The sequence below is a fragment of the Perca flavescens genome, chromosome 11, assembly GCF_004354835.1.
Source record: "Perca flavescens isolate YP-PL-M2 chromosome 11, PFLA_1.0, whole genome shotgun sequence".
Lineage (NCBI taxonomy): Eukaryota > Metazoa > Chordata > Actinopteri > Perciformes > Percidae > Perca > Perca flavescens.
The window spans coordinates 16,669,521-16,791,738 of NC_041341.1; the positions used below are offsets into that span (position 1 = coordinate 16,669,521).

A 122,218-nucleotide genomic window follows, 5' to 3' on the forward strand; every position below is an offset into this window, starting at 1 on the left:
GCATCTTTCTGGCTGATCTGGTCCTGACAGACACTGAACCAGCCAGGGTCTTATCCCAGGAGAATGTTCACAGCAAGATCAAAGCTCTGCAGGTATAGTCTTTTATGCTAGGCATTTTGTTGGACCTTTACAAATGTACTTTTTTTTTTTTTTTTAAACTGTGCCTCTGGTATCACAGATTAAACTTCAGCAACAGAAGATGCATTTGGGGCCGCCACCTCTCGTTCTGCCAATCAGACGTCCAGAGGATCCGGGAAGCCGCTCCGCAGATGACAGCCTTGCCCACAGCCCCCCTGAAATCTCAGGAGCCCTAAGCAAGGTGATTTATTATCCCACTTAAGTGACACATGGTCAGTTATCTGCTTATTTGATCAATTCACATTCAGTTTAGGAGTATTTGAGGGTGCGTTATGATTTTGAGAGTTCCTTCTGAGTGGATTTATCAATCAGACTCTATTACTCTTTATAATAGAATTTACTTTTCACCAACCATTTCGGCTCTACTCCATCCAACTGCCACACTGTCACCAGGAGATATAGCCCTTTTAGTTTAGCAGTCAGTGAGTGGTAGGAAGTAAAGAGTAGAAGCGAGTAGCATGCTCCCAGTCTGTAGCAACATTTATGCAAACATCTTGCATATGCCTGCTTAGCAGTGCAGTAAGTATAATACTCGTGTGAATATGTCCATGTGTGTTTCTGTTTCTTCTATGTCATAATGCAAACCCAACACCCTGCAAGGAGAGCATCACTCTAAATTATGGACATTTTGACAATCCTAAATTCTTGAGATTCAAGTCTGAGATTAGGATTTGTTTAGTTTAATGCAATGGCTAAAGGATAAGGCTTGGGATATTCTCTATTTTTCTTATTGTCAACAAACTCCATGAAAAGGTTGCTGCTTCAGTCCGTCTCTCAATACATTTGACTTCCCCGTCTGAAACAATCAGCCCCAAAAAAGCTTATTTATTCCTACTTAAGGTGCAAATCTTAATACCTAAACAGCTGGGCACTGCAATTTCTTTTGCAAACCTTGCTAAATAGTAAATAGTGCATGTGTCAGGGACTATTTTTAGACACAGATTAATCCAGTGAGTATTTACGGCAGCAGTATGGTGTATGTGGGATTGACTCAAAATAAACAAGAGTTCCCACGTTCACCGTAATGAAGGAACCTGTACCTGGAACGGTGTACTGTGTTTATAGTTTTTGGTCTTTTCAGGGGATCGGTTTACAATTAAAAAAGAAAGTAGAATATAGCCAGCCTTAATAGATATAGTCAGATGCGGTCAGCTTGGTGTTAGGTTTTGGGAATAAATACAATCAATAAAAGGTATGTGTCTTCATGTTCACTTTGCATTTGCAGTGTTATACTGTATTATGACTTTCCTTCCTTTTCAGACCCCATCCCAGCCATCCTCTCGTCCGCTCTCACCCATCCCCAAACCTGCACCAACCAAATCTGTGCCCCTGACTCCATCTCTCCCTTTGCCTCTTTCTGTCTCCTCCCATTCCTCTTCTTCTGCTGTGGAGCCCCCGATAGACTTCAGCTCTCCAGCCCAGTTCACCCCCTGCCTAGATACCTCTGCTGCACGCCACCGGATGTCTGTCAAGCCCAGAAACCAGAGGGCTGGCACCAAGAAGACACTTGCTGCAGTGAGTGAACATGTTTTCACCTTATATATTGTTAATGAAGACAAACACACCCTTCATGCACCTCCCCTTACTTTTTTTTTTTTTTTACAGAATGACTCCAAGTCTCACTTACACACCCTTAACAACACCAACCACCCTGAGTCTGTAAGAGAAGAAGAGCGGCGGCGGCGGCTTAGTACTCAAGAGGAGGTGACAATGGAAACAGAACAAGGAGGGGCCGTCACTCCTATTATGTCTCAGCGTCTTCCTTCAAAATCCCCAGAGGTAGACTCACCAATCACATCAGAGGCAGCACCCAAATCATCCGGCCTAACATTTTCCCAACAGGACCAAGCTCTTCTTGGGAGATTGCCCTCCATACCCTCCCAGGTACTTAGAGTTAAGCCTCACAGACCAGCGGATGTAATTCCCAGAGAACGGCCACACTCATCTTTTATACAGTCAGAACTGAAGGACAACAGAGAGGATTTTGAAATACAATTAATGTCCCATGACAACAGAAATACTCTCAACAAGGCTGAAGTCTCCTCCGACCAGCACTCCACTCCCTTCGGCTCAGTTTACCAGCAGGTTCAAGGCGAGACAGAAAGAACAAGAGGAATAAAGAGACCCACCCCAGGATCTGGTTCTTTCCATTTCACCCTCACCACTGCCAAAAACCGGGATGGAGAAAGACCCCGATCGGGCAGTTTTGTGGGAATGCTGGGACACACTGAAGCCAGGCACAAGACGGTCTGGGAAACAAAGGATAAACCCTTTTCAAGCACGAGGGAAAAGGAAGAACTAAGAGGGGGCCCTTTTACTGTGGGAAGACTTAGACAAGAGGAAGCACCACACAAAAGTTCAGTTCCTCCATGGGACCGGAGGGACAGCCTCAAAAAAATGGAATCAGTGATGACACCATCTAAAAATGTGAGCACAGATCCAGGCGCTGCAGAGGTGGAGGAGAGCAGCCAGGTGGCGGTGGAGGAGGCGGTGGAAGAACAGGAGGTCGAGGAGGATGAAGGAAAGAAAGCGTTTGGTGTTAAACTGCGCTCCACATCTCTGTCGATGAGATTTCGGTCTGATAGCTCTTCTAATCGTACCACAAAGCCACCAGTGTATGAGGAGCAATGTGACAAAGAAAAAAGACTGGAAATAAGAGACCTCCGACTGACAGGTAAGTCTCTGAGAAATATAAGTAATTTCACCATGTAGAAGATGTTTAATCTCAGGTTCACTTAAAAAATATTATTTCTTATTTTATGTGCAAACCTATTTCCAGTTCCCTATAGGGTTAAACATTGCACACATGCACACTATGATTTGCACATAGTAAATAATCACTCTAGAGTAATACAATTTGTACTGACCACAGGGGACCTTTGTACTTAAAATACCACTCAGGCTAACTTTAACAGAGCTGCCAAGTGTGTCTAACTGAACTGTGTCACTCCTTAGATCCAACCCCATCGGGCTTCTCCCTTCCAGTTAAGCATAACCCGCCATCTACCAGCAATCCTCACATCATGGCAACAGAAGTCCAAACAACATCCTCAAACCTCAAAGAAGTTGAAACTGCCATCACAGCGCCCCAGGAGCCCCAGGCTGCCCCCCAAACATCCTCATCTGAGGTGTCCTGGATGAGCTTGGCAATGGAAAAGACCAGAAGCCTTCAGCACCTTTTTACTAGTAGACTTCCCAGAGATTTTACAGGGGTGCAGACAGCGGCTCGACCACAAGTCCACATGGAGACACCGACCGGCGCACAAGTACAGACACAGACTGTACAAATACAACAAAGTACAACATCAACAGAGGCTGCAAGTCAACCATCAACGAATGCACTCAAAGCAGAAACAGTGCAAAGTAGAAGTCAAGCACAGACTGTCAAACCATCACTAATAGCAGTGCAACAGAAGACGCCTCCTGTTCAGTCAAACACCTCCAGAGAACCACAAACATTAAAACAAACCAGTGAACCTCAGTCTGCCTCACATTCTGCATCTCATCCAGCTGTACAGACCAACCCATGGACAACCCAGTCTCCCTTGCACTCCTCAACACAAACAGAAACCTCATCTCAGTTTGCACAAGGGAGTGTCACACAGTCTCTTGCACAATCTTACCTTTCATCGGGCCAGCAGCAACTCCCCTGGAGCAATCAAGGTTTTCATCCCTCCAACCAGCTCAAATCAACAACCTCAGTTTCTACCACCTCATCAGCCACAGCTCCTCCTCCGGTTGCTGCCTTTGGAAGAGGAGAAAGAGAAGCCACTGTGGAGGAAAAAGAGGGAGCATCACAGTCAGGAAGACAGGCCGGTTGGGCTGGTTCAGTAAGCGAGAAGGCTGCTTTTTTGGAGAAACAGGCAGAGTGGACCACTCCGTTTGGAACCAAGGGGGTTTGTGGTACTTCTTTGTAACTGTCTTTCACACCGCGCTTGACTGTAAATCAATTCAAGGATAAGGCTGGTGATATTCTATATTTTTGTTCTTATCAACAAAATAACCAAGAAAGCTATAGTCTGTCTCTCAATACTTTGACTTTCATATCCTGTCTAAGGCCATTAACATAATTTCATGTTTGAAAAAGACTCAGCAATCTCTTAAAACAGCTTGGCACTGTAGTTTTTAGCAAACAATAACCAAATAGAAGTACATTTCTGAAGACTATTTTTTTGTGAGTATTTACAATATACAACATTGCGTGGGGTTGACTTAAAATAAACTACAGTGCCCTTGTTCATCCTAGAAGGAATATGTCAATGTTGTGACTCATTTATGTTTTTTTAATAGCTGTTGGACAATAAGGTCTTTGTTAGTCAGATGAATTCCTTGTTGGTTTTGGGTTTTTCATGAGGTTTGGTAACAATTATTGAAATATAGAATATCATTAGATTTATTCTTTAACAACTATTGTTTTAAACTGAAATCTTATCCAGAGCAGATAATCTAAGTTGGTTTTTCTCAGGTGGAATTAAGGAAAGCTCAAACAGAGGTGCAGACATCAGGTGAATCCCCTGCTTCAGTCAAAACCATGCCTCTAAACAAAGACATAAAACCAGAGGGAAGACAAGGGGTAAAACCTGCAGGTGTGTTGACACACAATAATTGCAACTGTCAAAATACTTAATAGTAATTAGTGTCTCCATGTGCACCAACGTGACAGTTTTTTCTTTCAGAATCAAGTCCCACCAAGGTTCCAGACAGACCTCGTGAGGACAAATGGCTGCGTAAAAATGTGGCGTCATCGCCCTCATCATCACCTACAATGCCATCAGCGTTGCAGTCCATGTCTGACAGCAGCCAGCCGTCCTGGATGGAGCTGGCAAAAAGAAAGTCAATGGCCTGGAGTGATAAGTCCATGGACTGAGAGGGAAAACAGACAGACAGACAGACCTGCAGACAAATTATGTTTTTTTTGTTGAGTCTGTAAGATGTTGATTAAGCTCTGTTGAGGCTGTTGTGTTTGTGTATTGAATTGTATTCAATGCTATCAAGTGTTAATGTTATATTGAGAGACAGAGAGTATATATTGAAAATTCACAGGTTTATTATAATTGCTCCACCACAAACACATAAAGATAAATGACAAAGATGAATAGTGTTGTATGTGATTCAGCATGTCACTGCTGTTGATAGTTTGTTAAATAATAAAATGTTCAATGCTATGTTTTTGTCGAGTGTCTAAATGTATGACGCTAAGGAGAAGATATCAAATGAATAAATGAAAATATACAGATATTAACTCCCTCAACATCAGAAAAGATCTGTCAAAAAAGTTTACTAAAATAATGTCAACTACTTGTGATGAGTCAATAAAGAGTGAATGTGGACAGAACCATAATCCTAATATAATTGTAGCATTTTTCCAAGATATATGTGGAGTGTGGACCACAAACATGATTGAAGTAAGTGCAAGAACTTCTGACCCTGTGATTGTTGTCCTAGATTTTCCCTGGGGAAATTTAGCAGGGATGTACCAGTATGTCATGGGACATCCAGTTACTTTACCTACAGCCCCTCCTGCAGGCCTAATCTAGACCCTGCCCTGAACTGTACATCATCACTATGTAAAAGGGATCATTGCTGGTCTTCTTGCCTGGAACTAAGGTCTAAATGCTAGATTACACTGCATATCATTAATATAGTTTTGTTGTTTGTTTTTTTAAACCAGAGCATGCATTGATCACATACCAATACTTAATTGTCTGGGTGCATATTCACACACACACAAAACAAAACTATTCTGCAACCACATGCATATAGCTTTGCTGAATCTTTCTTATACATTTAGATTAGGATGGCTAATATTAAAATACACACGAATAAGTAAAATAGAAGGATTTCCAGATATCTAAAGAAGTAAGTCAGAGTAAATGTTTGCTTTTGCTTTGTCCCTTTAATCATCTTGTAACTCCTCACATTTATCTTTGGACCCCCTGGAGGGTCCTGACCCTCAGATTTGGAATCACTGGTTAACCTATTAATAGGCTACATAAAATCATCATAAATTCTGTATGTAAAAACTTAATCTGCAGAATAAAAATGTCACTCTAAGATCTAATATAATATGTAAGTGCATAATACTTCTATAGCCTACTTTAAGTACCAGTAGCTAACTTTGTAGTTGAGTAGATGTAGCTACGTTTACTTTCCACCACTATTAAAAACATTACGGCTGTTTGGCCGGTTAGCACAGTTGGTAGAGCGGGCACACGAATGCATAAATTTAATCCTCGACGCAGAAGGTCCAGGGTCCGACCTGTGACGGTTTTCTTGCATGCCTTCCCCCCCCCCCCTTTCATATTTCCGCTTTCCAGCTGACGAAAGATGAGATGCCCAAAGGCAGAAATGCCCCAAAAAACGTTATGGCTTTTCAGTGTAAAAATCAGCAAGTTTTTCTATCACTCTGATAAATTATAAAACCAATTCCCCTGGTTTGTCAGTAGGGGTCGCTGTAAAACTGCTTTCTGTTGAAAAACCTCCTGCTGGTGTTACGAAAGCAAAACACACGTGAGGTTGTAAACAAACGAGTGGACGAGGGCGGCCATTGTCGGAGCTCAATGATATGAAGGCCCGTTACTTTCCCTTGGCAGTGTTTGCCAATGTCCTGTGTTTGAGTCTAAGCTACACCCTCAGGAGCTCGGTGTCCTGGGTCGTCTCCTCCAACGATGTGGTGGAGGACGCGGACCTGTCGGATGAGGTCGCCCCGGCTTTGCTGGTGGACAGTGCGGGGCTGTGGAAGCAGGCGTATCCGTCCTCAAACGTCCTCGGAGACAGCGTGGAGAGCCCGGGAGAGCTAGTCAAGCCGGACAACGAGAATGTGGCGCAGATCTCCTCTCGCCTGTTTTCATATCGACTGGAGAAGGTGAAGAAGTCCGGCAGCAGCAGTCCTCCTCCGCACCAAGAGACCGCCAGGACTGCTAGATACATAGCTCATTACAGTGACTGGGGACATCTGTCCACCATTTCAACTCAAGACAAGGTAGGCTAACACTCACTGGGAGGCATGGTCCTCACTTAGTTTAATGTACGTTTTCTCTGGACGGGGGCTTAATAATTACTGTGTGAATACAATCAATGCATTTCCTTATTTAAACTAGCCAAGCAACAAACATATTTTTTTATATAATAAACTAAAGTTAGATTAGAGGCAGGGCCATAGCAAAGGTTTTTAAAATACTGAGGTCCAGTGGTAGAAAGCAACTAAGTACATGTATTCAAGTAGGTACAATTTTGAGGTAGGCCTACTTGCAGTTTACTTGCGTATTTCCACTTTATGCAACTACACTCCACTACATTTACTCTCTGCACTCTATTGTTCCTTTGATTTTACTTACAAAACTGATGAATGTATAAAATATGAGGCATTATTATAGATTTGAAACCTTGCACCCCCCACGTGTTTTCAGATATGAGGCTGATTTATGCAAAGTTATGCTGGGATTTATGCAAGGTCACTATTTACTAATAAGAATAATAAAGTTTTAATTTAACAACTAAACTAAAAAGAATTGTACATGTAGCAGAGTATTTTTAAATTGTATTCTTCCACTACTCCTCAGGTCATATGAGTCCATGTCACCCTATAGTGCACCCCATTGTGTATCTAAAATGTTATTGATTACTGACTGTGTGTTAATATCAACAGATCAAAGGTCTCCCCTTTGGGAACATCTTCTCAGTCAGTGATGGACCGTTGGACAACAGCACTGGAGTCATCTATTTTTATGTGACTCCAATGGACAACACTGTATCAGACCTGAAAAGTAACCCCTACACTTCTCTCACATTCTCAGAGGCTGAGGGAGAATTCTGCAGGTAAGCCCTAATTTTTTATATATACCTCTAAACTCATGGCCAGATTCATTTGCTAAAAGGTCCGGAGGCAAAAAATCAACTACTGGGCCCCCAAAACTGCAATAATCAAGGTATTGAAACTAACTAACTTAAAAAAAAGGGACCCTCTTCAGCTTGGGCAATAAAGCAGGACCCACCTGAAGGACTTTATCAGGTCAGTTGATTTTGTGCTGATTTTCAGACAGATTTTCAGACTTATCAATAAAATTAGTACAAATCAGTTGACACAGCTTTTTTGGCACTTTGTTGCCAGCTTTGCCTGGTTGATGATCCAACCTCGACTACATTAAATTACTTCAAGTTACTTAGGCTCAGAAAAGCCAGAACCCATATAGTATGTGTGTGTTACAATAGTAACATGGTATTCTGTGTCAAGGCAAATGGTGTATGATCCAGAAGATCCAAGATGTGCTCGACTCACACTCACAGGCAAGATGGTGGAGGTAGCCCCAGAGGAGCTCATTTTTGCAAAGGAGGCAATGTTTTCAAGGTAACTCAGATAATGGCAGATGTACTGTATGAATACATGTTGGCTTCCTTCAACCCTGAAAAGGAGCGGAAACAACAGAATTTGCCACATGTATCATCATGTGTTGCTCTTTTTTGTAGACATCCTGTGATGGCAAAGTGGCCAGTGGGACACAAGTGGTTCTTCATGAAGTTGGAGTTGATCCAGGTCTGGCTGCAGGACTGGATCGGAGGCATATCACTCATTCCACTGGAGGACTACTTTAAAGCTACGCCTTTCTGAGAACATCCCTTTTTCTGCATCATGTCAGCCTGTACAGATCAGTTCAGCTGTCTACACTACAGATGTCACTTTGACAAGGGGCAAGAATGTCCAAAGCAGCAATGTGCAAAGAATATTTTTACATTTTCAAAGTTCTGTTGCTATTTTAATTTGTGAAAGGGATTATTCTTCACTTTCTCTTTTGCCCTGAAACTTGGCTTGTTGCACAAAATCAGTTCATCCGTTTTCTGTGTTTGGTGTGTGAATGTATTTAAAGCCAATAGGCTAAATTGAATGGTCACAGTCATCACATCTGGCATAGAAAATTGTCATTTAATATATTCTTTATAAACATTTACTATTTTAAGAGTTTGCATTAAAATGTGTGCTGTTTGAAAAATGAATGTTAGCACACACAATTATCGTGCATACTTTTTAAAGAAAATATGAATTTGTTGTGTTCAATTAGCATTTAAACCTTCAAAGGAAAATGTTATATCAACACTTCTGAGCTCTGGTTTTTCATCTTGAGACAAAAATGGCGATTAGGAGTCCAAGTTAATTATGATTATTTGTTTAATCTAGTACCTGAAAATAATATTATATAAATATAATAACTATAATATAATCATAATATACCTAAAGTGAGATTGTTTTGTGAACTGCTGTTTCCAAGGTTAAAAATGAACTCTAATCCTAAATTAGCAATGTGTTGATACTGTGTACATGCAAATGAAGCATCATAGCCTATCAATATTGTTGTCTGACTCATAACTTGTATACTTGAAAATGTATTACAGCTTCGTTCTGCTTTCATGCAAAGTAGAAGCCAGACTCTACATACAAAAGGACCATTGATGATACATACTGAGTTTGTTAAAGTTTTAGTTCTACCAACTAAGTTCAGTTCAGTTCAGTCCCTTTATTATCCCAAATGGGAAACTGTATCTGCAGTCAGGAGTGCAAAATAAAAAAAGAAAAGTAAAAATAAACGAAAAGAAAACAATACAAAAACATGTGCAAATTTTGCCACTGGTATTGAACATGCCTGATGAAACAGATACTGCAAATTACATGAACGCGCTTAGAGGCCTGGACACTAATGGCGCGCTTTTTACTTGTACAATGAAGTTTCTCTCTCTTACATTAACTTTCATTTGATCATACCTGCCGCCATGGAGATAAACCCCAATTTTTCTTTTGAATGTCCACTCAGGCACAGGAGATGGCGCTGCGGCTGCCATACATTTTAATGGATAAATGCACAGTTTCTTCAAGAAAATAGCCACCGTTCCGATTTGTTCGATTCCAGCTATGATTGCACCACAGGTTATTTTATTTTGAAAGATTGTCACCGGAAGACCCGCTTGTAGCCTACATACCAGACTGTATGTTTTTATACAGTCTGCTATGGCAAGCAGTTTTAATTTTAACATTTAATAAAACCACATTCTCATCTGTAATTACATTTTAGATCCATAATAGCATTTCTATTGGATAAAATTGTATTCTCACTAGTTAGAATGGTAATTAAAGAACTTCACAATAACATTTTTACTAGTAAAAATTGTATTTCAAGCTATCTACAACTTTGACTGGTCAAAACTAATTAAAAGATATCAAAAATCGTGGATATCTGAATTGTTCTTTTTGCCTAGGAAGAGTTGAATTGTTGATATCTGCAATAAATATCCACTCTAGCTATTAAATGTTAAAATAGCTTGCCAGCTGTGGTACATATTTGCTGACATAACCGACTTGTAGCTGGGTAGTTATGAAAAGCTCAGTTAAAGTAGAGTGTTTTACAGCACTTGTAGTCATTAATTATTTTAGGGCTTGTTAGCTAAAGTGAACATGCAGCCTCAAAGCGGAATAATGTGACAAAACACCAAAAAGAGTCAATGCCTTCCTTTTTGTTTTGGTAAATTGCAGTCTGCAGCGAATCTTCGCTCTCTAATGATTAACTTATGTGAAATCAGTAGAGCGCTAAAGCAGGATAGTCCTTAAATGTCCAACGACTAGATAAGTTTGAATAGCCATCATCTTTCCATCAGTCTGTCAGAAGACATAAATCACTCTTTCATCCCTGTCATAACTTTTAAAACTCACCGTTGCTCTCTCGCACCAGTTGCCAAATATCGCGTGAATTCGCCGCTCATCCCGTGAATGTGCTGCTTTTCTTTCTGAATGAAGCCGGATTATCATAACGACAAAATGCCATCACTAACAGACAAGCCAGCAATGTTACGTATTCCATGTCGGTAGTTGCTAGTTGACGTGAGAATCGCTTTAGCTAATATATCCTATTCAAGAAGGACGTTTCAGATGAATGGCAAAAATGACGTCATATGTATAGATATGAATGTTCTTTTTGACCAGGAAGAATTAAATTACAGATATCTGCAATACATAAATAGCTTTGTATGTTAAAAACGGCGGACACTTAAACATTTTAAAGATTTAGTTTTGACTATCAAAGTTGTGGATATTTTGAAATGGGCCTACAATTTCTAATGTTATTGTGGATATAATTACCATTTTATCTGAAATGTCAAGGATATCTAAAATGTAATTACAGATAAGTGTGGTTCGGTTAGCAACACGCTGCTTTTTATTTATTTGTATCCATGCGCAATAGTGAAGCGGAATATCAACGTGATTTGAGGCGTTGCCTTGTGAACACCGTCAGAGAGCGACCAGCCTATCCCAGGAGGATCAACCGTCACACACTCGAAATGCCTTCTACTTGCAACTTGTAGCTAACGACTGGCTGTAAAATTGTACAATGGATTGTATCGGTAGCTAGCTTGTTTTATCTTAACCATGTAAACCGTCTTGTCACGAAAGGCAGTTGACTCGTGACTGACCGCCGTAGTACGGTAACTGTACAGGAGTAGCCAGTTACAGCCTTCCGAACAACGATAAGAATAGACGCACCGAGCACTCACCTCCTAGCGCAGAAGTCCGTGCTCACAGTCCGGTTAACTAGAGCGTTTTTACCGTTTGACGCCCCCATATGTCGGCGCCAACGCCCGTCTCAACACCCTGAAGGCAGAGAGAGAAGGCGGGAGGGAGGCAACGGTAGCTCCGGGGTCCCCAACACTCAGCCGAGAAGAGGCATCGCTGAAATGAGATGAGGCTCAGAAATGGAACTGTGGCCACTGCGATTATTTTCTTCACGTCTTTCCTCAGCCTGTCCTGGTACACAGCGTGGCAGAATGGCAAAGGTAGGTTAAAAATGTCTCTCAACGCGGTTACCACTCACATTTGATATAAACTCACGGTGTAACGTTAATTGGCGTTTAGAAGAAGCGACAGTTGCAAGGCCTCGTTAACAAACTGGTAGATGTTAAGCTGGCGTGGGTTCAGCAGCATGTCGTAGGACAGCAGGTGTTGCCCGTTCACCTCGGACCTCATCGGGTTCATTCCAGTAGATTTGCTTCTTTACAATGTCGTGGTTCAGTGTAGCTACATTACACACGGGGTACCTATGGATAACTGTCCTCTCTAAACTCGTTCGTGAGCAAGTCTTTCTATTCCCACTGTTTTATGCGCTCTCACACTTTGACAGCATGGCAGATGATAAAGTAGTCAGTCCCCATTTCTTACAGCTCATTGCTCATCTCCAGACTGTTCTGTTTCCATCCAACCTCAATCAGTTAGGGATAATTTAGTATATCAGTGCCAGTTTATAGCACCAGGCAACACAGTTTGCAACGCTTCTGGATGATTACACCATTCAATGCTATTTCACTTCCTGGAGAAACATGAAGGCCTTTTTATCTGAATATTTACAATCAAACATATAGGCTAAGGCTCATTACACAAGTGTGTCTGTGTTTCAGTAGTATACCAGGGTTAACCCAATCCATGTGGGAGGGTTATTGGCCTTGGTGTATGACTTGTTATCAGCAGAGGGTAAATAATTGCAGCCTTTAGATAAATTCCAAGTCAAGGCTTCATGTTGCGATTACTGTGGAGCTTATCAGCTTGATGAAATATTTTCTTTTAAATGGAGTCCAGTGAGTCCCACTACTAGAGAATGCTGGGACTGGTCCATGGCTTGATGTGAAAGTGTGTGTGCTAAGCAAAGATCAAGTGACAATGCCCTCTGTTCTGTGTGTTCCACTTGTTGATACAGTCCAGTATCTTTAGTCAGAACATGAATATTTAAAACATGCAGAATGCAGAGAAATACTTTGGATACATTTGGATCTACTGATTGTTAAAAGAAAAATGTGAGAGAATGTGTGCGCTTGACCTTAAATGATATCAGGATTAAGAAGATGTTCTCCTAATATCCTTAACCACCTAAATTTTCAAGGAAGGTCAATAGGCAATTTTTACAGAAGCCATTTGGACTTGTACATTTACAGGTGTCACTATAACATTAAATAAGGTCTGATGTATTTAAGTGTCCCAGTAAGCTGCACACACGGCAGTGTGACAGTGAACCAGCATTCACAATACTAGGACCCAGAAACTAAAGCAAAAAATTGATTTCATCCACCATCAATTGTATTATTTGCTTCAGTGCTTTTCCTATTGTGACAAGTCAAAATGTCTTTGGTGAAAAAGGCCTATCAGCAAAGTAACACTAGAGCTGCTATTTAAAAGCAAATGTGCTGGCCTGTATGGTGGCAGAGAGAGCTCAACACACATAAGCAAATAGACAAAACACAAACACAAACTGGGGTTGTCCCAGACACAGACAGTATTGGATCAAACTCAGTATCAACAGATACCCAATATTAAAAGGACTTGGGCCAAACAAAAGTTAATCGGGACATAAAAAACCCTCTTCCTTTGCTTGCATGCTGCCTATGTTTTACTTGTCAATTAAACAACACGTTTTCCTATTTGAACACATATGTGCAGCATAAAATATCAAAAACTAGCTTGTAAAGGTTATACTATAGTAGGCATATTTACAATATCTCCAAACTAAAAGTTTTACTTTTTGAAATATTATCAATGCATGGTCGACACATTCGTCATTTTTAGTGTTGTGTAGTGTTGCAGCGTTTCTATATTTTCTTGTATTGTCTGTATATGCATCAAGTTTCTTACACGTGTTGACGAACTGGAGAACATGCTTCTTAATTTGATTGTGTTTTTCTCATTTGCAATTGCAGCATCTTTTTCCTAAATGCTGCCAATGTGTTGTCAGACATTTTCTTCATTTGTTTAAGCTGTGTTTTCTTAAGCTGCAGTGCACTGAGCAACATATTGAAAACAGCATACCTATTTGTTTATTCAGATGTTCATTACAGTTTGGACTACAACATGTGTCAAATGTTCATGTTCTGGGGAAATAAACATGGTGTGTGAGCAGTAATGAAGGTGTCTTTTTGGCTTTTTAGTGAAAGCTAGAGTAGTGATTTATACCATAAACTCTGGGAAGCATTAGTTTTTGTGAAGGCCACTGACACAAATAGCTCTCATTGTTTGCTGAAAAGTTGCATTATTTGTGCACCACACTGGGCTGTTTTCTTTCTTTTATGTGACAAAGATCAAATTTAACGCTAACGAAGTATCCTAGCTTCTTTCAAAGGTCCGAAATAAAATGCAACATTTTCAACTTCGAGATTGCCTGGGCCAAAATATTTATTAGTCTATCTTTATCTTATATTTCAGTATTAACCCCAGGGTACGAACAACATTCATTGACTCTACCTTGTATAGCACTGCCTCCTCGAATATGTACTTTTTTTTTTTAACATATAAGGCTCTTTTATGTGCCATATCTTTTCTTCCTGTGGTTATAGGGCTTATTCTCTTGCTGCTGCCCAGTGTGGGTGTTCAGAGTATTCTTGGCTACAGGAATTGAGTCATTCTGAAAATGAAAAATTTCAAAACCTGTTCCAGTAGTTGGAAAACAAGTTTGCATGTAGGCTCTTGACTGTGTTGTATGATTCAGTTATTCTAGTTTTTATAAGACAGTTGTTTGGGGGGCTATATTGGTCGAGAGGTAATCTTGGGCAACATTTTTATTTACATTTTTTTTGCCTAACTCTCTGCTTCAGACAGCCTGTCTTGGTCACTTGACTGCTGTGAACCAGAGCTGTGCCAGTCAGCTGTCCAAACACTCCATGTTGAATGACTCTCCAGTATGTGTACTTCTATGTCAGAGTCCGCCTCGACTCCCAGTGAGAGACTAACTCCCTGGTTATAGCTCAAATAGACCTTAACTATATTGTTGTTGATACAGGATAGATATGAATAATAATGTAGTGTATTGGGTTTGAGATGAGGGTGGGACAAAGAGTTGATGTAGCAATATAGTGTGATAATTCTTTTGCGATATGTTAGGACAAACAAACTTGATAAAGAGTACACAGTGTACAATAACTGCTGATAATAAAGTACACTGCTGGTGACACAGACATGCATTGGCTATAGTTTATCAACCTAATGTGAAGAAAATGGGGCTATTGTATACTACCATCACCACCACATTCTGCCACTACAAGTTGCTTTAAACATTATTTTCCTTTTTTAAATGTACTTTCTTTCTCCATCAGACATATTTAGAGTCACTCAGTTTAACAGAAGGGCAGACATTTGGTTGGATATTGAACTGGTGGCACTAATCTTGAAACTGTGGTGATTGTATCTTGTGTGCTTCCGGGTTCAATATGTGTGTGGGTAGCATTCACGTTTCACCAAGGAATGCACTTAATAACTTTTTTAATTTTTTAAAAGATTTTTTTGTTGTGTGTGGCATTTTTAGGCCTTTATTGTTGATAGGACAGCTTAGACTTGAAAGAGGAGAGAGAAGGGTAATGACATGCAGCCAACTGCTGCATGTCTGAACCGAACCGTCAGGGACCAAAGCGTCGAGGACTGGGTCTCTGCATATGGGCGCGTGCTCTAACAGGTGAGCTACCCAGGCGCCACCTTTTATGAATTTCATATATTATGTAAGTCTGGACCGACATGGATGTTTGCAACAAGGCGGTAATTCTAGTTTTATTTATTTATTTGACAGGGACAGTGCACAGTAGCCTTGTGAGACCGTCATGATCTCGCGAGCTCCAGTTTTCCACTCGCAGATCAGTCTGGCATCTTGAGGCAGAGAAAATTTGGAGCCGTTAGCCAAACGACCGGGCCAATCAGCGTTGGTTTTGAGGTGGGTTAGGTGGTGATAGACAGATGGTTTATCCAATCAGCTAACCAGTATTATCAGCCAGTGGTAGCCCTAATTCTGTTAGCCGCTCGCTAATGCTTTTTTTCTCTTGGATCCTTCTTTTGGAATATGGTCCGGGAACCTGAAATGGTGCCTTTTATTCCTAAATTCTCGTTACACAAACGGCAAATCTCCTTTACCGACATGTTGCTTGCATGCTGAGCTAACGAGCTATGCTTTGCCTGCAGCAGCAGGGGCGGGCTTGTGGTTGTATTTTCGTACGCTTCGTGGATCTGATTGGTTGATTTGGCCCGTCTATCACCAGCATAGGTGATAAACGGATGGTTCAGCCAATCAGCTAACCAGTATTTCCGCGCCTTCCCAAAAGTTCTCCAACGGAAAGTTCCCAGATGGATATGCCGAGCAAATGCGAAGCAATCCATCTGGCGGAGTCAGGTTAAGTGCACAGTGCACTGCTTCTTAACTTTATCAGAGTTAGCTATAAGATACATCTGTAGTCCCTGGGCAGGAAACAGGATAACATCTGCGTTAAGCAAGTTAACGCTGTAGTATGAAAACACAATTAACACAAATTATATGCTTGTTTGTATTTTCATATCACTATAGTTGTGAGTGTATTAAAGCTTTTTCTGTGATTTCCAGCCCTGGTTTGAGATGGCTCTAAGGTGTTTATTTTTCAGCAAATTTGCTGAGAGTTACAGTAACAATTACGAAACACAAAACACTTTTTTTTTTTTTTTTTTTTTTTGTGTAAATGTGACTTCCTCGAAACCATGCATGCATTGCCCTTCCTCTGTGTTTAAAGGCATGGCTTTCTTCAATCATCACATCATTCCTAACACAATGGGCCAAATATAGCACAAGTAATTGCAGTGGTGGGGACAAATGAGCCAGCAGATAGTGTGTGTGTGTGTGTGTGTGTGTGTGTGTGTGTGTGTGTGTGTGTGTGTGTGTGTGTGTGTGTGTGTGTGTGTGTGTGTGTGTGTGTGTGTGTGTGTGTGTGTGTGTGTGTGTGTGTGTGTGTGTGTGTGTGTGTGTGTGTGTGTGTGTGTGTGTGTGTGTGTGTGTGTGTGTGTGTGTGTGTGTGTGTGTGTGTGTGGTGAAGTAGGGCAGTCTGCCAGACAACTCCTAAGTGGCATGGAAGAGAGTAGAAAGGCCAAATCCTAAAAGAGAGCGGATGAGAAGCCTGAGGTGGGCTGTATGATGGAGAGAATGGATGAGAGTGGTAACAAGGCAGTGAGACTGTGGGATAAGTTATTTTTCTGTAGTTTTACCCTGCATCATTTTGTTTGTAATACATTCATATAACGATGTCCGTGTTTGGCGGTAGCACCAGTGATACTCAGCAGTTTTATTTCAGAGAGCTCCATGCCTGGGCTTCAGAATGCTCGATGAAATGTACGTTACCTTGTGTGGACGTTACCGCACGACTTGATCAATAAAAGCCACCTTAAGCCACTGAAAAGCTTTTTGATTCAGAAACAGCAACGCTTTTTAGAAGTAGTTTAACTAATAACGCTACTGCTCAACACTGCTTGCAATACAAGTTGGATTTCGTGCCGTGACACTGTTGGCACAGGTTGCTAATGTCAGCTACTTTTTTAATTTGCCAGAAGGTGACCTAAGTGGCAATTGCCGGTTCAACCGGCTAGCATGAATTCAAACCAGTTTAGCCTCGTAAAGGCTCTGACGCATCCAAGGATGCCCCAAGGATCAAGGAGGAGTCATCGAGGAGCTATAGGCGAGGATACACGAGCAGCCTTCCCAGAAGCCGTGCAGCTGAAGGAGTTGGTAACTCCGCCCATACAGCTGACTTTTTAAGGTGACGCTTCAGAGGAAAGGACGTCTCATGACTCTAAATACACATTCACCGTTGACTCTCTCCTCCGATGATTTCTTTCGCATCTCTCCTGTGCCTCCTTGTGGGAAGGACTAAGACCCGAGGAAGGGAGGCAAGCAGAGGAGTCGAGGAGGCAATTGAAGCGACATTAGAAGGACCTATTGAAATCGACTCTAGTCCTACCCTGATCAAACCCACCTGGCAACCTGGGTCGCGAAGCCGAGTAAATCAAGGAGGGTTAACCCATTCAAACACACAGTCGACCATGAGTAACCCTGATTGAGCCATCGTTGTGAAAGGGATATTAGACACACACACACACACTCACTTCCCTTTAACCCAGACAGCCTGTCCAAACAGGAACAGGCGTCTTCAGCCGTTGGCGAGTTAACAATCATTGTGTTTCCCTCCTCGTGCTTCTGTTCACTTCCTGTATCCCACACTGCTATTCATTCATTCATTCATTCATTCATTTATTTATGCATGTTCCAACTCTTTTTCTGGACAGAATTCCCAGAGGGCACACAATTTCTCCTCAGTGTCGGGGAGTAGAGATGGTGATTGTTTGGGCTCTAACTGCTCTCTGTTGATTTAATCTGTGGCATAAGCTTGCTGTTTATACAAGGACTGGCTTGTACACATTAGTTTGTCTGTGTGGATGTGTTCTTGCATACCTACAAGCATCAGGACAGCTGTGCTCAAGGTGATGAGCTTTTAATTGACCAAAAACTCCGAACACAGAACCTCACTGATTCTGGGAAATGACAACATTTTCATCATGTGAATCCTAGTGGCCATGCAGATGTGGCTTTAGATTCTAATTTAAGCGCAGATTTCAAATAAAATAAATATGTTGAATTTAGATATATTAGTTTTTGGTCCATTATGACAGAAAATAGTAAGAGCTTCAAATACTATTTTTTTTTATCTATGCGTCAGCTATTGTCTTGATTAACTTAATAATGGTTTTGCTTATAAATGACAGAATGTAGTTTAAAATGCTTACTATAATTTCCTAGAGCCGAAGGTTACATTTTCAGATTGCTAATTTTTTTCACAACTCAAAGATATATAATATATAATTGATCAAATCCTCACATATGACAAGCTGGAAATGGTAAATGTTTGATATTTGTGCTTAAAAAATTACTGAACATATTAGAGGATTATCAAAATAGATTATTTTTTGTCAATCTAATCCGTAAATGGACTCTCGGCATCAAAATTTGTTTTTGTAGTGGACGATATGGACTTCTACTGGATATCATTATACAATTGATTGGTGACATCCCTGAAAGTGAGTTTCCAAAAAAGAGTGATATTCTGGCTTATAGTACCCCTATAGGAGCCAAGTAAAGCCAGAAAGTGGAAAAAAGCAGAGCGGGGCCACGCTCTCAGCTCAGTGCTGTCACAGCATGCTCTGACACAAAGCTGCATTTCCAGCTGGTATTGAAAATCCGAGTGATCTTATCCCAAGTGGACAGCTTTAAGTACAGGTGTTTACATTTGATAGCAGTATGCGTCTCTAAATGTGTCTTGAGTGACCACTTGTGATTGGATCTCATTCCGCTCAATATGCTAATAAACTGTGTGTGTGTGTGTGTGTGTGTGTGTGTGTGTGTGTGTGTGTGTGTGTGTGTGTGTGTGTGTGTGTGTGTGTGTGTGTGTGTGTGTGTGTGTGTGTGTGTGTGTGTGTGTGTGTGTGTGTGTGTGTGTGTGTGTGTGTGTGTGTGTGTGTGTGTGTGTGTGTGTGTGTGTGACCGACCGTTGCATAAATCATACATTAGGAACGTAGACTGACAGAAGCTTGCCGAAATAAGGATATGACGAGTGCTCAAAGGACTTGTGTTAACTTACTGCTGCTTCATAATAAAAGCTTTCAAATAACATGGAACCTTTTTATTGTGAAGAATTTATAGGAAATGAAACTTCCACCGTTTTACAGCTGCTGCTCTGACAACTCAGACTTGCCAGCTTACTCCAGCACTAACACAGCGCTGTGAAGATAGGTCTGGCCATGCAAGACTACTAATTTGCAACAGCAAAGGAATTAAGAGCAGGAATATCTTTAGTAAGATCCTACATATTTGTGAATTCAGGGATTTCGTATTATGAAACAAAAAATAAGGATATTGTATACTGCCTGCTGCCTTTTCCACGCAAACCCCCGGGCACAGAGCTCTATTCAGCTGGGGATATAAAAGCAGGAAGCACAGGAACAAAAAACAGTGACCCACAACCGACAGTATGATAATAACATCCAAAACACACGATTCACTCTGTGGTTTCTGTGACATGAGAAATACTGAGTACGTAGTTCCGCTCACAGTTTAGTAGGTGTCCTCAATGTGGCCCAGGACACATACGCGTACACACTGCTAAAAGAATGTGGTCACATGTGGCCTAGTCTACACTACCGGTCGGTGGAACACACTGTGGTACCATACCCTTGTGAGCATTATTTGAACAGTATTGTACTGCAGAAAGAAGTGTGCTGCCATGCCAGAAACACTGCCAGTGGACTACTGAAGACTGGAAGAAGGTGTTATGGACTGATGAATCAAAATTTGATATCTTCGCTTCATCACGCACGATTTTTGTATGCCGTCGAGTAGGCGAAAGGTTGGTTCCTCAGTGTGTGACATCAACTAGGGCTGGGCGATATGGACCAAAAGTCATATCCCGATATATTTTGGCTGAATATCGATATACGATATATATCCCGATATTTTTTTCCGCAAAGTGAGAGCAAATGTTCAGTCAAAGCCAAAATCAAATATGACATGTCACAAGTAGTTTCATAGAGACAGTTGCAAAATCAAATAAATAATAAACCGGTTTCTTCACCTGGTTCATGATTAAATGCTCAGCTGTTCAAATAACAATAAAATGTAAACCTAAATACTGTATAACAGGAGTACCTTTTTTGAAATCAAAGCTCCATATTTGTGATTCGTTCCAAAGGTCAATTAAGCTTTTGATATTAATATAATCTACTTTGTTCAAAATGTAATGCCTCATGCCTGTAAGCCTAGGTTTATAGTCCCATTCTTCCACTTGATACTGCTTCCACTTAAGTAAACTAAAAGATGAACTATCGACTACAAAACAAAGAAACTAATTAATGTGTTAATACAAAGAATATTTATTATGATCGGTTCACAGATCTGAGTCCAAACGGAAACTTCACCCTTCTGAACTAAGAGTTTCTGCTTCAAGGTGAAGTTTAAAACAGACTGAAATGTCCAGGCTCATTCCTCCACTATTTATTTCTGTATGTATTTATCGTTACATGTCATTTTAACGGGCACTGAGCTCCAGATCCTGCAGCCGCAGACGGTCTCTGCTGCCCGCTGTAGCTTCTCTCCGCCCGCCTGCCCGCGGCAAACTTAGTGGAACTTTCCGCCGATATCGACATACAGGTCGTCCTGGACTACGTGTAAGATCCTACCGATCACCACTCTGTCTTTGGCTGGTCCGATTTGGATCAGCGGGGACCCAGCGCAGCAGCGAGGCAAAGCTGTGTTTTTCCCGGGGAAGAGACGCTGCGGCCGCCACGGAGCTCTCCGCCTCCCCGCTGCCGCCCGGAGCTCAGGTTGCTGGTCGGCGGCGGCATACATAATCATAAAACACATTGTCACCTGTTAAATGTTATTCATTGCTGTTTGTTCTTTTCATTTCCTCTATCGAACATAATTAAGCAGTACAAAAGTCCGGCATCTTTAGCGTTGATCTGAATGCTTCGCACCCCTGTTCCAAGATGGCGGCGGTTTTGACGTATGTTTAGAACCTCAAGGCGACATCTGTGTATATATCTATGGGAGCAAGGATCACATTTGAACTATATTGATATATGCGATATGGTCTAATTCCATATCTCATTTAAAAATATATCGATATATTTTTAATATCGATATATCGCCCAGCCCTAACATCAACTGTCAAACATGGAGGAGGAAGCGTGATGGTCTGGGGCTGTTTTGCTGGATCCAGGGTCGGTGATTTGTACAGAGTGAAAGGCACCCTGAACCAAAACGGCTACCACAGCATTTTGCAGTGCCATGCAGTACCGTCTGGTATGCACCTAGTTGGTCAGGGGTTCATCCTACAGCAAGATAATGACCCAAAACACAAGTCCAAGCTATGCCAGAACTACCTTAGGAAAAAGATCAAGATGGTAAGCTTAAAAACATGGAGTGGCCAGCACAGTCACCAGACTTAAACCCCATTGAGCTGGTTTGGGATGAACTGGACAGAAAAGTGAAAGCAAAGCAACCTACAAATGCCACACATTTATGGGAACTTCTGCAACAGAGTTGGGAAGAACTTTGTGAAGGATATTTGATTTCCATTGTAGAAAGAATGCCACAAGTGTGTTCAGCTGTTATATCTGCCAAAGGGCGCTACTTTGATGAGTCAAATATTTAGAATACATTTTGGTTTATAAATTGATTCCATGATTATGGACTATGGTTAACTGCTCCACAGATCTCTGCAGTGTAAATCCAGACAGCAAGATAGATTATCTGTCGAGTCAGTTTTCTTTTACACAAATTTTTTTTTGAACAAGAGCATGTTCCACCAAAACAAGTTCTTCCCGAGGCTATTTTGCAGAAGCACCGTTATTGAGTCCGGTGCTTAGAGCCGCCCAAGACGATTTTGTGGTTTTAAAGAAATGCCAATAAACCAGAACATGTTTTTCTCCTATCCAGAAATGCTGTGTGGACTATAACCAGACCTTCCTTTGCAGCACTGTGGAGAGAGGTCCGGCAATGCGAGAGTACATGTGGCCTAAACTACCTCAGAATGTGGTCTAAGTGATTGGATCTCAATTCCTCCTCAATGCATCCTGGGTACATTTCCATCTATACTTAGAGCTGTCCACTTGTGATCGGATCACTCGGATCAGATTTTAATACCAGGTGGAAATGGGGTGTGTTTTATTTTTCCTAAAAAACCTAAAGTAGGCTCGAGTCAAAAATGAAATGGGGTTGAAGAGACACAGCAGGCTGCATGAACTTATGACTTACAGCACAGTAAAGGAAGAAGAGTGGGTGTAGGTCAGAAGAAACAATGAGCCCATTGTTAGGATTAAAAATTAAGAATCTGGGTTGGAAAGGTGCAAAGTGCGCACATAATGGTCCGGCTTATTCTGATACTACTTCACTTTTTGACACCACAACCCTTTCACTTTATTTTTAAGGTGAGGTGAAAGGATTATGGTGTATTGCGAAAAAAGGACAATGAGATAAAGGTGTGCATTTTCTCTTTCTGCAAACTACACGGAACCGTTCAGGGAGTATCACTCGCCTACTCGTGGATCGACTTGCACTTCTCCCCTGGAAAATACCACCAAAAATCAATACTACCACTCTGTGTGCACAGTATCATTTATGTGTGTTGGTGTGCTTGTTTTCTTCTCTGTGTGACGATAAGTGTTGCACGCTATATACGCAGTGAGTGAGACTGTTTATTTATTATTCAGTCCTTCCAGAAAAATGCAGTTTTTTTTTTTTTGATTGTTGCGGGCAAAAATGATTGATTATGCGTCACGTTTTCTTAAAAAATGTGATGGAATATGCGGGATATTTATGCAATTTTATGCAATGAAATTGCAGGAACTTACAAAAATTGCGGGAACCTGCAAAAACTGCGGTTTGATGAAAAAGAGAAAAAAAGTGATTCCCCCCAAAACCCTGCTTTTTTTTTTTTTTTTTTTTTTAAATAGTTTACAGATATTCAGTCATCGCAATACGTAAACGAATAAGATACAAAAATATATACAAATAATATAATATGAAAGTAAAAAAAAATAATAGTCTAAACAGAGGGAAATAAAAGATACAAAAGAGACTTTCAAAAATCGTTAATAATATAGACAGCAGGAGCACTTAAACGAAGAAATTTGAGTAGACATCAGATATTAAGATAGCTTTCTGATACCAACTTAAGAGACTCAAAGTACAGTACATGTCAAATTAAACCTCCAACACCCTGCTTTTCGATGATGTTCACGTTGCGTAATTACGTCACTTCATATCATTCCCATGGCAAAAGGGGAAAATGGCTGCTCTTGTGTGAAGTAAACGCAAAAAATGTTCAACTTTCTGCTAAGATCAGGCCAGCTGACAGTCTTGCCTGGGCCCGGGACGAGATCTTAGATGGCCCCCCCCCTCGCGGCCAGATCTCTCCTTTTCCCTTGCTCTTCCTCTCTCACATCTCTCACTGAAATTAAGTGTCTGATCCATCCTGCTCGGACTCTCCGACAGGGCAGCGAGCCCCTCCCGCATCACTCTCTCTGTCACCTGACTGCGTCTGGATCTCTCTCTGTCTCATCCTTACTGACGGAGCTACCAAACTCAACTGTTTCTGTCAAAGTTAACCTGTTGTGTCAGGCTTTTATACAAGCTAATGGACGTTAACATTAGAGCTGGCCTGTTAAGTTACGTTACAAGGCTCGTAAACATTGGCTGCGCTGTTTCTTACCTTGCTCTACGTTGACAGTTCCAGCTTCACTGTCACCACCTTTTTTTTAAATATTTGTTTAGAAAATCTCTAAGGCCTCTATTTTCTTTTTCTCTTTTCTTTCCTTTTCCGAGCTCCGGACGTGTGCTGACCGAACATTTTGAGCGTACTGAGCTTCAAATTTGATCAGTGGCCAAACCATTTTTATGTTTGGGGTGGGGGTGGGGTTCTTGACCACCATTTCCAGGACAATTAGGAAGAAAACAAATAAAAAGCTTTTATGTAATTCAAATATTATGCTACATATTTTTTTCCACAAATAGGCCTATTTAAAAAAAGATTTTTAATTATTCCATAATTTAATGAGGGCCCAGTTCTGCCCCCCCCTACTGTGGGCCCGGGACAACAGTCCTGATCTCACTGTGGAGTAAGGTCTGGCTACACCACACATGCATTCTAGGATAGGAGAAAAAAAAACGCTCTGGGTTGTTTGCATTTCTTTAAAACCAAGCACTACCGTCTTGGGAGACACTAAACTCTGGACGCAGTGACGCTGACTCTGCAAAATGGTCGTGCGAAGGAACTTGTTTTGGTGAACCATTTGCACCCCGCAAAAGAAAACGCTGCATAATATATTAAATAAAGTTAACTGTTCACACAATACAGTAATGTGAGCTTTTTAATATAGCTGTATTCATGGTTAAAAATAATTTTCTCTTACCAGTGTATTGCTGTGTGTACTTCTTCCATAGCAGTGGTTCCCAAACTTTGTCTGCATGGCCCCCCTTTTGTAGTTACAAATATTTTCAATATGTTGATACTTTGCTTGCAGTGCAGCTGAACAATGCATTATTTATTTATATTTAGCTCGAGGTTTGTTGTTTTCAAAGTGAACAGGTTTTGAGAACGGCAACACACGGAAGTAGAGGGAAGCGCCGGATATCGGGCTTTATCCTGGAAATGTACTTCTGTTGATCTAGACTATTGGTGGGGCATCTGTGAACTATTAGATCCAACATGTTAGAACTATTCCGGTTTTCATGTTAGGCACCATCTGCCCCACTTGGGAGATAACAGCCTTGTTTTGACTGTTTTGTGTTGCACATAGCAGCTGCAGTAGAGAAGCACGTGGCTAGCAGGTGCATCACTTGAGGGTCTTCATACAGTGCTAAGCATAAGTGAATACACCCATACTAAAGTTGACTAAAAGAGGAATACAAAAATGTTTTTTGGGAAATTGATCTTAATGCCTTAATAAAAAAAAAAGAGGAAACATCCAACCTTTTAAGCACGCCAATTTTCTTTGTGAATAAATAATGTTCTTCCTTAAAATACAGTAAGTAAAATTTATTTTTATAGCACATTTAAAAACAGCTTGCACTGACCAAAGTACGGTCCATAGCGCATTACCAGAGAATAATACAAATAAAATAAATACACTTACACATCAGTGATTTAAGCTAAGACGACATCAATAGACAAACACTTAATTACAGACATAGCAGGGTCAGACACTTAAAACACAGGGGAGTATGTAAGTAGGTGAGTTTTGAGCCTGGTTTTGAATATTGTAATTGAAGGGGCATTTCTTAATGACATGGCATCTTTTCAGTAACCCTAACATGTTTAAGGATTGTTAAATTTGTTGAGGTTGCTGATTTAACAGTCTAATGTGAGTTAAAGCTAAAGTGCTTTTGAGGTAAATTGGCTTACTGTCAGTACACGAAGACCGTCTGCTGAGATCGAAGTTAGTGGGGGAAAGTATATTGATAAATGTGACTTCTGGCAAAGTGCCTGATTCAAAGTTTAATAGGGTGCATTAAAAGAAGGAAGGACTAAGAGTTAAACAGTTTAAAAACAGTTAACATTAACTCAGGATGATAATATTGGCTGAACATCTAATAATTGCCTGTTTAGAAATAGAAAATAAAAGTGTGTGTTGAGATAGATAGATAGATAGACATACATACATACATACATACATACATACATATATACACACACATACAGTACATACATAGTAGTAACATAAACATTGCAAAGAAAACTGAATTCTCTATAGATGTTGGATTCCTCAGATAGCCACTTTCACTGATTTGGGAAAAACTCAACAATGTCTTTTCAGAAACACTGTCAGCTACTGAGGCTCCTGCTCAGATCAGTTCATAATAATCCCAACGAGCCAAGGGGCTGTTGCTTCTTTAGAAAGTAGTTCCAATGAAAAGTGTTAACGGTAAGGTCGGGGGCTCATCCTGAGAAACTGGGACATTGTTGACAAATTTCGCTGAGCTTCTTTTTTCAAGGAGAATGAATTACCACTTTGTGTCAAAAGAGGAATTTAACTGAGTGAATGAAAAATGGTGCTTATACTATCTGAAACATTTTAAAGTAATTAAGAACAAACACCATCTAAACGTATAGATGAGATTTGATTTCTTTTTTCATCTAAAAACTAAATGCTTTGAATACAGTAGACCAGGTCAGCAAATTAAGTTGACAAACTGTACAAGAACAGTTTTTTTTGTTAGCCAGCTTACACTGTGTGTATGTACTTTGTGGATATTTGTTCAGACATTATTTGTGATGCATTGTTAAAGGGGCAGTTGTGTATTTCAAAGTGAAAATGGGCTGGAAAAAGTGAAATTTACCTTTTAATAAGGTCACCTGGATATTATTTGCCGCACCTGTCTTCACTCATGCAAACATAAACTGCACAAGTCCCTTATCAGCACTCATGAACCTGTAGTCAGCAGCATGCATCAGCAAGGGAGAGTGGGGTCAAGGACAAGATCACTGTGAGGACTTTTGATGAGCTAATGGATTGACTAATAAAACTCAACACCCTGGTGAGTTCAGGGTTGGATTTCTGTAAAGTATTTCTCAGCACTAAGCTCATCCTTGTTCTCTCTTGTGAAGTTCAGAAGATGGTAGTTTGAAGATCTATGTAGCTAAGCTTAGATATCCATCCATTGTCTTTAGATTTGTTATCACTATTACTGAGGTCAATGTGAGTAAGCACCGTGCCTTAACAAGTACAACAACAAGGATGTGAATCAATAAGTGTATTTAAACGTTATTTACATTTGTTGTTCTTAACACCTATGTTCCTCTTTCCCGAGCAAAAACGTTCAAAAACCATGTGGACAAAGAAGAGATGGTAAGCGCTTACATTAAGATGTTACCAAATACAAGCTTCTTGCAATGTTTTGAGTCTTCAGACACATCTGTTCAAAGGCTACATCCGTACAATGTTTTTAAAACAAATATCTTTTGCTACGTTTATGCGTCTACACTGAGGTGTTTCCTCAGACATTTGGAAACACTGCTGACCCCGTTTAAGTTTAAAACCTCTGTTGCATTGTAGTCTGGACGGGCAGAAACAGTCAGTCTTATCGGTTAGGTAGACTTACCTTTCAGTAACCGTCCCACCTCATAGTCGGTCCAAGCAAATAAATAAATTCTCCAAAATATTTTCCGTAGTTTCAACCCCAACAACATTAGACAATGTGTTTCCTGTTTACACCAGCACGCGCATGCCCAGTGTATGCGAATGGTCATGATATGCGTTGTCAGACGTGTTAATATGGACAGAGATAATTTCTGATATGGAGCCTAAACTCTTGTGTGGATGGAGATTTATTTTGTTTGTCATCTATGTTCAACTTCTTTTTGTTACTGAACTCAGCACATTTGGTTGCACAAATTTGCCACAGTGTCCATGTTGCTGTCAAGTTGCAGTACCAGAACAAAGAGTATTTGTCAAATATTCCCATGTCGATTGTTTTTGCAGTAGATGCCGTGACTTTTCATTTCTTTAAAAACTTACTGTTTCTGGATTTTTTGATGTTGGATGCTGGTTGTTTGGGTGTTGACAGGTGTCTTTTATACAGGTAACGAGGTGAGGCAGGTGTATTTGATGTAGATAATTGGTTCGGATTGGGGCTGTGTCTTAAAGAAAGACTAACTGGCTTGTAGGAGCCAGAATACTTGCTGTTTGTCCAGGGGGTCAAATACTTGTTTTCCTCATCAGATGGTTATCAATTTTAATAAATTCATATGATGTGATTTTCTGGAATTTTCTTTGGGATTCTGTCTTTCACTGTTAGAATGTACATATGATTAAAATTGTAGATTTTTGCATTCTTTGTAAGTGGGCAAAATCAGCAAGGGGTCAAATACTTATTTCCCCCACTGTGTGTGTGTGTGTGTGTGTGTGTGTGTGTGTGTGTGTATATATATATATATATATATATATATATATATATATATATATATATATATATATATATATATATATATATATATATATATATATATATATATATATATATAAAATCACACACATGGGCGGCCGATCAGCTCATTTTAGTTTTATATTTGAGTGCGTGTGTGTAGCCTTGAGTCTGTTCATTCTAAAGGCTGTTTGAACCTCCATTATATATCCAACTCTCCATTTCTCCCACGTGTCTCATTCATAAATCATATAACCAGAGCAGAGGAATCAAGGATGGCACGTCAAGACAAAATATCACCGAAGCCGAGGGTACAGAGAAAAAACAAAAGCATACGCCAGGATGGATGTGCAGATCGTGTAGAAAGTTAGATTCATATAGGACACTAAAAACCTTGGGTCTAAAATTAGGAGGAAGGGATGAGAAAGAAGTTGGATGCAAACAGAAGGAAGGAGAGGAGAGGTTGTTAAGCTCTGAGGTAGAGCATAGCCACTTAGCCCTGCCCCCTCAACTCATGGTTCTAGAGAGCAGAGAAGAATAATGAGATTGTATAGACATCCAGACCTCAGTTAATTGTTTAATGCATGCATTATGAATATTCAGTCATCCAGTGGCTGTATACCAGTAGAGTAGGTTTCCCGTTCACCCATTTGTTTTGTAAAAAAAATGTAAAGGTGAAGTCAAGTCAACTTTTGTGTTGCGGTAATGAAAACCTATCAAGAGTGACATTAACTAAAATGTTAAGAGTCTTATGTAAATACTGCCCAACAAACTTTGCATTAACACGCTGCTCAGGTAATGGGAGAGGCACTTCCCACAAGAGAATGTGATATTGCTCAATACATGTAAATTGCTTACAGTTTCAATACCTAATACATCTGTACAATGGATACCTACTAGAAACCTTATCTACTTTTTGTTTCTGTTCCTGTGGTGCTCTGTGTGTCTTTGTTTCTTTGAACAGTGGGATAACAGGTGTGGTTTCATCTCAACAGGCCCGGAGTCCTACAATCAAAGGGCTGATGTGAAGATGAAAGTCTGTTTTTAGTTTGATGCTGCCCTTTTCATGAAGTTTTGGGCCAAATGACAGCATCTGTCTGTGTCTTAGAGATCAACATTTAGGGGGGGGGGACATGGTTCTGTGCAAAAGAGGAGCCAGGGCAGAGTGGATGGACAATAGCACAGTCAGAGAGAGTGATGGAGAGGGGGAGATTAAGGGAGTCTGGGTTTTGTAGTAGTAAAGGGCTCTCTGAAAGGGAACAATAACTCTACCTGCAGAGGAAGATCAGAGACTGGCCAAAAACACACTCATACACACACACACACACACACACACACACACACACACACACACACACACACACACACACACACACACACACAAGATGTTCTTTGTACTCTCCCTCATGGATTGTGGAACAAAATCAAGTCTTCTCTGCTAAAATTGACACTAAGACTTGCTTTGTAGGTGTGTCAATGACTACCACAAATGTGCTTTCTTGGCTTAAAACCATCTCCATTTCTAATCATCTCTAAACATAATAAATACTTTAATTAATAAATGTATTACTTACACAGTAATTACACAACACCAAAGCAATACAAATACTAAATTAGAAAAGCAACCAACACAAAAACTTCAACAAGTAAGATATGCAGCTAACCATAAGACTGACTCACTGTGCTGTATCTATCTTAAATGAAACGTCCATAAACTAAACTTTTGTTTCTTGATAACATTTCCTCACATACTTGCAGTAAACCGCATCTAAACCTCAAGTAATTTCCAGTTAAAAAAACCTTGATTTGCCAATAAATAGCTGCTCCTGAGTGCTATATCATTGTCAATGATATCATGATATGGTACTGCAGTAGTTTAGTGTGGATCTGCCTAGTCTGTCTAAGTGTTTGTATTTTGTGGCTGAACCCAGCCCCTATGAGCTAAAAGTGGTCCTTTTATCAGACCATTGTTTTATTTTCAAAATGTGGAACTTTATGTAGCGCCCGCTAATGCACACCTTTGCAAATTTCTGTCTTATAGAGAAGCTGATAGCATACCAGCGGGAGTTCCATGCCTTGAAAGAGCGCCTTCGTGTGGCCGAGCACAGGACGCTGCAGCGCTCGTCCGAGCTCAACACCATTCTCGAGCAGTTCAGGCGCGCCATCGCCGAGACTAACAGCAGCAAAGATGCTCTCACAAACTTCTCAGGTAACTGACACATTCACGTACGAAGACTCATTACCTCCAACTGAGCTTTTACACTGTTAAGGAAACATTAATGTTTTGCAGTAATTTTCGCACAACAGATGTCATAGCATAGATCGAGCATTCCCTCTTGTACTGGCTCTGCATCACCTGTTGCATAGGTTAAAATCAAAAACACGCAGGGCTCCTAGATGTTACAAAGGGCTCTTTAGTCTTTGCCTGCTTTTAGATTTCTAGACATTTTAACACAGTGTTATGAAGAAGACTAGATCTACACACACACACACCTAAGGTCTACGAATTAGTTCAAAGAAAATGCTTGGAAGTACCCTTTCAAACACTAGCTAATTTCTTAATGAAAATTAAATGAAATTTTTCTGCGGTCATTTTCCGACCGGCAGGATTCTTCTAGACTAAATCTAAATCTGTCTCCGTCAACCCTCAAAACCGCAGGGTGGATGCAGCAATCACAATACCATTTCACTGCTTGGCATAGAACACAATTCAAATAAAAATGTAAAAGTCTAGTTTGAAATTTTGTTTCCAAGCTTACTTTGCACATTGTCTGCCAATTTTTAAATGAAAACTCCATTTCATATTCAGTTTTATTATCCTAATAGCAGTTACTCTTCTGAAAATTATATTTCAATTTAGTTTTATTTGAATTTCTCTTCTAGCAGTTAAGCTTTTCAAACATTTTTTGATCTTAATTTACTCATACATCATGCAAATGGAAAATGAAAACTCATAATTAGATTATATGATTTTGTCTTATTATTGGCAGCAGTGGACTAGTACAAAACATCAAGAGCCCTGCATAAGGGAAATACAGTATTAATCTGTAAACCATGCAGTATGGTATAAGTCACAAGCGTAGACATGGTGCTGCAGCCATTAAGTATTCATATTCTCGTAAAGAAGTCTGATTTTTCTGCTGTGTATAGTTGAATGTTTTATTCATCCTATAGTGATAGCACCACATTTACTGGTGCTTTTAAAAGTCAGCATAATTATACTCCTGTTGTCATTTAATGAAAGTGAGTGAGTGAGTTGTCTTTGTGTGCCTGCTTTCAGATGAGACACAAAAACTCCTGAAGGAGCTTGCAAATAGGAAACCTCTCCAGGTGCCAAATATCTACCACCACCTGCCTCACCTTCTCGACAATGAGGGCAGCCTGCACCCTGCCGTGCAGGTTGGTCTTGGCCGCACAGGAGGTGAGAAGTGTATAAACAAACAGCATATTCAGTACAACAGTAACTTCCCTGATTAATGAGGGTTTTTCTCCAGAATGTGCATGCTACACAAACACAGTAAAACCTCCAGAGATCTGCATTACAATCAGGGAGAGAATAAGTCTCAACAAGTTTTCAGTTGGTGACTGAGCTTTGCAATAGGATCATTCTGAAGAAGATAAGATAATTATAGTCTATGTACAGTGTAATTCCCTATTTACTTTACAAGGTATGCTTCCTACCTCCTTAGCTTGATCGAACAGGGATTTCCATTTTGCTTTCACATCTCTAGCCGACTTTATATTTATGACATGCACTGGCACTTTGTGTTCAATTGCTTGTCTGTTGTGCTCTCTTTTTTTTAACCTGAGAGGTGCACTGTAACGTTTTGAAAAGTGCTTTACAAAGAAAGTTTACACTAGGTAGTTTTCTTTAGTGAAGACACTCCAAAACCTACCTTTTACAAAGCTCACAAAGCTGCAACATGTCCTGTCAACACTGCTGTCTGCCATTGGCTCCTCTTTCATATGGATTATTTCTCTCCTTTTCCTATTTTCAGCAACCCCATTTTTATTTTTGAATGTTTCTTCCTTTCACCCCTCCAACAAAAGCATTCAGCATGTGACCTCTCCTATATCAAGTTCTCTCTAAGAGGATTACTAATTTGAGTGTGATTGTTGGAGTGAATTTGGGGTGCGAGTTTTGGGGCTGAACAGCTCAAGTGGTGTTTCCGCATTCCTAATGACAATGACCTAGGGGAAGAACAGAGGCCCAAGACAAATTAAAGGAAAGGAAGAAGGGACAAGTCGAGAATAAATGGGACTTTCTTGTGCCTGGCCTGTAGCCTGTTTGATCAAAGAGTGCATGTATTCCCCCAGGAAACAAGGAAAAATACAAGGCCTATCATTGCCATCTCTAAGGCCATTGCCCATCTGTCTGGTTTTATGACAGGTGGGCAGGTATTTGTTACCTTTTAAGACTTTTTGCTTTTCTCTAGAGAATGTCTAGCCACAGATAGATTGTTGCTGCCTGCTGCTTTGTTCTCACCAGCTTCCCACCCTAAAACACTATCAGTTGTGTTCACTGGAATGCACAACCAAGCAGGAGGTACTGCTACTGGGAAGTGATTGTGTTTCTCTGCGGCGGCGGGTGAAGTTTTGCCCCTACATCCACTAATACATGCCCCATGACATACTTGATTAGCCACTGGCAATAGTGCATTTAGACTCCCTTTTTTTCTGTTGCTCATTGTTCTTCTTTGTCCACCTCTGTGTCTTTCATTTACTTTCCCCTTGTTTTTTATGCTGGTCTAAGCATATCTGACATTGGGATATTTATAGCTGTGCAAATTAGGATATCATCTCACTTTGAATTGAACAAGGGTTACGTTAAGAAGTGGTTCAGAGAATCCCTGAGTCTGAAATGGTTGGCGTAGGGCCTGACTGGAGCCCCTTTTTAGACTGGAACTAACAAAAGAGCATTATTGTAAATGCAGCCTTGCTTGTTCCAAACACACATATGGCTTTAAGCAAGCCACCAGCGTGCCAATTTGTGCCCTTTTACAAACAGTCAGTACTTATTTTGCTGCCAAGCAACAGCAACATGTGTTTACAAGGACCAGCTATTAAACATGTAACCAGCTACAGTTGAAGCTCTGTCTTTTTCCTCCCCAATTTGTAATTCCTTGTGCTACAGTCGCTGTTGGCCTGAGGAGAGTGTACACAGTCATGTGTCTGAACCTCACTACAAGGGCCTCCTAACGCATGTGAAAGTTCTCCCAGTCTTTCCCATATCCCACGCTCTCCGTACAGGTGTGCCAACTAACCAGTAGAAGTTGTTAGTGCAGTGACACCTCACCAGCATCCCACTCACTGCTGCTAATTGCGCTGCCACTTGTATGTGGTATAATGCAACTGTGATTTTTGCTTCTGTGTGAAAGAGGCGTAAATTGACAGTAACACGATTTCAACATTTGCATATTGTGTTGCTTCTTTCTTTGCTTAATCCGTATTATATTTCGTGCCCCAGACATCATTGCTTGTACACTTTCAGAAGTAACTTCAATATGGCATGGAAACCTTTGATTCTGCTGATTACTCAGTCAGTCTGAATGGCAGAAGTTGTGATCTCCGTTCATTAATCAACATAATCTAATCAACAATATCTGAAACTTATTAAATTCTGTAGGTTTTCAACACACTCATACCCACTTATAAACCAAGAAATCCTGTTTCGTAACACAGGACTATGCTAGAATCTTGTACCTTGGATATCAAGCCTCACCCTTCGTGCAAACATTTTTGGCTAAAATGCATCGGCAAACACGAGCCAGAGCTTTCAACCATCACTGATTTCCCCGGCTGTGAAGTTTTCGCCGTTGATCATGTTTTATTAAAGAAATATTGGGAATTTCTTCTTTTCATTAGTGAAGCTGTTTTGTGCAGCATTAAATGGCACACAAGCAGAACCAATACAACACAGAGCATAATTACTGCTTCTGCAAAGCTCCCCTCCATACATTGCTGGTTGGATGATTCAACCCATAGGGTAAAGAGACGGCTTTATGATGGCTCTCACTGGTTATTGATGGCTTGCTTTTTTTTTTTTTTTTTTTTTTTTTTTTTTTTGACCAGGCCCCTTGTGTTGGAGATTCAATTTATTGAACGAACCACTTGAGTACCATGATACTAAAAATTTAGAGTGTGAGAAACGTGACCATTTTTTACAAAAATGAAAGGATTATAAATAGGTGATTTACTAGGTTATGGATTACACACACACACACACACACACACACACACACACACACACACACACACACACACAGTGTCCATCATGCTTTGTAAGACCTTGAAAGCTTAATTTAAGTTTGAAAAAAGTGCATCCACACTCCTTATGAGAAAAAGGCTTCTTTTTTTAATTATTACAAGGTCATCAAATATGCATGGAAACTGTAGAAATATTTCTATTATCTAGATATGTTATTCTCAGTATTAAGGTTGTATTCCCTGTATAATGTATAGCCTCAGGGACACACAGATAGTTGCTCAAGCTTTGATTACCTTATAAATTCAGGAATGTGAGTGTGGGTTAGACTCCGTCAAACAAAAAGAAAACAAACTCCAAATATAATCCATATACATAGGCCACTAAGACCACACTTTGTGTTTAATTTCATTTATTTAACATGTTACATAGTTATTTTTCATGCTACGTTTTAAGCAAACTATCAAGCGCCAATTTGCTGAACATAACAAACACAGCCAAATACCAGCTCTGTTACGTGTAAGGCATGTCAAATCAGTTCTTTTCACTGATGTGACAGAGAAGTGGACATAAATGTAGATTGTTTAGCTGTTTTTGACACAAAAGGATGGTGGAGTGAAGCGTCCAGGCTGATCAAGGGACACAGGGAGGGACAGTCATGGAGTTGGTCCTGCTCACGCTGCCCTTGCATGCATTATCACTCATTCACTGTCTGCCACCTTCCCTTATTCTGTCACTCGCTGTCTCTTTTCCTTCCTCCCACATTCTCCTTTCATCCTCGACCTACTTTCTTGGTGGTGGTGGGTGTCGCTATATGACATGGAGCTTGGTGTGAGAAACACAAAGCAAAACTGGGACAGATTCTCTACGCTGCACAGATCACTCTGCACCCTTTCTCCAGGCCACTGTGCTGCTCACTCATTCTGCACCATAAGTTTGTTGTTGAGGCCCCTTGTGCCCCCACATCAGCTCAGTCAGCATGCTCTCCCTTTTAAACTGGACACACACTAATACAACACTTAACCTTGTTTTTCCTTTTCTCTGGAAATGCATTGTACATTTTATGTAAGACGGCCGTCTGTAGAATATGAACCTAGGTTTTGAATTAAGTAAAAGGCAAGTACACCATGCATAGAGCAAGAGAAAGAAACACTAACTAACACTAACACAGAGGCTAATAGCCTCTGTGTGTTTCATGTTTAGCTTAGCATGAAGAAAACACTGATTCTGTGTCAGATAACCAGTCCAGCCTGATAACTTCATCTTGGCATTTGCTGTCAGACCAGTGTGGAATTGCTGTACGCTCTTTGCTCTCTTCTTCCGTCACTCTCTCTTCCCTAGTGAGAGTGATCCTTGTGTCTCAAAGAGTCAAATGAACTGGTTTTATGTCTGCAACAGTCTGTTGTGGGGACCTCTCCACACTAAAGAAGAGGCCGTCTGTTAAGCCACAACCACCACCAAGCGACAGGGAGATGACAATAGCCACTCTCTTTTCCTCTCTTTCCATGTCTTACTGTTGTCTCCCTTCATCAGCCTATCCTCAGCTGAATGTAACATCTGCTCCTACTTGTGACCTTTCTTAGCTCAGAGATGATTGTCAGCTTCATATTTGCGATCAGTGGGTTTTGCTGACGCTTAGTTGACTGACAAAATGAATAATATTGATTGATTAATTGTTTGGTATCAAGTAAAACACATCAGCAGTTTCCGTCTTCTTACAATGTGGGATTTGCCGACAAAATAGCCATAACCTTTTGATGTTTTTATTTTGAATCGAGTCATTGAAAAACATGACACGTTAATCAGTGATAAGATCTCTAGTTTCTTTTTCTCATTGCTGTCGTTGTTGGCCCGTTTGGCTTCCTTGACATAGCTGGTAGGGAAATCTCATGAACGAATTTAGCTACGCTTGGCATACCTCTAGATAAAGAATGATGTTGAGTAAATTCCAGCTATGATAAATATTTGTTACCTCTGTCTAAAGTCCAAACATTGTTGCCTCTACGTGGTGATTCAGTGACTCTTTACTCAAGTTACACATTGTGTAAGATTGTAGTTTAAATACACTTTAATGACATGCAGCATGGTAGTGCAGATGCATCACACTGCCATCTGTCAGTCTGGCCATGAATTTCTGTTCTCGTGGATTTAGGCCAGAGTAATTAGTCATTGTCTAACCAGCAAAGATTATTCGGTTTTGGATCCCCTAGATTAAACCCCCACCCCTGCAGCCTTTGGCACTTCTTGTTCTCACCTCACACTTCTTCTTCTCAGTCACCATGGTGATGGGGATCCCCACAGTGAAGCGGAAGGTGAAGTCTTATCTGTCAGAGACACTGCGTTCGCTAATAGACAAGCTGTCACCAGAGGAGAAACTTGACTGTGTCATTATTGTCTTCGTTGGGGAGGTGAGATGTCCTCTTCATACAGTAGCAGTCAAAGCATGGTGCTTCTGCACAATTAATTTAAAAGTGATACATTTGAAATTGGTCTGTGGGTCTAATGTGTCTTCCTTGTTTTGTCTCTGCAGACTGATGTGGACTATGTTCACAGCGTGGTTGCTGGCCTGGAGAAAGAGTGAGTACACTTCTCTGCTTCTTGACAGATGCACAAAAAGGTGGAAATATTGTATACTGTAAGTGAAAAAATTGCACGTGTCACACTGTCAACATCGCCTTCTTTCTTCAGGTTTTCTACAGAACTGAGTTCTGGCTTGCTGGAAGTGATCTCCCCACCAGCCGCCTATTACCCCGAGCTCACCAACCTTAAAGAGACTTTTGGAGACTCCAAAGAGAGAGTCAAGTAAGCAACTCACATAGCCAAGACATCTGTGTTACCTGTGCGTTCACTGCTCTGACATTCAATTAGGAGAAATGTGATAGAAATCATTATGGTAATCATGAAGAAACCAGCCCTGAGAGAAATGAAATGCAGGAGAGCTGTGATGAGGATTGCAGGAAAAGTAAAGCATGAGTCAGGGGGAAAGTGGGAGGCAGGGAGCAAGCGAGAGCTTTTAGGTTGGCTGCCGAGGTACTTAGTATTCCACAGGCATTTCTCAAAGTCTGATCAAGGTCATCAGCAGCAGCACCCTCTATCTCTTTTTCTCTGTAGTGCTCCCTCTTATTATCCTCTGTACTTATCTTCTCTTTATAGTCGGCTAACAACTGGCTTCATTAGAAATGTGTTTATGGTGCAGTTTTTGCCAACTACTTACAGTTTGTACTCTGATCATAGCCTTCAGCCCCGAGTATGTGTTATGTTGTGGGTGTTTGTGAGCACAGATGCTTCTGATGGCAATCTGAACAGTTAGCATCTTGTTCAACATGGACCAGGGTATAAAACTGTTATATTTTAGACTGTGTGGGTGTGTGCAACTAAGTGAATGGGTTAGAAAAAGGCATATTACATTCCCCGCTGAAGCAGCAGCAACACTCAACCGTGTGTGTGTGTGTGTGTGTGTGTGTGTGTGTGTGTGTGTGTGTGTGTGTGTGTGTGTGTGTGTGTGTGTGTGTGTGTGTGTGTGTGTGTGTGTGTGTGTGTGTGTGTGTGTGTGTGTGTGTGTGTGTGTGTGTGTGTGTGTGTGTGTGTGTGTGTGTGTGTGTGTGTGTGTGTGTGTGTGTGTGTGTGTGTGTGTGTCCTTCCACACCTGCCCCTCTGGAAGCATCACAAACACCTGCAGCCTGTGGTAAACAGCCACAAGTCAGACTGCAATAATGTCAGATCAAACCGTTAGTGGGACAGCACTGGTCTATACATTTTTCAGTAGTCTGTTGTTCACAGTGTACCTGGGAATACCTGATTTTCACAATTGATCTTTTTGTATGTGAAGCAGTGTGTCTATCCCAGAGGGTAACTTAAAATACAGTAAGATGATTTCGCTTTTCATGTGTGAATTATTGTGTACGGTTTATTATGTGCTGATGATTTCTTCTTCGTTTAGATGGCGAACCAAGCAAAATCTGGACTATTCCTTCCTCATGATGTATGCTGTGAGCAAAGGAGTTTATTATGTCCAGGTATGTTCTTAAATAGATACATGAATAAAATAAATTTTCCCATAGCAACTTGTTGGAGTGCATTTTCAGAAGGGCTCTGTAGACAGTTACTTATAGTGTGTCAGCGTGAAAGCCTGTTATTAAGCAAACACTGGTTTGCTTTTTGGTTGGAGCATGTCATACCAAATTTAAAACATGGTGAGTACTTGAAGCAAATGCATGTTGTTGCAGTCATTCATCAGAGCCAGTGTTGTTTTCATCAGACCGGAGCCAGTTTCACTTATTCTTAGCCTAATCCTCTTAGACTTCTAAAGCTCTTATCTGTCCTCTTGGCTAAACTAGGCGTCCAATTTGGGAACGTTTGCATGAATGTTAACGCTAACGCTAGCCATTGACTGTTTAGTTTCACTGTGTTGTTAATCATCCATCTTTCTGTGGGGTATGTCATTTCCATTCTATGCTCTCACCTGAAGGGAAGAGGTATTGCCTGTCTGATATCTACTGCTACTCTAGTTGAGCGTAGCAAGTGTTTCATAGCTCAGTTTAGAGCGTTGTCTTTGAGTGGACGTAGAGTAGTCTCCCTCGTGTCTCTCACCCTCTCCATCAACATTAAACCCCAACTCTTAAATTGGTTGCTCCTGTCTTACATTTTGTTCTTTCTGTGTCTGTGTTCCTTCAGCTGGAGGATGACATTGTGGCGAAGCCTAACTACTTTGCCACTATGAAGAACTTTGCTCTGCAGCTCTCGTCAGAGGACTGGATGATCCTGGAGTTCTCTCAGCTGGGCTTCATTGGTACGATCCGTTAAGCACATGATCAATACTCCGGCATCCACCACGGGTCTGTCAAATGAAGCAAGATCTGCAATGCCAAACAATGGCATTCCTGGCTAAATGGTCTCTCAAAAGTGATTATTATCTCATTCTCTTAACTTGGCAAAGCATTCACATGCTGTGAGACTTGTCGGATTTATGATAAACAGTCAAATGCACCGTGGATGGATCTGCAGCAGCCAGTTAAGAAAAGATTGAAATTATATTGATCACCGTAGAAATTGGGTCATTGTAAAGTACTTTTGATTTGGCAGGGAAAAGCAAATCCAAATTAAGCACATCACTACAATATGTAAATGAGGAACGAGTATATTTTAGTCCAAAGTGAAACTGTTGCAATAATTTCTTCTTGTTTTGTTTTTGTTCCGATTAATGCTTTAATCAGCTCATTGTTAATGATGCTGAATGCTTCCGTGCAGGATCAACAAATGTCTATAAACCTCCCTTATTCTCTCTTTCCTCCAGGAAAAATGTTCCAGGCTCCAGACCTGAACCTCATTGTTGAGTTCATCTTTATGTTCTATAAGGAAAAGCCCATCGACTGGCTGCTGGACCATATTCTCTGGGTCAAAGTCTGCAATCCTGAGAAAGATGCGGTATGCACTGTGATTACTGTATAGATATGAGTGTCATTGTAGGAGGAATGGGTCTCATCATTTCTCCCTTGTCCTTTTTCAAAGAAACACTGCGAGCGGCAGAAGTCCAGCCTACGTGTGCGGTTCAGACCCTCCCTGTTTCAACACGTGGGACTCCATTCTTCTCTTGCTGGAAAGATCCAAAAACTCACAGTGAGTCTCACACTCTCACCGCCATTTATTTGCAACAACAGTTGAGGCTAGTCCCTGTGTTGAAAGGTTGGTTTTCTCTCTGTGTCTGTAGGACAAAGACTTCCTGAAGCCACTGCTTCACAAGATGCATGTCAACCCCCCAGCTGAGGTTTCCACTTCAGTGAAGGTATCATGCCAGTGTTCCCATAAACTATTATCTCTTGATCTTTACTTTGCACTTATCTAGTTCATAAAAATAACTATCAAAGAACAATTAGTTTAATGCAATATACGCCAACTTCAAAATCAGTGATCAGTGTGGAACAAAACGTGTACTGTGTCACACAGGTGTATCAGGGTCACACGCTAGAGAAGACGTACCTAGGAGAGGACTTCTTCTGGGCCATCACTCCTACTGCAGGAGACTACATCCTCTTCAAATTTGACCGACCTGTTAGCATAGAGAGGTACGTATAAAGGGCTTTATCTGATTGAGATAAGTTTGTGTGAACAGCTTTGATTGCATTCAAATAATATGGTGAGCATGCATATATATCATTATCATGACCATACCATTTTCACATACAGGCACATGCAGAAATCTGTCTTTTTACTTATTTCTGCCTGCTGCCCTTGAGTGATTGTGTGTGCTGTGTGTGTGCTGTGTGTGTGCTGTGTGTGTGCTGTGTGTGTGCTGTGTGTGTGCTGTGCGTCTCTTCAGGGATCACGCCAAGCTAATGAGAGTGCTCTAAAATAAGCATTCTCGGGCCAGCCTCCTACTCTCTGTGGATCCGAAGGTAGAGAGGGAGCAAGACAGTGAATATAAAGAGAGCTGATAGCGAAGCTGACAGCTTGGATCAGAGCAGACCTGAAAGGGATGTTAATATTTGGTCATGAGGAGATTCATTTTATAGCGATGAATGTATCCATTGCTTTTGTAAAGATAACGTTAGGACAGCAAGACAAGTGTGTGAGACTGTCACTGTCACTCAGCAAGTAAGTGGCAGTGAGTGGGAAAAGGGCCATCTAGTGTTTCACTGTCTGACTCTGGAGTGCTTTGTCTGCTTTTGAATGACACTGGCTCAGACTCTTTTAGATAACATCTCAGCAGTTGGTCTATCTGGCATTTTTCCTCTGGGTAATACAAGTAAGTACGGTGCAGCTGCAAACTTTAAGTAAAAACACTGCCACCTTAGCCATTGCACAAGCCCATTCCTGGATTGACGGCACCCCTTCATTCTTCCATCCTCTTAAAAGAATCTGTCTGGCTATTATCAAACTAGTCTGGACCCAGCTTCTTATGGGCTTATCCATCCCGTTTAGGATTGAACCATCTCCAAGATCAAATAATCTTGGGCTGAATGGAACCTAGTTTCCTGCAATCCATCTGCGGTCCAAATCTTTTGGACCTTATCACAGGACCATAGGACATAAAGTAATTGGCTGTCCACTGTCTTACATTTCCAACAATTTGGTGCATCTTTCAGTCCAATTCTAATCAATCTGGAGGGAGTCCAATAGAAACGATGCATAATCTTGAACTGAATGAGGCTCACCATCAGTCCGCGTGATATAGTTTTAACATTCCTACAGATTCTGTCCCACTCCTCATCATCTAGTGTAATACTCAGATCCCTTTCCCATGTCTTTTTGAGGGTTGTCCAGGCTCCCAGAGCCTCATGACCTTTTCCATATTTCAACAACACCGTATCTAAACATTCTGGTGCCTTCGGGGCTGAATAACTGGATCCCCCCGAGATACATATCCCCCAGTGTAACAATACCCTTTTCCAACCAATCCCTCCAAAAAGGGGAGATCTACCCATACAGAACTTTGGCTTTCATCAAATACTTGAAGTATTTAGATATGGATCCAGTTCAAACAGCCAGTCCGCTTTGGTCCAAACAACATTTAAGTGATAGATTGTTGGATGTGTTTTCTCCTCACCATACAGTTTAACAGACAGGCTTTGTAAGGGCGATAATGGTGCAAGAACAGATTGCTCAATATGCTCTCTCAGGAGGAAGTGACCAGTGGGCCAGATGCCAGTTAAAAGCATAATAATATTACAGCATCTTTGGTAGACCCAAACCCTCTGCTGGGGGTTTTTAATGTCTTTGTTATTCTGTCAAACCATTTAAAATATGACAGGGGAACCTCCAGAGGAAGAGATTGGGTAAGGTAGTTCAGCTTGGGAACACAAACTAATTGTACAACTTTGACCTTCCCTGCTGATGAGAGATTGAGAGTCACCCATCTATTAAAATCACAAGAGATTTTTATTCAATAATGGATCCAAATTAACTTAAACTAGGTCTTCTTATGGGAGGGTATAAGATACCCAGATAAACAATACATTGCTTTGGTCACTGAAATGCATCCGATTGGAATGCCGTTACGGTGCACTGAGCTGTTAAAGGTAATGCTTCTGACTTGGACCAGTTTACTCTTTAACCTAATAATTCCGAGAAAGAGTCAATGATCCTAAGTAGACAGGTTATTGATCTGCTAGGTTTGGACATAAAATACTAGATTTTTTTTAATGTTCAAAACCTATTAGCTATAGCCTGAATATGAGATCTAAGAAGCATAAGCTTTGAAACTAGATCCTACTGACAGTTAACCCCGGATAAGGGGTGTACATACTTTGGCATACTACATTTTTCATTTAATAAACATAACTTGCATAACTAACCTACTGTCCATGAGTGATTTGATGGCATATCTGTGTGGCAGCTACCATGAGGGGAAAAGTGCAAGAATGCTTTTCCATGAATGTACATATTAAAATGAATAAATGAATGCTTAATTTGATTGGCAGGTTCCTGTTTCGCAGTGGTAACCAAGAGCACCCAGGGGACAAGATCGAGAACACCACAGTGGAAATACTGCCTGTTTCTGTACGAACACACACACACACACACACACACACACACACACACACACACACACACACACACACACACACACACACTGAACGGTTGCTCTTGTATGTAGCGTATTGATTATTGACAGGAATGTGAGCGTGACCAAATCGTTTGCTCCGCCAAAGGCGATACATTTTTACATTGGGATTCACACTCCCAGTGTAGGCACAGATGTCTGTTTAAGGGGCTATTAGAAAGATAAATAATGAATATAACATTTTCATTTGTGTCTTGTCTTTTACTCTACTGTCCATCTTTCAATGTGTTCAAATGTTAGGAACCTGGACCGAAGACCAAAGAGAAGTTCAAGCGAACTGAAGACCGCTTTTACAGGATTGGTAAGTGGATTTGACAGTCTCCTAGTGCCATATGTGTGTGAGTGCATACAAACCCACCCATCTGGTCAGATTACACACTCGCACTGTCTACAGTGATACAGACAAAAAAGTGTGTGAAATTTTCTCAGTCATAGCCCTTTTCTCTTTTTATGCCTTCTGATTTTCATTGGAAGTTTTCTGCTCTCCCTGCAGCCATTTTCTCCTCTTAATTCCTTTGCTGACATTTACTACATAAAGCTTATAAAATACCTTTTTTTTTCTTAGCTTTTTATGAAATGTGATGGTTGAATAAAGTTCCTATTCTCTAAGCTGCCATGTTTTGTTTCACATTTGTTTGTTTTCTCACTGTTGAGCACATAGGTGACTGCTTAATTATTGGCAATATGATTTAGAGTACTGTGTGTGCGTGTGCTTAAACCTACAGGTCAGTTTGAAAAGGGTGTGGCAGAGGGATTTGTAGATCCTTCTTTCAATCCCATCATAGCACTTCGGCTTTCAGTTGTCAAAGACTCCGCTGTGTGGGCCATCCTTAGTGAAGTAAGCCAATTGCATACCACACCTGTTCATCTTCTGTCCAATGAAATTATAAATATCACTCTCTCCAGATGCATACTGCCTCCTTGTTTTATCCAGTAACACATGTGATGCTCTGCTCTCCTCCTGCAGATACATATAAAGAGGATAGCTGGCTGACTTTTCTGGAGCGGGCACTTGAATCATGGCCCCTGGGGGACCAAAATCTCCTAGATTGCTTACGCAGGGCTTCTGGCACCTGGCAACCAGCAGTGAAGTCATTAGAGCCCACTAGAGTTGCTTGTCTGAGGAACGCCACCTCTCTATCCCCGCTCTTCCTAATGTACCTTATTTTGCTTCTCATCGATCGATTTCTTTCTGCATCTCTCCCTCACTCTTGTGTTCTTAATTCATTTGTGAGACTGTGATTACTACTGTCCTAAAGAACAACAGCGGAGTGTGTGGAAGACATCTGCTCCCAGCTCTGGCTCTTAAAGTGACTGTGTTGTTCAGCAGCTTTGAACACAATCAGAAAATGCTTGGACGAATAAGGACAATTATCACATCTTGGGAGAACCAGTCACCTGGCCACTGGTGTAGATGCTGCCAAATCCTCCTCTGTTTCTCAATGCTGCCACCTTCGGGCAAGCTGGGGCATTGCACTGTCCACTAGCGCCTCAGCAAAAGCCCATGATGATCAAGAATGTTATCATCACTAATGGCCAGTTGCTGTCGGTTCTCGACAGAGATGACGGAGCTCTAGATCAACACCAGCCCAAACAACAATGTTTCCCTCACACCCAGAGTACTGTCAGCCACACTCAATACTCCACTTGTCCTGAAACACAAACTCAGGATGAGCTTACTGTTCCAAAATCCTGCCTGTAGCCAGTCAGTAACAACTTTGACCATACTGTAGGCCAAATTCCATGGTAACTATCCCAATTCATGAAGAAAATAAGTTCCATGACACCATATCTATCTCACCTCCTGTCTGACAGGCCGTGTATGACCTCAGTGTCCATTAATAGTAAACCAATCAGACATTGCCTTGGCGTCATTTTCCCGAAGGAATATATTGTTACATTGATATTACAGCTATGATGATCTATGAAGGTGACTTTATTTATTTGAAATAAATCTTTAATTTGTACAAGAGGTAAGATATATTTTTATTCTATTAAGAGACGTGTATGGTAGTTCAGAGGATGTTTTATTTGTGTACTGTTTTTTGTTGTCTAAATTGCTGTGTACATTTTGTTTTCATTATTACAGCTACTTGCAAAGTTGCTTTTGTCTGCCGTTGCAAGTAGCTTGGTTCAGTCTGTGACAGTTTCTTTTCACTTGAAGTGAAACGTTACACTTAAAATGGTTCATTTTCACTTCTTAAAGTCTGAATGGCTGGGGAGTTGTGAATAGATTCTGTTGAAGAAGTTGTGGTTCAAAATTTAAAAAAAATTGTGCCTTATATCCAGGTCCCTTGAAATTGTCTCAGCAACATTATTCCAATCTCTCACTCTTGCCTACACTTTGATTGGTGGAAACACTAATATTTTTTAAAATAACACACAATCCAATTAGTGATTGGATGTAAAGAACAATATCTCTGTGTTATGCTAAGAGACAGTGGTAAAAAGGAGAGGGGGGTTTTATACCAGATTACCATCTGAAACGGTGTAAATTACACTGCTTTTTCACTTTTTTTTGTTACCATCACACCCTTCACCATTGTACTTAAATTCCCACAGTAGATACTTATTTCACTGACTCCTCCAAATCTACGTAAAAATCTATTTTGCCCAATCAGGTATCTGTTTTTTCGATTGGACAAAATATTATGACTACTGATTATGTGCACATTTTCTTGTATGATTTGGCTGAGGTTGTGTAGTACTTTCACTGATTGTAAATATATAAAAAAGCAATGCACATTATTCTCTCTCTCTCTCTCTCTCTCTCTCTCCTGCCTTTTTAATAGTTTATTGAAATTCACTTGACATGTGTTCGTGTGTGTGGCCAATGTTTTGAGTTGAAGAAATTTTTAAGTGAAACTTCACTCATTTTACATCTTTGTGGTTTATTCAAGGGGGTAGTGAAGTGCCTTTTGGTGAAATTGATATGGGTCAATCTTTGCTTATCATGTTGTTCACGTGCATGATTATTATTTGTAGTTTATAAACAATGCCGTTTTGGTCAGTGCAGGCTCCTCCACCCCCTGATCAAACCATCCATGCTAGAGCTGTACTCAAGAAAACTGAAGTAGCTTGATCGCCGCTTCTTCACCAGATTCTTTTTTTTTTTTAAATTGGGAGAAGATGAGAGCAAGTCGCTTAAATGGTGGAACATGTTTTGAAAGGGGAATGATATTCAGTACTAGTAAAAGGATTTGCTTCTCCCTCTTTTCCTGGATCCCCATACAAACAGAAACTGAATGCATGAATACAGCATGAACGGTCATAAATCTCCTGATTCCCCTACTGTATTGTTGGACTGGAGACAAAAAAAAAGAAAAGGAAGTCTTCCCTTGATCGACATAAACTCATCAGTTCATGTGCCTTCATCATGTACATGTATGCCTGCCTCCGATGTTTTTGACATAATTTTTCATGGACATCTTTGAAATAAATGATAAAAGTTGTTAGAAGTCATGGCCATTTTTCTGTGTTGTGATTTTGTTCTACTCGCATTACTCATGCCATCTGCATCACCAGGTTTGATTTCAGAACCGCTGTAAAGTAACAAGGTAAAAGCATAGTAAATATACTGCAAACATGATCAGAAAATTTGACACGGTATTTAAACTTTTCACAAATAGATGATCTGTCTACATTACTTTCAAACTTTTAAAGAAAATCGACATAGAAAAACTACAAACCTTCCCAGCGTTCAATTTGCGCCAATGTACTTCCGTTTTCCCATCATGCAGTTTCAGAAACATGGTGGCTGAAAGCTTTCATAAAATTGAGGTCTGATGTCACGTCTGTTATCTAGCCCATTTTTGCACCTGTGAATTTATGAATAAGGGAATATTGGTTTTAAATTGGATTGTGCACAATGCCGAAATATTACGAGGATAAAGAGGAAGATACCCGAGCATGCGCCGGTGTCAGAGAGGACTTCAAGGCGTGTCTCCTTCAGCACGACTGCGTGGTCAAGGTAAGAAAAGGTTCTCCGGTCATGACATCCGAAGTAACTTCCAGGTGTGAAACAAGGCGCTACGGTTCCATAGTTGGATAATAGTAACGTTAGTCTACAAACGCTTGGAGTTAAGTTACCTTTAACGTGACCAAGTTAAGTCGTAGTTTCGCGTTGCCAGACCTAGCTATCTCCACAGTGCTCTGGAGTAAGAACCGTAACGTCGCGACAAACTCCATTGTAAAAACTGACACTTTAATCAATTAATAAATATGATAATCAAATCACCGACGTGAAGTTAGTGTAATGTTCAACATTCGTCGATTATCGCTGATATTACCTGCAATAGCTGCTTGCCAAAGCCTCGATTTAACCCTCTTAATAAATCCATGGATTTAACCCTATAACCTAATCGATGTGAGACGCTGTTTGTTGAATTCGGTGTCAATAGTATTTCTTATATTACAGTTAACGTTGACTACCGAATGGGGTCAGTGTATATTTTGGTCATTCGAACATGACCAATTTTTTGGATTTTCGTTTTAAAATACAAAATTTGAAATTGAAATAAAAGCTGTTTTTTTTTCATTTTCATGGTCAAAAGGGATGGGAGAAATTTAAAATTACGTTACTGTTACATTAACGTTACCATTACAGCGCCAAAGTCTGGTCCCAGCAAACGTTCTGTTGCTGCCGTTCAGCTTGCTGATCTGGCAGAAAGTCACCGGCGGTTCGGGATCATCAGATAATGGGGATCAGACCTCCGGTGCTGGGTCTAATGTTCTAGTGGTCGCTGCATGCCGCTGCAGCTAGCTAGATCTGGGTCCCCGGTGCTGACTGACTCTGGTCCGTCTGCAGAGCTAGTGTTACCCGCTCTAGCTAAGCTGGGAATCAAACGAATCTGCCGCGCTCGTGTTTTATTCATATTTTCTTTTATTTGCAGGTATCTAGCTAACAGTTAGTTTTATACAGTCTCTGCTCTAGCTAACTTATTGCACCAAAAATACAATGCTGAGGTTGGTGTTTGTTAACATGTTAACGTTAAAAATGTCAAACTACTGTACTCCTTCGTGGTGGATCAGATGATGTACATGCAAAATGTGTTTTTAAGTGTGTTTTCTAACTGGTTTCTAAATTTGTGAGGAGGGGAAGATGCCCAGTGAGTGTTTGAAGGAAGGCCACTGCAAAGCCCTGCAGACATCCTTCTTTGAGTGCAAGAGGTCAATGGTAAGTCAGCAGTATTACATTGTCATTTTGAAAGCATTTGTGCACCTACAGCAGTAACTGGTGAGAAGTGGAAGAGTAAAGAGAGCAGGGAATGTTTTAGCTTCCTCTTTCTTGGTGTGTCTGTAAGCTGTTTTCCCAAAGTGACCAGAAGCATAGGGAATATTGAAAACAAACGGCTGATAATGTTTAATTTAAATTCTGTCTTGTACAAAGATAAATTGACTCATGCCTTCAGCGTGTGTGTGCTGCACACTACCCAATGTCTGTCCTGTCTTACAGCTGGACACAAGGTCGAGATTCAGAGGAAGGAAAGGATATTGAGGAACCATCTAAACAAGTGGTCGAGTGAATCCTGGTGCAACTGTAAATACTTGTAATGATTTAAACTAAAGAGCGCTGCTCATAGGCCAGAGTATGTGCAGCCTTACAACCTCATCTGAAGTACGTGTCAAGAAAGGACTACCAAATATTAAAGAACAATGCAAACTGAAGGACAAAATGTACTGCTGAAAAACACTGGAGCTGTCACTGGCTGGATATTTTTGTGTGTGTGCGTGTGTGCTATGAGAACCTTGATGTGATGAAATAAATAATGAATACAATGTAAAGAAAGAGATTCTATTAACATTTTAATGAGGTGCTGTCATCAGAAAAACGTCTGACTGAAACATACGATTTCAAGTATAACATTTAAAATCAGTTTGTATGATGGGGGTCATCATACAATTGAGGTATACACATACGGTAGTAAGTATGGGGTGGTCCGTAGGGACTTGGGTTGGGAACCGGAGGGTCGCTGGTTCAAGTTCCAGTACGGACCAAAGTACAGAGTGTGGATTGGTAGCTGGAGAGATGCCAGTTCACCTCTTGAGCAAGGCACCGTACCCCCGCCAACCGCTCAGGGCGCTGGTCCAGCACTGGCAGCCCACTCACTCAGACGTCTCTCCATTTGTGCATGAATAGGTCCTGAGCATGTCTGTGTGTATTTCAGGCCTGTGTGTGTAGTGATTTCTAACAAACAGAGTGTAAAATGTAATTTAAAATTATTAAATTATATTACATCATACAGAGTTAGTCTTTAGTCCTGGTCTTTCTTGCTATAGACACAGTGCAAAGTTACAGTTTGCAGTCAGTTGCACAGTTTTTATATATATATATATATATATATATATATATATATATATATATATATATATATATACACACACACACACACATATATATATGTGTGTGTGTTGGCTTATTATAAAAACAAATGGAGAAATTACTCATTGTGAGTAGTAAGACCAAAGCTGCTTCTATAACTCGACCGAAAACTGGGCCAAAATTTGTGGATGGAAACCGTGACATGCTTATTTTGTGTGTTCAGAGCTGTTATTTCAAAGCAGCCATCATCATCTGCTTGAACTTCTCCATATCCACCTTCTTCATAATAAAAGCCTTTTGGGCGTTTTCCAGGAAGCCCACGGTATCTACTATCATCATGCCTCTGGTGTGCGTGCCCGTCAGCTCTACGCTAACTGGATAATGGTCGCTTTCTGTGATGAATGAATCGTCTACGGCGGCTGCCATGGCATACGAGTCGCAGGAAATAAAACCTGTGCCGCCGACACACTCTTTCTGTAAGCGTTCGCTTTGTGACACCTCGATGCTGTGTTGGAAGATCTTTGCCATGAAGCGAGCTTTATCGGTGTCCTGCGCCAACCAGGTGTCGCAAAACTCCTGTCAACACCAGGAGAAATGTAAACACAGAGCAGCAATTGTTCTCTGATGAGTTCCCCGATACATACACTTATTGGAAAAGCTATGTGCTGTATATATGTTACAATGTGTAAAAAGAAGCCTTACCCAGGGCAGCTTGCTGTAGCAGGTAAACTCCCAGCAGGCCAAGTAGATGGGACACTGGTAGTCGTTCAGTACAATGTACGCAGCTTCTGGATCAGCAGCAAAATTGAACTCGCCACACACTGTAGTGTTTCCTCGAGCTGAAGGAGCAAACCACAGAAAACTCCACCATTAAAGGATGTAGACAGAATAATGAGAACACTTGATAGACAAGGATTTGAACTGGGAAGTCATTTGATTACAATTACAAACACACAGGGGGTCAAGGTTAGGGCTGCAGCTAACAATTATTTTCCTTTTAGATTATTCTTGTCTTGATTGATTGATTGAATGATTCATGTTGTTGTCCGGATAATACTAATAATTAAAGAAATATGTCATATTGACATATTTGACCCGGCTTCTTTTGACCAACCAACAGTCCAAAACCCAAAGATGATCAGGGAAAAGCCGAAAATCCTCACGTTGGGGAAGTTGCAACCAGGTAATGTTTGGCAGTTTTGCTGGAGAATTGGCTTAAATGAATAATCAATAATCAGAATAGTTAGATACATTTCCTGTCCAATAAATAATCGTTTCAGCTCTCGCCACAGTAGGTTGAGTGGCAGTGGCATCTGGCACGCTGTAAAAGATGTCTGGCACTCAGTTTTCAAAACAACACACATGAGATAAGAGACAACAACATTGTCATTTCTTTGCCAATTGGAGATGAATGGCGAAATAAATTAATAATTCAAATGGGTCCTTTTTGTCAGAGTACATTACTTTGTCTAGCCCATTAACACGGTGTCACCTTCACCAGCTTTTGCTAAAATGCAATATGAAAAAACTGGTTTATGATTTTACTGACATTCAGTGTTGCCCCCCATAATGTAGAGCCCTCGGAGTTTGCTCGGTAGAGATGGATCCATTCTTACAGCCAGAGCCAGGTTGGTGAGGGGTGCCGTGGCAACCAGAGACACCTGGGGAATAAACCCAAATCTTAAAGACCTGAAAAAGCACACATGCACAAACGCACACACACACACACACACACACACACACAGACAGCTGTCTCACACCTCTCACCTCTCCTGGATTCTCAGTGACAATCCTGATCATGGCTGACACAGCACCCTCCTTCTGAACCAGGTCCAGGCTAGGTGCGTCGGGGTCAGGAGCGTCTCCCAACCCGTCCTGCCCGTGGAAATGTCCCGCACTGAGGCTTTTCCCAAGGATCGACTTAGCTGCACCTTTAAACACTGGAATCTGGCACCACATGAAAAAAACGTACCACAAGGAAACATTTATACCAGTGTTGTTACACAGCTTCCAAACTGATTTCTGTCCATATATGCAACATATCTTGTAGTTTGAAACATAATGAGACAACATGTATACCAATGTAGCTAATATTGCAAATTATACAGCTGGACTATTTTATTTTATTTAACACTGGATTTACAACATTGTTAAATCCATGTGATGTTACTTTACCTTGATTGAATTATGTTATTTATTTGATCTATTAACAGTTAATAAATTGAATTCTCAGAAAATGAACTGTATCACAATATATATTGCCATATGACAATGATATAATTACAAAAAATACATATACCTATGGCTGGGTATCAGTAATCAATGTATAGTATATGTGTGCTATGCTGGTTTCCATAAATGCAGTGAATTTGGACTATATGACGTTCTGCCTTAAAGAGGCGCTATGCAGTTTTGGCCATGCAGCTCCTATGTTTACTTGTGTCCAGGGGCGTCGGACTGGGGGGAAAAAGGGGACTGAGTACCCAGGGCCCTCATGTGAGGAGGGCCTAAAAAGACGCTAGAATGAATAGCTGTGGATGCGGGGAGGGGCCCATAGAAAATGCCATTCTACAGGGCCCAGAATTTTGTGCTACGCCCCTGCTTGTGTCTGACTACTCGCTCGGTCAGTCTGCCGTTTCCTCTTTCTCTGTTTCTCCGACAATGCTTTCCTAGCTTTCTGCTTCTTTTTAGCCGGCTCAGCCATGACGATAGTGTGAAAAACTCCATCGCTACCTCGTTAGCCGGTTCCTGAATGGGCGTATGTGTGCAGTGCCGTGAAGCAATTCGTTACATCGCGAGACCTGATATCACGCGATCCTTCCTGATGCTGAGGCCGCCGGCTCGCCAGCCGAAAGTTGCAAGGGTGATTCTTCCGCTCACAGGCGCTAGGGGGAAGCGAGACGACCACCATTCAACTCGAAAAAAGTCATATAACCATTCCAATGACTCCAAAGTTGTTAAGTTAAGGTAAATTAAGGTAAAAAAAAAACCTGCATAGTTCCCCTTTAAATTTGTATGCACTGGTATGATGGGATTGATGTACATCTTGTTGATTAATGGCAAATTTAATTCAAAGATGTTTCCATTGAGGGAGACAGGGTGCTTTATGTGTAATACTCTATGTTATAAGCAGAGATTTTGTTTAATAATATCATGTCAAGTGTTTGGTTTCATTTTCCTTTTCCAGAGCACCTAGCCAAAACCAAAGAACATTTCCCATTTCGTTTGGTATTAAAATGCAGTAGTCTAATCTTCATATGAACTTGTGCAACTTTGCTACTCAAGCTAATTATACTGGTTGAGTATTTTTTCCAGTTCCCGCCTCATGTCATGTGGTTTGAGGAACAACAACTCATTGTTGGGCAGTTTTAGAAACTGCAAACATGACGCCAGTAAATTCCTCCCACACACTTGAGAAAACACATGATTTACCAGTAAATTATGTCCGGATCACAAAATAACTACACTTTATAGAAAGCTAACCGTGCTGCACCCACCTCAAGTTTATTGCAGGCTTGCAGAACTCGAAGTGTGTTCTTACACACATTCTCCACTGTGGTGTTTCCATGCACACATGTGATGCCCAGGAGCTCCACGTTTGGGGCGGCCAGCGCTAACATGATGGCCTGAGCATCGTCCACGCCACAGTCTACATCCACCAGCAGCTTCTTACTCATCATGGACCCTGAGGAGCAAAGACTTTAGTCCAATAAGAACAAAAGGTAACACTTTACTTGAAGGTATCTACATAAGAGTGACATGACACTGTCATGAACCCTAACTCTAACCCTAACTTGTCATGACAAAAACCAAATGGCACTTACTAAAATAAGCGTTATGTCATAAACGTTTATGACTTGTTTATAATGTTTATGACACGTTCACGGTCATGTCACTCTCATATAGATACCTTCAAGTAAAGTGTAACCGAACAAAATACTGCTGTCCTGACTGTTAATCATACACTTTAATTAGTGATCTACTCCTCTAGTAAAATGAGTAAGCTGGAGATATATGTAACATATAACCTACATCACGGTTATAGATATATGTAACCTATAACCTACATCACAGGTATAAAAAGTTGTGGTGAGCTTTGTGGGTTGTTTAATTCAGTGAATTTATATGAAACAAAAGCACATATTTCACAAGACAAAACCTACCTGAAGACGAGTGTGAAAAAGATGAACTGTAGTGTTTGCCGGCTGCTACTCTTCCTCTCACAGAGTGGAACCTCTGATTGTCAGCTGCAAATAACCTTTGAGCAACAAGAAGGAAGGGAGAATAAATAAAGAGTGGACTAAATGGGAGGAGTTTTGTGAAGCTAAAGTTAACCATTATTTAGCTTCTTGATGATCAATGTCTTCCTCCAGTGAAAATTAATCTACAGTATTAAATGTTCTATTACATATTAATGTGGAAAGAACACTGAATGTGATGCTTTTGGTCGGTGAATGAAAAGCTTCAGTATCACATGCCAGCAAAATGTACCATAAAAGTCTGAAAGTGTATGACTGAAAGGAAATTAATATCTCAAAGGAAAAAAAAAAAGTCCTGTTAAGTAAAGTACAGAAATATTGGAATCAAATATACTACCGAAAGTAAAAGTACTCATCGTGCAGAATGGCCCATTTCAGAATCAAAAATATTTATAATATTTATATAAATTATAATTAGTGATGCATTCATTTTTGCATGACTTTAATGTTGCAGCTGGTAAATGTGGAGTTCATTTTAATTGCTTTACGGTAGGGTAGCTTAACCTACAACAATATATCATAATTTATTGGTTGAGTTATATTTTATATTAATAATCTAAAGCTACAATTAATAACTAGGAACTAAAGCTATCAAATAAATATATTGGAGGACAATATTTGCCTTCAAAATGAAGTGGTGTAAAAGTACAATGTAGCACACAATGGAAATACTAAGTACGTCAAGATTTTACCGTATTTGAGTAAATGTACTTAATATAATAATATATTCTTTATTTGCCAAGTAGGCTACATTTTTTACATATCCTCTTATATGGAACCATTATGTATCCTCTGTATACTTCGTTACATTCCACCACTGCTGAACACTTCTTATGATGGGAGCGTTTTTAAATAGTTATAAGTCACATTTCTGTCATTTCTGCATTCCTGAGCCTGAAAATGTCTTTCACTCGATCTTTGATCTATATGATGAACAGCAGCACAGAAACACAACAGCTATCAGAAAGAATATGAAAAGTAGCAACGCTCTGTGTCTCTGAGAATCGTCCTCAAACATTTCTTCAGTTTTTAGGTCATAGTAAAAGCCGATCGCCTCACCTCCGCACAGAGCTGCTTAAAACGTGGCGTGCTTTTACAACACATCGGATTATCCCCGCCATGCAGACAGACGGAAACGTGAGAGAGCAGAGGACAATCCGGCGAGCTCTTACTCTGTCCTCATTTCTGAGCACCAAAAAACTTGTAACCTGTTAGGAAGCCAACTGTCAATGTGTAGACCGCATCAGAGACAGTTTAGAAGATTTGACCACATGAAATATTGTGTCATTAAAAATTTCAAATAGTCATTTTCAAAACCAGATAGAAGTACAAATACATTACTGCGTTTTGAGTCTCACATTTCACGTCAGTCACAAACAAGTATGCATCATAGCCTAATACGTGAGCTGATAACAACAAAATATAAAAATAATAATGAAATTTAAATAATAATAATAATAATAATAATACAAAAATAATGGAAAAATCTTAAAGTAAAGAAAAATAAACAATTAACTTGACTTCAGGGGGCATCATCAAATATGTGTAAAGGCTTTTTATAGATCGTAAGAGCAAGAGAGTTATAGCCTCGTGAGACCGTCCTGATCTCGCGAGCTCCAGTTTTCCACTCGCAGATCAGTCAGGCATCTTGAGATCTTGCTTGAGATAGAGAAAATTTGGAGCCCCAAACGACCGGGCCAATCAGCGTTGGTTTTGAGGCGGGTTAGGTGGTGATAGACAGATGGTTTATCCAATCAGCTAACCAGTATTTTCAGACAGCGGTCCGGGAAGCGATATTACAAATCCCACTATGGCCACGCCAAGACCCGCCCTTCAATAACGTTCACACACTACTATTGGCCAGGCGTTCATGCTTACATGTACAGGTCCTATCCCCTGACCAATCCCCTAACCCTAACCTTAACCACTCGAGGTGAATTGCCTAACCGCAACCAATCGAGCTGCTTCGTAGGGCGGGTCTTGGCGTGGCCATAGTGGGATTCGTAATTTTGCGTCCGGGAACCTGAAAGGGTGCCTTTTATTCCTAAATTCTCGTTACACAAACGGCAAATATCTTTTACCGACATGTTGCCTGCTTGCTGAGCTAACGAGCTATGCTTTACCTGCAGCAGCAGGGGCGGGCTTGTGGTTGTATTTTCATACACTTCGTGGATCTGATTGGTTGATTTGGCCCGTCTATCACCAACATAGGTGATAGAGATGCTTCATCCAATCAGCTAACCAGTATTTTCACCCCTTTCCAAAAGTTCTCCAACGGAAAGTTCCCAGCTGGATATGCCGAGCAAATGCGAAGCGATCCATCTGGCGGAGTCAGGTTAAGAGAGTTAAGCTTTGAATTAAATTCGAAGTGATTCTTCTTTTAATGATAGACAATCTATGGCAATTACGTCACTTCCTGAAATACCCTTAAAGGGAAACACAAAATCCATGGGAAACTGGTTTGTTTTGGTGGGATTCCAACCCTCCAACACAAGGGTGAGAGGAAGAGAGGCGACTGGAGCAGTCCGCACTAGTCATGTAGGGCTCTGGTGCAAAACGAAGCCACAGCCCACCATCTCTTTGTGCATTGTGTATGCATACGCTGACACTTAAAGTATAAGAATTACTAGTGAACACAATATTTAAAAAAAACTGACTGGATGAGGACCTTTCCACATAGTAGGGCCTAGCCTATATTTATACTACACCAACCCACACAGGTGATTTTAATTACTTTGGCCGATAGCTCTTTTCACAGGGGACTTTTTGACATGTCACTGTAGGAAATGGAAAGACGCAAATAATCAAATTAATGATGGCTGAATTCCACATTTTTGCAGTTCGCCAAGTTTCCACAAACCGTAGGCTACACACACTGGATGTAAAGGAGCCGATGGAGAGGGACAATTGATGGTGGAAAGTTTATTCTTTATAATAACTAATGTTGGTTATAATTATGATGCTAAAAAACAGAATACTGATGGAAAATATCACACATGTGATTTCAGAGTTAAAAGTATTGTACCCTACCGATTAGCCTACATTTTAGCAGTCATTAAACCTGAAACCACATCAACTGGCTCCTTCCGATTTGAGCGTACATTCTGCGCATGCGCGAGACGTAATACGTCTCCATAACAGCAGATGACGCTAATCGGCGCTAATCATAGACAGTATATAATCTGCATAGACAGTATATAATATGATAATCTGTCGCCCAAAAAAAATGAAAACCGGAAATGACGGAATATCTCGCTAGACTAGACCATTGGACTAGACCAAAGGATTTCTAATAAGTATACGGGCTTTGACTAGACCTAGCTAGTAAACACCAGAGCAGTTGTCGTCTGTTTTCATCAGAGAGTGTCGAGGTAGTCAAGAAGGATCGTTGTTCTCATTACTCGCTGAATGGAAGAAAATACGATGGCTAGTAATAATAATAAGAAGGAGATACTGGTGTTGTCAGCTCTCGGGCTTCTTCTTGTGGAAGAAGAAATATGTCACAGGCAAAAATTAAGGAGAAACGGCACTAAATCATGGATCTCACAGCGACAGGCTCAAGGAGCTTTCCCGTGTCAAATCACGGAGAAAATAAATATATCAGGTGAGATTTTCTCTTTTATCTAATTGTATGTACAGCCCACCTTCGTACAATGTCTAGGACAAAGGGCAGAATGCACGAAAGACAGGAAAGAGACCGCAGGGTCGAAACATTGCCTTTCTTTTATTAATCGAAATAGCTAGCCTGTGATGTGTGTGGACATTAGCCTGCCTCGTAACAAAGACTTATTTTTGGTCATTGAATTCACTAGCAGAAATCGTGTATACGTGATCTCGATAAATGCAGGCATTGTGAAAGTTGGTATGCTGCCTGTCACTAAATATAACTGCTCTGTAAACTTTTCAGAGAAAGAGACCAAGAAGAAGAAGTCCCTGCAATCACAGCTTACCCGCTATCGCAAGCTGTCTCCTTCAGGAAGTTCTGGGACAGACAAGACTCCCAGACAGCAGCGGATACTGCGGATGTTAGAGTTTCTGAAGCCACATACGAAGTCTAACCTCACTCACACGGTATGAACTTTCACTCTCCCATTGCTAAATAGTACTAATTTGGCATCCGAATGAAGTCCAAGCAGTGTTCACTATGGACTTCACACATATTCTTATACAAGAAAGTTTTGTTTTGCCTAACTGACAAAAATGTGCTTCCTTTGTTATGAATGCATTAATTCCATGATATTAAATCCACTCTTGTGATTTATTATTTTTAATTTTAGGAACCACCGGCCCCTACTGACACCAGTTCAGGCGCCACTGTTGATTCCTTGGACGACAACCAGGATGAGACGGCTTTTGAACCGCTGATTGCAGAATCTACTTTTTTGGACCCAGGCTTTGAGTCAACCAGCAGCAGCTCGTCAGCTGGAAGCCCGCAAAGGCCTCCTGCAAAGCGCAGCAGGAAATCTCACGATGATTCTATGGCAGGTACTAAGATGCGCACAATAGAGGCAGCGCTTCACAGAATGTCTGCAGAGGGCAGACCGGACTTCATTACAGTGGCCTGCCAAAGCATAGAACATAAGTTCAGGATGGTGCCACCACATCTCCTGCCTCGATTGGAGAACAGAGTTCAAAACCTCATTTTTAATTTTTTCGAGGAGCACAACCTGGACACACGCACACATGACTCTTAATATTTGTATTCGTGCTTTACCCTTTTATATTTCATACATTTTACTTCTGATAATAAAAGCCTATCTTTGGAAACGCCAATGTGCCTGTATTTTTTTCCCACTTTCCTTATGATAATATTAATACAAATGATGTGGAACTTGTGGGTTTAAACACAATCCACTGTAACATCAAATTGTCAGCATCAATGTCTTGCTACTCTCGATGTAATGTGAGTAACCTTCACCCTATTTCAACATAGTCTACATGTGAATACAGCTATGCCAAGGTACTTCACACTATTATTGTCTTCTATAATAGGCCATGAACTGCTCATATTGTGTCTGAATGAAGGCCAGTCAGTGTTCCATTCCATGAAGTGAACACTTATGGTCTGGGCATGGTCGTCTGGTCCCCCATTAACATGCTACCTTTCATACAGAAACCACATTAACATTACATTATGGGGGACTTGGTGAACACATTCCATGATCTCCTTCCTCATTAACAACTTATTCAGCAATAATGTCTTGCTACTCTCAATGTAATGAGCCACCTTCACCACATTTCAACATAGTCTACACGTGAATACAGCTATTCCAAGGTACTTCACACTATTATTGTTTTCTATAATAGGCCATGAACTGCTCATATTGCATCTGAATGAAGGCCAGTCAGTGTTCCATTCCACGGATACTGACTACTGATAAATGCAGATTTATGAGAACATTATAAATAAACTTTGCACATTCCATTATCCCCTGACCAAAAACTATGCGTTATATTTGTAGACTTTGTGGTGATAATGATACAGGAGGCCATTCTGATTGATGTGATTTTTATTGATCCATCTCAACCACAATTGAAACACAACAAGTTATCCTCCTACACACAGACAATCTGTCCTATATCTTGCCCCACTGAAAAGGCACTGCACCAGTATCAGACATGAAATAACATCGTTCATCCCTAATCTGTTTGGCCCTTGCTGCTGCTGTCAGGGTGAGCAGATGAGCTTTACCAGTGGCTCACTAATTTACATTATGATCAGCTAATTTAACAAGTGTACAAAAGTAGTGTATTTATACGTTTTCATATTCATCAGTCATTATGTTTTAAGGTATTTTTGTGGCTTAATTGTAAACAACTTAAAAATAAATACATGGTTTTAAAGAAGAATATTTTGTTCAATTTAGTCAGCTTTTTCATTGAATCAAGAGAAACTAAGGATAAGGATAATGGTACAGTCTCCATGCTACACTAATGATAGCCTAGTATTAAGGCTTTCCTCTGTGTACACATGTCCTCTACAAGTATAATTGTGGATGTATTATTTGTGTCCCTTTCAAAAATTGCTCTTCAGAAATTGTATGTTTATTCCCCCCTGTTAGATCAGATTTACACCCATGGGAACACACTGAACAGACTCAAGTCACCGACCTCGCCAGACTGTCCAACGGCCGATTATCAGGTTGGTTTGTCAGAGCCTTAAGGGGGACGCCAGCCACCTCCTGAGGAAACCCATTGTGGCTGTACCCTTGTACCCTGGATCTCATTCTTTTGGTCATGACCATAATGTCTCATTTAATTTCCTGACACACTCGTTTGGCATTGACAAACCTTTATTCATTATCCAGTTTCACTTCATACCTCTGTGGGGGTGCAGGCGTCTCTCAAACTCCCCTGTCCAGTCTGTGTGCATGTACAACTTATCAGAACAAGGTCCTAACTTACTCAATAACAATGGATAGAAGATAACAGCATTTGGCAACAACAGCTATCAACATAAATACATGTAAGCAAATTAACATTTATAAATCAAATCCACTGTCTCTGTAAATTTTGTACAATAAAGTACTTTAGAGCCCGGCACTGGTAAACTAACAACAGTAGAGGTGTTTTTGGTGGTCATTAGAAAAATGCCATATGCATTATTTCACTTCAGTCTAAAAACATCTAGTGCTCATGGGTACTCTTAATCTCAACAATTGCAATAGTAGAAAGCAGTATGTGTTTTTATTTATCTTCATGCAGGTTAAATGAATGAAGTTTTTATCCAATTTTGATCACAAAGTTCTGCATAATTCAACTCAGTGCTGTAAAACTGAGTACACACACTTGAAATAAATAAAAACGCTATAGGACTAAATATAACCTTCAAAAATGTATTACATATCTGTAGATATGTTTATAGAATAAAATGATGCACCACTGAAGCCCACAATTTGTGAACCAGTTCCCCATCGATGCTTCCAGTTTAGCATCAGAGGAACCTCAGAAATCAGATTCAATGAGACATCATTGTAATTAAAATACCAGATAGTGGTGTCAGCAATGTATGTCTTTAACATCTGTGCTTGTTGTAGAGAGTGATATGGTGTTAAATATTGATGTGGTTGAAGAAGACAAGAAGAAGGAGAGACAGTGGAATGGAAACAGATAACAGGCTCAAAGCACTTAAACAAAAGAAGTGCTTTGACTTTAGGTCCAGAGAAATATGTTAACAGGCAAATACATCTGCTTTGACAAACCTGATGGTCTAATCAAAGGCTACACTAGGCAACTTCACATGTAGGCAGCTCCAAATGGCAGCAAGATACACAGTAATTTTCCTAAAAGCATATTTTCAAGAAAAAATAAATAAAAATTGTCATGTTTTGTAATCTCCAGACAATCACACACATGCTTGCTTGCTGCTGTTACCATTGTCTTAAATGTGTCACCGCTTGTCTTGACAAATAAGATGAGACCTGCTCTCAATGCAGCTTCACTTTATGTTTTAGGCTGGAAAAGAGTAAATTTTTCATAAACATTTGCCTAGCGTAGCTTTAAAGGATAAGGCTGGTATTATTCTATGTTTTTCTTACTGTCAATTATCCCATTAAAGACCAAAACCAACAATGTATTATCGTGTTTCTTAATACTTTCTACTTCCTTTCCCCGTCTGATTTGCCTTAAAAAAAGGCAAACAAATATTATTTTTTAAAGGGCTCGGTAATTTCCTAAAACAGCTGGGCACTGTAAATTAACAAATGTTATTCAAGCAGGAGTAAGTAGTGCATTTGTTAGGGACTATTAGTCTATATCCTTGGCGTTCCAGTTCCGGGATTGCTCCAGTGCCGAGGAAATTCCACCAGATGCATGTATATTCCGTTTCCTTACGCTTTCTTTTTGTTGGAATTTTTAAATTAGATTAGATTAATGAGGACTATGGTTAACTGCTCCTCAGATCTCTGCAGGGTAAATTGAGACAGCTAGCTAGACTATCTGTCCAATCTGAGTTTTCTCTTGCATTACTATTTTGCAGCGGCTCTGTAAGCAGCTCTGTAAGCACTGTTTAGCACCGCCCATGACGATTGAGATTGGTTTAAAGAAATTCCATTAAAACAGAGCACGTTTTCCTCCCATCCCCGAATGCTATGTGGAGTAGCCAGACCCTCCTTCAGCGCGCTTTGGAGGAGGGTCTGGCATAGCGAGACTAGAGACTATTTACAGGTGTGCATTTGGTGCACTAGTGAGTTTTACTGCAGCAGGACAGTGTATGTGGGATTTACTCATGTTCACCATAATAAAGGATAATGAAGCCAGTGCAACATTGTGACTCATTAATGTGCTTTTTAATAGTTATTGAACAACAATCGAGCTCTATGACACACAGGAATAAGCTGGATCAGTAGCCAGTGTCAGTAGGATCAAATTTGTTTTGGGCTTTGCATGGAATCTACAGCCTTATCCTTTACCTGATGAACTGGTAAAATCACATAAAAGCAGCAAGGACAAGGACAAACGTGTCCCACATCATCTTTCTAATCTCTGAGACATTTGCACATCCTATTTCTAGGGACAAATGACTCAGCTGAACGCTTCCTAATGCTACAAGTGGTACAGCAGCAAACAGTGTTGTCTGCACACTGGCTACAAAGTAACACAGAAAGCCATCTTTACTGTTTCTGGCTGTGAAGTGGCCGTGAAAAGTGTGTGATTTTAGTATTACTAGAGGAGAGGGGAAACCACTATAAAACAATCTACAGTAGCACTGGCACTTGGACATTAATCATCTTAACAGTGACTAAGCACAAAACAAAGGGCTGTTGTTCCAGTTTGGTGTTTTTGTTTGTGTGGTGCTATCATCATTATCCCGTTCAGTCTTTGGGTTTTCCTCCAGTTAGAAGAGTCCACTTAGGTCTCGACTTTTCCGTACGTCCCCTCTGGAGGGCGATATTGTTTGGGGAAGGCCTTGAGCTGGAGAGAGTTAAAGGCGTATTTACGACATCCCACATTCTTCATGGTGTTCTCCCTCCTGCAGCCCTCACTGTGGAGAAACAGAAGCTATGCATTGTTTATTTTTCTAATGAGCTTTTGGTACAGGGGTAATAACATCTGTAACATTTATGACTTTCATCATCATCAGCTGACCTGCGCATACAGTCCAAGGCCTGGTAGAAGACCTGTGGGGCGAGGGCGTGCTCCTGCTGCAGGATCTGACACTGCTCCAGGGTCAGGGACATGGCTGTGCGGTCCTTGGCGCTCTTACAACTGGTGAAACGTACTCCATTCAGGCGGCGACATGCCTTAAAGGTTTGGAGAAAGAGATTAAAGGAGGAAGACAGAACTTGTACATTTGCATAGAGAAGACATGAGAAGCAAGTCTACCTCGGCTGCCCGCCACAAAATCTCCACGTTCTTGTTTTTCTTGGCGTTCACATCCTGGCTCAGATGTTTCAGCAGCTCGGGAAGACTAGTGGTACTGCGGGAGCGAGGCAGGCCTGAGGAGAGAACAAAGGAGGAATGATGAGGGGAGTTAAATATGAAAACAAAGAGATTCACATTTTTCCTTCTGGTAAAAGTGTTTTGTATGTATGTAAACTCACAGTCATCTGGCAGGACTTCTTTAAACTGGTCGTAGTACGAGCTGAGGCGAGTCATGCTCTCCATGTTGATCACATCTTGTAGTGATGTGTCTCCAAACCTGGAAAACATGTAAGATATTAGAGTTAAAATATTGAAGCACTATCACACTTGACCTGTCAATGTCGTGATCCCAAATAAGTGATATATTTTTTTATTTCATCGCGTTAGTAGCTCAGTCCGTAGGGACTTGGCTTGGGGATCTCCTGGGTACTAAAAAGGTGCCCTTTAGCAAGGCATCAAATCAGATGCCTGAAGCCTGACCATGGCACCCATTACTCTGACTTCCTGTGTTTTTGCATGTGTGTATTTTAGGCCTATGTGTGTCTGAATTTCCCCAAGAGGGATTAATAAAGTATCGCTTTTTCCTTCTTCTACAACCCGTGCAGGTTGTTATGCAGAAAACCGATGCTTTTTAATGTCATAGTCACAACCAAGTTCTGAACTAGGGCTCAGTGCCTTGCTCATGGGCACCTCAACAGTGGTTTGTGGGGTTCCAACCAGCAACCTTGCTCTCATCACTCCATCTATTCAATCTTCATTTAAACCTCTTTTTCTACTTTTTAGTCTTCTGTTTCTTAATGTTCTCCATGTCTAATAGATTGAGAAGCACCAGGTGAATAAAGAGGAGAAACATCACCATTTAACCATAGTAAAATTTCATGACTGAACAGGTCTGAAGTACAATATATCACTGTATTATGACTTCTATTCATTTTCCTATTTATACTGTCAAATTGGGTGATACGGCCTTTAACATATTATGTGCATATTTGTATATTAAATATGTTTTTCTTGATAGTGAATCACAACATTGTTCCCTTTTCCTATTTCAGCCTTAGGAATGGGGTAACTAGTTATATTATTATATTCATTTAGCTGACGCTTTTATCCAAAGCGACTTACATTTGCTATATATGTCAGAGGTCGCACGCCTCTGGAGCAACTAGGGGTTAAGTGTCTTGCTCAGGGACACATTGGTTGATGTATCGCAGTGGGAATTGAACCCAGGTCTCCCACACCAAAGGAATGTATCATATCCACTGCGCCATCACCACCAGGAACAATAAATAAATAAATAAATCTCTGTACTCTGGTCATTTACAGAGTACAGAGATTTATTTATTCATTTATTTATATTTTGTGGTTTCTTAATTTGTTTTTTGGGGGGAAGACATATTTAAAACAGCATCTCTTAGCAGCATCTTTCTAAAATATATTGTTTTCATATAGAAGACTTCATAAAAAACTGAAAAACAACTCAAAAAGACAAAATCCATTTGAATAATTGCACAATGCAGAATTATTCAAAATGTATACAACCTGTCATTTGTGTGTTGTGAACATGCAAGGGTCATTTTGAGAGAATGGCCATTCCCTCTTTTTATTTGATAAAAGCACTTAGATAAAAAGGTGCATTATATGTATGTTTTTGATGACTGTTAGAATTATTTTATTTGAAACCTTACCAAAATGTCTAAAAATTGACCTGTTCACTAAATCTGCCATTTTCCTCTTGGGTGCCCTTTCTCCTCTCCATTTTCTTTCTGTCCTCAAGCCCTCAACCTTTCCTGCTCCTTTAATCTCAGTGACTCACTTCTCAGCCAGCGTCTGCTGTTCGTTGATCCCCACATTGAACAGAACGGGCTGCACGCGCAGCAGCATCCCGTTCTGGATCTCTCGTGGCAGCGTGTCAAACATCGCCCCGGGCATCGGGACCCTGACGTTGAAGCCGTTCCTGTTTCCTGTGATCACCGGCAGCATGTCTGGGGCAAAACCCGAAGTTGCCTGGGTAACTTTAAAGGTGACATTTCTCAGGTCCATCACTCCGACGCTCATATCCTCCAACATGGCCAGCTCCTCACCTTTAAGAAACAAGGAGTCATCAGAGAAAATGAAGACAAAGAACACTGACATCATTAACTCAACCAAGGATCTTATGTTCTTGGTTCTGTATGTTTGCTTGTTTGTCTTTGGATATCTCAAAAACTGCTGAACAGATTTCAATAAAATGTGGTGAAAAGTTAGGCCATGTGCTAAGGAAAGAACTTTACAAGTTGGTTCATTAATTCTAAAACTGTATAATTTCCACCTTTCTTTAAACCGTCCTTTCACCCAATCTTCAACAAATTTAGTAAATAAAATATTTGTATGCCCAAAAAGGTTTTTAATTATAATTTTTTAAAACTATACTGTTTTCCTCATCATTGGTTACCAAATCTGTGGGCAAGTATGGCCTATTTAAAAAAAAAAGGCTTAAACTTCTAAATGGATCATGCAAATCCGATTTAGCCAGCACATTTACTCTGAGCAATCCCGCTCATATTGATTCAGTTGTGATGGCATTTTATGTATGTATGGATATATATATATATATATATATATATATATATATATATCACAATGTATATTTTGATGCTGATCTACACTTTTCATAGAATAGCAATTTCTGCAAAGTTTTACAGCCTTTGGGGAGGTTTTAACTCTCTTAGTGTTTTCTATTTTCTGTGTGATGAAACATTTCTTTGTTTGCATACACACACACACACACACACACACACACACACACACACACACACACACACAGGTTACCATAGGTGCTGAGCAGGCTCTCATACTGCACCAGTAAGCCGATGGTGTGTAGCTGCCTGAGGAAGCCTGAGTCACAGAGAGAGTTCCTCAGTTTGATAATGAAGCCGCAGATCAGCGGCGTCAGCTGAAAGAAGCACAACTCATATCAATACAGCGATGAAAGCGGCATGTTTTTTATGAACACTATGCACACTTTCTAATGACAAGTAATTCTCCAAAACTTCATATGTATGAAAGACAGAAGAGCTAGAAGGGGAAGGTATAAGTTGACAGACCGTCTGACAGAAGACAACGTCGCGGCGGTACTGCAGGGTGAGGCTCATGGCGATGGTGGGGGCGCTGTCCTGCATCAGCAGAAACACCATGGCCTTCTTGGCTTTGTCGCTCATCAGAGACGCACAATCCGTCAGCGTGGTGAGGAGAGGGTACAGAGCGTCGCTCCACTCACCTGCAGACATGGCACATAGCACTTACTGTAATACACACTTATACACACACAGCAACGTGCAGACGCTGTACATAAAAAGGTTTAATAAAAACGTGCATCTGCATTTAAAGGCTTATAAGTATACTTTTCCATACCTTTGTATTCTGTTTACAAGAGAATGGAGGGATTGCCAGGTGGATCGTATGAAAATGATGCAACATTTTAAACCTTTTTAATGTTTAATATTGAATTAATATAAGAAAAATATATTAAATATATTAGTCTTAGAAATTTCCTGTGACCTTATCTGCATATCAAGCATCCGCAGGTAAATGTCCGACCCCAGGGCTGAGGAACCTTATTTCATAATTATGGTTTTTAAATTTAATTCTTCAATTCACAATCTTAAATTCTCACATTTATTGTTATGAAATTTTGCGGATATCTTGAAAATTAACAAAATATTTTGAAATATTTTCAGAAAAAAAGTTGATTAAATTCCATTACGCCATATTTAAATACAGTTGGTCCTATTCTTAAAAATGTTTCTGTATTGTAAACAATTCTATTTTACACATTACTAATACATGACATAATGCTGTATTTTAACATTTCAAACAACTGAATTGCAGATATACATGTAGCTTTTTATATTGTAGTGTCTATTTGGGTGTACTCCACTTTTTAGCACAGATATCTTCAACAGGGGGTCCTCAGAGTTAGTGCAGCTAAATTATGATTTGTTAAGGATAAAACGCTCTCACCTGGGGACTTCTTTCCTACATCTGGGCTGCAATCTGCGAGTGAGAGAAAGTAAAGGATGTTAAGATACGGACAGAATTCCACTTACGTGTAACTCAGATTTTAAACATGCAGCAACACTGAAGCACTTAACATAATTACAAAAATGAACCTACAGATGTGATCAACGCAACGTGAAAGGCATGCAGGAGTCTTGTGGGAGAATGATGATGATGAGCATGATTTTGTGTGTGTGTGTGTGTGTACGTACCTTTCTTAGTGTTACCCGGTTCCTCGTTGGCAAGCAGGAAGACATCCTCAGAGCTACTGTCGCTCTGGAGTCTGTCTTGCTGCAGCAGCCTGTCCACCCTCTGGATCACACACTCCAGGCTCTTATCAACATTTAGCCAAACCTTCCCCTGCGCACAAACACATTATGAGTGAACATTAAAAAAACACATGAAAGCGTGAAAGAGGCAGATGGACTTTCTCTTACCCACTCCTCCTCCTGTAAATCTCCCTGAAGGGAGGAGCGCTTGTTTTTACTCCCTTCGCTGCCCTCTGGAGGAGCTGTATGGCGAGAAGGCGAGGTGGCAGCACGAGACGGGGAGGTTGGGTGGCGGGAGGGGGAGCGGGATGGGGAACGCGATGGGGAACAAGAGGAGGGTGAAAGGGAGGAGGAGGACGGGGATGGGGTGCTCTGCTGAGTGGACTCTGGACGGGCGGCTGCCAGGGCGAGGATGGCTGAGGACAGCAGCTTGGAGTCGCACACGGTCACTAACTGACGAGTCTGCAAGAGGAGAGGGAGAGGACACAGAGAGGCTGGTAAAGTGGTTATAGTGTGGGAATTAAATAAACTGTGACTTGAGGCAAAAAATGCTTTTTAAAGTTTATAAACCCTGAAATTAAAAAGCAGGGACAAAAGGCAGAATACATTTTTAACTTTCTGTTAGCAGTGGGTGATTTTTTTGTTGTTGCATAAAACAACATATTATCTTGTCCATGTTATGGTATCACGTTACGTTTGAGATGCAATGCAACTGTATATTTAACTGCTCAACAAAGGTGACAGCAACAGACACAGGCTTAATTAAAATGTAATCAATGGAACCAAATAAACAATAAATTAATGTAAAGGAATTTATTTATCTTGGTGTCAGTGTTTCTGTGACTCAGAGGTTTGCTGACGATGCTGCAGTCTTAGTTGAATCGAAGACTGAGAACACATATTGTTTTATCTGTTGTACAGTATTCTATTATTCCTTTTTTTACCGCACTCGACTGCCAAAATTAAGAAGTTATTTTTTGCTTGCAAGAATTGATCATTTCTATTCAGACAAGAGTTGAGATAAAATGTCAAGAGAGAGTCAGTGGAAGCCAGAAAAGAGGGATGGTGAAAAAGTGAGATCCAACAGAGAAGAAACTGCAATGCTATATATATAATATATCAGTGCTCTCTAACTCAGTGCTATCTTACTTTCTCTGATAGGATGGACAGTGTTCTCTCCAGAGCGTTGGGTGAGCGTTCCTTGGCAGCTCGAGACAGACGTTCAGTGTAGTAACACACTTGTGTCTTCAGAGTGTTTATTTGACCAATCAGCTCCTTTGCTTTCACCACATCCTGAGGCTGGTATGCCATTCCTTTAGAGCCAGAGCCAGCAGAACTTTGGGTGATAAAGAAGATAAATTGTGGAACATAGCAATGACAAAAAAACACACAAGAAACTTACGTTCGTACAATACACTATACGTAAATACACTACACGTAATCTCACCTTTCCTCCTCAAAAGTGCTGAGTGAGTAAGGCAAAAGCAATCACAAAAAAAGATTAATTATTAAGAATGACTCACTCATAAAATCAAACACTACCATGAAACTATTTTCTGCTTGGCTCTACTCACTGTTTCCTGGCTTCTTCAAGCTTGTGCAGCAGTTTTCGGAGGCCGCAGCCTTTAAAGCCTTGATGATGTGCTGCAGGAGCACCAATAGTCACAACATCGTATGTCCGGTCTGATCAGAGGAAAGTTATAAAGAGGATGTAATAAGATACTGAACAAACAACATCATTTAAACCTTGGACAGACATTGGCATGCAGTGCAAATACCTACCATAGCCAGACACTCCCTGTACTCTCATCCTCTGGACGTGCAGGTTAGTAGGAATAAACTCCAACTTCCTCTCAGCTTTCAAAGTACTAGACTTAAATGAAGGACCTGGGAGGGCGCAGAAAGGAGGAAAGAGGTTCTTCGTATCTGTATATAATAGTGTATAGATAATGTGATATTTATTTAAATAAATATATGTTTATAAGATGTTGCACTGCTTAGTTTGAGCAATTTTGCAACACTTATTTATTTTTACTTGAAGGGGCACTCAAAAAAGTAGTATTGCACTTTCATAAAACTGTGAAGGATTCAAGTGTCAAATTTAATAAAGGATGAGAACCCAAGTTTCAGTCCCTAATAGGGGTCAAGCTCCAAAAACACTGGATTCTACACTTCCCAAAAACATGTTTTTGTTAGAGCCTTCCTGTCTGGTATAGTAGGACTCCCTGTGACTTTGATATCTAAAATTGGTGGAGTTCCCCTTAAAAATGATAGGTAATCAATAGCTTGTTGTTCTAACCTTTGTATTCGTGCAAGTCACTTATGGTCTCCTGATAGGTGAGGATGATGGTCTGATACTGTGTGATGATCTGCCTCCTGAGGTTCTCCCAACATGCAGACAGCTCGCCCAGTTCCTCCAGCTCACACACCCTGCACATCACACATGCATTTACGATCAACACATCCAGCTGATGCACTGATGATCTCACAGCTTGAAGTTAGTGCAGCTTATTCAGTTAACCTGCAGCTGAGCAGGTCCAACTTCTCCAATCACCCACATTACAAGCAGCCATTAGTAGAAATGGCAACAGTGGGAATCGTAATGATGTTTCTATTATCGTATGATGATAATAGAGTACATAAAGAAAATAAAGCTCATGATATATCACACACTCTTCAGTTTAATGTCTTCCAAGGAGACACAATTATATTAAAAACTAAATATTCTTGCAAAATGTTACAGACTAACTATGAAAGAATAATTTATAAAAATAATAATACTTTTTTTAATTTTTGAAAAAATAATTTTTCAAGACACTTCATGGAAAACTGGAAAAGGATTTGCACTTGTAAGTTAAAGTACAGAGCACTGCATGAGATTTTGAATAAAAGAAAAGGAAGATGAAAAAGAAAAGTACAAAAAAAGACCAAAGACTGTTAAAGGTGAGACTGCTGGCCGAGACTGAACCAATCAAAGTCAAAACAACCAAGACACTGAGACAAGTTGGAAATTGTTGGAAAACTAAGAGTATCTGCACTACAACACCCTGCTGTTCCTCTGCCCAGATGTTGAAGCTCCTGATTAATAATATCAAGACAATTTTCAGATGTTACCTAACAGCGTCTTCCTCCAGCAGCAGCTTGACAAACTGTCGAGGAATATGCAGGGAGAGAGCACTCTCCGCCATCTGCTCCAGGACCCGAAGGTGGTTGCCGTCCGTGGTGGGGAACCGGTACATTCGTGACATCACGCCCCCAAACACTGAAGCAGACCCAAACATACACTCACAGCCGTGAATCACTATGACCATCACCATGATGTCACCTGTTACTAAACTCTCACATAGTCATACAGGAGGTTGATATTTACTTCATATACACACACTCACCAGCCCTTAGCAGTGGGTCTTTACACAGAGATGAAGACTTGGATTTAATGCCCATGGATTCAGTCAAGCTTTCATCAACAGGGAGAACCATCTGACACACACATAGAAAAGAAACCCTTCATGTGTCTTTCTTTCCACATTTATTGATCTGTGACCTGTTGTTTAAACAATATAACCATAAATAGGCTGAGGGCAGAGTTACTTAGCTAGGCAAAACAATTTGAGGTTAAATATGTTTGCAAGAGCTAACACTATTATATTTATTATCAATTATTTAGCCCATTATTGTCTTGATTTCTTGATAATTGTTTGGCCTAAAAAAAGTCAGAAAACAGTGAAACATGCCCATCACAGTTTTTCAAAAGCCCAAGGTGATGTCATCAAATTGCTTGTTTTGTCTGACCAACAGTCAAAAACTCAAAGATATTCATATACACTTATCACATAAGATGACAAAAAGTGAAAAGTCCTCACATTTGAGAAGCTGAAACAACGGAATATTTAGTATTCGCTAGAAAAAGGACTTGAATGATGAATCGTAATAATCCATTAATTGAAAGATCATTTCAGTTTGAATACTTTCATGAGAAAAAAAAGTATTTCAGTCCTGACTCATCAGAACTTTTCAGAGGAACTCACCCTTCCATTCACAGTGTCTCCTCTCTGTAATCTTGTAACAGGAGCTCTCTGCTCGCGCTTCTCCTCTATCTGCCAGGCGATGACGGTGATGTTCCCCACGCGCTCGTTCTCCGCTGACCTGAACCACACGACATGGACATTGAGTAAACTCAACATCTCTGAACACAAATCCAGCAAGCAGTGGCTATCATTGTGTCACTGATAGAGGGGAAAAAGGCACAGTGTGTTGTGTATTACCTGAGAGTCAGGTGCAGTCTGTGGTGTTTGTCCTGCAGCAGCTCTTTCACAGAAAACATGGACGAACCAAGCATGTACATCTGTCACATAAAGGCACACACAACCCAAGGAATTAGGTGATAAGTGCAGACTATAAAGGATTTCGCAGATAGGAACTTTACTGACAGTGGATTCAAGCGTTTTTGCAATAGATTATTCTTGTATTGGGGCTTACCGTGCCCTGTGTGCGGTCCTTTACATCGTAGACAGAAAGTTTGACCTGAGTCTGCTGAGTGATCAGCGAGTCCTGAAAGAACGCCACACTACTCAGGAAGATAGGGTTACTAGTGCCCTGAAGACAGAGAGAGAGACAGAAAGAGAAAGAGGTGAAATGGTTCAGATTTCTCCAACAGCAGACAGGAAGCCAGGGAGAGTGAACAGTGGTGTACCTCTATGATTTCAGTTTGAGCGTGCTTGGTCCAGAAGGCCTGGGGCGGAGTGGTGCAGCTGATGGCAACAAAACTGGTTGGCTTACGGTCCAGAGAGGGAGTGACCAGCTCGCTGCAGGCTGCACCGACATATAAACACAGAAAGAGATTACAAACTGTGGAATTTAATGGTGGTATGGTCATTAATCCTGGGCCATGGGAGGAATGTAATAGAGTATTTGTGAGTTGTTAGTACTTGATGAGCAGCAGTTGTTTACAGTGATGCTTTCAGATTGAACAAAGGATAAAAAAGTCCACACAAAAGATAGAGTCACCTCTTGAGCCAACCAGTGACGAGATACATGATCCTTTAAAGCAGCATCGAATGATGTTCTTTAATTATAGGCAGCTGAACAAGATGTAAACATTGATATATTATCACCTAAATTGAACTTGGTGATCATGCAGGTTGCAAGATCATGTTAGCAATATTATCAATCATTTGGAGTTGTGTTTCTAGGTGAATGTAAATCCAATATTCCTTTTAAGTTTGAGGGAAAAATGTTGCTCTTTAGCTTCTAATTGCTCCACTTCACCAGATAGTAGTTAACTTTGTCTGGTGCTGGGCAGGTAGCAGTCAATGCGTCTATCAGAGCCTTTCACTGAAAAAAATCCTGCTGTGTCTGAAACAGACAAACAACAGTGAACTAAAACAGTAAAGTTGCGCTGTAAAACCAACAATAGATAAACTAAACAATATACTAAAAGATGCTAAAAATCTGAAGGTAAAGTGCAGAGCTGGGCGATAATTCTTTAAGTGTGTCACTACCAGTGGTCGCCTTCACATTAGACATAGACATTTGTTCATATAAGAATATTGATTAGTGCAGCTTTAAAGAATACAGCTTTATTTTCTAGCACTTTATTTACTAACCGTCAACAAATCCAAGGAAAAGACTACACCCAACAATGCATTAGTCTGTCTCTCAATACTTTCCACCTTAACTATCTTGTCTGTTGCTACTAAAGACTTTTTTATAAACAGGTCACAAATATAAAGTTACATCTAAATGAAAAAGAAAAAAGAAAGCTCAGTAATCTCCTAAAATAGCTGGGCAATGTAGTTTTCAGCAAACAACTCAAACAGAAGTAAAAAGTGCATTTGACGGGGACTATTTTCAACTGTTGACTAATACACATTTGGTGCAATATTGAGTTTTAACGGCAGCAGGTGTGTGTGGGATTGACTCAAAATAAACTACCATGCCCATGCCAGCCAGTGCAACAGTGTGGCTCATTAATGTGTTTTGTGTGTTCAACAATGGAGAAGAATAAGCTGTATCAGGCTTTGAATACACAGACAATATATATATAACTGTATAGTCAGTGTAGTTACAAGGGTCAATTCAATATTGTTTTTGGTCAGGTCATGAGATTTGTTAATGCTCAACTTGGTGTAAATGAAGCGGACTCTGTCATTACACGGTGTGTATTTAAATTCTAGGTAGAGGACACAGTCTGATCCACATGCAGTGTGCATCAGTGTATCCATGGCTTCTTCTTGAACTTACCAACACTAAACTCCAGAACAGGCTCGTCTGGATCCTGACTGTTGCCTGTAGGACAGAGAGAAAAGAGACAAAGCTCTTTTTTAATCCCTTGCTATTTCATCACCAATGAAGTAAACAGGTTACCATGGGAGCAGTTACTTAGTTACCCGAGAGAGCCAGCCCCATCATCTCAGCTGAGAGATCAAACGTGTTGGCCCGGTAGACCGACCACGGCCGATGGCGGGGGCTGCGCTCCTTCCCGGACATGGTGGGTTCACGTCGGGGCTGAGGATGGATTTTAGAATAAAAGGACTGAAGAGCAGAACGATGTTGAGCGGACTCAAAATCAAAACTACGTCTGTCACGTCAGTTTTTTGAGATATGAGCTTGTGGGTTCCCTTGTGTGTTGACCTGAGAGGTCACACGTTTGTCAGTGATAAATCTGAAAGAAAGACAGACAAAAACAACAAAGTGATCATCTGAGACAAACTGGACATCTTCAACTCTTTGATACTGATGTCATCCTTTCATTGAGATGGCAGCTGAGCTCAGAGACATTAGACAGAATTAAGAGAACCGCTTGTAATTAACCATGAAGGTTGCAACTGACTGCATGCATGCTCAGCATCGCATTGCAGTCTTCAAAAAAAGGTTGAGCAATGAACTTAATTTAAGGTGGCTGTCTGTTTTGGCATGATGCTTTATTCTGGGATGAGCAGCGTTTGAGAGTTGAGCAGTTTTCTGTCAGTGCTTGGCTTATCTCTTTCCCTCTGATAATGTGTTAATATAGGCAGTGGAAACAAATTCAGTGGGGGAAAAGTGTGACTTTTCACACAGCTGTAGGAAATGAAACACAGAGCTGCAGCACACTGAATATTCACCTTCTATCTCCTGATACTATTTGTGCTTTTCTGGTGTTTTTTTCTTCTTTCAGACAAACAAAGAACCATCAGTTATTTACCAGTAGCTTCTGGGACACTTTAGAAATGGTCTCAGACAGCTTTTTTTTATAGTTTAACATTGTATTGCCTTGTTCCTGTATATGAAGATTTTCAGTATTCATATTTCAATTATCAAAAGAAAATCACCTCTAGCAGCCACTAAAGGATACCAAAAAAAAATTTAAGTGATATGCTGCTTCTGTGAAAAAATACCAGGAAGTCGTTAAAATGGTTAATGTTCTGAGGAGCATGAATTTTTGACGCACCTGTTCTTTAAATCTTTGAGTATAATTGAAAACCATTGTGCCATTAAGGATCACATAACTTGACATGGACTAGTGTTCATGATCAAGACATTTTGACCTGCCAGTGGTGTGACACAAAAGGATAAGGGGCCAATCATAATCACCAACAATCATCCTCTAGGAGCCATGAATATAAATACAAAACTTAATTTAAACGGACCCACAGTTAACAAGATATACTGCTCTAAAACAAACTGAGATGATGTTAGACAATCTGGCTAAAAATGCTCCACATTGCTTTATATCGAGTCTATATCCTTCGCGTTCCACTTCCGGGATTGCTCCGGTGCCGCAGGATGCATGTATTTCTATCCATTTCCTCCTGCTTTCTTTGTGTTAGAATTTTAAATTCGGTAGATTTATGAGGACTATTGTTGACTGCTCCTCAGATCTCTGCAGAGTAAATTGAGACAGCAAGCTAGACTACCTGTCCAATCTGAGTTTTCTCTCGCACAACTATTTTGCAGCAGCTCTGTGCGGAGTTTAGCACCGCCCATGACGATTATGATTGGTTTAAAGAAATGTCATTAAACCAGAGGTTTTCCTCCCATCCCCGAATGCTATGTGGAGTAGCCAGACTCTCCTTCAGCGCGCTTTGGAGGAGGGTCTGGCAAAGCGAGACAGAGACTACTTCAAATCTAACATAGATGAGAATTCAATAAAATCACTTTTTCATGTTATAAAACAATGCCTTGTTTATTACAACCTCCTCACTTAAACCACACACACTTGGGCCTTACATAATTATTCAACCACATCCAGTAAGTGCTTGTGGTGCAACTCATCATAAAACCGAGACACACGTTGTTATGTCCGATACTAATTTTGGATGACAATGAAAAAGCCACAGCATAAAGGGCTGCACATGAAATAACACTGCACCTGCCAAATTTATTTGCAACAGTGAGAGAACAAGACACTGAGGCTGTGCCAAGTGTGGCACACGGTGCAGCTGTTAAGTGAAACACTGGTGTAAGTGTGAGAATCAGCTGTCAGTATATTGATTTAGCAAAGCACAGCTAAGCACAAATATGAACCACAGAAGAAGTGAGACACAGAGGAAGACAGAAAAATGGAAAGGTTACAAGGAAATAAAAAGAGTGCAGCAAGTGGTCTGATGACTAACCTAAGGGTCAAAGGTGCTTCAAATTGCCCTAACAGGTAAATATTTACATTTCCTGTGGCATTTCAGACTCAGTTAACATTTCCTCTTTAGTGCTTGTGTGTGTGTGTGTGTGTGTGTGTGTGTGTGTGTGTGTGTGTGTGTGTGTGTGTGTGTGTGTGTGTGTGTGTGTGTGTGTGTGTGTTTGTGTGTGTGTGTGTGGCCACACAATATACTTGACTTTGCTCAGAGTGATCAGCTAGAATAAATTTCTCTCCTTCTCAGCCCTAATACACAGACCTGGTAGATCTGGGCATATCTGGTACTGAGTGTTTGTCTGACTTGTGTGTGCTTCTGTTTATTTGATACTACAGTGAAAGTAGTACAAATGTGTATGTGCCACTGTGCATTCATGTGTAAAGACTTCAACCATCGGTGGTCTATTTTTACACGTGAATCTGTTTTGACGTCACACACCTCGCACAAATGAATCCCCCAGTGAGACACACACACACACACACACACACACACACACACACACACACACACAAAGTCATCTTCATAGTCACACACACTAAATGCAGAGTTTGAGCATGATGCTCTCTGCCAGTTTAATCTCTGTTTTGGCACCTTCATGTGAGACTAAAACAGATGACAATTGCAGCGTGGAAGCTCTGCCTCATAGGCTGTGTGGGAGTTGATATCAATGGGAGCGGTCTTTTAAAATGCTGTAATCTCCACTGCCTGGGGCACCATGGGAAGCTCTCTAGGAAACCCACAGCAGATCTAATGAAAAGCCATGGGTAGCCACGGATCATCATCATCATCACATCTGTCTGACAGTCAGCCACATGCAGTCTGCTTGAAAGGAGACAAAACGCCTGCGAGTGGTGCTGAAACATCATTTAACTGATTGATCAGTGGATGGAACAACAATTTTGGTGACAGTTTAATGCAAAAATGGCAAACCTTCTCTGGTTCCAGCCTCCCAAATGTGAAGATTCGTTGTTTTTCTTTGTTTCATATGATTATGAAGTGAATATCTTTGGATTTTGGACCGTTGGTCGGACAAAACATTTGAAGATGCCCTATGCCATGTTGTGTGTGCAATGTGCAATGACTAACCCAAAGTGACATCTTCAAAGTGCTTGCTTTATCCTACCAACAGTCCAAAACTAAAATATATTTAAATTACAGTGATATAATAAGATGAAGAGCAGCAAGTGTTAATTTTTGAGAAGCTGGAACCAGAGACTGTCACTATTCTTGTTTAAAAAATGACGATTCAGCACTTATTGACAGTGGCTAGTGGATTCAAACCCATTAACAGCAGGCATCTACACTGATGAAGTGCCACAGCTGCTGACCTCTGACCTCAAAACAGGTCAGTGCAAAACATATTTAGATTTTCCAGCTTTAAGGGAAAAAGAAGAAAATATGGTATACATGCAGCAAGAAAGCTAATGAAGTGGTAGAAGTAAAGAGGATAGAGAAGATTCAGGTGGTACTCGTGGTGGTAGACAGTCATCTGGGGCAGCACAGAGGCAAAAATGAGCCAGTTAGCGAGGCTGTCGGCACACAGCTGGCCCCCTGCAGATGCTGTCAGCACCGGCTGCACTGCAGTGTCTCTCTCTTACAGATGTCCTCTTCCTTAACTCACCTCCTCGTCATCCCCTAAATCTCTCCCAAATGTTCCACTTCTGCTCTAACATCATCCCTTCCCTCAACTTTTTGTTCTCCAGCCATCTCCCTTTCCTGTGTCCCTCTGTAACCCCGGTGTCCCTCTCAATTTCAATGTATTGATCCTGCTTCAGTCCAGAGCCGAGCTGGTGCCGAACTGCCGTCCCTTGAGTCTGATCCACAGTCGTCTACTTGATGTAGAAATGTCTGGCGTAACCATGGACACATGGAAGGCTGATAAATTGTGTTTTGGATCCAATTGATCCACACACACACACACACACACACACACACGTGAAGAGGAAGTAATGTCACGCATAAAGAAGCTCTTGTTACCCAGACAGCTGAGCATGAGAAAGAAACCATTGATGACGACGACGATGATGATGGTGATAATGATGATGGTGATGAACTCTTGTTTATGATGCTACAGGATCGCACGCACAGTTAATACTCTATGTATATCTTTAGGTTCATTCATAGGCTCATTTAGGTTCAAAAATCTCCATCAAAAACAGGCACGCCAGCAGACACAGATGCAAGAGACAGACAGAAACTGAGGAGACAGTTAGAGGTGAGCCACAGAAAGAGTAATTTAGTTCCCTTTCTGTTATGAAAATAATGAAAACAATGATTAAACAGATCAAGTCTAATCCGTTCTGCTCTGTTGGGAGCATCTGGGCCCTACTGTAATATGCGTGACACTGCTTCATGAGCAACACAAAGTATAAAAAAAAACTAGTATGTAATATTATTCTCCATAATCCTACATCAACGCTATATCCTGGCCCTCTTGCAAACCTGTGTGAAACAGGGTGTCATCCTGTCTGTTTACCAGCCTGGGTGCGTGGAAATAAACACCCAAGAGGCCAGAGCTGTGCAATTGCAATCTATTTATGGCAGCATTGGCCAATAATATTGTCATTATACGTCAAGTGTGGATACACATATCATTCACTGACAGTGGGACAATAACAGCTATTGCGTCATGATATCTGCTGATGCTCATTCAGTGACGCTGCTGCATGGTGCAGGACGTTCAGCACAATTAAAGACACGCCATGTTGAAGAATAAAAACAGATGAATCGACATATCAGATCTTGCTGTGGCTGTTAACATATCTTATTCTGATTCTGCCGGGAGGAGCTGTTCCCTCTTTACCACAGCATCTATCTGTGTGAACAAACCGTTAAATGATCAGATGTCAAATGAGAAACACAAGCAATGATTAATGTATCATACCGTTTAGAGAAAAACGAAGGTTTCCTTTCCTGTAGATGCGCATCCTGGTTGCTACTCGACGATGTCTGCAGTCAAGACTCGCCCTGACTCCCTCTGACACATCGAGACGTAATACCTCCGCTGCACGCAGCTTTTCCTCTCTCCACTGGGGGGCGCTGTCGGCCTGGGGGCGATTGTACCGTACAGTCTATGGTACCATCAGAAATAACCTCACAAGCTTAATACATCCATGGCTGTAGGTGGGCGGAGGACTGTACGTGGATGGAGAAGGCGTGGGTATTTGTACATTGCGCAAAATAACAGCACCTGAATATTGAATACTAATGGGAACACAAGTTAGGTATGATATATATAATAAATACTCACTGTAAGTCTCAATAATTTTGGCTTTAGCAGTTTTTGTATTTTCTACATGTTGTTGTTTGGCATGTAGGTAATATCATTTTGAGATTTTGTAGGAGGGTATTGCACTTTTTTATTCTAAGTCAAGGGGAGGGTCCAAAGAAAATGGGACTTGTTTTTTTATAAAATGAAATAGGAGATTCAGTCCCCCGCTCCCCTTAGCAGTACTTTCATTAAATCAAAATTATAGAGATACTAAATCACAATTTTGAGATACTAAGTTAAAATGATGACATAATTCTAAATTATTGTGGAAAGGTAGGAAATGATAATAAAAAAACACTAACTGTAAGTGAAAATGAAAAATTACCAAGTTACTATTCAGACTTTCAAAATTATTTCTAAACCAAGAGATAAATCCACTACATTTTTTAAATGAATCTTATTATTGAAAAGTTGGAATGATAAAATAAAAACTAACAATGGCCATTCAGCCTTTTTCTTATGCAACAGTTACGTTGTATGTAGATATTTGTTTTTCTGTATTTATTGTTTATTTTTTTACCAATGTTTAACATATTTGTTTGTTTGTTTATGTACGCACCTTTCACCAAGGCAAATTCCACAATTTGTAGTTATTGCGGCTTTTCTCATTCTGATTCAGAATGATATAGGCCTACTAAGTTAACTAAGTTACTATTATGGGTTAATATATTTTGTCATTACAACATTAAGTCTTTATTGATTTCATTGAATTTACCTGATGAAGGTCTAAGACCGAAACGTTGTATTTTCTAAATAAATAAATTATTGCTTGCGTAATGGTCAGTGTGCGGGACTTTTTCTAAGCTTCTGATCTCCCCGACAAAAGAGGTGTGCAAAACAGCTTTCCTACGTTTCCTATATAGTGGAAATGGGCTTTCATGCTGAGAACAGAATCAGACTAATGGTCCAGTGATGCTGCAGAATTCACTTTTTATGTTGTGATCGGTGTTGAATTTTAGAGGCAAACTGGTTAAAGATTGCCGCGTAGCCTAATATAGGCCTAAGTCAAGAAATAGGATATGTTTTCATTTTTTACATTTTGAAACGGTCACACTATAGCCTACCAATTACCTCTGCGTAACTGTGCGGTCTGTAATTCATAAACCACTTTAGATAAATCAGGGAAACTGTGTGTTAACCGAAACCCAAGAGTGGCCCCACCCTTTTTTTATCTGCATCAGGTGACACCCAATCAGAGCAGGGCTCCAGGGCTCGGGGCCGCGCCCAGCCTGTATCGGAACTCGTGGACGCCCAGCAGGTAAACGACAGGTGTCCTGCAATTGAAGTCGAACCACCCGGACCACGACTGTGAGCTCTAAAGACAAGTTTATTAAGGATTCACTGTTGCCGATGGAGTAAGAACAGGCGAGAACATTAATAATATGATACTTTTTTTTGTAAGAAGCTGAGTTTGTTCTCACATCAACTGCTTATCGGCTGTGAAGTTGGATGGAGTAATTGATATTTACATCGATCTGGTTTACTGTGTAGGGCGGCTGTGGGTTTTTGTGCACAATGGATTCAAGTATTACAAGGCGAACAGGAGTTGTACTACTTATTTTCACATTTTCAAGTTTTCTGCACGGCTCTAGAGGGAAAATCCCAACCCAACCAACCGGCGGCAGTGTCACGATTTTGCCCCCGGTTAACCTAGATAATGCCCCCCAGGCCTATCCAGAACCGGCAAAGGAAAATATGCCAGTGTTTACAATGAATTACCAAAGAATACAGTTACCATTTGAGATTACTCTTTGGGTTTTGCTGGCTTCATTCGCAAAGATTGGTGAGTAACAGTAACATATGCTGAAACTGGTGATTTTATTGATACTAAGATCAAATAGCTGATTATTTTATCAGTAGTCTAATAGGTGTGACCTTTTCATAGAACTAACTTTAGCCTACATCTCTTTTCTCAGGTTTCCATGTGTACCACAAGATCACCATCTGGGTGCCAGAGTCATGCCTTCTGATCAGCATTGGTCTGATAGTGGGTGGCATCATGTACTCTGTCCATGAGGAGCCCCCTGCTGTGCTCTCCAGAAATGTCTTCTTCCTCTACATGCTGCCCCCGATTGTCCTCGACTCGGGCTACTTCATGCCAACCAGGCCTTTCTTTGAGAACATCGGCACGGTCTGTTACAAATCGGCCACGGTTTCCTAAAACTGATTCAACATCTTGTTCTCGCATATAGACAATGTGACATTTTCTTTCTGTTTGCAGGTGTTATGGTTCGCAGTGGTGGGGACCCTGTGGAACAGCATCGGCATTGGCGTGTCTCTGTTTGCCATATGCCAGATTGAGGCGTTTGGTGTGCAGGACATCAACCTCCAGGAGAACCTGCTGTTTGCCACCATCATCTCGGCCGTGGACCCTGTGGCCGTACTGAGCGTGTTTGAGGACGTGTCTGTGAACGAGCAGCTCTACATCGTGGTGTTTGGAGAATGCCTCTTCAATGATGCTGTCACTGTGGTGAGTGGGCTGAGGCAGAGGCTATGAAAGTGACTTTTTGCAGGTTAGTGGGACAGTTGTTGTGAAACAGATGTGTCCACAGGCCTGAGCCGTGTATCTTAGGAAGCTTGCTGGCTCAGATACCGCCAAACCAATTTCTGAGGTCACTGTTGCATTTGATACTTTATTGATCCCCAAGGGGAAATTTGTCATATGGGAGGAGTACATACAGACCGCATCGCCTGGAGCTTGACTGAACCAAGCTCATGCTCAAATTCCTTCCCTCACTCTTTTCTTTTTGTGTTCAAATACACCCATCCAGCTACAATTACATGCTCTTAGCTTTGATGTTGCAACGCTTTTGTTTAGTTCACAGTAGTGGAGCTGATACAGAAAATGAGGGCAAACATTTACCCTGGAGACTGGGAAAGCCAAGGCATGGTCAGGACAGAGAGCTCTTTGTTGCAGAATTGCATCCATCAAACAAGATGTAATATTGCCAAAAGTAGAAATACTTTCGGTGAGAACTGCAGTCACTGGTTAGGTGGAAGGTGACAGTTGTAGGGGCCCAAATGGTGGAGAGGACCCATCAAACTTCAGTAGGATCCTATTATTAAAAAGTGGGATCCCAGAGTTTCTAGCTCCGCCCTTGAGTGTAAGTGCCAGGTTATGATGATTTGTATCATAACTTCAATATGCAAATTTAAAACGGGGAACTATTGTTGCCATACTCTCCATACATATCTGCTTTAATTAAATGTTAAAAAGGCTCCTGTTCGGCTTGTCTCTGATTTTTCAGTGGTTTGTTAACCGTTGTGTCTGACAGGCTCATCCCAGAACAGAAAAGTCGCTTTAAAGGATTGGTCAGTGATGTTCTATATTTTAAAAAAAATACACCAGCAAGCCACACTAGATGACATGTTTCTCCTGAAAATATAGCACCCCAAAATAAAGCTACAGTGCGCCGCTGTTATAGGAAATAATTTAGCCTTTAAAAAATTAAAGTAAAATGTATTTTGGAAAAAATTGGGGTGGGGGTAAGTGGCACAGGCAGGCTGGGGAATTTGAAAAGTATTGTGAGACGGTCTCTGGTTTTGGTCTTCTCATGGGATTTTTTTGACAAAGAAGAAAAAAATAGCATATCACCAGATGTATCCTTTAAATGAGCCATGTGCTAAGTATATTTACTTATTAATGACTTTGTCAACACTGTTTGTTGCTGGGAAACTTTATTCTGCATAGCAGCCAATTGCTACTAGTCACATGAAGACACTTCCTTGATCCAAATAAGATCCTAAAATGTTCCCTGCCAGTTAAACTGTGACTCAGATAGTCTCTGACCAACTTAAAGTAATCCTTAAAAGGGCTCTGTGGTATCCTGTCTTTGCCTCAGGTTTCACATAATTTCCAATATCTACAAATTTCTTGCTTTTTCTAAAAATGTACTTTTGATGGTCGCGGGCAGTCAGACAGCAGATTTTAAACAGTCCCATCATCATGAAAACAGCAGTGAGTTTGTGAGGTATCGGCGGAATACGAGGAAAAAGAACAAAGCCGGTTGCTCTGGCAAATTCTCTTTTTACCATGAGTCATTCAGCGCACTTGGTGAAATGGGATTATCAAATTGCAAACAGTGCAGAGTAAATATTTCAATAAATTACTGTTATCTGTAACATGTCATTAGAGGCCACAGCCCTTGACTCTACCTATGACTTCTCACAGGGATATGCGGGATGTTTGACTGTGTGGCTGCATGAGTGTTTCAGCATGTGTTCGTGCATGTTTACAGGTGTTGTACAACATGTTCAACTTTGTGGCGTTGATGCCAGAGGTGGAGCCAGTGGATGTTTTCCTCGGGGTGGGGAGGTTCTTTGTGGTGGGGCTCGGTGGGATGGGCTTCGGCATTGTGTTTGGCTTCGTGGCCGCCTTCACCACAAGATTCACCTTCAAGGTCCGAGAAATTGAGCCACTCTTCATATTCATGTACAGCTACCTGGCCTATCTGGTGGCCGAGCTCTTCAACATTTCGTCCATCATGGCGTGAGTAGATTTAAAAAAAAAAAAAAGAATCCATGGTAAAATATTGTAATGCTAGAAGAATACAGCAAAAACACATATGCAGTTTATGTTTTTCTGCAGCATTGTGACCTGTGCTCTCACCATGAAGTACTACGTGGAGGAAAATGTGTCCCAGCGTTCCTGCACAACCATCCGCCATGTTGTCAAGATGCTTGGCTCCATCTCAGAGACTCTCATCTTCTTTTTCCTGGGGGTCGTCACCATAACAACAGACCATGAGTGGAACTGGGGCTACATCCTGTTCACATTGCTGTTTGCTTTTCTATGGAGAGGTCTTGGTAAGGAGAAGACACGGGGTGTCAGCGTCATGTTGGAGGTCAGGTTTTGTTTGTCTTGGCGTCTTTCACTCTTGTTGCAGGATTAAAGTTACCCTGTGGAGCTTTTGACCTCTAGTATTGCTATGAAGCATGTTTTTACGAGTTTTTTTTAATGAACCCATTGGTTTCTAATCACAATTTGCAATAATGGACCAACAAAAGAAGGGAAGAAGAAGGCTGCTATTAAGCAAACATGGATGTAAACAGTGCTTGTCAGACTTCAAAGACACACAATGCATTTATGTAAATAACCCTGAAGCCTGCTAGAATATCAAAATAATGTATACAACTTTTAAGAGTAGCTAACCCCTCCTCTTAAAAACCATGTTTTTGTTGACATCTCCTTGCTGTAGTTATGTAACAAAGCACACTGAAACAGGCTTGATACTTTGAAACTGAGAGGGCAGAAAAACACGTTTTTTTCAGCCTGGTGTTATGTTGCTCTTTAAAGTGCTCATATTATGTTCATTTTCAGGTTCATAATTGTATTTAGAGGTTGTACCAGAATAGTTTTATGTTTAATTTTCTAAAAACACTATATTTTTGTTGTACTGCACATTGCTGCAGCTCCTCTTTTCTTTCTTTTCTGTGTGTTGAGCTCTCTGTCCAGCATAGCACTTCTGTTTCATCTTTGTTGGGAGTTGCACATGCTCAGTACCTAGGTAAGTACTGCTAGCTAATCAGAAGCAGAGTTTGAGGGCGTGCCATGCTAGCAGCTAGGCAAACCTTATAACATGTGTTACAAAGTGATGCACGTTTGTCACCAAAGTAAAGGCTGGACCACAATAGAGCTGTTTGGATCAGTTTGTGAACAGTGTTTTCTGTTGGAGATGGTAAGTCCCTTTGGGGTGGACTTTGAGCTTTTTCACTTTGTAAACCTATAACATGCACAAAAAGATATATAACGCAATAAAGGAAAGGGAAAAAGGCAAAACGCATAATATGAGCACTTTAAAGCTGCATTCATTGATCTATATGTGATTCTTTTGTTTATCACTTGGGGATGCAGAAAAGCTGTAAACACAACATATATTAGTTAGTGCAGCTTCAAATAACATCCTGACATTGTTCTTTCTTTCTTCCCAGGTGTCTTGGTGCTGACTCAGATCATTAACCCTTTCCGCACCATTCCATTTAACTTCAAAGATCAATTTGGTCTGGCCTACGGTGGTCTGCGAGGTGCAGTTTCCTTCGCCTTGGCCTTCACTCTTCCTGAAAACATTGTCCGCAAGCAGCTTTTCGTCACTGCCACTATTGCTATCATCCTATTCACTGTCTTTCTTCAGGTAAGGGGTGTCTGTGTATATTTTAAAACATTTAACAGCTTTTTTTGTGTGTGTTTGCTGAGAATCATTCATGTCTTTCTAACTTGTATAAGTGCATATGTATGTATGTATGTATGTATGTATGTGTGTTTTTTCTTAGTAGTAGAACTAGTTGAATCAAATAGAAAAATAGTCTCAGTCAGAGAGAAACAGACTGACGTCCTGTGTCATGATTTTCCTTGGAACACACCACATGATTTAAAGTCCAGATCAGAATTGATTTCATTATCTGATAAGTTGTGCAGGTTTTGGATGTAATAATCTTGCATTCCAACTCAATGTCAGACCAATGTCCGATTAAAATGTCATCTTTATCCACCAAAACAATCGGAAGCTGCTGCAATAAGGACTCTGGATTATGTACCTTCTACTTTAATTAATGCCCAATATTTTGAAAGTAATTTGAGATTTTAAAAGTCTTCAGTCTTTTTCTTTGTTCTGTTGAATCTGTGATCTTTCTTTCTCTCCTCCCCAGGGCATCAGTATTCGACCTTTGATTGAGTTAGTCAATGTCCGCAGAACCAACCGCAATCTTGACACTATCAACGTAGAGATTCACTGCAGGGTATGCTACAGATTGTAGATGTAAATGTGGTAGACGGATGTATGTTTTCTTGTGCAAAGTTTGTTAACAGGTCTCACTTTTCTCTCAGCTCATGGAGCATACAGTAGCTGGCATTGAGGACCTCTGTGGACAGTGGAGCCACTTTTACTGGAAGGACAAGTAAGAACGTCTCTCAAAAAGCCATTACCATATATAATTCAATTTCAATTCAATTTTATTTATAGTATCAAATCATAACAAGAGTTGTCTCAAGACACTTTACAGATAGAGTAGGTATAGACCACACTATAATTTACAAAGACCCAACAATTCTAGTAATTCCCCCAAGAGCAAGCATTTAGTGTGGGGAAACACTTCCTTTTAGGGAGAAACCTCGGACAGACCCAGGCTCTTGTTGGGCGGTGTATGACTATGCCGATCGGGGGTATGATGAACAGTGGCAATAATAGTCACAATAAAGATAATGGAACTATGACTAGAAATAGTAGTTGTAGTAGTTTATGGTGTAGCAGGGCACTGCAGGGCGTGCTTACACACCAACCAGACGGCCAACCGTTAACAGAAAAGCCAGTCGAAATGATCAGTCTCCCCGTGTTGGTCCAAAAAGTGCCACAGAACACGCCAAAAAGACGAGACGTAATACATCTCTATAACAGCAGGCGGCGCTAATCTGTATTGTTGCCCGGGAAATGAAAACCGGCAGGTGATTGGACGAACGCGTCACATGGGTTTGTTTTCTCTGGAAATTCAAAGCCAGACTGTCATGGCGGCCTTTCAGAATACGATCTCATATTGTACTAAAATAGTTCACTGAAACAGGTTTCTGAGAACATTTTAAGCGAGAAATAGGCCATGCAATTGCTGAATCTGTCTTCATTTCAGCTCAACTAAGGTCAGTTTAGAAGATTTTCCTCAGATTTTGAGAGACTCTAGTCACCTCATTCTGCTCCCCATTTCCGGGTGAGTCCAGACTGCCCTGCCGCTGACCGAACATGTCGGGTCGGCCAAAATGAACGCCAACAGCCCCCCAGACTGACGATGGCACGGGACACACCGAACAGACTCGCGTCACTGACCTCGATAATTGGCTAAGTGTGTCCCGGCTATTAAATGTGGTGACAGTGTCTGCCTCCCGAATACATATATAGTCAAGAGTAGCCTACAAAATGTACACATTACTCACTTAATCTTAAACTACTCACCGCTTCATATCGCTATGTTTGAAGATAAATAATCTGCAGTGAAACTGGAAGAAAGATGGCAGTTTCAGTTTCCTTCTTTGTTGTTTTGTTTGACAATCCTATTGTTCACTCCGTGACTGTGTGGGAATGTTGACTAATCACACTTGGTGTCGTGTTCAGCTTCCGCCATTCCGCCGACACGGATGTTTTTTTTTCTAAAGCTCTGATTTGTTTTACTTACCTCTTCTGAATATTTTACCCTCACAGTATTTGCATTACATGAATGCATTATATTACCACAATATTCTAGTAATTTGGTGTTTTGTTACAGAGTTACCCTGCTGCAGCTAAAAACTGCTTTTTGTGAAGACAATTTTCCATCTTTATTATGCTATTATACATTATTATATTATACTACATATGCTATTAACTTTGCACAATTCTATTGTTTATAGCTTTGAAAAAATATTCATTTTGTCATTGTTTTATTATTATTCATTAAAATGTCTTAATTCTTTTGTGAAAAATCCAAATTGGGTTGTAAATTTAGGTTTATGTCCACACTGTGGACTCAAAAAGATTGATGTCTGAGTGAGAATGTATTCATTTTGACTTTTTCTTACCAGAGGAAATTACTACTGTTACAAACGTATTTGGTTTGGAGTGTAGTTTCTGTGGGCATTTTAAACACTAACACATTTCAAATGAATTGCAGTAAGTTTTGACATTTTATATGTGACTGTACACACTTCCTCGTCCTTCTTTAATCTCCACTGTTTACACTACTCCCTTTATTCCATGCCTTTTTTTTTTCTCTCCAGTGTTTTTTCTCTTCCTTGTAGCTTTATTTACACACTCTTAATGGTTTTCCCGTGAGTTGGGTTCCTCATGAATGCAAATTTTACGTTGGATTAACTAAGCTTTAAGGGTGGGCGTTTGTTAATAATATCCATATTGGGTGAAAAGTGACAGTGTAACCCTTTTTCTACACAGCCCCTCAGCTTTAGGACAATCTAGCAGGACAATGATCCTAAACTTACAAAAACCCAACAGTCGGATGTCTTTGATCAAATCAGTCACGTGTCCTCAATCCCATTGATCATGCGTTTCATTACTGAAGATCAAACTTAATGCAAAAACAAGCAAGAAGTGCAGATGGCTGCATTACCAGGGAAGATATCAAGCATCCGCTGATGGATGTGGGTCAGAGGTTTCAGCCCATAAACCAACTGCAAAATATTATAAAATAAATAACTTACAAACATACTATATACTGTACAGTTTTACTATATACACAAAGTGAAGCATTAAAAAAAAAAAAAAAAAAATAACTATAACGTGTAAACGAGACAAGAAAGTTGGAATAAAAAAGTTTAAAAAATTACACTCAAACATATATAACATTTGATATGATCATACTAAGAAGTATTGTTTGTGTAGCCAGAGCCTAATATAGTTTATTATTTTGTGTAATAGACCTTGATTGTAATTAAAAACGCATCATTGAGCCACACCGGTAGTGCCGGGTGTCATGTTCCTTCATTAGGAACGCACTGTTGGTTTTGATCTCAGATATCTCAGTTTAACACAAGCTGCCCATCCTAACCAATGTAATCCTTTTTCTGTCCATGTCAGATTTTTGAAGTTTAACAATCAAATCCTGCGGAAAATCCTGATCCGAGACAACCGGGCCGAGTCTAGTATTGTGGCGCTGTACAAGAGGCTGGAATTGCAGAACGCCATGGAGATCCTGGACAATGTGTCTGGAGACATCAGCGCTACTCCGTCCATCGTCTCTCTCTAGTATGAAACCTTCATCATGTCTCTCTGTTTCTGGGACGATCACACTACCTCCTTACTGTCTGTTCAGATCAAAGGGATTAAAGAAAGTAATCTGTTTTCATCTGTCTTTTAGTGATGAAAAGAAAAGTTCTGCTAAGCCCAAGAAGAATTTCCTGGCTACTGACGTGAAGAACATGCATGACATCCTGTCCAAGAACATGTACAAGATCAGGCAACGGGTGAGATATGAAATCTTCTTGCAGAATAACAGCTGTGTGCATTCTGCTTTTTTTCCCTATTCCCTTCTTCTCTTATCAAACATCACAGTGGTGGAAAGTAACAAAGTATTCAAGTACCATATTTCAGTACAGGACTTTAACATGTATAAGAGCATTTTTACATTGTTTTCTTGGTACCTTTACTTAAGTAAAGGATCTGACTAGTTCTTCCACCATTGATGCAGCAGTGCCACTACAGCTAACACCGACAATATCCAAACATTACAGCTACACTGCTCCCAGAGGCACTGTTTGACTGAGTAAAGGCCAAAAGCTACCCCTACTCTTCATGCATTTGCATGTAGCTGTTGTTGTAGTAAACTTTCACCTGCTTACAGAACATACAGCAGTGTCTTGCTTGTCTCACATATGCTCCACTACAAAGCTAAAAAAAACTCTAAAAGGAAGCCACATGCATCTCTTTTTCCCAAACACAGTAGTTGTAATATCCTCTGTTTTTTACATGAAAAGGAAGTAGAAGCTTGAAAAGACAAGAGCACCGTGTAAATAATTTTTTCATTTTTTGTGATATGTACAACAGAGCTCCAAACAGACACATGGACCTTTTCAGGTCAGACAGGTGTGGCCAGTTTTGGTTGAGTAATCTGAGCTTTAAAGAATGTGTTTGTGTGTTTTAGTTGAGGTTACCTTGAAGTGAAATCATTGTGGCAGCCTGTAGGCTCACACTTGTAAATTTACTACAGATGGACACGTCCTAAATAGTGGAAGCTGTGAACTGGAAGCATCTAATTTGCTGTGTTATGTTGTATCTTGTACTTTTTTGTTCTCTTTAACTAGACGGTGTCATACACAAATAAGCATGCCCTGCCCAACGACAGCCATAGCAGAGAGATATTGATGAGACGCCACACCAGCATCCGCCGCAGCCTCCGACCTGGCAGCTTTCAGTCATCGGTAAGTAAGAAAGCTCTGTACCTGGGGCTGGTTTTGACTTTAGGTATTACATGAGTCTTGCTACAAACAGTACGTTCTCAGCGTCTTAGTTAGAAGTAAGGAAGTGAGAGCAGAGTTGAACCTTGTGAGAAACATGTTACTTATCTTTCAAAGTGTTCCAAATTAAACATGGGGTTCACTTTCTTTATCCCATCTCTCATTCATTATTCTCTTGCCATTTTTTCACTCAGCAGTTATATTCCCATATTTTATTGTCAGGTGGTGCCCAAATACTTCTCTCTTCCTGCTGGGAAAAGTCTGGACACAAAATATCCTCCCAGGAGGCAAAGCTATACAGGTACGCTTCTCAAACTACTTTTAACCACTAAACATGCATTTTCTCCCTTTTGTGTCCCTTTTAAGTAGATTTAAAGTTTGAATAATCATCGTAAACACAAGATTCACTTAATCGTTTTCTTTCCAGAGCTTTTAGACTGCACCTCAGTCTTTTTCAAAAATGGAACTTGCTCTGGTGTTTGCGTATCAGCTTGTTCTAGCTCTTCATTTAAGCTGCAGTATATGATGCTCACACTGAGTGAAATATTGTTTTTAGTCATGCTAGCAGTGTGGCTCTTGGGATGGCAACTGGCCAATGAAATTTTGTACAAACATTTATGTATCTGCACAAGATGCATTTTAATGTTTGTGATTCCCTGACTTTTCCTCCAGCATCATCATCAGGTCAACTTTTCTTTAGTTTATGTTGTAAAGCTTATATAACTGCAAAACTAATGACCTTCCCATTCACCTCAGCTGTACTCTTACCATGCTGACTTTGCATTTAGATCAAAGCTGTGCATAAGTACAGCCTTACAGATGTTAGCACCATTCCAGCTGTCCTGTGTATTATTTGATACACCTTTCCAAAAAATCATCTTTAGTATCTTTTGGAACTTTGAGAACTCCACTAGAAATTGAAATAAAAGTTATGTAGATTTGAACGTTTGGCTGCACAACATAAGTTTGTCACGACTAATCAGCAGCAGGTTAGCGAGTTTTACCAGGTAAAATTTCCTCATTCATCAAGGACCTTTTTCAGTGTTACTTACATGCCATTGTGTGATTACATAATTCCATTTACTAAAAGTTTCCGTACAATTTTACTATTTTCTTCACCTGTCCCAGATGATCGGGAAACAATGTCAGAGGTGGTCTACCACTCCAAACCCTCTCGGTTTGGCCAGCCAGCACGCTCCTCTTCCAGAGCCATGATGCCTCTACGCAGGCTGGACACCCTAACGGAGGCATCCTCTGTTAACCTGCTGGATGAAAGCACAGGGGAGGAGAGAGGCAGGTCAAGGCGTGGCACGTCCAGGACAAACTCCTCCTCCAGTGATTCTCACATTCCTGCTCATCACCGTCCATTTCACTCCTCCGTTGAAAATGACAGCAGTTCAGCTTATAACATTAGAAGTGGACGTCATGAAGTGGAAGAGGAGCAGCAACAGCAGCCTCCACCTCCAGCCTGGGTTGCTACACCCAGAGACAACACAGCAAAAAACCCTCTTCTCAGACAGCCTCAGTGGAACCCCAAGAAGATGTAAATGTTGGTTCTAATAAATGAAATGTTCTCAAGGAGCATCAGGATCTTTACATACGACTGTTTTTTTTTTTTTTTTTTTTTTACTGTTTAAAGACCAAGTAAATTAACACTGGAGATCCATTCATTACTTATTAGAGGTGACTCACCCTCCAAAATGAGCCAAAAGGACAGTCATATCTTGGTATCAGAAGCACAGTGCACTATAATGAAGGAACTGTATATCAACTCTCAACAGTTAATCATTCTGACAATTTTATCTGTGCAGTTCACACCAATGCGATTTTCATTGTTTTATCTTCCCATAGAATTTTTAAAGACAATGTAATTTAAATGATTTTATTTGAATAATTATTTCTTTGTCCTCAGATGTAAATATTTAAAATGTTTGTACTCTTGTATTGTCTATTGTGTGTGACAGGTGTATGATTGTGGATACAAGTTTTTTTTTTTTTTTATATAGGCCATATACGTTTAACATTAGAAACTATTGCTGTGCAGTACAAAGTACTTCTGGGACTACACTGATGGACCTCTCAAATCCCACTTGGCTGCCCCCTTTATTATTTTCTTTTTCTGTAACAAATTTCCGATGTTGTTGAAAGCTGTTATCAAGCATTCTTAATACAACCATGGATACAATGCATGTTTTGAAATGTGGCACTGAAGGCACCAGCAAGAGAAGATGCAACATCCAAACTGCAGCATTGATTTCAGTGTTTCATATACAACTCAAAAGTCATGACTCTCATACAAAACCTTGTTTATTCCTGCAAGTTGACTTTTGGCATGAATCTGCCATGCACTTCATGGGTCACTGACATCTTTACATAACTGTATAAAATGTTCCTTAACCAGGGGGAATATGTTTTTTTTTTTTTTTTTAAGTAGTGATCAGAAACAAACAAAAAAAACTTACTTAAAATCTCCATTTAAACATATCCTTAAATAAATGAACACATCTCTGTAACTATAAAATTCAAGAGTCAGAAACAAAACAAACATTTGCTCATATACCACCGTACGAACCATTTTGGATGCAGTGCATTTGGAGGAACAACTGGCATTGAGGTACAATGTGTTAAACTAATTATGGCTAACTAGGCTATTTGTAAACTACAACAGTGTGATCTACCTTGGGGTGGTGAGGCAGCCCGATTTCCCCAAAGCAACTACAGGTTCAGCTCATTTATGAATGTGTGAAGCATTACTGCCTGAAATGTGAAACGAGGATCATCTTTGTCTTGTATTTTGGTGAAGCAGTAGAAGTTATTTTAACTTGTAGTGTATTATCAGTAACTGCAGGGAGTTTGAACAATATAGTGGTTAGAAGATTACTTTAAAATTAAAAGTGTGCAGGGTTTCTAAGCTGTCCCAAGTAGTATGTGCCATCACAAGACCCTTATGTTTTTGTCTGATCAAACTTCAGCACAGGGGGAAGCAGATTAAACTTCTCAGCCCCAAATTCACATCAGTGACGGCGTGAGTTTTGAGACCGCTCCTCCATAGAGAATGGCTGCAGTGCTGGTGGTGACGAGCCATTTTAAACCTGTGAGGTCGTATCTACAGATACGATTAGCACAGGCATTGGGCAGGACATTTTGTTCCCACTATGAGTCTGCTGTTCATCTTCACAGCTGGCCTCCTACAAATAAAAGCACTTCTCTGTGTGGAAGTTTTGCATCGCTTTAAAATAAATTCAGTTACTCAGAGTTTGGCTTTTATTGTCATCCCCCTCCTGTCCCATTTAGGGATCCTGATGAGCAGTAAACAGACAGCTGCAAGGGCTAAGACCACTCCCAGACTGGGGGGACCACAAGGGCTGAACTCCTGGGCCAGACCAGAGAGGAGAGGGGCCAGGACTCGACCAACGGCTGTAACTGACTGCCCGGCTCCGATCAGAGTCCCACTGGCCTGGACCCCTCCTCTCTGCAGCTCCAGGTCTGTGATACATGTCCGTCCAATAGTGGTGGAAATGGCAAAGAAGGTGGAGGTAAGCAGCACCTGCGACACACTGGGAGCTGCAGCGTACAGGAAAATGAGCAAACCGGTAAGCACTGTGGAGTGAAGCAGAAGAGCAGGCATGTTGTTTCCATACAGCTGGGTGACGGGCCCCACCAGGAACCCAGCCAGGGCCCCTAAGGTGCTGCTGTAGCTGATCAAATAACCCGTCACCTTTGGTTTAAGTGAGAAACGCTCCTCCATTGCCAGGGAGAAGTTACTGTAGTAAAGCATGATAGCTATAGCCATCAGAAGACGCACCAGGAAGAGGTCCCACATGTCAGAGGAGGCCACCATGTGGATCTTGGAGCCCACTGAGGACAACTGTCTCCAGGCAGGCTGGAGCAGAGATACCTCCCTCCACCTGAGACCACCTACGTGCTTCCCTGGAGCTATGGAGCCTGGGTCAGTGTCTGCTGCCAACACTGGGGGGTGAGTACTTGCATTAGAGCCATTGCGAACCGACTTACTGCAGTTTTTGTCATTACAACCTTTACTTGTGTCATTGCTTGAGTTAGTGTCATTACGGTGAATTAGCGTCTCACTCCATGGTAGCATCCACACAAGCCCTGGAATGATAAACACATAATGTTTGATAAATATTTGAAATACTATTGAATCATCATCATTATTTCTCTCCATTTCCCACCCACCTGCATTGGTAAGGAAGATGACTGCACAGGTAAAGGAGGAGGTATAAAAGCCGCCTTCGTGCTCCGTGAGGTAGCCCCCCACCACAGGTCCCAGGATGAAGCCAACACTGGAGGCTGCATTAAAGTGTCCCATCACTAGAGGGCGCTCTGACTCAGACACCAGGTCAGACAGCAGGGCTCTGCAGATGGACAAGGAGTGCTTGAACAGCCCTGAGACAGAAAACAGTCAATGCACGGTGAGAATGAGAAGGTGACTGATCATGCCTACTCTAGATAGTCTAGATAGTCATGATTTTATTTTACCCAAGAGCAAAGAAACAGAGTACATCTGTAACGGTGGTGGGTCTTTTTTCTAAGTTAACCCCCAAGCGAAAATGAATCAGGTAGGTATGTACACCATAGTATATAACTTTATTTTACCAAAAGAAGTGAGTTGTAGTAAAGTCCTTTTTAAGTCCACAAGACCATCAAACAACGCAACAATGCATTGATCCCACTTGGGAATTAAGCCTTTTCCAAAGTATTCAATTTAACTGTAACTATCTACTTTTTACAGTTTCAAAATACTTATTGGTGCATTTAGAAACAAAGTATGGTTAGGGAAGGAAATATGCGACATAAGGGCAAATATTCTGATTTGGATCAATCATAAAATTATTTTAAAAGATGCTTAGTTTATTCTGTTAAGCAGTATTTAATGAACATTTGAAAATATTGTGAAAATACAGATCTATTGACGTCCATAGACGTTTTTCACAGCACAAATTTTGACTTGTCATAGGAGAAAAAGCACAGGTGTAACTAATAACATTACAATGAAAAGCTAAATGGAATTTAGCCATCATTTGATTTTTTGTATTTACACCTGTGATTTTCTTTCTGTGACATGTCAAAATGTCTTCAGTTAAAAAGTTTCAGTGTAGTTTGGGACTCACCCACAGGAATCCGTGCAAGAACAAACAAAGCGATGCTGGTGGACATTCCTAGCAGGCCGTAGCCGAGAGCGCTCAGGAGCAGGCAGGTCAGCAGAGAGTACCGCCGTCCCACCACATCACTCCAGCTGCCCTGCCAATCACACACAGGAAATGACACACAACCACAAACAAAAGTCAAAACTAAATTTCCCATTCACTAAAATAAAAAAGATACTTAGAAGAGAGATTATGGATCTTTATACAGTCCTGTGAAACAGGGTGGGGTTGATGCCTAAACTTCAATCCTAATGCATTGATCTGGGATTAATGACAAATCACAACAAATGGAGACGAACAGAGAAAAGTATCTCTGTACACAAGTAGTGTATGGAGATAATAAAATGAAGCAGGAATCCCAAAACTCCTTTCCTCTTAACCATGCAGCTGTTCATATAAGCCTTTATTAGATTATCACACACACACACACACACACACACACACACACACACACACACACACACAAAAATGAAATAATGAAATTAGGACCAATTGAGTTTGCTGTGTACTGGGTGTAGCCTGGTGGGATTATTATAGAGACCCAGCTGTTCACGTGTCCTTACGTTTAAAAGTATTTAGCCATTCTTCACACGGGAACAAACAGATGACTGCTTATCGGTTTAATTTGTCCCATGACCCCTGAAAATTAAACCAATTTTCAGGAGCTGTGGGCGGCAGGAGAAAGACGTGGAAAGCTAAGAATCCTGCGTTAGATGCCATGCTTATTGTAGAGTACTGTGCATTTTTTGAGTAACAGCTTGGACATGGTTTTAATCATCAAAGCTTTGATTTTTCATCCAAAAGGTATAGATAAAAAATCTCCTTAGTGACCAGTCAGGGGGTGTCAATGGGTAAAAAATGCATTTCTGTGTGAGGCCACAGGAGTTGTATACAAAAAGAGTGATATGTGCTAACTAGGAGTACTGTAGCTTGTGTGTGGATGTGCAGATACTGGGTGAATTGTGCAACCACAACCAACCTAAAACAGCCAGTGTTTATTGTTTTCATGAAATACCAGAGATGACATGGAATGCAACCGCTTTGGCCACTAACTGTGAGCATGCCTTGTCAATGAGAAAGGCTGAATGGAGCTTAGAGACAGAGACTTTTCAGAGAGAAACAAAGTCAATACTTACAACTATTGTGCTTGAGAAGAGCTGTAAGATCCCATATGTAGAGCCTGCAACAGTTTCATAATAGTTTTATTCACATTTGTAATATAAGATCTATACATAATCTATACACAGAGCATACACCATGTGTTCAGATGCAACAATCAAAATACCTACAATTACAGCACTTTTTCGATGATTTTGTATCATCAATTTAACACATTCAAATTACTTGTTTTGTCCAACCAAGGGTCCAAAACTATGGTGGCCCTTAGAGCTCAACTCACTGCAATGTAAGAAAATGCATGCAAATGACAAACTTATTGTTTCAGCACTGATTTACTGTTGGAAACATATACTACGGTATGTTGTGCACAATGCAATTGTTTTGTTAGCAGTTGTGTGTCCTTATGACAATCATTCCCTCCAAAAATAAAAATGTTGATTATTTGCCTCACTGCTGGCGTTAACTCTGGCAAGCAGACAAATATTTGATCACAAGACTTGAGAGCATGTCAGCTAGCTGCCTAATTAAGCTATGATAAATATATTTACCTACAATACCAGCCACAGTGGGACTTGCTCCAAGAGCTTTCACATGATGGCTCAGCAGCGGGATGATCATGCTCACCCCAAACAAGTCCTTAAGAAGAAAGAATTAAGGAATGAGCCCAGAGGTATCCAGCTGTTATCATTATCAGGATTTTATCAGAAACCTCTGAACAGAAGGAAACATTTACATATAAGTGTGTTTAAGGATAGTTGCAGCAGCCTCAGAATCTCATCGCCCATCCTGTTTTTCTGCAGTGCTGAGATCAGTGCAGCAGCTCTTGCCAAACTCTTGATTGAAGTCACACAGCAGTTCATACAGTGTTCTAACACTACTCGTTACACTAATTGCTTAACGTTCAGTAGCATTACTGTCCCCGGCAAGTTTTTGTCTACCAAAAATCTGAGCAGCCTGGATTCTTTTAGTCACCTTTAATCAGATGATCATTTAGCCAGATATGCAGACTGAAATGTAAAGCTAGTTCTCTGAAGAATGACTGCTTTGCCATGTCCTTAAATTCAAGGACGCATCGGTCCACACACACATACAGTATTTTACTGACAGTGATGCTTTTAAGAGGCGGCCCTCAACACACTCCGAGGTGTCAAAACAACCTGCTTTGTTCTATAACATCTCAAGTAGCTGCACACTGGATTCATTTAGGGTGACATTTTTCAAAATATACACACCATATGTATGCATATAACATTCATTTATTTTTATTTTGAGTGGTCAGAAAGTATTTTTGATGCATCTTTAAGAAGAACACATTTTCGAAAATGCCACAACAGCACCATGTGCGTATGCTCCTCTAAGCTGAGTTTATACTGGCCTTGCACTTTTTAAATAATCATTACATTACACTGTGCAATACATGATGTTCCTGATGTCTGCAGTCAAACCTGTTATATGGTAACAGTAGCTATTACAGATGAAGAAGAAATGTGTCTCTGCAGATATCAGATTTAACTTTAAACACGAAATCGTTTTAAGACTAGACATGCATTTTTACAAACCATGCTTGAAGATTTAATATCTTACTACAGGTAAGTATGACCGGTCCGTGTTTTAGGGGTTTGTGCAAGCAAGGGTATTATTTAGGTAAAGGGAATATAAGCTATAACACGCTGTTGAAGACATCAATACATCCTGACAATATGTAAAGGTAACAGACTTACACTTCTAAGACCTCCTTTTTACATCAAGACCACAAAAGTATTACAGTATAAAGGCCATGGTGACTCTTTCAACTGATGTGCTAATTTACAGTTTAAACAGGGTTTTTGTGTATTCTGTATCCAATATTTTTAATGTGGAATATTGTTGTTTTTGTTTAATTCATATAATTTATTTTTGAAAAAATACTTTTTTGAGAAATATCAGTATTATTTCTATAATGACTCATGGTTTTACATCACCTGCAAACACCTTGAGGACGCCTTGGTCAATGTTTGTACAGTTTGAACAAGAAGGAAGTGTCTGATCTCTATTGTGAAATTGTTATGAAAACATGACCTGACAGTTCACTCAGTCAAGTCTCAGTTAGTTACTCACCATGAAGCCCACCACATAGATACATTGTATAATCCTCGTCCGTCCTCTTGGTTTCTGAAATAAAGGGCTACATTTCTGGATGTTCATCGTCCCGCTGTGACAGCACGGCTACAGCCAAAGCGGAAGCGCTCATCCGCTCGACTGTAAATTATCCAAACACACAGGGAACGCCTCAGTCCCCGGCGGGTCTCTCACATGCAGAGGGTGATGAGAAACTGCTCGATTTTAACCGTCGGCACAAATGTGTCAGGTGTAAAAAGCGGCGGGTTTTAAAGAGATAGTATACGTTCTGCGATGGAGCTGACTGTTCGAGTAGTGGTTAATTTCTCAGGCGTTGAACTGCAGTGTTGTTCGGTCTGACTCCCCCCGCAGCTGCTCTGACAGTTGGTATCGTCCGTTGACATCACAGACCTGAATCGAGAAATTCTTATTCATAAACAGATGACATTTTGTATTACATTCTGGAAAAGCTTTGAAAATGATATGTTATCTAAAACAAAACATACAATCACACTTGAGGGGAAACATGTTATTATCTATTTTGAATGTAAAGATAGAAAGTTATGTAATATTGTAAATCTCTTTATTTTATTAGGTAAGTTCCATATCCATAAGAAAATGTTTTCCAGATCAACACCATGCTTCAAACTTTTCCAGGTTGAATTTGACATGTAGGCTACTTTGAGTCTCTTAAGTTGGTATCCAATAAGAAAGCTATCTTAATATCTGATGTCTACTCAGGTTTGTTTGATTAAGAGCTCTTGCTGTCTATATCATTAACGTTTAAAGTTTGAAAGTCTCTCACCTTTGTACCTTTGTATAGTTTTATTTGTTTCTGTTTATTTTATTACTTTCATACTTACTTTCATATTATATATATATATATATATATATATATATATATATATATATTATATTTATGTATAACTTTATTTGATTACGAACTGTGTTGACTGAATATTTGTAAACTATATTCTGAAATAAATAATACAAATATATATGCATAAACAGATGAGGGAAAAAAAATCATAAACACATATTATTTGTTATTTTATTTTTTCTTCATTTTCCGGTTTAAAATATGATACTCATTTATTATATATCTTACATAACAAATTAATAATCTTCCTCACAGTTGAATATTTTCCCAACCTCTTTATATTTTGTTTTCAGCTGTTAGACTTAATGATATTGCAGTTACTTTTCCACCACCTGCTGGACAAACTGAGGCATTCAACACATTACAAACGGCATTTTAAGGAGGATTTCTACAGTAATGTCGTGGCCACAGTGCTGCCACAGACTATATTTCTGGTTTACAACAAAAGTACTGTAACACATTTAGGCTTACAGTATACAAACATTATACACATGCAGCATTTAAACAGTTGTATAACAATACCACAACTACTCAAGTTTACATTATGTGAGTCCATACTGGATGATGAAATGCAATAGAGTTAAAACTACAGCAAACTGAATTTAAAATAATACTGCAATGATGAAAATCACCTAATCACAAGAATCCAATGATTCTGGAAATGCTATATTACTATTATTTCATGATTATTTTACCTGTAGAATATGAAGAGTGTGATGATTAGTCCAGTTCTGAGTCCTTTTAGATCAGAGTAATTGTGCTGTAATTGTGACAAGAATGTGTACGAAAGTGTTTCACTTTGAAGAGCTCAAGCAACCTCTTAACTCAAGACTGGGTCTGTGTGAAGAAGATAACCTTTAAAAGTCTAAATTACATTCTTATAAGATATTAATAAAAGTCCTAAACATAAAGGGAGGTACTTTGTGATACTGATAACATACTTAATCAGCAATCCTTATCACTTAAACTATTTGCCACCTTGAAATGCATGAATGAATATATAAATGAATATATTTTTATTATTGTGTCATGCATAGGCCTATATAAAATATGCCCAGCCCACACAAGCTTACAAGACACCATTACCTAGGACAAAGAACCAGATGCCAAAGTAACCACATACCCTAAACAAATAAACCTTCTAGTCTTTTTTGCCAAGCTTTAGAAACAAAACTACAAAACTAAACAATAATTCACTCTGAAATGAAGTGGAGTAGAGGTATAAAGTAGCATTAAATACTCAAGCAGTACAAGTGCCTCAAAATTGTACTTAAGTTAGTGTACGTAGTTACTTACAGTGGATATAACACACACACACACACACACACACACACACACACACACACACACACACACACACACACACTACAGAACAGTGGATGTGGGTGGAGTACTACTGAGGATAGCCTGGGTCACATCAGTGTGTAAATTTGCCAGTGTCTATATGTAGGCTCACTGCTAAATGTGCCCCTAAGATGCTAATAAACAAGTGTTTCCCCTCAGCTCACACTGACTGTTACTAACCACAACCAGATCAGATTTTAAACTTCTTTGTTTTAGGTTATACTGTAAACATTTATTGAAATACTACTTAAATAACTTCAGTTTAAGTAACAAAACTTTAATTTATGTGGCATTAGCTAAATTACCGTATGATTAAATGGAATACTGTCTTTTGTTGTCAAGACCACAAAAGTATTACAGTAAAGGCCCTGGTGACTTTTTGAACTGATGTGCTAATTTACAGTTTAAACAGGGTTTTTGTGTATTCTCTATCCAATATTTTTAATGTGGAATATTGTTGTTTTTCTTTTATTCATATAATTTATTTTTGAGAAAATACATCTTTGATAAATATCAGTATTATTTCAATAATCACTCATTTAAACCTAAAAAGCTTTATAAAGCTTCAGTTGATTATCTCTGTGTTCTTGGAGTGTGATACAACTGTAAAGGTGCATTTACAGTAATTTCCATCTCACCCATTTACAGGAAATGATACTGGTGTGTGTATGTGTGTTTACATGTGTGTTGTCCCAGTGGGGCAGTAGCTTTTTGCAGGGTGTTGTGGGATACTCCTCTTCTGTCCTTTCAGTCTCACCCTGCCCTGACATTCCCGTGTAGACGGTGGGTGTCCAGTTGCCACCGGTTATTTCTGCGTTGATCCCCTCCCTTCACACACTCCAACTGCTTCACACACTCAGTCCCACAATGGAGTGGAGCAGCCGCCTTCAGTCAGACCCCCAAAATAGCCCAGGGTGTGTGGAGGGTGGGCTGACTGCAGACCCCAGCAGGGTCCAAAGAAGTCATGTGCTCAACCTTGTCCTCCCATAACACAAACAGAGACAGGAGAGGAGTCAAGATCCAGTCACAACATAAACCTGGAACACATCTTACTCAGTGGATATACTTCAAGGAGTGACTGAAGTTGACAAGAAGTTTCTGCCTCTGCTTGTCACATGCACTTTAGAGGCAGTTAGAGGGGATAGGCAGACTGAGTGTGATCATCCAGTAGCTGAGTGGCTGGTCAATCCTGGACCATGAGGCTTAGTGTGGCGTTGTTTTTTGCGGGTCTCTTCGGGGCGTTGGCAGCTGTGTTCATCCTCCTTTCATTTGGAACCGATTACTGGCTGCTGGCCTCAGAGAGATGTCACCCGAACCCTGATGGATCTGTTGGTGTGACCATAAAGGTGGGTGTTGGACTTGAAACAGCAGCATATCAAGGAGGAAGATCAGTTATAATTTGTTATGTCTTTCTTATGTCTTGATGAATATTACTTATCATGTGTTTTTAGGTTGAAAAAAGTTCATATTTGTAACCCCAGGAATTAAAATGAGGTCAGCTGTTCTTAGGCTACGGGGAGTAATTCTTTTATTTTGTACAGTATTTAAGCTTTAAATGTTGTATTGTGAAGTTGCACTCTGTACCCTCATACTAAAACGTATTCCGTCTAATGGTGGATCTTTAAACTAGAATTAAAGTCACTTCTACTATTTTAGAAACTGTGATCAGTTGCTCCAATCATTCTTTCATTAGATGAACTGCAGGGTGGAGGCATCCCTGCAGGACTTCTTCACGTAACCAGACACTGTGTTCAGCAATGCAGTGATTGAGACATATCTTGTGCCCCTATGATAGAGATACAAATACCAGTAGTCCCAGTGGTATGGTACTGTATTAAATATCACTGACTAGAACATACCTAGCTTTTCATAGTGGACACTGAAACTAAAATCGAGACATGATAACACCACAATAAAACCAAAGTGGTAGCACATAGTATTTTTTCACATTCATAAAATGTGAGAATCTTTTTAATTTAATTTAATTCTGGTTTAAGTTATATTTTCATAGCAATAACGTCATATACAAAAGGGGGGATACAGTGTGAAAAGTGCAGGATCCATTTAGGTTTTTAGCTCACGTGCAAAAATACTGACCACTTGTGATGAGTGTTTCCTGAATGGGAACACCTTTGGCCTGCACGCTCGATAGGCACCAAACCAAACCTGCATGAGGTTAGAGGTGCTTGCTCAGCTCAACCCTTGACCCGAGTAAGCAGCTGCTTGACCACTGTGGCAGCACACTGTACACCTGCCTCACTACATCAACAGAAACCATGGGGTGTATCAATAATTATGTTTATACAAACCCTATTCTGCAGACTTTATATATGTATATTTTATATATTTATTAATAAGCCACCACTCCTTCCTTTGCACTTTCTTTCAGCGTGGAGATGTGTTGCTGCAGGAGAACCGTAGTAATATCACTGTATACCATGAGGGTTTTTTCTGGAGGTGTTCATTTGGAGGCAGCTTGGGTGATGACAACCTGATGTGGAAGCTCTGGTTCAGTAAGTGACACATATTGTTTCTCCGATAGCTAACCCTTGTGCTTTGTTGACTTTGGCTTAACTTTCTCATTGTTTCCACTGCTTCATATTTGAAAAATGATGGGAATAATTGCGAAATCAACTAATTTCATTAATTTAAATATTTTGTTTCTTTTCATCCGACCTTATTAAAACCCAATATGGAGAAATGGAATATAAGTATTGAAGTGCTAAATAGTTCCCTTTTGCTATAAACTGTGCTTGCATGTGATTAAGGCAAAAAGATCCTTATTATTAGAAAACATTTTATGTTTCATATGTTATATGGGCTATGCATGCATTCTTTTTTTGTGCCAAAAAGTCATTCACAGACAAAGAAATACACAGTGCACTGTACACAGTACAGTATCTTATCTTGTATGTTATCAGTATGTCAATGTTCAGGCTGTTCTCATGAACCATTCGCACATAGAGTTATGAAAAGTAATGCACTGTAATGACTCAAAATAAAAATCTGTTTTTTTATTTGCTGCTATTCTGTCTATAAAACGCGTATGACGCCACAATGTTAGAAACCCTCTCATGTGTTTAGAGGCTGTGCCATGTGATGTTATTCTGGTCTTTTGTCAGGTGATTGTGTGCATCGTCTATTTTCTGATGGAAACTAAGAATGGTGGTTCATTGTCAAAAACAGCCTTTGGCACTGAAAGGACCTTGTGAGGGTCTCTGGAATCCCATACTGTAGAACAGAAGAGAGCAAAGAGTAGGAAAGATGATAAAAACATGAGAGAAAAAGTGGAGAATAATCATAACTTTGTGACACTCTGTTGTCAAATTTAGTTGTATACCAGTCTGCAACGTACACACACACACACACACACACACACACACACACACACACACACACACACACACACACACACACACACACACACACACACACACACACACATATTTAAGTGATATCCTCTTACTGTGTTTGTTTACTTGAAAGATTAAGTTTCATCTTTGTGTTGCTTTATTCTTTCTCTCTCCAGCAAATCAGCCTCACTCAAAAGTGTGCATGCACGCCTATCTCTTCCCATTCCCCGTGTCTCATCAGACCCACAATGCAACAGAGTATGATTCAGCCATAAGTAAGTGTCTGTTTATCTATTGAGATTTGCCTCATTGTAAAGATTGAGTTTATTTTCTTAAATAAGACACTTGGCTAACATCTCTGTTGTCCAGTCTACAGGGGCTTCTGGAGCATCTTCATGCTCATTGGTGTGGCAGCTGTAGTGCTCGGTGGGTTCTTCATCATCTGTGCTGCTCCGTTCGCCAGCCATCGCTTGTATAAAGCAGGCGGTGGCCTGTTCCTGGCATCTGGTGAGTTTTCAAAATGGTTAAATCAGGTGGTGGAAAGTTACTAAGTACACTTTGGCCTACTTAAGTGCTGTACTTATGTACAAAGTGAGGTACTTGTAGTACACTTGATTTATTTCTCATTGTATGCTATTTTATACTTTTACTCCATTACAGTTGTTTGACAGCTCTGGTCACTGGTGATTACAAATTAGGATTTTACATTAAAAACCCATAATAAGCGGATGAAATACAATTCATTGCATTATAAAATACAAAGGGTTCCCAACCGTTATGGTTTGTGGCCTCTTTTTAAAAATCAGTATGAAGTTGGGAGTCCTTGTCCAAGTTTTAGATGTCTATGCAGTTCCACCAAAGAGACATTTCCCCTCTAAACTTCTCAGATGGTTTCATTAAATAACTGTTTGAGGTCCAAAGGATAATATTTCAGAGAATTTTTAGAGAATATAAAAAAAGGCTTCACATTTGTGTGGCAGAACCATAGACTGTAAATTAGTGGACAGAGCATGTGTGACGTCACCCATTGTTTGTGGAGATGTGCTATGACTCGTCGAGTTTGCCGGGCGCAGCCATCCAGGTTGTGGATTTGACGATTTTAGACGAGAGGGAGGAGTGAGGGAGGAGCGGCTTACACTCTATGTTACCTTACACACTTTCACTGGCAATCACATCATAGCCACGCCCTAAAACACCCCCTGCTTTACTGGCGATTTTAAAATCAACGAGACCATAATTCAAAAAATGAACATCATTCTGTGTTGCAGAAGACATAAAACTAGCGATTGAGACCATAAACACATTATTACTGAGGTAATAAATCAAGTGAGAAGTAGGTCACTTTCTCATAGACTTCTACAGAATCCGAACTCCTTTTGCAACAGCACGTTGCCCCCTGCTGGAATTCAGATAGAATGGATGTTTAAGGCACTTTCGCATTTGCAGCACTTTGCTGAACTGGATGCGTTGTCCATTAATATTAATAGTCTATGGGCAGAACATTGCTTTTTCTTCTATCCTCTCCCATTAATCATCTCATGACCCCTTAGATTTATTTTATGACACTTTGGAGGGGATGAGACCCCTAGGTTGGGAACCTAGTGGATTTAACTCTCTAAGTAGCTAAAATCAGCTCCACCTCGACCAGCAACAGTACAATTCTGCACAGCCATTGATCCAAGAGTATTAACAACCTAATAATGTCATATACAATGATGTATCATTTTACAGAACAAATACTTTTACTTTTGATACTTTCACTGTATTGATAACATTGGACTCATGATACTTTTAGGAATTTAGCTTGTAATTGTACACTTAAGTAAAGTCTGAGTACTTCTCCCACCACTGGTTAAATATGTATTTCTATTCCCTGTTTTGAATCCATTTGTTTATATAGAAAGTGTGCGGGTGAGTTCTCATCTCTGCCTCTGCTCTTTTTTGCACCAGGTCTTTTCCTGCTGTGTGTGGTGGTTATGTACGTACTGTGGGTGCAGGTGTTGGATGTGGTGGATCTCTACATAGACCACAAGCGCTCTACAGTGTGTTCAGACTTCCAGCTGTCCCTCAACTATGGTCTGTCCTTCATGTTTGCCCCTATTGGCATCTTCTTCTGCCTCCTGGCTGGCCTTCTTTTCCTCCTCATTGGCCGAACCATCCAGATTCACTGCCACTGACTTCAACCAGCAGCAGGTTAGAGGAAGAGTTGAGGCTTGAGTTGGTTGGACTCAGTGGTGTAGTCTACGTGATGCACAGATATATGCAGTATACCCACTAAGAAAGATCCAGGATTTCCATATATATACCCACTTAAAATGCCCAATGACAACATACTTTCCATTATAATTATGATATATTTTGAATTGTCATCTGTGTTTATCTTCTTTGCATAGGCTAAATAAAGGTATTTCCACCGTAAATTGGTGCATAAAAGTGTATCTGATTGCAGGAAATTAAGTCTTTGATGCTCAAAATTTCCCTCTGGGAGGTGGCCGGTTGGCTTGGTGGGTAGAGCGGGCGCACATGTGCAGGGGTTTGTTCCTTGGTGCAGAAGGTCTGGGGTTTGAGGTTTTCCTGCATGTCTTCACCCCTCTCTCTCCCCTTTCATAGCATATATTCATAGCAGAAATGCCAAAAATTTAAAAAGAAATAATTCCCTCTGGGAGAACACCCCCCAAAAAAAAAAAAAAAAAAAAAAAAAATAAAAAATAAAGGCTTATATATTGGCCAACATATATAGTTCAGTATACAATACATTAGACTACACCACTAGTTGGACTGTTGTACTTCTTCTTTTTGCCACCAGACCTTGGACATTTTCCTCATTTTGTCTGACATGTACAGTGAATACTATATGGAAGCTCTGTGATATAAATGATCTGTCTGTCTTGAACACTTTGTTCCAGGATAAAAAAACATTGCTGCCATTGTTGAGTTCAGAAATGGTGTCATAATCACTCCAGCCTGAGCTATTTTCAATTCAGCTAAGTTACGTACAAGTCTATTCACAACAAGCCTGATCACTGGCAGTATAAATGCCTTTAGTGCATAACACTTTTGTTTGAATCTTGTGTGTTGATGGTTGTCAGGGTTATGAGTGTATGTCAAATGACCAGCAATCAATGTTGATTAATGTTAATTCAGGCATTTGTGTTTGCTATTTGTAAAAAATAGTAAGTAGTTAAAATATATATTTTGCTTTGTATAGTATTTTAAAAATATCTTTAAAATAAAGTGCGTAGTGAAAAGCTATAAGGCGGCATGATATTTTTTATTTTCTCTATATACAGTAATTGAAGTCAGTGTTTTTGGAAAAAACACCTGGCAAGCAGCTTTTTCTGCAGTCAACTTAAAAGGTAAGGCTGATAATATTCTACATTTTTGTTATTGTACACAAATCCAGTGAAAAGACCAAAACCAATACTTCCCAACTCTATGGCACTCATCTCCAAGCCCATTAATTTAAACTAAAGTTTTATACTAAATATTTAAAAACAGATTGCAAATGTACACACTCCTTTTCTTTCTCTTTTTTTTTGCTGGCAGCTGTAGTTTTTAGCAAACATTACTCAAACAGAGTAAATAGTGCAGTTGTTGGGGACATTTTAAAGCTGCAGACTTATACAGTACACATTGCATGTTCTGGTGAGTATTTACAATAACATTATGTTATGTTATGTATGTGTATCAGCTCAGTATAAACTACACAGCCTGCATTCATCTAATAAATGAACATGCCACTCTTTTGATGGATATGGAGCTTTATGGTGCCAAACAAACCTTACCGGTACGAATATAAGACGACCCTGATTATAAGATGATACCCCCCTCTTTCAAGACTCATTTTTGGAAAAATACTTTTTGAAGCCCAAATATTGTTTTTATAAAGAAAATAATTTTAGTACTATGAGACATCAATAGGCCATTATTTCAGCCTCCAGGCCTCCAGGGGTCCTCTTGGCCTGTCTGTGTCTATTTCCCCATACACTGACTACAAGTCCCTCCTGCTAGGGGATTCTATTGGCTGACTAAATGCCACATTCAGCTGACAAACTGCATGTGATTGGTTCATTGACCCGTCAGTCAGCCTCATCTTGGCTACTGGACCGAGGTAGCAGAGTATTATTATCATTTTCACACAGAACAGTGACTAAATAGCCGCTCAGATGTATTTATCGCTTTGGAATTACTCGTCAGAGTCTCTGAAAACTCTCCGAAAAGTTACGGTCTTCCCAGTTGGATCGCTAAGCTTCTGGAAGGGTTACAAAGACACCAAACATATACTGGAAAGCTGGAGCTAACGGCTACACGGCTAAAAACAAGCGGTGACACTGGGTTGAAAGAACGCGGAGCAAAACAGAGATTTGTGAGTTGATTTTTGGATTCATAATTATTTATATATGTTACGAAGACTGTAATTCCACGAGGATTTAAGAAAGCTTCTTGATGGCCTACAATGGTTAGATGATCTCTTTAAAACAGCACATTTCTCTGCTTCTAAACAAAAACAAAAGTAAGTCTCTACACTGTATTGATCTGGAGATATTCAATATTACATTATATGAAATGCACTTTAGAGGGTTAACATTAAAAAGTCTAGACCCCAAATATTAGACGACCCCATTTTTTCAGATGTATTTCCAGGAGAAGTATATTACATATATATAATTATATTCCGACCAATACGGTAATTTATGTCAGACTTTGGCTACGCAGACAGCATATGTTAGTAAGGTCAATTTATTGTTGTTTTTTGTCATTTTTTTCAGACAATAAAAAAAATGTTTATTTATTATTATTATTGTACAATTTCTGTACATAGCCTGAAACTGTGCTGTTATTAGTTTTTCCCTTTTGACCAGTTTCTTGGTTCAGCACAGTTCACTCTGTTTATGAATGGAGCTTTAAGCATGATAGACTTTTTTGTTGAGTTTATATAGCTGTTTTATGTATTTGTCCTCCGGTTCTTCTATGATGTTGTTAAGTTTGTATTCATCATAACATCACATCTGTCCAATTATATGCTTTTCTTTTTTTCTGTTTGCCAATAAAATGACAAGGCCAGGGCAAGCTTTGATGTATATGCAGTTAATAATGTTGTCATTTAATTAATTTAAAGAATTGTGAAAGGATGTGCGCTTTTGAGTCCAGGCTTCAGGTGAGTGTGTAGCTAACATTAACAGTCCCATTTCATAGAGACAAAAAAGGAGAAGAGGCTCTTAAGATTTATTCCATGTAGAAAAGGTGACAATGTAAAATTAAAAGTAATTTGGACCATATAATTCTAGGAGAACACCTTTTGCACATTCCAGGCAATTTTCCTAGAAAATGGGATGATTGTAACAAAAGGTCTGGAAAATTACAAAACATTTAACTCCAAATACCACAAGAGGACGCTGCTGTCTCACATGATTTACACATCACCCTACACCCGGAGAGGCAGAAATCCTATTTTCTTATCTACAGTCTATGTGGAGTGTATGTGGCATTATGCATTTATTAAACAACTTCATAGGTAGGATCTGTAGATGAAAAATTCACACCTTGGCTGACAGATGGATGGTAATTTCACTCATGAATGGAGCATTTGATCAGGATCTGAATGGACTCCTGTGTCGATTCTCATGTGTCTGTATCAACTCTGTGCCTTTTGAGCTTTATAATATGTTTATCATATATAGGGAAATGCATCTGTGGTTTGTCTCGGAATGCAGAAGGAAGCGACACAATGTAAGGCATTGATTACTTTGTGAGATTGACTTTGCCTTTACAGCAGACACTTTTAGGATGGAGATTCACACTTTCAAATTCCGGAAATTTCAAATTGCTGTACCACTCTGAGAGAAAAGCCACACCAAACTTCAGCTCAGTTATATAACAAGCTACACTGAGCTACACCTCTGCAACAAGAAGAGGCCACAGAGGTTGGCAGATGCTAATAAATTGGAAGATAAAATCACATGATTTGTCCTGTGTCAGGTTGGAGTGGTCCTTTCATCCGAGTCTCCCCAAGGAAAGAGATTTCTTATCTGGTGGACTTCCTGGTTAAAATGAAATCCTAATAAGATATAAAAAAGGTTTAATCATTTCTCAATCCATATCCAAGTGAGTGTGTGTAAGAGAGAGAGAGAGAGAGAGAGAGAGAGAGAGAGAGAGAGAGAGAGAGAGAGAGAGAGAATGCAGGTGTGGAAGAAGAAGCAGGGCCTTGCAGTCAGTAATGCCATCAGACTCCCAGCTGAATTCAGCACTGTTCTGCATGATTGCCCATGATAATTGTGTGTTGATAGGGAGCGCCGGAGATGGAGTATAATTTCCACTGAGAGATTCCTAAACAAATACCTGCGCTCAGCAGAGGGATGGAGTGCAGCAGGAGGTGAGGAGGAGAATAGCGGATGAGGGGAGATAGAGGATGAGAGGGTAACACTACCAGAGGAGGAGGAGGAGGAAGCAGCGGTCTCACTGCATGTCCTTCTAGTCTGTCCATAATGCAACCACAGCAAGGCCATGCAAGACACTGAACTTGAAAAATAAGAACCAAAATCTCTTCATTTTTATAGACTAAAAAATCAGTGAATGCCATAATAAAAGTGACGTGTAAAGACCATCTGGGAATAGAATAATAGAATATAACAGAACAAGCAATAACATAACATAAAATAACTTGTAACCATGTAAATAGAATGAGAGTAGAATGGACATTCCCAGTCAAGTCGACATAGCAGGATGGTCAGAGCGGCGGCCACTTTATATGTGAACTGTTGCACACATACACACACACACACACACACACACACACACACACACACACACACACACACACACACACACACACACACACACACACACACAGACACACACACACACACACACACACTTGTTAAACGTGAGCACTGAGAATCTGATGAATATGAAAACAGCCTTCTAGTGTCAAACTGCACGTATATCATTCTGCACAGTGAAGTTCAAACATCCAACAACAAGCAATGCCTTAAGGAGTGACAGGGTTCATATATAAAAAAAAAACAAAAACACCTAATGCAGAAAAACTTAAAAAAAAGTAGTTTTTTCAGTATAAGAGATTTAGAGGAAGTCACTGAGATAAAATGTCAACAAAAAAGGCTGTTCCAGAGTTTGGGGGCCCTGAAAGCGAATGTACTTTTAGTTTTGAGTGTAGACGTGGGGACTGCTAGCAGAGTTTTGTTGCAGGATCTGAGTATGAGGATGGTGTACGTACTGTATCAGCACTCACGCTCACAAATGTGTGCTGGAACAAATGGCTTTTATGCCAGACGCCTCAATCTAGAGATTTATTTTGTGTGGCTATTTACAAATGAAACATTAAAAATATGACAAAAGGAGCTAAGGCATCTATGTAAATACGCAGTATGTAAACTGTATATGCTGCTTGTGTGAAGGGATCAGAAAAGAAAGTCCACAAAGACGCTTTGGGACATGTTGAAGTCCTTCACTCGTCTGGTCAGGCAAAGAGGATAAGTCTGACTCAACAGTCAACATTTGTATATTTAACCTTAAGGGAAGTTCAAGTTAATTAGAAAACACTCTTTGCCTGAGTGCTCTCACCTCATGGCAAGTAGTGTAGTTATCATAGCTTATCTTCCAAATGTATCATAATCCCACATGACATGCAAGTCAGATTTCATCCAAATCTGATTACTTTCAACTCTCAGAAAAAAGCAAAGTATTTGAATTGCATGAACAATATGGCAAGTCATATTACACGCTGCTTTCCTCTTTAGAGATAGTTTTACATAATTTCCCATTCGTTTTGAAATAATGAATAGACAATGGGCTGTATAATTGTGAGAATTTACAATTCAGAGGACTGCGTCGTATAATCACCATGCATAATTCAGAGAGTTGAGCACATAGGTCACCGGTGGCAGTGGCACAAAAAGTAACTCGGTTCATCAAACAAACAGTTAAAAATCAACACTTTTTGTGCCGCCAAACATTGACTAAAATCTCTTTGATGAGGAAACGTATCTCCTTAAGATCACAAAGGAAATATAAGAAAGTACAAGTAGAGCATCCAATTATCTATATACATCATATATTACCTTTTCAGTTCCAATGGAGTCTGTAAGTTCAGAGGAACTCACTGATGTGTAAAGAGGCACTGGCGGCATAAAAACGGGTATTACATTGTTGGCCAGTGAAAGCATCACCTGTACTGAGTGGATCCTTTCTGCCCCTCTAACATCCTCTGGCCTCACACCTCAGTTTGTGCATATCAATTACATTCCAAAGTGTGTATGGATATGGATAGCCCTTGTTCATACTCAAGGTCTCTTGTTTCAAAGGCATGCTAATGTCTTTCACAGTGAAACTGCTCTCAGCAGCCCTCTTTTAACTGCCAGAGCAACTGTGTAGGAGATGATTGGGACTCTTCAACCATCTTGAATATTTATACATTTTTAATGGCACATATAGTATATCCACAAATCCTAAACAAAGGAGATTTCATTCAAGACTGGGTTATTTCAGCTCAGAGAGTTTTGTCTTTTTTACTTAACTATTGTGGATGTTAAATAAATTAGTAAAATCTTTAGTACGTACGTCCCATGCTGTTTGAAAGATCCATACTGTGTTAGCACCCACTAGTAAGTAAATTCTCACTTTTTAAATTCTTTCTTTGCGATTGCTGTGTTTCATCACCGGCCACTTAAAGCTCCTTATTTGGGTATAGCTTCCCCTCAAGCAATTAATTAATGCTACAGTACAAACAGCCGATGGATTTGATCATGAATATTCAAATCTAGCTCTTGCATATCATTTCTTATGCAGTGTTGTAAAGCAGGGCGTTGGAGAGGCATACACCAAGGGCTTCAAAGCCACTTATTGTTTCTGTACCGAATGTATCTGTCCCCATCTGAACAGTAAGTCAGTCCCAACATTTATTTGACAAAGTGAGACGTCATGCTGAAATTGACATTACATACTCCTATATAATGTAATTTGATTATTTTTCTCTAATTTTGTTTATGTTTACACTATTTTCCATTCATTTATTTTTAAGATTCAAGATTCAAGATTACTTTATTTGTCCCTGGGGAAATTTGTTTGGGCATTTTAAACTCAGTGTCCACTTTATTAGGTACACCCGGGCAATCCAATACAACTGTTCTGCCATGTCTATTTTTATGAGGCTTATAATGTTCAGTTTTTTTACAATGTCATAGAGGTGTTAATTGAATTATATGTTTTAGCATTTATTCCCTAGTTAGTAGTGTTGCTGTATTACTATAATTAGAAACACCTCTCAAAATAATGTAGTCCATTTTAACATAATCTTTAACTGACCTCAATAGTAAATATATAAATGAATTTACACATTTTCGACAATGTCAACAAAAACTGAGCATAATAAACTTCGTAAAGATGTACTTATTAAGTGTACCATTAAGTAGCCACTGACCAACTATAAACTAATTGTTTATTTTAAATCTGGGGTGCACAATTCTTAGATAGCTTAAATTGTTTTTTATTATTTATTTGAATAAAGCACCAACACTTGTTTACCATATTTGCAACATAATGTTGAGCTATCAATAATTTTGCAAAAGAACAGTTTATTCACATTTGCAATGCTTTTTGTCCTTTCTGAAATGGTTCCTAACTTTTACTACATTTTCCAACATAGTTCATTGACTCATGGTACAGACAATTCACAATCTTAACAGAAACCAATATGTTTTACTAAATTCAAGGGAACAAAATGTTTCAACATTTTTTTTTTTATATCCTCGCTCACAGGTTCACTTCACGCAGCTTTAAACCTCTGATTCTCCATCCAGCGCGTCTCAACGGTACAATAAAAATGTTCCATACTGCTGAACCACAATCCCTCAGTCTGTTTTAATGTTACACATGTTTATTAATGCCATTTTACAAGAGGGCACTGTCATATCTGTTAGACTTGAGCATGTCAGCGAGTGTAAATGAATTCAACATAATAAACAGGCACAAGCACTGTTTACCATATTTAATAGAAAATAAATATACAATTCTAATGTAACCATTCAAATGATTTCTACTCTCTTTGTTTCACTCTTCATGTGTATTCATAAGAGTCACTTCATATGCAACCTCACTTCATTAGAGTAAAATTTATGAAAATTATGTATTATGTATTGAAATTACAGGAAAGCAAATGCGTGCCTATTATTAACACTTGAACTACATCTGTACCGACATTAGAGTCACGTCGGCTGGATTTGAACGTAGGTGATGTCTCGCTAAAGTCACAAGAGCAGAACCACACTTTAGACTTTAGACGCAAATGTACAACAACTCTGACAGGAAGAAATACTTTCTGTTGTCTGAAGTAATGTATGTACACTGCAGTAATATGGCTGTGATTAGAACAGTAAAGTAGTAAAGTAAGTAAACAAGTAAAAAAGAAGCTAAAACTACAAAATAAAAGGTTAATTTCACAGTGTTCTAACTGCAGTAGTTTAGGCACAATCATTGAAAACATTGTTGAATGTAATTGTAAATTTGAAGTATACAGTTCTCAGGCATTCATACAAAACAGACAGTGAATATCAAATTAAAAAACACAGAAAGTAACACAATGCAAGGCAAGAGAAAAGAAACTACAGTACAGAAACAGGCTGAATGCTTTACCTGCTGACTTACTTTGAAATTTTGCAGCAGTTTGGACGACAAACAATCCTTTTGTTGCTTGACGTTTCAAATGACAGCAGAAAGTTAGCAAGAGTAACGTTGCACTCCTTTTTTCTTCACCAACAGGCTTCATGTGTGTCCTCATCTGGTTACTGCTGCTGTGCTTTTATACTGGTTTAACTTGCAAAATTATACCTTTGACCTCAAGTAGGGCTGACATTTCTTGAAAGTAAAATCTTGTGCGGAGAGAATGTGGTGTTTGGTTTTGCAATGGTAAGAGTATACTTTGTATTAATTGAAGTATAATGATATCCCTAGCTTGGATGTTGGGGAAAGGAGAAAGTGGTGAATAATGTATCTCCATGCAGATAATAGATGAATATGTTCATATATTCATTTATTAATTTATACGTTTGAATTGCAATTTAGATTGCCCTTATACTTTCATTACTTGATTGTAAAACATCTCTCTTTAAATATGTCATGAACCATACTTTTGGTTGTGATAATTCAAACTTTGGGAATGCAGGGAGGATCTCTACATCCATTTTTATAAAACAAGGAAAATGTTACACTCCACTTCTGTGTTGAATCTGTTTTTTCACTTTGTCCTTTCCTTTCTCCTGCTTGTGTAAAACGTTGTGTACAACGTCTTTACTGTATCCTTTCCTTTATTTCACCCTCTCTCCTTCTCTTTCTTGTTCATATTGGAAGATGAACTAAAGAGGAGAAGAGCCACGATAAACACACTGCAAAGTTCTGCAAAGTTTTACAAAGTAAAAAAGGAAATGCCAGCTGAGGAGACGCTGCCGGGCTTCAGGCAGTAGAAGTCCCATGCCCGAGGGACCATACGAAGGCTGGTAAATGTTACCGATGATAAATAAACATTATTTAAAAGATCTGTCAGCTCCTGTTAGAACGTAGCCCTGGTTCATTTGTTTCACTGCTCTGAGGGTATAAGGAATATGTAATCACCCCTCTGAATGATATGAATAATCACAGATACCATTTTCTAGGAGCCACAACCACGAACACATTAATGCTGACTTGTGCGCTAATGTTTAGGATTTACAGACTAATGATTTGAATTTCTGAGAATGTAAAAACAATATGGAGTTTAAATGTTTCATGCTCTCTCAAGAATAATCTGTACAACGCATAACAGTTAGTATTTAGCGAAAGACATTAGTGTTAACAAGTGATGGATCTTTACAACTCATCAATAGAATATCACTGTAAAGCAGAGATGCTTCTTCTGTCATAAAGTGTCTTTTATTTGATTTTGCCATTGCCAAGCCCTCATAAACCCAGACACTGTAAATGATGGTATTTGGAGAAAAGACAAAAGGAAACTAATTGTTAAGGCCAGGACATTATTTGTGTGTACTAAAACAGATTTACCAACTAGCCCTATTGACTTGGACATACAGTGTAAAGGAAATTGTAAAGAAATTTACAATGATAACAACAATGTACTTTAGCCTGAAAATAACGTTTATTTTTATTATCAATAAATTTGCTGATTATTTTATTGATAAATCAAATAATTAATTAAATTTTGCAAATAGTGAAAAAAAGGCCCATAACAACATCCCAGAGACCAAGGGGATGTCTTCAAATGCCTTGTTTTTTCCAACCAAATGTCCAAAAGCCCAAAAATATTCAGTTTAAAATGATTTATATAAACAAATGTATTAAATCCTCACATTTGATAGGCAGGAACAAGAACATGTTTGAAATTCTTTGCTAGAAAAATGATTAAAACGATTAATCAATTATCAAAAAAGGTCCCAAGAAGTTGATGTATAAAACAGTTACAGAACTTACAAGAGTTACAAAAACTGTAATTTTACCTCGCAGAACACGGGAGTTGCTGATCTACTACTGTCTCGATCAGTTAGTTAGTTTGTGTTGTTGCTTGACTAACCCTAACCCTTTAACACTTAAATTACTGTTTAAGTCTGGTGGCTTGGATGAGAGCATGAACAGAACAGCTTCAGTTCCCCGTTGGAAAGAGCTGTCTGACAGCAAGGTAAAGCTGTGAAAATATTCCAAATAAAAGTGCTGCTGACGGTCCCACTGAGAATTAACACCACTTTGTGCAACTCTATCAACAATGTAAAACAAAACAGCAAAAAATGACGTCAGACTCTGATGGATGGTAAATGGATTTTGTTACCTTGCCACTCTGTTTGTATTGGCCTGTGTGTAACCCTGGTCCAGTCCTCAGCAGAAGATGTCATGCCAGTCTCTTGCCCATCAACACACAGGACACCTGCTTGTTGGCATGGCAACATCTGAGCCTCTGGGACGAGCAATGGGGCATCTGTTCAGCAGACAGATGGGCTGAACGGGTTGCCCTTACCGACAGGCTTCTGAGCAGGACTTGGCATCTGCACACAAACATTGGATAAATGAAGAGGGTTTTCACAGTGTGATTTGGAAATGATTTGCCCTGTTGCAGGCAGGTCATTATGTAACACACAGACCATCTATCTATCTATCTATCTATCTATCTATCTATCTATCTATCTATCTAATCAACTCTCATGGTTTCTTCACAACCAAAGCTACAAAAAAATTGTCTGAAATGTTGATTTACGCTGCACATTTCATTATTATATTATAATTATATTCTTACTTTGAATTTTTTGTAAATGTCATTTTTGTATGGAAGCTCTAAGGTATCCAAGGTTGCTCTTCTGCTGTTACTGTAAATTGACGGTGTTTGTCACCCTGCTAACTCACAAAAAAAGACTATTAGTGTAATACAAATTTACATTAATGAAGCTTTTTAGTGTGATGTGATGGCTTACAGTATATCCTGCTTCTTCCGCCCTTCTGTGGAAAATGTTAGTCATGAACAGACTGAACACAATTTTTTTTTTTATTATTCCACTACTTTACAATAAAACGTGTTAAATATAGACACAAGTTGGCAACATCTGTATGAAAACATCTGTATTGGTATTGTCCAGTATCTTGTGTATTTGCTGTAAAGAGATTCTTGATCTGCGTCTGACTTTTCTCGCCTCTCATCATTCCTTCTTGTTTGAACTCTTCCTTTCCTGCCTCGCTATCTGTTCCCTCATCATGTTCCTGTTGCTTGAAGTGAGCATTGTCTTGTTTTAGCAGGCATGGACGTTGCGCAACATATCGTTTAATTTGTATTTTTTCACTTTATTTTAGAAGGAAAGAAGTACAACATTTTATGAAATATGATCAATTATTGTGGATTTTGCTCAGGTGAATCATCATGCCAAGATACAGACTGGGGCTGGGAATGATTACTTACAATGGGTGCATGTTTTATTGAACATTTGTTTAACCAGTGCACATTGGATACATTACAGTATTATAATAATATTAACTTTCTTCTGCATTATATATTATGGATTTGCATGTCATTCTCCGTTGCAACATGTCATCTTTTAGGACAAATATTTACACTTTCATCACCAGTTACAGTGCATTTTAAAGGCATTTAAGTCCATCAGAATATGAATTATGTAATATGTGTTCTGATGGTCAGGTTTGAAGCGTCACCTGCAACATTCTTTTTTAACCTTCACTAAATGCTTAGGCAGCATTTTATTCTCATTTCAGTCCCTGGGAATACATTTTCTCAGAGTGAGTTTAATATCTTTTTTTGCATTATGTGCCACAATGATGGATTATCTTGATTGTAGATCTGAGCCTTGACAAGCGAAAAGAGGGGGCAGGGAAGAAGCAGAATGTCTTTTTTATTCAAAAATTGTCTGAAAAAAAGACTGCAGATATAATTGATTATGGTATACTTATAGAGAGAGAAAAGTGGTGAAGTGATTTAGCATTGCACTTGGGGCCCTATTTTAACGATCTGAAACGCAAGTATCAAACGTGAAACGCAAGTAGCTTTGTGGGCGGATCTCGGGCGCTGTTGCTATTATGCCGGCAGGATAAATGACTCTTGCGCCCAACGCAAATCTAAAATGGGTTGGTCTGAAGTAGCTAGGTGTGGTTTGGGCGTAACGTGAAAATAACCAATCAGAGCGTCATCTCACATTCCCTTTAAGATCAGGCGCGCTTGTTCCGTGGCGGATTGCTATTATGATGGCGGATTTGCCTGGCGCACGCCAGCGGGAGCTGTCCGGGATGCGGCAAAGTAATAAATGCCCGTCTTGACCGGGTGGCGATGTTGCTGCACCTCTCGGGCGCATCTCCACAGTAGCCTATGGAGAGGATTGCTGCAGCCATGGAGCGTGGGCCTCCAAACGCACCACCTGCACCTGTTGTGGATTTCACTCTTTTCACACACGCACGCACGCACGCACGCACGCACGCACTCACACACACACACACACACACACACACACACACACACACACACACAATTTAGAGTTGCCATTTAACCTTACCTGCATCACCTGCAGGAAACTCAACAGAAAAGGCCTAAGTCGATCATGCCAAACTCAGAGTTCAATAATGAAGAGGCAACCAGAGGCCATATTTATGAATTTCTATCCAAATGAGTTTTATCTGTTAATGCAAAGATGCCTGGTATAGTGTCACAGTCCTTATTCCCCTTGTTTTTATCACCATACATGACACAATAAATAGCGCTGTGAACATGAGCTAATGAGTATAATAATTCAGTCTGATACAGCAATTACACACTTTATAAACTAAACAGATATTCCACTTTAAACTGGACTAACTGGTCCACAAGCACCAGAGCATCCCGTTTTGGGATTATGAGCCCATCTTCTGCTAACAAGGTGCTGTGGCTACAAACCAGAGCTACTAATGACTTAAAGAGCATATCAGCTATGGCTCGTTTGCTGAACAGCGGAGGAGCGGTGGAGGAGCACACTGCTTGGAGTTTCAACTTTAATTAGTGATTGGCTAAATAAAGCTCCCTGTGGTCTTGATACATTACCAATACTCTTGTCTATTAGTGTTTGAAACAACTCCACAAGGACTACAGGTAATCCCATAGCTGTCCAATAATGTAATGCACTAAAGTAATGTTTTCTGATGAAATGACCTGTATGTGCACATGACAACAGAGGAGTGTAATGCATTTCCTGCACTTTGCATTCAGTGTGTGTAGGTATTGACCGAGTTATGTGTGGAGGTTACAAGTTCACCTTCATTCCTGAACAAACATTCAGATCGCTACATGGGGAAAGAAAGTACCAGCCCCAGCCTCTCTCAATCAAGCCCTGATCAAGCACAAAGGAAGATCTGACTCTAAATAATACATGACTTGCCTTCCCATATACACTCCCTACTGGGACACTGAAAAGAGGGTTCAGGTTCAAACATCTTTCCTCATCTTCAAATGTCCTGCCTTCATCTTAGCTGCTGCCAGATCTTCTGACACTGCTTAGACCTGGAAATATCAGAGAGGAAAGACTGTTAAAGGGAGGATGCCACTCATGTCAGTGCATGTTTGTCCTTGTCCTGAAAGACAAAATGTAGGCCTACAACATTTTATGGCTAGCCATATTTTAGTCTCTAACAAAGTGGTGCAATGTCCAACTGACATTGCCATCCCTACAGCTATGCCACTAGCATGGATAAAAAAAATAAAATAAAAAAATAATATTGTTGTTTATTTAATACTTCTGATTTTAGCTGCCTTTCATGACCACAATTTAAAAAAAACTGTAGACCATAACAGCTTACGTTACAGTAAATGTCACCAGCTCGACAGAAGAATCGAGTCCATGTGTGGGTCGAGGGGCCGTTGCTATTTCAGACATGCCTGTAATGACAGCAGGAGATTGGTCGATGGTGTATGTACAGTACTGTTCTGGTAAATTTTCATGTGAGCTGTAGTTTTAATGCTAACCAATTAATTTGTTCAATTTTGTTAAAATCACAACAATCTCAACTTCTAATTGCAAGTGATGTAGTAGATTGTCATCTATCTAACATATGTTTTCCGAAAGGCTGATAAAAGAAATGCTCAATGAGAGATTGCGTTAATTTACTATAGCTACTGGAACAGCGACTAACCCAAAGGTGGCGTCAGGACTTGGCTCTCTATTCTTCATTTGCCAGTGTCGCTCTGTATGTGCAGAACTATTGGTTACTGATTATTGATACTGAGTTGCAGTAAATAAATGTCAGCTTAGCAAATGATGCAAATTCTAATTGAGCTCTATGTTAATGTAGTACCCTGCTATAGTTGTTAAAATATTGGTTTTTTTATATGTATTTCTATTAACGAAAATACAGTAGGCTTATATCCACAAATATGGGCTGGTTCAATTATCCCTATGGTGGAATGTTACTAAGTACATTTACTCAAGCACTGTACTTAAGTAGAAATTTGAGGTGGGCCTACTTGTACTTTACTTGAGTCTTTTCTTTTCATGCCTCTTTCTTCTTCAACTCCACTACATTTCAGAAGAGAAATATTGCAGGCTACTTTTTACTGTACTACATTAATCTGACAGCTTTAGTTACTAGTTACTTTACTAATTAAGACTTTTGCACACAAAACAGATGTAGTTTATAAAATATGACGTTTTGTTATAAATTAAACTACCCAACAATATACAGGCCTACACAGCTGAAATTATTAGCCAATTAAACACACAGCAGTTGTTTAGATTGTTTCCAGTTTCTAAAATGTGAGGATTTTTCTGCATTGAATAGGCTACTTTTGCTTTTAATGCTTTAAGTAAATTTTCCTGATGATACTTCCTACATACTTTTACCTACGTAACATTTTCAATGCAACACTTACTGTAACAGAGTATTTTTACAGTGTGGTACTAGTACTTTTACTTAAGTAAAGGATCTGAATACTTCTTCCACCACTGCTGTAATAACCTTTGCATAAATATGGAGAAATCTATAGTTTGGTAAGATGTTGAAATGTCCTCTGTTGTGAGTAGTCCTTGAACCTCACAGGTCCTTTCCTTCCTGGGTGACCAGGTGTCAATTTTGTTTGTTTTAGCCAATCAGTGCCAGAGAGGAGCCTCGTAACCTAAACCTACCGGCCGGGTTCCTTAGTTGAAAGTTCAGTATAATTGGTAAAATTACTGTTTATCAAAGTTAAGAGCCGGGGTTTTTATGTCAGAGTGTGTCACCCCGTTAAACAAGAGAGTAAACTGTGTTTTGGAGCTGTTTCAATTGGTAACAGTAATTATACAAAGTGAATCTAACAACATACAGTTGCTAATTAGCTAATGTTAGCTAGCTATAACTCACTAGCTGGGAGAAGAGACTATGTGCGTGCGGAAACGCACTTTGCCACCGAGTTTAAGTGAGTATGGACATTGAGAACTATAATGATGTGGACATTTATAGTTGATAGTGTACGTGGGATGCTGCCACCCATGCTGCTGCAGTAGAGGTGCTCAGGACCGCTGCGGAGCCTCAG

At 40.0% G+C, this 122,218-nt stretch overlaps 9 protein-coding genes and 1 long non-coding RNA gene across 13 annotated transcripts; 7 read left to right on the plus strand and 3 right to left on the minus strand.

Annotated features, from left to right (window-relative positions):
* The first annotated feature begins 6,478 nt into the window (after positions 1-6,478).
* On the plus strand, positions 6,479-9,728 carry creg2 (cellular repressor of E1A-stimulated genes 2). The gene is made up of 4 exons (XM_028592061.1): positions 6,479-7,120; positions 7,787-7,956; positions 8,372-8,485; positions 8,605-9,728. Exons 1-4 carry the CDS (start codon positions 6,704-6,706, stop codon positions 8,744-8,746), a joined length of 843 nt encoding a protein of 280 aa, XP_028447862.1. The 5' UTR covers positions 6,479-6,703; the 3' UTR covers positions 8,747-9,728.
* Positions 9,729-11,332: 1,604 nt separating this feature from the next.
* Positions 11,333-46,645, plus strand: mgat4a (alpha-1,3-mannosyl-glycoprotein 4-beta-N-acetylglucosaminyltransferase A). The gene is made up of 16 exons (XM_028590783.1): positions 11,333-11,952; positions 30,454-30,621; positions 31,693-31,833; positions 36,892-37,025; positions 37,148-37,194; positions 37,306-37,419; positions 38,558-38,633; positions 39,292-39,406; positions 39,911-40,041; positions 40,126-40,233; positions 40,325-40,399; positions 40,561-40,679; positions 43,035-43,113; positions 43,418-43,478; positions 43,903-44,015; positions 44,145-46,645. The coding sequence occupies exons 1-16, from the start codon at positions 11,859-11,861 to the stop codon at positions 44,169-44,171; spliced, it is 1,602 nt and encodes a 533-aa protein (XP_028446584.1). The 5' UTR covers positions 11,333-11,858; the 3' UTR covers positions 44,172-46,645.
* Positions 46,646-46,891: 246 nt separating this feature from the next.
* Positions 46,892-49,189, plus strand: coa5 (cytochrome C oxidase assembly factor 5). 2 transcript variants are annotated; one of them, XM_028590784.1, is made up of 3 exons: positions 46,892-47,147; positions 48,270-48,353; positions 48,633-49,189. In XM_028590784.1, exons 1-3 carry the CDS (start codon positions 47,046-47,048, stop codon positions 48,672-48,674), a joined length of 228 nt encoding a protein of 75 aa, XP_028446585.1. In that variant the 5' UTR covers positions 46,892-47,045; the 3' UTR covers positions 48,675-49,189. The 2 variants fall into 2 exon arrangements, with proteins under 2 accessions (XP_028446585.1, XP_028446586.1); XM_028590785.1 differs by having other exon boundaries at positions 48,273-48,353.
* A 403-nt stretch (positions 49,190-49,592) lies between these two features.
* On the minus strand, positions 49,593-57,815 carry si:dkey-4e7.3 (inosine-uridine preferring nucleoside hydrolase). 2 transcript variants are annotated; one of them, XM_028591551.1, is made up of 7 exons: positions 57,709-57,815; positions 53,663-53,757; positions 52,997-53,184; positions 51,267-51,446; positions 51,049-51,160; positions 50,202-50,338; positions 49,593-50,075 (listed from the first exon to the last, which is right to left on the minus strand). In XM_028591551.1, exons 3-7 carry the CDS (start codon positions 53,177-53,179, stop codon positions 49,728-49,730), a joined length of 960 nt encoding a protein of 319 aa, XP_028447352.1. In that variant the 5' UTR covers positions 53,180-53,184; positions 53,663-53,757; positions 57,709-57,815; the 3' UTR covers positions 49,593-49,727. The 2 variants fall into 2 exon arrangements, with proteins under 2 accessions (XP_028447352.1, XP_028447351.1); XM_028591550.1 differs by lacking the exon at positions 57,709-57,815 and adding an exon at positions 54,818-55,035.
* Positions 56,931-58,516, plus strand: LOC114564294 (uncharacterized). The gene is made up of 3 exons (XM_028591552.1): positions 56,931-57,362; positions 57,666-57,829; positions 58,036-58,516. The coding sequence occupies exons 1-3, from the start codon at positions 57,167-57,169 to the stop codon at positions 58,450-58,452; spliced, it is 777 nt and encodes a 258-aa protein (XP_028447353.1). The 5' UTR covers positions 56,931-57,166; the 3' UTR covers positions 58,453-58,516.
* Positions 58,517-60,071: 1,555 nt separating this feature from the next.
* inpp4aa (inositol polyphosphate-4-phosphatase type I Aa) lies at positions 60,072-79,095 on the minus strand. Of its 2 annotated transcripts, XM_028591040.1 has the most exons (24): positions 74,855-75,244; positions 73,815-74,089; positions 73,669-73,713; positions 72,119-72,237; positions 71,905-72,021; positions 71,691-71,770; positions 71,454-71,571; positions 70,815-70,905; positions 70,540-70,687; positions 69,725-69,855; positions 69,208-69,312; positions 69,000-69,108; positions 68,873-68,890; positions 68,575-68,761; positions 67,594-67,887; positions 67,369-67,516; positions 67,121-67,153; positions 66,205-66,377; positions 65,930-66,053; positions 64,935-65,202; positions 63,301-63,398; positions 63,083-63,195; positions 62,846-63,000; positions 60,072-62,741 (listed from the first exon to the last, which is right to left on the minus strand). In XM_028591040.1, exons 2-24 carry the CDS (start codon positions 73,912-73,914, stop codon positions 62,609-62,611), a joined length of 2,907 nt encoding a protein of 968 aa, XP_028446841.1. In that variant the 5' UTR covers positions 73,915-74,089; positions 74,855-75,244; the 3' UTR covers positions 60,072-62,608. The 2 variants fall into 2 exon arrangements, with proteins under 2 accessions (XP_028446841.1, XP_028446843.1); XM_028591042.1 differs by lacking the exons at positions 68,873-68,890; positions 74,855-75,244 and adding an exon at positions 78,919-79,095.
* A 1,427-nt stretch (positions 79,096-80,522) lies between these two features.
* slc9a2 (solute carrier family 9 member 2) lies at positions 80,523-92,646 on the plus strand. Its single transcript, XM_028591081.1, has 13 exons — positions 80,523-81,088; positions 81,222-81,436; positions 81,527-81,775; positions 83,544-83,794; positions 83,894-84,111; positions 85,237-85,436; positions 85,951-86,040; positions 86,129-86,199; positions 88,857-89,024; positions 89,137-89,242; positions 90,080-90,196; positions 90,455-90,533; positions 91,361-92,646. Exons 1-13 carry the CDS (start codon positions 80,821-80,823, stop codon positions 91,777-91,779), a joined length of 2,451 nt encoding a protein of 816 aa, XP_028446882.1. The 5' UTR covers positions 80,523-80,820; the 3' UTR covers positions 91,780-92,646.
* Positions 92,522-98,964, minus strand: mfsd9 (major facilitator superfamily domain containing 9). The gene is made up of 6 exons (XM_028591082.1): positions 98,617-98,964; positions 97,068-97,155; positions 96,537-96,580; positions 95,365-95,494; positions 94,430-94,639; positions 92,522-94,345 (listed from the first exon to the last, which is right to left on the minus strand). Exons 1-6 carry the CDS (start codon positions 98,701-98,703, stop codon positions 93,483-93,485), a joined length of 1,422 nt encoding a protein of 473 aa, XP_028446883.1. The 5' UTR covers positions 98,704-98,964; the 3' UTR covers positions 92,522-93,482.
* Positions 98,965-101,757: 2,793 nt separating this feature from the next.
* On the plus strand, positions 101,758-106,494 carry tmem182a (transmembrane protein 182a). The gene is made up of 5 exons (XM_028591888.1): positions 101,758-102,186; positions 103,230-103,353; positions 104,370-104,468; positions 104,563-104,700; positions 106,144-106,494. Exons 1-5 carry the CDS (start codon positions 102,037-102,039, stop codon positions 106,368-106,370), a joined length of 738 nt encoding a protein of 245 aa, XP_028447689.1. The 5' UTR covers positions 101,758-102,036; the 3' UTR covers positions 106,371-106,494.
* Positions 106,495-106,875: 381 nt separating this feature from the next.
* Positions 106,876-114,049, plus strand: LOC114564592 (uncharacterized). The gene is made up of 2 exons (XR_003693779.1): positions 106,876-107,549; positions 113,968-114,049. It is a non-coding gene; the product is annotated as an uncharacterized LOC114564592 (long non-coding RNA).
* The last annotated feature ends 8,169 nt before the right edge of the window (positions 114,050-122,218 follow it).

Bases quoted from the DNA above. Each gene is read 5' to 3' on its own strand.
- creg2 (XM_028592061.1), top strand. From the start codon at position 6,704: ATGAAGGCCCGTTACTTTCCCTTGGCAGTGTTTGCCAATGTCCTGTGT. The intron at 7,121-7,786 runs GTAGGCTAACAC...TAATATCAACAG, and splicing joins CCATTTCAACTCAAGACAAG to ATCAAAGGTCTCCCCTTTGG. The intron at 7,957-8,371 runs GTAAGCCCTAAT...TTCTGTGTCAAG, and splicing joins GCTGAGGGAGAATTCTGCAG to GCAAATGGTGTATGATCCAG.
- mgat4a (XM_028590783.1), top strand. From the start codon at position 11,859: ATGAGGCTCAGAAATGGAACTGTGGCCACTGCGATTATTTTCTTCACG. The intron at 38,634-39,291 runs GTATGTTCTTAA...GTGTTCCTTCAG, and splicing joins AAGGAGTTTATTATGTCCAG to CTGGAGGATGACATTGTGGC. The intron at 43,114-43,417 runs GTACGAACACAC...TTCAAATGTTAG, and splicing joins TGGAAATACTGCCTGTTTCT to GAACCTGGACCGAAGACCAA.
- coa5 (XM_028590784.1), top strand. From the start codon at position 47,046: ATGCCGAAATATTACGAGGATAAAGAGGAAGATACCCGAGCATGCGCC. The intron at 47,148-48,269 runs GTAAGAAAAGGT...TAAATTTGTGAG, and splicing joins AGCACGACTGCGTGGTCAAG to GAGGGGAAGATGCCCAGTGA. The intron at 48,354-48,632 runs GTAAGTCAGCAG...CCTGTCTTACAG, and splicing joins TTGAGTGCAAGAGGTCAATG to CTGGACACAAGGTCGAGATT.
- si:dkey-4e7.3 (XM_028591550.1), bottom strand. From the start codon at position 54,879: ATGGCGGGGATAATCCGATGTGTTGTAAAAGCACGCCACGTTTTAAGC. The intron at 51,447-52,996 runs GTGGGTGCAGCA...ATGTGGTGCCAG, and splicing joins AAGCCTGCAATAAACTTGAG to ATTCCAGTGTTTAAAGGTGC. The intron at 50,339-51,048 runs GTCAGTAAAATC...TTGCTCCTTCAG, and splicing joins TATGGGGGGCAACACTGAAT to CTCGAGGAAACACTACAGTG.
- LOC114564294 (XM_028591552.1), top strand. From the start codon at position 57,167: ATGGAAGAAAATACGATGGCTAGTAATAATAATAAGAAGGAGATACTG. The intron at 57,363-57,665 runs GTGAGATTTTCT...TAAACTTTTCAG, and splicing joins GGAGAAAATAAATATATCAG to AGAAAGAGACCAAGAAGAAG. The intron at 57,830-58,035 runs GTATGAACTTTC...TTTTAATTTTAG, and splicing joins AGTCTAACCTCACTCACACG to GAACCACCGGCCCCTACTGA.
- inpp4aa (XM_028591040.1), bottom strand. From the start codon at position 73,914: ATGTCCGGGAAGGAGCGCAGCCCCCGCCATCGGCCGTGGTCGGTCTAC. The intron at 73,714-73,814 runs GTAACTAAGTAA...TCTGTCCTACAG, and splicing joins GATGGGGCTGGCTCTCTCGG to GCAACAGTCAGGATCCAGAC. The intron at 67,154-67,368 runs GTACGTACACAC...TCTCACTCGCAG, and splicing joins ACCGGGTAACACTAAGAAAG to ATTGCAGCCCAGATGTAGGA.
- slc9a2 (XM_028591081.1), top strand. From the start codon at position 80,821: ATGGATTCAAGTATTACAAGGCGAACAGGAGTTGTACTACTTATTTTC. The intron at 81,089-81,221 runs GTGAGTAACAGT...CTCTTTTCTCAG, and splicing joins GGCTTCATTCGCAAAGATTG to GTTTCCATGTGTACCACAAG. The intron at 81,437-81,526 runs GTCTGTTACAAA...TTCTGTTTGCAG, and splicing joins TCTTTGAGAACATCGGCACG to GTGTTATGGTTCGCAGTGGT.
- mfsd9 (XM_028591082.1), bottom strand. From the start codon at position 98,703: ATGAACATCCAGAAATGTAGCCCTTTATTTCAGAAACCAAGAGGACGG. The intron at 97,156-98,616 runs GTGAGTAACTAA...TTTCTTCTTAAG, and splicing joins TCTATGTGGTGGGCTTCATG to GACTTGTTTGGGGTGAGCAT. The intron at 94,346-94,429 runs GTGGGTGGGAAA...TTATCATTCCAG, and splicing joins CATCTTCCTTACCAATGCAG to GGCTTGTGTGGATGCTACCA.
- tmem182a (XM_028591888.1), top strand. From the start codon at position 102,037: ATGAGGCTTAGTGTGGCGTTGTTTTTTGCGGGTCTCTTCGGGGCGTTG. The intron at 103,354-104,369 runs GTAAGTGACACA...TTCTCTCTCCAG, and splicing joins GATGTGGAAGCTCTGGTTCA to CAAATCAGCCTCACTCAAAA. The intron at 104,469-104,562 runs GTAAGTGTCTGT...TCTGTTGTCCAG, and splicing joins AGAGTATGATTCAGCCATAA to TCTACAGGGGCTTCTGGAGC.